The 137,207-nt window shown below is 48.1% G+C and overlaps 17 protein-coding genes, 1 long non-coding RNA gene and 1 other non-coding gene across 23 annotated transcripts in view; 10 read left to right on the forward strand and 9 right to left on the reverse strand.

Moving 5' to 3' along the window:
- LOC101757064 (60S ribosomal protein L36-3) overlaps positions 1–1,373 on the reverse strand; it is a 2,469-nt gene extending 1,096 nt beyond the window's left edge. The window contains exons 1-2 of the mRNA XM_004970472.2: positions 1,273–1,373; positions 1,027–1,155 (exon numbers count right to left, since the gene is read on the reverse strand). Of these exons, the coding sequence (XP_004970529.1) occupies positions 1,027–1,128 (102 nt within the window). The 5' untranslated portion in view covers positions 1,129–1,155; positions 1,273–1,373. The remainder of the gene's footprint in view (positions 1–1,026; positions 1,156–1,272) is intronic.
- A 4,304-nt stretch (positions 1,374–5,677) lies between these two features.
- Positions 5,678–6,647, reverse strand: LOC101757728. Its single transcript, XM_004970473.3, has 3 exons — positions 6,427–6,647; positions 6,164–6,310; positions 5,678–6,073 (listed from the first exon to the last, which is right to left on the reverse strand). The coding sequence occupies exons 1-3, from the start codon at positions 6,436–6,438 to the stop codon at positions 5,819–5,821; spliced, it is 414 nt and encodes a 137-aa protein (XP_004970530.1). The 5' UTR covers positions 6,439–6,647; the 3' UTR covers positions 5,678–5,818.
- A 1,370-nt stretch (positions 6,648–8,017) lies between these two features.
- Positions 8,018–9,809, forward strand: LOC101758141 (epsin-3). The gene is made up of 3 exons (XM_004970474.3): positions 8,018–8,529; positions 8,631–8,915; positions 9,021–9,809. Exons 1-3 carry the CDS (start codon positions 8,423–8,425, stop codon positions 9,496–9,498), a joined length of 870 nt encoding a protein of 289 aa, XP_004970531.1. The 5' UTR covers positions 8,018–8,422; the 3' UTR covers positions 9,499–9,809.
- Positions 9,810–12,983: 3,174 nt separating this feature from the next.
- LOC101758552 (fasciclin-like arabinogalactan protein 4) lies at positions 12,984–15,106 on the reverse strand. 2 transcript variants are annotated; one of them, XM_004970476.4, is made up of 2 exons: positions 13,750–15,106; positions 12,984–13,432 (listed from the first exon to the last, which is right to left on the reverse strand). In XM_004970476.4, the coding sequence occupies exons 1-2, from the start codon at positions 15,028–15,030 to the stop codon at positions 13,427–13,429; spliced, it is 1,287 nt and encodes a 428-aa protein (XP_004970533.1). In that variant the 5' UTR covers positions 15,031–15,106; the 3' UTR covers positions 12,984–13,426. The 2 variants fall into 2 exon arrangements, with proteins under 2 accessions (XP_004970533.1, XP_004970532.1); XM_004970475.3 differs by having other exon boundaries at positions 13,737–15,106.
- A 1,569-nt stretch (positions 15,107–16,675) lies between these two features.
- LOC101759221 (uncharacterized protein At1g04910) lies at positions 16,676–22,367 on the reverse strand. Its single transcript, XM_004970477.4, has 10 exons — positions 21,673–22,367; positions 20,388–20,457; positions 19,430–19,497; positions 19,232–19,320; positions 18,759–18,956; positions 18,440–18,644; positions 18,040–18,207; positions 17,742–17,909; positions 17,473–17,663; positions 16,676–17,359 (listed from the first exon to the last, which is right to left on the reverse strand). Exons 1-10 carry the CDS (start codon positions 22,261–22,263, stop codon positions 17,197–17,199), a joined length of 1,911 nt encoding a protein of 636 aa, XP_004970534.2. The 5' UTR covers positions 22,264–22,367; the 3' UTR covers positions 16,676–17,196.
- A 1,980-nt stretch (positions 22,368–24,347) lies between these two features.
- TRNAK-CUU lies at positions 24,348–24,420 on the forward strand. The gene has a single exon. It is a non-coding gene; the product is annotated as a tRNA-Lys (tRNA).
- Positions 24,421–25,972: 1,552 nt separating this feature from the next.
- On the forward strand, positions 25,973–28,669 carry LOC101759629 (pentatricopeptide repeat-containing protein At4g11690). Of its 2 annotated transcripts, none has more exons than XM_022826520.1 (2): positions 25,973–27,686; positions 28,298–28,669. In XM_022826520.1, the coding sequence occupies exon 1, from the start codon at positions 26,209–26,211 to the stop codon at positions 27,439–27,441; it is 1,233 nt and encodes a 410-aa protein (XP_022682255.1). In that variant the 5' UTR covers positions 25,973–26,208; the 3' UTR covers positions 27,442–27,686; positions 28,298–28,669. The 2 variants fall into 2 exon arrangements, with proteins under 2 accessions (XP_022682255.1, XP_004970535.2); XM_004970478.3 differs by lacking the exon at positions 28,298–28,669 and adding an exon at positions 27,832–28,236.
- A 646-nt stretch (positions 28,670–29,315) lies between these two features.
- LOC101760031 (transcription factor MYB3R-2) lies at positions 29,316–36,258 on the forward strand. The gene is made up of 9 exons (XM_004970479.2): positions 29,316–29,556; positions 29,654–29,843; positions 31,634–31,685; positions 32,011–32,068; positions 32,772–32,866; positions 32,969–33,072; positions 33,658–33,786; positions 34,355–35,505; positions 35,661–36,258. Exons 2-8 carry the CDS (start codon positions 29,677–29,679, stop codon positions 35,460–35,462), a joined length of 1,713 nt encoding a protein of 570 aa, XP_004970536.1. The 5' UTR covers positions 29,316–29,556; positions 29,654–29,676; the 3' UTR covers positions 35,463–35,505; positions 35,661–36,258.
- A 396-nt stretch (positions 36,259–36,654) lies between these two features.
- Positions 36,655–42,880, forward strand: LOC101760718 (triosephosphate isomerase, cytosolic). The gene is made up of 14 exons (XM_004970481.4): positions 36,655–36,872; positions 36,972–37,047; positions 37,186–37,309; positions 38,142–38,226; positions 38,872–39,004; positions 39,438–39,532; positions 39,672–39,750; positions 39,921–40,003; positions 40,195–40,242; positions 41,592–41,781; positions 41,935–42,000; positions 42,109–42,247; positions 42,378–42,516; positions 42,607–42,880. Exons 1-14 carry the CDS (start codon positions 36,831–36,833, stop codon positions 42,661–42,663), a joined length of 1,356 nt encoding a protein of 451 aa, XP_004970538.2. The 5' UTR covers positions 36,655–36,830; the 3' UTR covers positions 42,664–42,880.
- Positions 42,881–43,023: 143 nt separating this feature from the next.
- Positions 43,024–49,920, reverse strand: LOC101761508 (ribonuclease II, chloroplastic/mitochondrial). The gene is made up of 14 exons (XM_004970483.2): positions 49,517–49,920; positions 48,685–48,844; positions 48,423–48,536; positions 48,256–48,333; positions 48,050–48,178; positions 47,151–47,369; positions 46,714–46,896; positions 46,572–46,634; positions 46,377–46,483; positions 46,140–46,289; positions 45,832–45,991; positions 45,032–45,427; positions 44,549–44,773; positions 43,024–43,629 (listed from the first exon to the last, which is right to left on the reverse strand). Exons 1-14 carry the CDS (start codon positions 49,918–49,920, stop codon positions 43,489–43,491), a joined length of 2,529 nt encoding a protein of 842 aa, XP_004970540.2. The 3' UTR covers positions 43,024–43,488.
- A 6,267-nt stretch (positions 49,921–56,187) lies between these two features.
- On the forward strand, positions 56,188–59,317 carry LOC101761908 (scarecrow-like protein 9). Its single transcript, XM_004970484.3, has 2 exons — positions 56,188–56,318; positions 56,471–59,317. Exon 2 carries the CDS (start codon positions 56,549–56,551, stop codon positions 58,994–58,996), a length of 2,448 nt encoding a protein of 815 aa, XP_004970541.1. The 5' UTR covers positions 56,188–56,318; positions 56,471–56,548; the 3' UTR covers positions 58,997–59,317.
- Positions 59,318–63,252: 3,935 nt separating this feature from the next.
- Positions 63,253–66,630, forward strand: LOC101762327. Its single transcript, XR_215297.4, has 3 exons — positions 63,253–63,771; positions 64,233–65,589; positions 66,347–66,630. It is a non-coding gene; the product is annotated as an uncharacterized LOC101762327 (long non-coding RNA).
- A 610-nt stretch (positions 66,631–67,240) lies between these two features.
- On the reverse strand, positions 67,241–70,621 carry LOC101762595 (laccase-4). Its single transcript, XM_004970485.2, has 6 exons — positions 70,374–70,621; positions 70,080–70,231; positions 69,628–69,872; positions 69,360–69,488; positions 67,770–68,747; positions 67,241–67,634 (listed from the first exon to the last, which is right to left on the reverse strand). Exons 1-6 carry the CDS (start codon positions 70,485–70,487, stop codon positions 67,504–67,506), a joined length of 1,749 nt encoding a protein of 582 aa, XP_004970542.1. The 5' UTR covers positions 70,488–70,621; the 3' UTR covers positions 67,241–67,503.
- Positions 70,622–90,208: 19,587 nt separating this feature from the next.
- LOC101763003 (laccase-13) lies at positions 90,209–99,457 on the reverse strand. The gene is made up of 6 exons (XM_004970486.2): positions 99,237–99,457; positions 98,974–99,125; positions 98,483–98,856; positions 97,795–98,393; positions 90,714–91,089; positions 90,209–90,581 (listed from the first exon to the last, which is right to left on the reverse strand). Exons 1-6 carry the CDS (start codon positions 99,342–99,344, stop codon positions 90,451–90,453), a joined length of 1,740 nt encoding a protein of 579 aa, XP_004970543.1. The 5' UTR covers positions 99,345–99,457; the 3' UTR covers positions 90,209–90,450.
- A 3,017-nt stretch (positions 99,458–102,474) lies between these two features.
- LOC101763406 (ATP-dependent zinc metalloprotease FTSH 3, mitochondrial) lies at positions 102,475–107,017 on the reverse strand. The gene is made up of 8 exons (XM_004970487.3): positions 106,952–107,017; positions 106,642–106,864; positions 106,488–106,562; positions 105,880–106,010; positions 104,734–105,213; positions 103,745–104,512; positions 103,294–103,521; positions 102,475–103,213 (listed from the first exon to the last, which is right to left on the reverse strand). The coding sequence occupies exons 1-8, from the start codon at positions 107,015–107,017 to the stop codon at positions 102,752–102,754; spliced, it is 2,433 nt and encodes an 810-aa protein (XP_004970544.1). The 3' UTR covers positions 102,475–102,751.
- Positions 107,018–109,963: 2,946 nt separating this feature from the next.
- Positions 109,964–116,956, reverse strand: LOC101763814 (WRKY transcription factor WRKY24). Of its 2 annotated transcripts, none has more exons than XM_004970489.3 (3): positions 116,551–116,956; positions 116,303–116,440; positions 109,964–110,776 (listed from the first exon to the last, which is right to left on the reverse strand). In XM_004970489.3, exons 1-3 carry the CDS (start codon positions 116,928–116,930, stop codon positions 110,260–110,262), a joined length of 1,035 nt encoding a protein of 344 aa, XP_004970546.1. In that variant the 5' UTR covers positions 116,931–116,956; the 3' UTR covers positions 109,964–110,259. The 2 variants fall into 2 exon arrangements, with proteins under 2 accessions (XP_004970546.1, XP_004970545.1); XM_004970488.3 differs by having other exon boundaries at positions 116,303–116,446.
- Positions 116,957–121,070: 4,114 nt separating this feature from the next.
- Positions 121,071–121,884, forward strand: LOC101764493 (cyclin-dependent protein kinase inhibitor SMR4). Its single transcript, XM_004970490.2, has one exon. It carries the CDS (start codon positions 121,376–121,378, stop codon positions 121,631–121,633), a length of 258 nt encoding a protein of 85 aa, XP_004970547.1. The 5' UTR covers positions 121,071–121,375; the 3' UTR covers positions 121,634–121,884.
- Positions 121,885–125,829: 3,945 nt separating this feature from the next.
- LOC101764906 (putative laccase-5) lies at positions 125,830–130,789 on the forward strand. The gene is made up of 6 exons (XM_004970491.2): positions 125,830–126,018; positions 126,140–126,291; positions 126,373–126,617; positions 126,717–126,845; positions 129,252–130,202; positions 130,290–130,789. Exons 1-6 carry the CDS (start codon positions 125,890–125,892, stop codon positions 130,418–130,420), a joined length of 1,737 nt encoding a protein of 578 aa, XP_004970548.1. The 5' UTR covers positions 125,830–125,889; the 3' UTR covers positions 130,421–130,789.
- Positions 130,790–136,892: 6,103 nt separating this feature from the next.
- Positions 136,893–137,207, forward strand: part of LOC101765705 (peptidyl-prolyl cis-trans isomerase FKBP20-1) — a 2,126-nt gene continuing 1,811 nt past the window's right edge. Inside the window, exon 1 of one of the 2 annotated variants that reach the window (XM_004970493.3) lies at positions 136,893–137,157. The gene's annotated coding sequence lies outside the window, so the exon portion shown is untranslated. The remainder of the gene's footprint in view (positions 137,158–137,207) is intronic. The other variant, XM_012846224.2, reaches the window with a different exon arrangement.

A 137,207-nucleotide genomic window follows, 5' to 3' on the forward strand; every position in this document is an offset into this window, starting at 1 on the left:
GGACAAAGCACATATATGAGCAGATGACAGCAAGCAAAGCCTCAAACTTTTCTCTCAAAATTACATCAACTGATGCAGCAAGGTGCATTTAGCAAGATGTTTTTAGAAACAAAACCAAAATGAGATTTAGCTTCCACGTTATGTCTCACCCATAGATATCTGCCTCCAGGACTAGCAACCTTAAGTAATAAAATCCACAGATTGCCAAAGGTGAGATGAGGCATGACAATCAATATAGATGGTGGGTCTGCTTGTTACTGTACAGTAATGCTGATATCTTTTCCACTATTCTGCAAATGTTTCAAACCTAGCTTTCTTATGCCTAAAGCCACATATCCACTAGACCAACCAATACAGATCATTCAACAGTATACTCTCATTATTCCTAACTCCTAAGCTCTATACCCATAATGTTACAAGGTGAAAGTTCTGACTCTGATTCATGAATCAAGACAATCAATTGAAAAGATGCATTTAGTGAGAAGTTTTAGAAACAAAATCAAAATGTGATTAAGCCTCCACGTTATGTCTCACCAATTAATATCTGCCTCCAGGACTAGCAACTTGGAGTATTGAAATCTCTCCAGATTGCCAAAGGTGAGATGAGGCAAGAGGATCAACATAACACAACAAAACTGTTTTCAAACAGGAGGAATACTTGTAACCATAAGGTAATCATGATATCTTTTCACTAATCCACAAAAGCAACACATCCAATTGACCTAACGGTTGAATCACCCAACCTACACTTGCATCACACCTCAAAATCTAGCCATTGGTTATAGAAGTTAGATCTACAGTAACACTAAGGTTCAAACGAGCAAAATCAAGTCGATTCTAAGAGTGTGAAATTCAGAAGGCATTTAATACACAAATCATAACGAATAACTCAGAACAGATCTACACAAGAGGCTCAGCGCATCATCATTACAGGTAGTGGTAGCTCCTTAGTTAGGATCAAACTAGCACTTGAGATCACAGAGCGGAAGAAGTAATAGATCGGAGGTTTAGGACAGAAATTCTTACCCCCTTGCGGTCGGACGGGCGAAGCGGCAGCTCGCGCTTGGTGACAATGTGCCCCTTGTTGATGCCGACGAAGAGACCTGACTTGGCCTGTGTCGGCGCCATGGCCGGCTTCGCGCTCGCTCCGCTGACCTGCGACGAACGCAATGGAACGAACCAAATCGAGTTAAACGCAACGAGGTAGAGGATTTGTAGCTTTGGGTTGAGAACTTAAGATTTGGGATGGGAGGCGGCGCTCGATGAGGAAACCTGGAAATGGTGCGAGCAAAACCCTACGCCGCCGGCTGAGTCCGTCGAGAAACCCTAGAGCGAGAGGGGTGGGACCTATATACACGCACCCTCGGGGTGAGATTTCATCTTGGGGCACTGATGGGCCAGACCGGGCTTACTGGGCTCGTTTCGCATATGCACATGGGGTTTTGTTTTCCTTTTCCTTTTCTCTGTGGAGATTTTTTGTTTTCAAAAAGATTTTGCCTCTACCCTATTTTTATGTGATACTAGCAAGGTGGCCCGATAGTATGATTTTCAGATAGCAACATGTAAATTTTTTCCTCTAGATATTTTTCTCATAGTGACGAGGCATATGTGTAGGGTTTTTGAGTTTTTCTTCTCCGACTGTGTTCCTCAGCAACTACATCAATGTACACTCTTCTTCCTTGTGCCTTGAGCAAGCCAATTTCCTCGAAGAAAATCAAGATCTCAGTGCACATCTGGTCCATCGACATCAACCTACTATATTTGATACTCTCTGGTCTTTTTTTAGCGTGTTTAGGTTGGTATCAAAAGTATGTGGACATCTTGAACTGCAGCGGCTCGATGTTCTCCTACTATTTTCTTATCACATCCAATCAGACTTTTGTGTAGGTTTCTTTGATTTGTTATGCTACCGGTGTAATTCTAAGCAACTACACCAATGCACCATCTTCCTTTCCCACACCTTGAGCAAGCTAATTTACTCGCTAATGATCATTATCTCGATCGAAGCATGTGGTGTAGTCCATCGATATCTTGAACTAAACCACTCCTTGATATTCAATTGGACTTCTTTTGGTATCTAGACCTCCCCACCTTGTCATAGGTTCTTTCAGCTATGTTAACCTTAGCCCTCAGCCCTCATAGGTTGTAGTAGTGCCTTATTTTGTGCTTTTTACCTTGCCTTAGCCTTCAGTGTATCATTGTTCTTGCCTTTATTGGTATGGTTTCTCTCTACAGCGTGCGTGTTGACACTCAATATCTATATACTTTTAGTGTCATTTAAGTGGTGTTTTCATACATATTCTTGTATTAACCCATCACTTGACACTCGAAATAACCCCGCTTTTGCATATGTACTGTATTTTGAAGGACATTCTATTTTCGCAGGAAATTGGACTATATTGGAGCATAATGGAATAAGGCCCTGGACAAGCAACAATAAAGAGAAAGATGAAGGCCAACGGGCCCAAAAAGAGCATAGGCCGATCAACCTATAGGTCCTCAGGTCCCCGATCATGCTCATTCTTGGTGAGCACTCCTCCAAGAAGACTTAGGGGCTAAGTTTCTTAAGATATGGCAAGTTCACTTTGGTATCAAAGATGGAAGCAAGCAGGATTTTGAAAAGATATCAAGATCCAACCTTACCCTGAGGCTATCGACGAGTTAGGCCCACATGCATAAAAAATAAGGTTCATAAACATTAGGGGAGACTTGGAGACGAAGGAGGACGCGAGATGACAAAAGGAAGGCTCAAGCCGATCAACCTGGACCCCCCTAGGCCGAACGGTTTGGGGTGTTCCTTTGCCCAATTACCTTCCAATTTCTGCCACACGCTCTCCAGACTATAAATACCCTATAAATTCACTGAGCCCTGAAGTCCATCCATCGGAACTCAACGAAACCAAAGGCATACACCAAAGGAAGCTAAGGGCTGCTGCAAGTATTTGGAGTTGTCTAGGAGATGGCTTAGGCTGACCCTAGCCGCCATGGCCTCCTCGCGGGGTTGTGCCATGGTGGAGTTCAGGAGAGCTAGTAGTAGATCATTGATGGTATGTACTCGGAGGTGATGATCTAAATACATCTATTATATGAGTAATGTTCTTCATATCATCCGATCTATTAGTGACTCGTTGTCTCCTTCTATGCTTTCTACCTATCATGAATATGCTTGTCCCTTAGTCTAATGCTAGTTTAGACTACATAACATACTTTATGTAATCATGGTGATTAGATCTAGTATGTCGATCCTTCATGATAGCTATATATATTCACCTGTGTTCGTGCCCTTAAATTGCCTGCGCCAATAGGGGGGATCGTGACGGGGTCTACTTCTATGTAGGGTGGGGGTTTTCGGGAGGTTGACCGGAGGTAGTAGTAGTTTAAAGATTGCTTTGGATGAGATAAATGATGTGCTTTTTCGTTGGCTAGCACTACAACTAGAAGATGATAGGCTCTTGCTACCCTTGGTGGTGTTATATCATATATATATGTGGATGTGATCTACACTTATTCATGCCATTGATCTTTACAACAAGTTTGCCTTCATATACAATCAATGCTTCATATTAGGACTAATCTGTTAGATTAGATGGAAATCTCTAGTCAGTTCGCTGCCGATCCACGAATTGATAAATCTTGGATGGAATACTCTAAGGGAAAAACTACGATGATCCGTGCGCTTGCGGTTCACAACTTGGTGTGTTAACTACCATCAACTGTGCTCCTACTCCATCTTGATCTGCAAAGCTGTCCACATTCCCCATTCATCAGCTCAACGGTGCAGATGTTCGAACCCCCGCCAGCTGCCTCCCACTCTTGGGAGCTTGCTATTGAGGTAACTCGTCCGCAAAAGATCTTTCATTTCACCATTATTTAGCCCTGTTTTGTTTGGCTCCGGGGCTACTTTAACCCATACATTGATCAAAGTCCATTCTAACCCTGGTGGAGCCTGGTACATTGCCTCATTCTTTTGGTGGGAGGGTATTTTTATCTTTTTATCATCTGTGGTATAAAATTAGCTCCCATTAGTTGAGTTTGGAGGGCTAATGACTAAAGATTAGTTGGTGTTAGCTAAGTTTTAGCCCACCATAACCCCTATTTGGATCATCAAGAGCTAATTTTTAGCTAATTAAAGTTTAGCCCCTGCATCAAACATGCCCTAGGTTGCATACCTATTCTAGCTTGCATCATATGTGTGCTAGTCTTTGCAATGCCTTACATTGTTGTCTGCATGGTAAACCCCCCCCCTCCTCCTGCACAGTGGGTGCTAATTCATCTGTCCAACGGCGCTTTTTGGTCAACACGGCTTCACATAGCGAGGCTGCCTTAGGGCAGTCCCAATGGGACATTGATGATAGTTTCTATCCCTCTTAATTATCATGCCAACTAAGCAGTTTGCTGATGTGGCAGTAGATTTATTATGGAGAGAGAGAGAAACCATTTCTTAGAGAGGAAACCAAGTCCTCACGCGCACCAATGAGCCAAGAAACCAGCGAATCTGCATTGGGGAGACCCAAGTAGTTTCTTCTTACCTACTGCCGGATTCTTTGCGCTTGCACCGCTGCTACCCATCACTCGAGCTCCTTTACATGATGCACAGAGGATCTGGTACTAGAAGGGAGAATGATTGGTTGGATTTTTGTTTAGACTCTAGATAAAAAAGTTGCATTGTGAAGGATGATTTCTTGATACAATATCCTAGACTATGGAAATCAGGTTGGTTCCTCCCATTGGGAGTGCCCTTACATGCGCTTTCTTGCAATATTCCACTATTCTGGGTCAAAGCGGCATGCAGGTTCAAAAGCACCTCAGCTGGCCGGACATGGTGGCTCCGCTCCTCGAGTCTCACTCCTGTTGGAGGGTTCTCGACTTACACTCCTGTTCTCTGTGTAAAAACTCTGGGCTAAAGATAATGCATTGGATGTTTTAACTTTGGACTAGGACTAAAGATAGCCTCGAAGTTTTGATTTCAACCTTATTCGTGTTGGTGCGAGTCGTCCTGTTTTAACTGAGTCCCATACTTCCAAGCTATTTTTTTTTCTATCTAGTATAAATATAGTCGGTAGGGGCAACCCTCCTGTTTCATAGAAAAAAAAAAGCTTCCAGTCTTAAATATGCATATGATGCAACGTGTGGTCAATTCCTGTGACCATCCATCGACATGGAAGTTTTCAGGTTTGCCACATGACCGTTGTATCAGCCAATCACAATAAAGTTAAGGTGTGCCCCATGATAAACGCTCATCATGGAAGAACGAGATTATCCTACATTTGCCCATGATAAATAGGACACCAAAATGTAAAACGTTTTAATTTTGTCCTGAATCATTTCCTTTAAAAAAAGTTAACCAAGAAAAAATTGTTGAGGTGTGCGTATTTGGTGGATTCAGTGAAATTATTTTGATGTTTGTAGGTGTTGGCATGTTTTTTTAATAAATTTTGTCAAAAGTGAGAGGCCTTTGATTTAAGACAAACTAAATTGTCTTACATTCTGAAACTTGGGGAGCATGTCTGAGAGACCTGTCTAGACTCTGGATTCTGGAATAACGATCTGATTTTAGACAGCGGAGGCAGGTTGATCATGTGATTTCACTGATTTGTTCGATTCTTTGGCCTCTGCACCAAAAAAAAAAAGTAAGTTCACTGATCACTGACGCAGTACACGGGTTTTCAGCTAAAGACAAAGACCAATTCCACTTTCATTAGAATCATCGGGGAAAAACACTATCATTAGGAAAAGCAAAATGTCAAGAAAATTTATTTCCGCGCCGTTGCTACTGCAATTTGCTAATTGCTTGTGCAAGCGAAGCGATTAGCTTCAGTCATAGCTCGTGGACATGGCTGGATGCTCCACCGGCTCGCCTCTCCATCTCGAGGAACTCGCGGAGCGACGGCGCCCCGCTTCCGTTCTCCAGGTGGCTCCGGAGGCAGAGCGAGAGCAGCAGCGCCCTGAGCCTGCCGCTGCTCCTGCCCGCCCTCGCGCTCGGGCGGCGCCGGCTCTCCATGGCGTCCACGAGGCCGATCAGGCTCGCCAGCGTCATGCCGCCACCGCCGTGGCGCGGCAAGGACCAGGCCGACTGCGCTCGACAGGCAGTTGAATCAATGTTAGATCTCGTTACCAGCTGAGATGTTCCAAAGGTCTGCAATGCGTGCAATGCAAAAATTACCTCTGTGTCGAAATCAGTCGAAGGCAAGGATGAAGTGGGGTGTGAGGAGGTGAAGGTCGTGTCGAAGGAGGCCGAGCCTGACAGATCGACGCCTCTGAGCACTCCAGCTCCGACATTCAGAGCGCCCAATCCGAGAGGCCAGCCGTCCTGCCATGTCTCCCAATTAGCCGTAAACTTGCGTGAACAATTTGAGGCTAAAAGGATACATGTGTTACCATAAAACCGATAGAATTTGGGATCGCAAGAAGCTTAGACAACCGCACCTCATGCGCCATGACTGACTCTGTTCCGACTCGCAGAACCACAGGATAGAGCAGAGCAGGTGCGTAGGAGTAGCTGAACAGGACTGGAGATGTCCGGAGGTTCCATTTTATGGAGAAGAGAAAGGGATGTCACGTGAGAAAGCTATGATCTCACAGCCAATATTATCCCTTTTGCATCTGTTCGAGGCTTAAAAGGTGCAGGGAGATATAGAAATGCCACTGCTACATGGACGCGACCACATGAGACGGTCCTACACTCCTATGCTTTCACCCACTGCAGATCAGTGCTGGCGACTCGGCGCTGTTACTGTGAGCCACTGAGCTTCGTGCAGTTCGCATCGGCAGCATCGTGTGGACGAAGCGAAACTGGAGAGGCCCCGTGGTTAAGATAATCCGGGAAATCCTAGAAAGACGGTAGGAATCATTGACGGCGTAAATCGGACAAATGGGCGCCCGAGATCGAGACGGGAGACCACGGAAAGGGTGAAAAGGCTGGCGAGGCCGTTTGTGCAGCTGCATCGCATCCTGCGCTTGACTGCTTGCGCGCAGTCAGGTCTGCAGGTTTTCCTTCTCGAGCTCTTCGTTCGCTTCGTCGCCGAACCGGAGGAAAAAAGAAAAGAAAAGAACACGTCCTGCTGGAACGATGGCCCATCACTGCTCAACCAGGCCGAGGCATTTCGTGGGCCGCGACCACTATATGCGATTCCGGTCGCCTATCTTCACTTCGGCATCCTCTCTCAAAAAAAAAAACACTTCACTTCGGCAAATCTCTGGCAGTCCAGTCCGCTGGCACTGGCAGTCTGGCACGGACCACGGAGGGGCGGCCTGGGTTTTCTTCTTCCGTGGACGGCATGGCGTTGATCAGCATCTGCAGAAAAAAGTTGGTATTACGACGGGGAGTACTTGACCGGAGCAAACCCATTGAATTCCGCCAGCAGCCATTCCGCCGCGATGCCGAGCCCATTTTATTTCCGGCCTTCCGCACGCGAGAACGAGTCCCTGACCCTGACTGCCAAACCAGAGAGTCAAAAGGATGTCCTGGGATTTCCACGTGCTGATGAGTGCCTGCGTGGCAATTGGCATGGCCTAGATGAGTAGTCACCACGTCGCCACGGCTCTAGCTGCATGTTCTTTCTAGATGCCAATTCATCAGTTGGCTATCGCACAATGTCACTATGAAAAACTGAAAATGGTTCGGTCATCATCCCGGAACGAAGCATCGGTACATTCCATTTGTTCTCATAAAAAACGCATGCACGACGTCGCCGGTGCGATACGATCGAGACACGGCGGGCCAGGCAAAGCCGGACAGCCACAGAAGGACGCAAAAAATAGAGCCCCGCACCCACCACCTGCCCCATATCGATCGAAGCCGCCGGCGCACGGCGGACGCGCCACGCGCAGGCAGGCCGCACCACGTGACCTCAGCCGCGCCCACCACGGCAGGCAGCACCTCCTGCTCCAGTCCTGGCCCGGCACCACGGAATGCGGGTTCAAAATTCAAACGGCCTGCCTCCTCCTCCTCCCGTCCTCCGCCCCTCCCTGTTGACGTTTTGTCGCTGTCGCCGCCGTCCCAGGCCCATCCATCGCCCATCCGTCCCCGCCCCGTCCCGTCCAACCTTTTGAACGTTTCAAAGGAGGATCAGAGTCAGAGCGCAGCGGTGCGCAGCAGCAGCACAGCGCGGTGCTCTCCCCACCAATTAAGCTCGACCAGTGAGCGAGCGTCCACCTCCCCCTCGTAGCTGCCTCTGACCGCCCCCGCCTGTGCGTGCGTCACCCGGTGGTTTGGTTGCGCACCGTACCCAACGGCTCCGCCGGCACGGTACCGCTTGTTCGCTTGCGAGGTTGTGCGGAGTGGTTGCTGGCCGGCCGCCGCGGTGGCGGGCGATAAAGGCGAAGCCGCTGTCTCATCTGCGCTAGCGTCCGTCTCGACTCTCGATCGCTGTCTCTTCTCGGCTCTCGCCTCCTCGCCGCGGCAGGGGAGATACCGATCGCCATGGAAGCGCCCTTCTTCCACGAGCTCAGGCGCCAGGCGTCCTCCTACCTCACCGGCAAGATCCGCTCCGCGCGGCTCGCACTCACCGACGTCACCCCGACGCAGCTGTGAGTTGCTTGTTTTTCTAAGCCCTTTTCCGTGTTCCGTGGCGTTCACCCTGATGATCGGTTCCCCGGCGTCCGTGCCTGTGCGGTGTGTGTATGTGTAGCATGACGGAGGAGGCGACGAACGGGGACGCGTCGCCTCCGAACGTCAAGACGATGGGGCTCATAGCCCGGCAGGCGTTTGAGATCGACGAGTACGTCAGGATCGCCGACATCCTCCACAGTCGCTTCGCGAGCTTCGACCGGAGGCAGTGGCGGGAGGCCTACAAGGCGCTCCTCCTCCTGGAGCACCTCCTCACGCACGGGCCCCGCAGCGTCGCCGCCGAGTTTCAGAAGGACAGGGACGCCATCGACCGGATGGCCTCCTTCCAGCACATCGACGAGAAAGGGTAACCGCCGTGTCCTCACCTGACGTTCAAACGTACACCTTCGAGCGCGTGCTCATCTCACATGTATGTCGCGACGCTGATGCGATCTGTGTGAACTCGCCGCAGCTTCAACTGGGGCGTGACGGTGAAGAGCAAGTCGGAGCGGGTGCTCAAGCTGCTGGAGCGGGGGCCGTTCCTGGAGGAGGAGCGCGAACGGGCGCGCAAGATCGCGCGCGAGATCAAGGGCTTCGGCAGCTTCAACCTCAGCAGCGCGTCGCGGGCCCTGGAGCAGCCACAACCAGGTGAGGAGGACGGCAGCCGTGGCTACGGCCGGAGCAACTCGCAGTACGAGGAGCGGTGGCGGCGCCAGGACGACGACTGCGACGGCGACGGTGGCCGCGGCTACGGCCGGAGCAACCCGTCGCAGGTCGAGGAGCGGTGGAGGCAAGAGGAGGGCGATGACGGTGACAAGGAGAACCTGATAACAAGGCCGGAGCCGCCGCGGGTCGCGCGGGAAGTGGAGGCGGAGGAGCCGCACCATCGCCACCCGTTCCACGGGTTCGGGCAGCAGCGGCCGGAGGCGATGCTGCTCCTGAGCCAGTAACGGGATCAGGAGGTCGCTCTCATGGCGCGATGTGAAAAGAACCGTGTGCTGAACTAGCCTTTCTCCCATTCTGCGAAGCCTGTAAGGTCAGTGGTTAGCTGACACTGCCTAGTGTTTGGGCACTCTGAACTCTGAACTGGGTGTTATCGTGGATCCAGTTCGCTACGGCATGCTTCGCCATGAATCGCTGCCCAGCCTTGTAAATTTCTATGCTTCAGTTTCTGATGCCAGGATGTACTACGAGAGAACATATAGACAAGTCTCAGGCTTCCGGCAAATCTCTATAAAACTCTTCACTAAGTTTTGTGTGATTACAAAGATCTAATTGGTCAGCAATGTTGACCACGTCTATAATTCCAGGAATGAGATAATGAAATCCTCCTGCCCAAGTGCAGTTGGGCCAATCTGAAGTCTGAACCATATGTCCATATGCCTGCTTGAGTCCAATCAAGCAGCTAGCCTGCCTATCAGTTCGCACTGAAGGAAAGCCAGGGAAAAGTATTGCTGGTCCAGTAATCCAGTTCCTAGTGACCAGTCTATTTTCAGGAAAGCAAGGGAAACTATACAGGTCCAGTTCACATTTCACTTTCAAAGCCACTGTTGAGCTACTATTCCAAGATTAACACAATTAAAGCACCAATCACTAAAACTGTAAGCTAAACACTGCCTAGAAGCCTCGCGCTGTATATACGTTCTACTAGTAGTAGTACATACCTAATGGCCGTCATCATTGCACTATTTACCGTCACAGGGTTCCAGTAATTATTTTCTGTGTGCACTATTGACCACCTCAATACTTTCTGGGGGGTGAGTAAAAGCAAGATGGACCGACCCCTTGCTGTAGCACAAAGGCTCTCCAGCTCGCGGTCTAGGACATGCACATGCCGACATGCGTAGTAGCATAGCAGGATGGTATGAATAGATTCCTCAGGCAACATATAACTACTATGTGGTAGTGGACCAGTGGGCAGCCGCACACCTTTTTTTGACTCTGTTATCATGGTTATAATCATCTGTTTCCTACCAGAGCATGGCATAATTGCCTGCAAAACTAATCATGTAACAAGTTCTTTTTCTAGACCAGCCTGCGTACAAAGTACAAACTACCACTGATAGTGTTAGATAAAGATCAACAGCAGAACCAAAGCAGAATTACGGATTGTCCACATCTACATGTATGCAAGATTATCATACCGAGAAGTGTCACAGACATAATTCGACAACTAGTACCAGCAATCCTACAAAGTGCACGGTCTCCACTAGAAAAGAAAAACAATAACAAGGTAACCAAAAGGGATGTGCTCAACTGGTCAACAGTTCAGACCTCATAAACCGGTTAGAGGTAACTCACCTGTCAAAATAACCAGAAAACCAGTGCAAGCTTCTGCTAGTTAAAACATCCTCCTCTGGTTATCAGATCAATGCATATAGCAAGGATTAAAAAAAATCTCTGAAGCCAGCTAGTAGTGCTACATCTTGAATTTTCCTAACAAAAACTGCTGATTTACTGATGTTATTGCAGCGTATGGCTATGAATTTCACTAGTACTCCCTCCATTCCAAAATGTAGGTCGTTTTGGCTTTTCTTGATACATAGATATTGCTATACACCTAAATATAGGATTATATCTAGATACATAGCTAAATTTATGTATCTAGAAAAGCTAAAACGACCTACATTTTGTAACGGAGGGAGTACATTTTTATTTTTACCTTCTTACGTAGCTAATAATATCAGAAAACAGAAAGTACAATAATATACATGAAGAGCTAACATGTGATCACAAAGTCACAGGCTAACTTCCACAGCTGCATCGAACAAAAAGCATCCACTGACATCAAACCTGTCCTCCCAGTTTGGATCACTTGAAGTTGCTCCAGTCTTTTGCTTTACCCAAGATATTTTAGCATGTGACATGTCTCCTTTCACATCTTTCAAGTCCTTTGAAAATACAATTTTACAGAAACGTTAAAGCAAAATTTAGCCTCCTTTAACTTAGTCTGCTGTGTTAGTATCGTAGTCTTATCTCCAGAAAGATTGATGTAGTCTTATCTCCAGAAAGATTGACCTTGTTCACATTCTAGGCTAATGTAGTAATGTCAGATGCAAAAATGTGCAATGTGCATATCGTAAAACAGATGAAGAATCACAGGCTAATCTAGCATTAATAACAGCAAACTGAGTGAGACTAGGCCTTGCAACAGAAACATGGGAAAAATGACCAGATTCTAAAGCTGTAATCTAAAGGACAAGTGGTAAATTCCAGTTCCATATTCAGTATTAACTAAGATCATTTATATCCGAACAGTTAGCTGTACCACAATAGTTGACGAGTGCAGTGCAGTGCACGCAGTAGATCACAATGGTGGTCTTAACAGCATGCTGCAGTAAGACCGCCCTTTCTGATAAGACCTATGAGTGTGCAGTACATCAATGCAAATGCAAGTATGCAACAAACAGTTCTTGCGTAGACCTTTTCGTTCGCAGGCTCTGAATGAGCAGCCCCACAAGACTAACATAAGCCCAATTATCTGTTAGACTGTTACTTGCTTATCATACATTCATACATACCACTGAAATGAATAACGCCCCAGAACACACCTTAGATGCCCAAACTTTCCCCAATGCTGTTTTTTCAGCATGTCTCAAAGTGGTGCCTCATTTTATTTCTTTGGTTAAAACAACCCAAACTCTACTGTTCATTGGGAACAATACATCAGAAAATAGCTTATATTCTGCTCTATTTTTTGAGTGACACAGAGGGCGTGCACATTGAATAGTAGCAACCAAACTGATAGATTAATTTATGAATGATCCAAAAGAGTTTGTAATATTTGCTTGAGTGAAGATCCTATACTTTTGGGATTTTGGCTACAGGTATCAGGTTTTAGTCAGTTTTCAACTATTCCGAAATGCATTTATGCAACAAATCTCATTATGCAACAATGCTTGATTGATCGAACCCATGTTTGCAAAAGAACGAACCAAATGTGGTCAGCTATCATAGGCATCCCCAACATCTGCTTATTTCAGGGTAATAATTCCATGGGTCCCATTGAGGTCATGACTCCTGCAAAGTACGCATGAGCTGCACATGACGGAACAGGCCTGGTAACTAATCAACTAAAACATGGGCCACCTCTCAAGGGAAACTACAAAAGAATTATCATGCATAGCTAGTGGTCCTGCAAAGAAAACAACTGCTCATGCTGAACACTGAAGCACCACAGAATAGCAGGCATATCAGCATAAGAACTACACGTAGCAACAAGTATTTCTCATTCTGATATGCTTTCCCTCTGTGTGTACTACAGCAACTTGGTTGGTACTCCGGCCTAGTTGATATTTTGTGCTCAGCCACTTAATGTCTATAATCTCCAAAAAAGAAAGAAAAATGATTTTTTTTCAACTTCAGCAATGCGCTGCTAAATATACGACATTCTACTAGATAACTCAAATTAGTAATATGCAAGGCACGAACAAAGTGCTTGATCTTGAGATGAGATTCAGTAATTCCACCTAAATTGTTCAACACGTGTATGCAAAATTTACCCCACCAAATTTATTTAAAAAATTACCCCATCAAATTTCTTTCTAGCCAGAGGCTGTCAGCTGCCAGTAAGTTTCCACAGGGAGCTTTTGCACTTTGAACCTCAGCTGGCAGCTAACTTGTCATTCATGTGAGACCTCAGTTCTACCACTAGAGTCAAATAATCTAACATGGTAGAGTAACCTCATTATAGCATGAGTATTCATACCACAATATCTTGCGAGATTGTGAAACTCTCAGCCTGGGCAGAGCGGGAGACAGCACAACCGCTTATCCATTCCATGGTGATATATCCCCTCAGTCCAGTTCTATTGAATTCACTCTCTCAGATCGAATCCTGATGCTAAATTCCCCACAATGACGCCTCCATTTGAACCTTCAAAGCTGAGTTCAAACACAAGCAAAAAGAGAAGGATGCTCAAAATAGAAAACACCTCAAAATAGAAAACGCTATAACGCTATTCATTGTGGAACACAAGGACTGCATAGATTCTAGACATGATATTATTTCCCTTTTGCCACATGACAACAGGAAAAAGAAGATGGAATAATCAAGTGAAGCAACTAATTTTTTTTGCTACTTTGCAGTTACGGAATTCTCTCCCCAACCCATCCATTTTCCGGTGTAGACGTTCTAGACAGTAAGAAGAACAAAAACTGAGCACAAGGAAGCAAGCAACGAGCACACCTGGATCTCATACCAGAGATAGTAACAGATGCAGCTGTAGATACATGAATCCTATACAACACCAAGAAATCCCATTTGCTGTCGCCAAAGCAGCTGACGACTCACTATCTTCGCCGTGCAGGTCAGGCGGGGATGACAGCCTTGTCGGCGGTGTCCGCTCGTTCCCGGCGTCGCCGGGTGCCATTGTGGCTGAAGGTGGTGCCATGGCAGTGCTCTCAGAATCCCCCCGGCTGAACATTTCCTTGGGTAGTAGAACCTTGGAGACGGCGAAGACTGACACAGGGTTTTGGTCGAACACCGTGCGGGTGATGGATGCCTGCACGACGCCGGTGTCAATGGCAATGGAGCCATTGACGCGGGTTATATTTAGGGTGAAGCGGCCAGCCTCGGTGTACTCAGTCGCGAGCGTGGGCTGGACGGGGTTCACGATGGACTCGAGGGAGCCGAGCGGGTAGTAGGAGTGCAGCACGTGGAAGCGGAGCACAACGGCCTTGCGCTCAGCCGGGAGGGACTGGAGGTGGTCGGTGGCGGGGAGGCCGGCGAAGGCATCGTCGGTGGGGACGAAGACGGTGATGCCGGCGCCGTGCTCGTCGCCCTCAAATTCGCTCACCACACCGGAAGCCTGCAGCATGGAGGCCGCCACGTTGAATCCCCGCGCGTCGGTGAGGACCCGGGTGATGTTCACCGGCGGGGGCGGACGGCTCTCGGAGGCCGCGAGGTCGAATCCGGAAGGGACGATAAGGCCACCCACAGCGAGGACGCTGAGGTTGTAGGGCACCGCGGTCACGGCGCCGAGGACGGTGGCGTTGGACCCCGGGGACGGCGCCGGCGAGCGGACCACGACGGTGGAGTTTGCCCCCGCGGTGAGGTTGACGGCGCCGAGGTCGGAGGGCGCGCGGCCCGTGGTCTGGAACAGCGTCGTCACGAGCTTCCCGGACGCGGGGAGGTGGGCGAGGTCGAACGGGGAGAGGTACTCGAGCAGGACGTGGTACCGCAGCACGTCGGCGATGTCGGCGCCGGCGCCGGCCGCGAACGCCGATGGCGACCGCGGCAGGTTGGCATTCGGCACGGCCAGCAGCGTCAGCGAGGACCTCCCGGCCAGCTCCCCGGCCACGGGGGTGGACGCCAGCAGTCGCGCGAAGTCGGCGAAGTTGGGGAACGCCGAGAGCACGGCCGTGACGTTGACCCCGGCCGCGGGGGAAGGCAGCGCGGCCGCCGCCGCGAGCAGCGCCAGCACCGCAACCTCAAGCGCGAGGCGCGGCGAGACGGGAGCGGCGCCCGAGCCTCTCCCCATCTCGCCAGTGGAGTGGAGTGGGGAGTGAGTGGGACTGTGGGAGATAGATGACGACGGGGGGAGAGGGACGGGGGCTGCCCTGAATCCCTGATGAGAGGGGAATATTTTGGTGTTTTCGGGGGTGTTTGGATGCGGGGTACTAAACTTTAGGAGGGGTCACATCGGATGTTCGGACACTAATTAGGAGGACTAAACATGAGCTAATTATAAAACTAACTGCAGAACCCCTATACTAATTCGCGAGACGAATCTATTAAGCCTAATTAATCCATCATTAGCAAATGGTTACTGTAGCACCACATTGTCAAATCATGGACTAATTAGGCTTAATAGATTCGTCTCGCGAATTAGACTCCATCTGTGTAATTAGTTTTATAATTAGACTATATTTAATACTCCTAATTAGTATCCAAACATCCGATGTGACGGGTACTAAAATTTATGGGGGTGTATCCAAACACCCCCGAAGGTGACTTTGGTGTCTGAAAGGGGTGACTTGTGTGGAGTGGAGCGGCGGAATTGATGGCGTGGGTGTGTAGGTGGCTTGGACTATAGCAGCTGCGCCAGCTCGCAGCCCGCCAGGCGCTTTTGCAAAGTGTACCATTGATATGCTGGTAGCGTCACGTGTGCCTTGGTTCTTCTCTTCGACAAATTGGCGCTCACTGAAGCTGGTGGTACCAGTACTCTGCATCACTATTTTTCGATGCTTATATCATCCTTCGATTTGCTGATACAACCCAAAACGCAAAATGTTACTACTCATACCCAGCTTAAAGCTTGGGGACCACATATCTCATTTACCTAGAAAATAAGTTTTGATCCCATCTACTCCATCCGTTCCAAATTGTAGATCGTTGTGCCTTTTTTATTGCATATATTTTTTTATACATTTAGTCATATATTATATCGTCATATATTATATCTAAATGCAAAGTAAAAACTATACAACTAGAAAAACCAAAACGATCTACAATTTGGGACAAATGAAATATCTAGAAATCCCAGCATTTTCGTGATAACTAGATGTTCACTCTGGCGTGCATGAGAGAGGAGACTGCCATAGGGGTTCAAATGTAGCACGTGAACAGTACGGGGCAGGAATTATAGCTGTAGCAGGATTACGTTTTTTTTTCTTTTGAAATATCGGCAGGGATACTTTTGTTAGGGTGAAACTTGGGTCCAAAACAGCAGGAATGCTGAACTTTTTCTATTTAACCAGAGTCCGCAGCGCTGGGACGACAGATGATATATCTGAGTTCGACTCGAGAAATCTTGATCAGTAGCAAAAGCACCTGCTAAAAAATGGATCACCGCAAGAAACAAACCTACCTGCTTCAGATCACTACAGTTAAAAGGCTGCCTTTCCACATAATTAACTCAACCAACAAGCACAAAGAAATGAAGAGGAACACAATACCTTTGCCATGATATGCTGATCCATTCAGGCAATCCCCCAGCCTGCTGAGATGCAAATATGCAATGCAGTCATTGCGCAAATCCTGCTTGCTGCTCTAGATGCAACATCGACACGCTCACCGACCTCTCAACCTTTGAAACGCAATGCAGTCAGCAAGCACATCCTGCTTGCTTCTTGAGTGGCAACATCAAGAACTAGAATCTAGGAATAAAGATTAGCTTTAGGCTGTTTCCATCTTTGAACTGGTAGTAATTGCTTTGTGTCCAAGTAAGTTGCCACAAATAATACAGTAAAAAGGTTACAGCAAAGAGACGAGAACTGAATTCTGAGAAATGGTTGATAAACTTAACCAAATGAAAATGTCATCTTTGCTACAAAATTGTGTGTGAAAATTGCTTCCCAGCTAAGCAATGTACAAGGGAACTACTACTACACTGAGTGGATTAGCACTAAGTTGTTAACGTAGCCCTAGATATTGTTACATACATCTACTGTAGACATGAATCAGTGTATTGTTAGCACCAGGGGTCAGATGAAAAGAATTTGATGTATCTCAGTTGCTCCAGGCTATACAAGCAGCACCCAACCTGGGGAGGATGGAATGGACGAGCAACAGTTCAGTAGGGATGCTTGGAGGATATGGAACATCTCACCACCAGACAGCAGGCAAAGAATAAGGAATCAAGGATGCCATGACACCGAGAACGAATTGGGGTCAGTCGATCATGTCAAGATACAACTATTAGATGTTATCTGGACTGGATGGATTTGGAGTGTTCTGATTTGTTTGAACGACACATGCAATCAGGGCATGGAAAGGTGTATACTGATTCATTTGCTCTTTTTATCTCAATACCCTTGGCGTCGCTATGTGCTCTCATATTGAATAACTGGCGTTTCAGGGACTTCCACCTGCACAAAACCAAAGCATAATTTGAACAAGATGAAATATATATGTTTAAAAGTGAAGAATGTAGAAGAAAAAGGCAATCAAACATGTCTAATAAATGACAGCAATGGCGTACCCAATACGTGGACTGTCAAATAGTATGGCCAATCTTCTTTTATCGGGCTTAATTGTCTTGGCATGGCCACCATACAAGTATCTCCTATGGCCAATAAGAAAATGAGGAAAATTACCACCTTGGGTAGTCACGAAAACCTCACTATGAACACAAACACTGTAGTCAATAGCTGCCATCCTTGAGGAGAAGTTCTGCAGACATGAGTTGTCTTAAAGATTAGATACTTAAAAGGACAGTAAAGAAAAAAAAAATACAACCATCCTACATACCTTGAATGGAGAAAGTTCTTCATCCGATGCCAAAGTTTCTTTAGTCTGTAGGAGAGGGAACATTTCAAGTAGAGGAGCCATGTTCTTTTCTGCTTTATATATCCTTCCAGAAGCCAAATAGATCGCGGTATTATTGCTGAAACCCATTCCACGCAGCATTAATCCAACCTAAGAATCAGCATAAGCGTGTAATGAGTCAGGACATATTTATTCAGCAACGACTGTTGTATTTGCTCAACGATGAAATTCCTGAAGCTTCTTGCCAAGCAGAAAAACCATCTTTTAAATACAGACATACCTCCAAAGGTGTCAGTGGACATTTCCCATTCATCCTGATTGCTCCAGGCCTTATTACACGGCCTGGCCTAGTAAACTTCCCTCTCCAACCTTTTTCCCTGGCTGCATCCAATTCCTTCTTTTCATTGTCACCGCCATCAAATACGCAACAAGAGAAGGCAACCATATCCTGAAAAGGAATGATCAATGGCTCAGAATTCTCCTGTCTAATCACCATAGGCATAGCATCAGAAGAGGAAAGCAAACAGAAAAGTTAACTTGTGTTTTTTTCCTGTACTTCGGATAAACCAGGGGTCTAGGACCTAGCAGTATCTGAAACATCCTGGTGGTTCTTCACCACTCTTGGGATGTTTTGTTGTTTGAGGAATAAACTGAGGATAAATATTGGGTAGAAAACTAACCTCTTCAAAGCGGAGATGCACTGCTACGTACTTCCCATTGTTTTCGGCACTTTTTTCTCTCATTCGAGAAACTAAAGTGTTAGATAGAGCTGTGATTGATTTAGAAAATTTTAAGGCTTCAAAATTTGCTAGACATCTCAGACGTTGAACAGCCGGAGGGGCATCAAACGACAGCCGATTTGCAAAAGGCGATATCCTTATGAGCCTGAAATTCGTAGACAAGTTCAAAGTTCATAAGTAAACAATAACTATTACTTAGAAATATCACAAAACATCAGACGTTCTTAAGAACTGCAACTCAGCATTGAATTGAACCCACCTTTCTTCAATCAACTTAGGGAGAACAGCATCTTCATAGAACTGGATAGGAGACCAAGCCTTTATCTTGAAATTAAATGCATTACTCAAATTGTGACCAAACCGCTCCATTATGAACTCAGGCACCTTGTTAACCACCCGGACATCATTTTTTAAATGTTGGATAAAGTGATCTTCATCATAAATATCACCAAACTTGCTGTGTAAAAAACATAGATGTAAGTAGCTAACTTGTGCTGTAGTAAGCAAAAAAAAAAGTGCCATTAATTAGATATTTTAATCATTTTAACTGTTAACAGGTTTTAATGCACTGAAATTATGACCATTTCGGGGAGAAAAAAGATACAGGACGTGACAATAAAGTACATAGACCTGTCTGATGATAAACTCAAGACTAACCAAAGGTCTTGATGCAATGAAGAATACATAGAGTTAATAAAAGGACACATAAAAATTTGAGCGAGTGTGAGAGACCTAGGATCCATCCAGATGCTGTGATAGTGGAAGTTTGGGATTACAAGAGTTGCATTCAGAAAACCGGCAACAGCAACTGCATTGCAAATCTGCAAAATAAATTTTAAGTTCAAAAACAGTAGAAAGGAATTCAGCAAACATTACATTGTGAACCACACAGAGTGGTAGTAGTGATAAAGAACCACTAATGAAAGATACCGATGTTCGTTGTTGATTCAAACCACCATTTGCCTCAACATAAATGTAGCCATTTGATTCAGGCAAACCTACCATGATTAATAAAAAAATGATTAGATACTTCCCTCAAGATAAAAATGCATTACACAAAAATGACATCCTAAAGTACACAAAGTAGAGTGATAAGTAAAGGCAGAGTAAAAATGTCAAACACACAAACTACAATAAATTGCAAAACAAAGGTTCATATGCATCTATCACCAGCTCATTGGCATTATGAGTACTTAGCCCTAAAATGATTTCTTATAAGCAAAATGCTCAAGACCTGAGCAAGTGCAACATCAGATCTCAGCACCAGCCAGGTCTGGAAATGCAAGGCCTTGCTCTTTAGGTCACCCAAAGCCCATAAGAGCACTATAATATTGATGAAAATATAAAATTTTATATAATATTTGATAGTTCTACTTTTTAATAAGAAATACAATTAAACATGTAAAAGATTATATATCATTCACTATATTGAGGCCAATCCAGCTCAAGGTTAAAGACTAGGAAACTAAAGCCTGAGCATCGGGCCATTCATAAACTGGAATGCCCATGTCTATTTGTAATACAGAAGTCAGGGCTAAGAATGTTCCCATTTTTGTGAAAAGAAATTATACAAGCCAATAAAGCCAGCAACTTGTTCGAGAAAAATAAAGCCAGCAGCTAAGCCAATAAAAGGTGCCATATGCCGCCCTTTGGCACACATAAGATCTGTCAAATTGGGTCATCATGAAATAAAATGACCAAGTACCCCAAACCAGAAAACACTGAAATGGTTCCTATGGGGAATGGAACAAGTTAGATTCTTTCAAAATCGAAGCCATACTAGGACTAAACTACCATTTGAAATTACAAATATCAACAACCAGTTGCAACTTTTGAAATTCATTAATCATGACTTGCAAGACGGAAAAAAAAAATACAAATGGCATACCATCGGTATTATTGCTTATGCAAGGTCTCCAAATACCACCTCTGTAAGCATGCCGCCATACGGTTGCTAGCTACAAAAGTAAGAAATGACACCATTAATGAACCACATATACAAAATATGTATAACTGAACTTAAGACGGAGCCATGCAAATAGGGGCAGGATAAGTTGAAATGGAAAGTTTCAAAAAATAGAACAAAACAACAAATTTTTACCGCATTGAATATGATTATGTAATTCTAATATATTACATTGTCACACCTGATATGCAATGAAAACAAATCCAGCAGACAGTAAATACCAGTACCCAAATCTAAACTATTCCACAAGGGCACGATACATTTTACACACTTTCTGTAAAGATAGCACATATGTCACCTTACCGAGAGAGTTAGGCGCAAAGGTATTGATATAACTGACAGGGCAGATGCATATATTGTTACCTGCTATAGACTTGGGCCATTTACCTTAGCTATGGGAAAGTAGTGTCTATGTCTATCACGGGGTTATCCTAAAATACCATGTTGAGAAGGTTATTCAATTTACAAACAGTTCATGCATTTGAATAGTTTTCTCAAAATATTTGTTCTGTTTTCAAGTATACTGAAGTAGGCAATTCATTTAGAAAAAGGTTATGCATTGAATGCGTTACAGCTGGGGAAAAAAAGGTGCATTAATAAAATACAAATGAGATGTACTGCATAAACTCCACTAAGCAACATGTAAACATGAAAACCTACACATCTTATGACTTGATGAACAGACACACAAGTTGATCTGACAAAATTCCCAAAATCCAACATTCTGATTCTGGCCAAGCCAACCATTGTCTGCCGATTGAATAATATTCCATGACCCCCCACAAGCTGAAGCAGGTATCAACTGGTGAAACACCAACAGTTGCTCCAGTCATTCGGTACACACATGCGCAAACTAGCTTAAGAAATATAAAATCGGTACTCCACACATATTTCTATGAGTTTACTGCCACTCTCCAACAACTAGAAGATAACTTAACCCAAAACTTCGACCAAATCAGCCGTCACTAAAATAATCTGATCATGTAGCAACCACTATCCACAAGCACACAGTTCACTGTCTCTGCTCGATCAACTGACATGCTGAATCTTAGTTGGCATCAGATGATCCGAGTACGGCACACCAGAACTAAGGAAACCAGAGCACCGTTAAACCCACCAATCACCCAAAACGACCAGATACTTCCGTCACAAACACAATTCCCAGTCGAACAGACTGGGCCGCAGATGAGCAGGAGGAGCCACTTACCGCGTCAGTGGCGTTATCGGCGTCCATGTCGGCGCGGAGGCGGGCGTAGAGCTGCGGGCTGCGGTACATCGACCCGGGCGCGGGGCGCGAGATGATGCGGGGCACGCTGTCGAGCGAGATGGAGCCCATGTAGAGCAGCATCGCCGCCACGTACAGCAGCGGCGCGAAGAGGAACACCGCCTGCCGCCGCAGCAGCGCCGCGAGCGCCGCCCGCGCCGCCCTCCGCGCGACGCCCGCGCCGGCCCTCGCGGACCACCCACCCTTCGCCCCAGAGCCCCTCCTTCCCCACGCCCGCCGCGGCGACGAAGGCGGCGACGGCACGGCCGCCCCGCCCCCCGAGCTGCTGCCCAGCCGGCTGTACGCGTGGTTCTGCATCGAAGCCCCCGGGCCCGGGACCTCCTGGTACGAGTAGCCGCGCGCCGCCCGGGCTCGGAGCTGCCGTCCAGAGTTCGAGTCGGGGCTTCTCCCGCGTGATCGCCTTCCGCGGCGGCGTGGAGCGCGAGAAACCAAGGGAACGGGGCAGCTGGCGGCGGCGGCGGCGGCGGCGGGACGGTGGCGCTGCGCTTGTGCGGAGGGAGGGCGGGGGCGCATGTGCGCGGCGCGTGACCGCGTCCGCGTGCGCCGTGCGGGCTCGGGAGTCGGGGCTCGACTCGACCGCTCTCGCCTCTCGGGTGGACGGACCGTGGGGTGGCTCAGTGCTGGCTAGTCTAGTGTGTGCCCCGGTGCGGGTGGTGGTGGTGGTGGTTTCGGTGCGTCGGATTCGAGAAATTTTGTGCTTTTGAGGCGTGGGTTCGGTCGCGCGCCCTGGCGCTGACCGGGGATTTGGCCTTTTGGTCTGTTGGTTTGGGGTGGGGGCGTGGGGCGACGCACCTGCACGGGATGGAATGATGTGGACTCGGATTTGGAAGGGTTTAGCGTTCGGGTGGTGATCACGCGTGGGTCGGTGGTGGACAGTTGGGTTTGAGAGTAGATGCGCCGCGATCACGCTCGCCGCCTGTGAGCGTGCGTGATGGGAACACGGCGGTCTCACGGTCATAGTCTGTCAATGTCACGTTATGTTTAATCCGGACTAAAATTTATATCACATCAAATATTCGGAGGTTAATTAGAAGGATTAAATATGAGCTAATTAAAACTAATTACACAAATGGAGGCTAATTCACGATACGAATCTATTAAGCTTAATTAATCCATCATTAGCACATGTTTACTGTAGCATCACATTGTCAAATCATGGACTAATTGGACTTAATAGATTCATCTCACAAATTAATCTCCATCTGTGCAATTGGTTTTGTAGTTAATCTATATTTAATACTTTTAATTAGTATCTAAATATTTAATGTGATAGGAATTTTAGAAGGGGTCGAAGAAACAGACACCCTGTAATCTCATAGATGCTGAATGAGATGGGTGGCATGTGAGAAGCGGCATAGAAGTTGGAACTCGTCAATGGCTCGGCAATCGCCATGCGCGACTATTCGTCGATGACTTGATGGCGACAGGTTGATCACGTTGCCACATGTGATTACAGGTGCTCCGTACTAATATTTTGTATGTCGCGGATCTGTGTGGCGTACTGACGTCGTGTAGAAATATTCGATGCGGCATATGGACTGTACTTCAACACGGGTATGAGGATCTGACGTGTCATGTTGGTTTCGGAAGTCAAATGGCACGTGTAGTGTGCAAGTTGCAATGCCAGAGGCAGGCAGGCAGCCAAAAGGCACGCCTTTTCCTTAGCCGTGGAGAAAACTTCAGGCAGGCTCTTGGATTGATCCCTTTCCTCGTGTCAAAGTTCTCCTGGCTGCGCTAGTTTGTCCTGACTAGCATCAAAGGGCCTGTTCGCTTCAGCTTATTCAGCCGGCTTATCAGCCACCAAATAGTATTTTTCTCTCATAATAAATCAGCCGTTTCGGCTTTTCAGCCGGCTTATAAGCTGAAGCGAACAGGCCCAAATTCTTTCCGGAATATAATTTTTGTGTACAAGGGTGAAGCAAATAGAAATCTTTTCTGTTCTTCCTCTTTTCCAGTGTCGCCACTATTATTGTACGGTTCTTTGCGACTGGTATTCGGCTCAACGTTTTCAAGCTTTCCTTGTCCGCTAGTAAACTAAGGTCCCGTTTGGTTGGCTGAATCAGTTCCGATTTTTTTTAAATCACTAGAAATGCTGCTAAATGGTCACAGAAGAGATCGGTTCCAGCAAGAAATGTTTCTAGTGTCTCTGCTTTTTTCTACTATAGATAGAATCACCATCTAGATAGCTTCTCGTGATTCCGATTCCTATTGTCCTACCTCCCATCTAATCTATAAACATTTCTACTGATCCTTTTTAAGCGCAACAAGTTAAAATGGGTCGCATTTTAAACGTTCTTCACTCAAAAAGAAATCAATATTTTTTTAAATATATCAATTTCTATAAATTTTCATGTAAATATATTGTTTTTAACTACCTTTCAAAATCCGAATCTAGCCAGTTAGCCAAATGATTCTACGAAAGTAATTTTGATTCATACGAGAAATGTTTTCAAAGAAAATCTGGATCCGAAATGTTTTTACGAGAATTTGTATCCCGAAGCATTACAGAGCCCATTCATTTTCGTTCTTTTCAGATGACCTGGTCAAAGATTTAGTTATATGACGTTAAATTTTAAATTTAGGCCAAAAAATCAAAAGCCCGTCTAGCTCAGTCGGTAGAGCGCAAGGCTCTTAACCTTGTGGTCGTGGGTTCGAACCCCACGGTGGGCGATTCTGTTGTTTTTCCTTTTTTTTTACTAGCTGATTGTATGTACCTGGTAAGCTACTGATTACATGACAGCGACAAATGGTTGTTATCAAAGTTTAGTGGAACACGTAAGCCCAACTTTTGGAAAAGGCAGTCAGCTATCAGCCGAGCGATACACGTGTATCTATCGAAACAGATTAAGCGCACTCTGCCTGTCATGCCAAGTCGCCAACGGGCAGATGTTTCTAGTAGCACGTTTTATCTATTGCAATGCAAACCCGTGTGCCGCCAGTCTATCGCAGACACTCAGACTGTCGACGGACGACAGGTAAAGGTAGGCCACTAGGCCTAGATTCTCCGATGCGTGAGATGACGAGGGTGAAGGAGCTGGAGTGCTGGACGATGAATGGCACAGGAGCGCAAGCGCACTCCTGTTATTGGTACGGACTGGGCCTGCTTTGATAGATTGCCTCACTTTGGTCGGGCGTCCCGGGTCCATGCGATGTGCTACTCTTGTGGTGCGTTTGGTTGCGAGGACGAAGTGGGACGGGACGGGACGATCCCACTTCGTCCCGTGTTTGGTTGGAGGACAGGTGGGACGGGGACATCCCTACGAGGGAATATACCCTCCAGATGCGGGATGCCCCTATCCCATCAAAACGAGCGGACGGGGGCATCCCACTTCGCCCCCGTCACGCGCCGTCCGTCCGCACCGGTGGAGGGGGCGAGTTTGGGCGGCGGGAGTCGCCGGCGGAGGGGCAGGCGCGGGCGAGCTCCACCGCGGCCGGCGCGGGCGAGCGCGGCCGGCGGGTGGGAGCTCCACCGCGGCCGGCGCGGGCGAGCGCGGCCAGCGGGCGCGGAGGGACCGGCGCGAGCTCGCGCGGCTGGGGCCGGCGGAGGCGAGCAGGGCCGGCTGGCGGGGGCGAGCACGGCCGCGGCCAGCGCGGGCTCGCACGGCTGGCGGGCGCGGGCGAGCGGGGCCGGCGGGCGCGGGCGAGCGGGGCCGGCGGGTGCGAGCTCCACCGCGGCCGGCCGGTGGAGGAAGAAGATACCTGTTAGTATGACAGGTGGGCCCCACGAACGGTGTTAACAGAAGAAGAAAACGGTGCCTGGTGTAACTGAAACGAAGCGGGATATTGGCAAGGACAGGCAAGAATGCATGGCATCTGGGCACCTGCAAAGCCGGCGCGGGAAAGAGATGCTCCTGTGGTATGGCTCGTCTCGTACTCTCGTAGGTAAGGTACAAACTACAAAGCTTGGGCCACAATTCCAAATGAAAGCAACTCGTCGCACCATACAAAGTACAATCCAAGCGCGAAACTCTGAACTTCCCGTCAAGTTTTCCTTCTTCGGCCAACGGCGATTGGCATTAGCGCGTCTGCCGGCGACTGTCTCGTCGTGGAATTCGTGACGCCAGTTCGTAGCCGGTGAATGAAACACCGACCCGCTCGGGGCAGGACGCCAAGGCACAGGCCGGAATGTAATCAATTCATTGGCTGGGCTAGTGGGCCTTTGCCTTTCTCCTCTAAGTAATTCAAGGTGCTGAGGTGGCCCAGCATGGCCCGTGTCTCTTCGGGCCCTGTCTCTTCTCCCCCTTCTCCTCTCTTCCTCCCGACGCAGACCGAGCGACAATGCGGCGTGGGGCGCCTGGCTCTCGGAGCTCTTGGACTCGGGGAGATGGGGATGATCTCGCCCTCCGGCGGTAGGTAGGGAGGCCGTCCTACCTTCCCTTATTGGTAGGTCTGCCACTGCGAGAAACAGGCCAGACCCCGGAAACGGCAGGTGAAGCTGAAGGTTTCACGCGGACTCCGATGGCGGTGACCACGGCCGCGGCCGTGCGCCGGCTCTGCGCCACAGGACAGGTGCGGTCCGCCCTAGCGGTGCTCGCCCGCGGGGCGAAGTCCGGCGACGCGGCGCTGGACGTGGCCGCGTGCACCGCGCTAGTCCAGGGCTGCTGCAGGAGCGGCGACGTGGCGGAGGCCCGGAGGGTGTTCGACGTAATGCCGCTACTGGGCGTGGCCCCTAACGAGGTTACGTACACCGCGCTGATCCACGGCTACTTCGTTCACGGGCACAGAGAGATGGGTCTCGCCTTGTTTGAGGAGATGAGGAGGGGCGGGGTCGAGCCGAACCTCTACACCTACAACTGCTTGGTTGGGGAATGGTGCAGAACGGGGGAGTTCGAGCGCGCTCGTCTCCTGTTCGATGAAATGCCCGTGAAGGGCGTCGTGCGCAATGTTGTCAGCTACAACATCCTCATTGCGGGGCTATGCAGGCACGGCAAGCTGAAGGATGCAGTTCAGCTGCTGGAAGTGATGAGAAGGGAGGGCATCCGTCCAAGCATGGTGACATTCAACCTTCTTGTTGATGGTTATGGAAAAGCTGGGAAAATGTCCAATGCCTTGCATTTCTTCAACCAGATGAAGGCGTCAGGGTTCCCACCTACTGCAGTGACATACAACACGCTCATTGCTGGGTTCTGTCGTGTTAGAGATATAGCCCGGGCGATCAGAGCTTTCGCGGACATGAAGGAGCGTAATTTGGCTCCAACAAAAGTGACATACACCATACTCATTGATGCATTTGCTAAGGAAAATGAAATGACCAGGGCATTCGAGATGCTTTCAGAGTTGGAGAAGACTGGTCTGGAGGTGGATGTGCAGAGTTATGGTGTTCTCCTGCATGCACTCTGCATGGAAGGGAGGATGGTGGAAGCCAGGAAGCTGTTTCAGTCAATGGACTCGAAAGGTGTCAAGCCAAATAATGTGATCTATGACATGATGATCTATGGGTATGGGCGCGAAGGTAGCTCATATAAGGCTCTGAGGCTGATCATGGAAATGAGGAGGATTGGGTTGGTCCCAAATGTTGCTAGCTATTGCCTGACGATTCGTCTTCTCTGCAATGAAGGAAAGTGCCAGGAGGCGGAGACCTTGGTTGATGACGTGGTGTGTGCTGGTCTACAAACAAGTGAATCCATCCACAGAGTATTATTGGACGTTAAAGCAAGATTGGATGATTCTACAGATGTCCCTTTTACTTAATGTAGTCAAGCACGTTGTTTCTGTTATCTGCCAGGTCATATGTTACTATAGTTATCATGCCAGTGGGAAGATGGTATGCAAAGGAGCAACCCAACATAGGGAAGCTGAACTGAAATCTGTCTTGTAGCAACATTTTAGTCCTTTATTGAACATCCCTTCAAGACTAGCCAGAGTGGTTGGCTCCTATTTGCACATCAGTGAAAGATAAAGATCCACGTGCTGAAACGTTTTCCTGCCAGAGGAAGGTCAGTATTCTTTCTTTCTTTTAAAAAGTCAGTATTATTCATGTACTACCAATTGATTTGTTCTGGAGGTACCAAGTTTGCCAAGTCGGTTCTGTCAAAAGAAAAGTTTGTCAAGTCTGATTTTTTATTTTCCCTTGTTAATCAGAGGTCAACCTTGGATATGCTGGATGAGTTCCTCAAGGCTCAAGTCTGATTTTTCCATTGTCCATCAGAGGTCAACCATGAATATGCTAGATGAGTTCCTGCTTATACGCAATGATTGGTTGCCAGCCACATTTTGGTTTTTGTTAACTGCATGTCATTTTCTCATGACAAAAACAATAACAACTATTTCCTGTTCATACAGTATTTCACCTGAACGAGATTCCTGTACATGTGCTTGACTAGAATAGCCTTTCAGATTGCTCTGTTGTGATACCTGTTTGGTGTTTGCTCAAACGGATCTTTGTCTATCAAATCAAGTCTTAGAGCAGCGGCATATCTAGCAGAAGATTATTGTACTGTTCTTTAAAAACATTTGTGTTACTTCAAGTTGCCAGTTAAACGCTCTGCAGACTGCAGGACTGCAGTTGCCAGTTGCTGAATGCTCTGCATTCTTCATTTGGATGCAGAAAGGAGAGACGACTCCACCACGTCTGTCATTCTGCCCCCGCCATGACGTAACGATCTCATCAGTGGCGTACCAAATCACAGTGTATTTTTGCATTTCCCTCAAATCTGCGCACTGATCGAAGTTTCTGACTTCTGAGTTCTGAGGTTCACGGAAGTCGTTGATGAACCAGATCGATGGATACAGTATCATGTAAATTGTAAAAGTTCATTCTTGAAAATTTTGGTTGTAGTATGATCCTTCATCACGGTTTACCGTGCCAATGTTGATGGTTAATTGGTTATGTATAAAGATCGTGAGTCGTGACGAGACCCCGCTGTATTCCAGAGAAGCTGCTGCTGTGCGGTTTGAGCCGAAGCCGACGACCGCGGGACGCTGCCGCCCACCCTGGATCGAGATCGGACGGCGCAGGAGAACTGGAAAGGGATCAGGACGGCTGGATGCCGCGGGCCCAGTTCGTTCCGCCGCACCACCGCACACACGAGGGGGAGCCGTTAGGGGTTCAAACTCCGGGCCCGCAACGGTAACCGGGCGGCGTTAGCGAGCGCAACAAACCGCTGGTTTCCGTGATACAGGCTGGCCGGGCAACCGACGCCGCCGTCAGCCCCCCCGTCACACGGCCGTGGCGTCCGTCATACGTTTCGTTCCGTCTCCGAGCCGCTTTGCTCCCGTTTATCTATTCCACCCCCTTGATCCCAAAAAATTACATAAAAGGACACCGCAAACGGATGCTGCAGATGAAATATATCTGGCGTCCCTTTGCATGATTTTAGGCACGGAGTTATATATGATTGCACGTTTTAAACGCTCGAGTTTGTTTCCATAAAAACCCTCGAGTTCTAGTGAAAGAGACTCTGGTGATTTTTTTTTACCGCAGTTATTATGATGTTTTAGTTGGACACACATGCCTCTTTGCCCCTTTCATTGCCGTAATGGATTAGTAAATAGCGTCATACTTCAGGGGTCGATTCAGAAAAGAAGGCGGCTAGTAACGCCTGTTCCTCCTCCTCTTCCCCTGACCTTCAACGGGCGAGGTTTTTTGAAAGCATCCTCTGGCGTTTCCCCTTCAACTCCCCCCGACACCCAACCGAAGCCGTAGAGAGAGGCAGCGAAAAGCTTGCTCTTTTATACCCTCCTAGGGTTTCGGGCCTCGCCTCCCTCGCTTCGCGCCATCTCCCGCCTCCCCTCGCCGCCGATCGATTCGCCGCCCGGAGCCCCAATTCGATCCCCTGGTCGCTCGATCCGGGATCCGCCAGATTAGTAAGTCGGCGTTTCGTTCGATCTGTTTTGGGGCATGGTTGCCCTGTGGGATTTGATCCGAACTTTGGTTATTTTGGCGGTGATTTTCCGGTTTTAGGTTGTCCCGGTGATGAGGAGGTGATGATGGGGGCGATGGCGGAGGTGGTGCAAGAGGGGTGCGTGGAGAATCGGCAGCCCCTGGCGGCGTCGAGCTCCTCTGTTTCGGATGGCAGCAGCTGTGGCGGCGGAGGTCCGGCTGGGACGTCGCCGCTGGTGTCAAGCTCGGGGAATTCCATCTCCGGTCTGAGGTGAGTCCTTGCCCTTGGTTGGTCATATCCGAGGAGGGATCTGGGCGCTTAACCGTTCGATAGTACCGTTTGCCTTACCTTCTATGGATGCTTGCTCTGGTTGTGCCCCATAGTGGTGGGTGTTATGGGGATCTTATGGGTGGGGCGGTGGTTTTGTGGTTCTCCAGGTGGTAATTTGCCTGGTTCGTGGTGTGATGAGTGTTTCACTTGTAATTTAGAGAAATTCTCACTGCTAGGAATGCTGTCTTATTGGAGCATGGGACGTTTGTTGTGGTGGTTGTTGAGATGGGATTAGTGGACCTTTTGTCTTACAGTTTGCTTGCTTTGTTAAATTTGTGATGGGTGGCATGCTAAACTCATATGAGTTTATGGAACATAAATGCACCGCATGCTGAATTCATACCAATTCAAGGAACGGCAGTACTGGTAATCTGGTATGCTGATGATGTTTCAGTGTGCCGTGGTGGTTAGTTCAATGGCGTAGGCTGCTGTGTCACAGTGCTTTGTTGTTTATGATGTTTGAACTGCTGTGATTGCTGCGCTCTGTTGTTTGCTTGCGTGTAGTACCTGTTGTATTGATGTCAAAGGTGGTGTTTTTTGTGCTATTTCACGACTATTGAGGTTTTAGCAGCCTAGTATGGTCATCCTGCAGTGTTGTAGATAGGGACATGGTTTAGTCATTGTTTTCATAACTTCTGCCTTGTATTTATGTGGTCCTTTTTATGGTGCTAGTAGTAGAGCACCTACTGTAGTGGTAGTGGGGTCTTAGCGGCGTACGGAGCAGCATAGTGGTTAAGAATGTATGATGCTATAGTGATGGTAGTGGATGATGTAACATTTATAAAAAAAAAAACTCGACCAGGGGGAGACATGCCCCCCTGATTTTTGTCTAAGAAGATTGTGCCGCGATTCGAACCCGGGCTGGCTCAGCGAACCCTGTGGCGTGTTCGGCTGACCAGTTGCACCGTGAGAGTGTTGGCTGATGTAACATTTGTAATGGCTGAATTTGTGGCAGTAGCAGTATTGCAAACTTTTTTTTTTTCTAAATATATAATTCTATATACATGTTAAATGTTGATATTTGAATGCATGCAGTACTGATTTTTTGGCTCATACTGAACACAGTCCCTGCACTGAAGCTAATCCACTATGGCCCACTGTCTTCTATGTGAAATTCTGTTCCTGTTTTGCTCAGTCAGCTGTTCCTCAATATTACTATTTTTCCTTTATGGCTTGTTTGGATGTCTCAAACCCACCCAAAAAGAAATGGGAATGGCTAGGCTGCCCCACTCAAACATTCCCTTAGTGATGGTCCTGATGAACGGTGCTACGAAGAGTGAATGCCCACTGTCTTCTATGTGATGATGGCTATACTAGTGAGCCGTTTCATTGGTGTAAATTTAATTTGTTGTGTGTTAGTAGCTGTACTTAATAAATTTGCCGGGGGTTACTTGTTTTGTTGTCAGTACCTTGTTGCCGATCTTCCCCAATACTTTTTCAGTAATTGCAACAAACACACATTATGTTAAGATTTGCTTGTTCTCTGGTGTCTAAATAGTGGAGACAGAAATTATGGCATATTAAGGTCGCCCATTTAGGTGTGGATTTTCACGTATTTGAATACATCTTTTGTGAGAATTGAATGCCTTGAAAACTAGTTTGTTTTTTTTTCTAATTATAACTGATACAAGTCCCTTTTTTTTAAAAAAAAGATAAACCTGTTGTGCCAGTAACTTCTGCTTGATAAATATACTCTCTCTTTAGCTAATATAGATTCTTCATTATGTTAGGCGAACAAGTGGGCCGATAAGAAGAGCTAAAGGTGGCTGGACACCAGAAGAGGTCACTATTTTACATTCTTTATTATTATAAAGAATTAAAGATTAAAGAGTCTATGACATATTGAAATGCATATATGCTGAAATTCATGCGAATGTCTAGTTTGGTTTACTGACCTATATAACATGAAATGAACTGATGAACATATGCATCAGTATCTTAATGCACCATGCAAGAAAGTTCCTTTTGTTGTTCTATTTATCATTTGTGATTTCCTTATTGTCCATGTCCTGACCTGTTGATGTTTCTTTTGCTAGAAGTTTCTCTTTTGATTATTTTTGAACATATTTATGAACTGTTTATAATTGACTTCAACATATGCCAACAGGATGAAACACTGCGGAAGGCAGTTGAAACTTTCAAGGGTAGAAACTGGAAAAAAATAGGTTGGCTCCTCTTTCCACTCTGCAGCTCATATATTCATTTATCCTTGAAATAAAGTTTCATGATAATTTGACTTGGCATTGTATGTTTAATAATATAATTCTATGGTGTCTTTAAGCCAAGTGTGCCCATCAATTAGGGAGGCATGTCTCTTTCTGATATATCTTTATGCTATGCACAAATTGACGTTAAACATGGCTTCACCTTATTTTCTCTAATCAACTGTCTATTTGCTATTAAAGAAACATTTGTATCTAACACTGCAGCCTACGCTATTTTATCTTTCTCCTAGTAGAGGTGAAATAGCTGATCTTGAATCTAGAAATGAGCATGATTCAGGAAAATACTGCAGTAGCTTTTGACATGGAGACCTTAGAATATGTATGGTACAGCAAAGGTTCTCTCCTGCCATGTTTGAAGCTCCACAGGCACTCTCACTAAGGAGCTAAATTTGATTGAGCATATTGTTGATTCTATTAAAATGAGCCTAACTGTTGCATATGTATGTGTGACTACGAATACCAACCGAGGAAAAAGGGTTAATAAGAAGTAAGAGCAGTTTTTGGCGCTCTTTAGCAATGCTGAATTATGGCATTATCTCTATTTTCCATGGGTGGTAGCTGGTATGGGTGCGCACGTATTGTTTTCTGTTATATGTTTTGGTGGATGTGAACTCACAAAAGGTATCTGTATCTATTTATGCAGCTGAATTCTTCCATGATAGGACAGAGGTACAATGTTTGCATCGCTGGCAAAAGGTCCTCAATCCCGAGCTTATCAAAGGCCCTTGGACTCAAGAGGTTTGTAGCTGCAGTGTTGATTTCACTTTCACAAAAAAAAAAAGAACTGCACTTTTCATCCATGACAATTGAGGAAGATGTTATATCTATCATTTTCTACAGGAAGATGATAAAATCATTGACCTTGTGCGCAAGTATGGACCCACAAAATGGTCTATCATAGCAAAGTCATTGCCTGGCCGCATAGGCAAGCAATGCCGAGAGAGGTACTCATCCAATCATGTACAGATTATTTGGAAGGTTGCATGCACCATTCTTAATAAACCTTCCAATTGATATTATGGGAGTGCTTACCAAACCAGATGCGCCTTTTCATTATCATATGCCCAATTAAATTGTTCATATGAATACCTATGCTTGAAGTTTTAAAAAATGGACTGCATGCATCCGAGAATGTCACTTATGTTTAATTGGAAAAATTAAATTAAAATAGTTAGTTTTGTAGCCTAGTTACTTCTATGCAAGCTGCTGGATGATTTGAGGAATCTTTGTCATAGTGTTGGGTCAAATTGGTTCAGTGTGAAAATGGTAGGAGACGGGCTGCTGTTAGTCTTTCTTTTTTTTGTTGTGCTCTGTTTTCTTTTAGCTTTAGTTGTTCTATGCTCGTTATCTGGAACAGGGTTAGCACCCTCTCCGTTTATCTGCCATCGTTGGCTTACAAACTTAGGTCAGGCAGGTCTGGTCCCCTTTTGCCCTCTGTTTATGCATTGTATGTTTGTACCCAAGCTTGAGATGGTACAATGCATGATGTGAATTTATGAGCTTATATTTCTAAACTATTGAAATTGTAGGTGGCATAATCATCTGAATCCAGAAATAAGGAAAGATGCTTGGACTCCTGAGGAGGAAAGGGCACTCATTAATGCTCATCGAGTGCATGGGAATAAGTGGGCAGAAATAGCAAAAGCTCTTCCTGGAAGGTACTAATTGACAGCTTACTTCCCTCTGGAAAATTTCCTTTTTTCTTCTGTTAAGTTTATAAAAAAATCAGTTTACTCTTCTCCGTGGACCTTGTGAATTGAAATTGTTGTTTTTGCAATTGTTTGGATACCTGACTTATTAAAACGTGGGAACTGCACGAGTCATCAGTTCTTTTTAATATTTTGAAGAAGACATAATGGTGCCATGGACCATGGTAGCTTATTTCAGGAGTATGCTCTATACTTCATTAGTTGTATTAATTGTAAACAACTGGATCATTTTAGTGGAAATGACTTATGAAATCATTGTACCATAATAACCATGCAATGATAGATTTGAACAATGAATACCGTGCTATGAAGATATCAGGATGCTCTAGAGTCATGTGAATACCATTATATTTGTAATTACAGGCATCACTGCTTTGTGTCATCAATGCATCACTGCCATATACATTGTTTGATTTTCAAAGTTTTACAGAGCCTTAGCTTTGTTTTCCTCTCTGCACTCTGAATGAAATCGGTTCTCTGGATTCTGGAACCATGCTGATACTACCATTTGTTCCAGGACTGATAATTCTATAAAGAATCATTGGAACAGTTCTTTGAGAAAGAGGCTAGATGCCTATGGTGCCAACAGTTTTCTCGCAGCTCAAAACCTTCTTGCCCATGATGATTTCAAGGATCAAATGAGGCCTATTGCTATGGGCAACCGTCTTGATCTGAACAAAGTGCCCATTATTGGTTCAAAAGATGTCCCTGGGAGAGCTCACCGTTCCATTATCGGTTCACTTTCACAGGCATATAATTTGAAAGACTCCTCTGCATTCCTTTCTCTTTCCATACCAACTGCGCAGACTTCATACGAAATGTCATCACTAGTTGATGGTTCTGCTGTTACGTTAGCGGCTCAAGGTCTTGAAAGTGACTCTGTCCGAGGCAAGGGCCTAGAAATCGATTCCCTTCATGAGAAGGGTTTTGAGGTTAGCTCCACACCTGATCCTGTGGGGAAGGGCTGTGCCATTCAATTAAAATCTGCACCAGCCAAAAGTGGTACCAAATCATCTTTGAAGAATGAGTTGTATTCTACCCTAGGTCCTCTTTGTTATCAGATTCCTAACATGGAAGAAGTGGCCCCTATCAGTTCCTCGCTCCATTCTGAAAATCATGGTTCACATCAAACAACACATCATAGCAAGGATGGACTTAAGTCACCCGATGGTTTTACTTCTCCGTCTCCAACGATTGGCAAAGTGTCAAGTCCACTAACTGTTGATTCGATTCTGAAGACTGCTGCTGACAGCTTTCCATGCACACCTTCAATATTAAGGAAAAGAAAACGTGATAAATCAACACCTACTTCAGATAATGAATTGAAGATGGGTGGAGTAAACACTGATAGCTTTTACACTCCTAATGGGAAGGGAGCCAGTACAAATACTCCAGGGTCGTTTAAAACTGCACTTTTGTCACTGGGTCCTCTTGATGGGTTATTGACATCTGTAAGGAGCTCTGATGCTTCACCTCCATATCAGATCAGGTCAAAAAGAATGGCTGCCATGAAATCAGTTGAGAAACAGCTAGATTTTTCAGCAGATGGATTGGATACTTCAGGTTCTGAGATTCTGAACTCTCCTTGCCATAATTCTCAAGGTGCAAATTCTAATAGGACGTAGCACATACAGCGATTTGGATGTAACCTAATTCCTTGATTTGCAGGTATGCTATCTTGAACATCTTTAACAATGTATTGTCTGTTTGGTTTGGTGTGTTTTCTAGTCAGCATGTAGAGTTCATTTTCCTTATCAACTGTCCGGGCACTCAGGTTTGAGTTATCACATCATTCCCATAATTGATTATTCTTTTCCTTTCAGGAACTAATCTCAGTGTTACGAAGTATGATGGGACACATGAAAGTTGCTTCCGAACTAACAAGCTTCACACAAATGTCCCGGTTCAAGCCAAAATGCAAATCAAACGCCACCAGGTGGAGAAAAGAGACTCCCACAATCGAAACGACATACTGAGTACAAAAGGGGCCATCAATTACCCTGTCATCTCTTGTAATCAGGGTGTACAAAATACTGTCTAAATTGGACACTCCATAGAAGATTACATTGTTTGCCGCATTTTGTGAACTTACAGCTAGGAGTTCAGATTGTAGAAGCCCACAGCTGTGTACAAAGAAGAAAACATAGCTTTAGGAAAAAAAAACATATAGCTGAATAAGAGCTTCCCCATTGGAATGTCAAATCGTTTTTCTTTCTTTCTTTCAAACTGTGCGTTCCGCTTGTTGCGGCAACAGCTAGTGTCTGCTCTTTGTAATAATAAAGCCTGATTTGTGGGCTACATTCTGGAATTCTGGCAAGGGTTTGTCAAGAAACTATGACAGGAAACATGCTTCGTTTCAAGGTTGATAGCATCTTATGTGCTTCCATACTTTGTTATAAAGGCATTACATTAGTTCTCTGCTGCGAACTGTTTGCTACACATCGAAATCAATCGTGCCTGGTTTGATATGGTTATAGTTAGTATGTAAAAGCGATCGCAGTTTGTTTACTTGAATGCATATCGAATTTTGATCTGCGTGACTCTTGACACTTTTTTCTTCATGGTGTGAAGTTAATAATTGACAATTTGACACGCCTTGAACTCATAATTCTTGTGTTCCTCACTGGATGGTTTCGTGTGCTACACTGCTAATCTGAAAACGGAGGCGCCTGCCTCCTGGTGTCTTTGGTCTCAGGGCCTGCGGTTCGAGCCGAAAACCGGCTGCGTGCGCTCCAAACCGGTTGGCTCCGCGGCTTCTGCGCTCCCATAGGGCGCCCGCAGCATCAGCCAGCAAGAAAACGCCGCACAAGGCACATTCCAAAGCCCAAAGCTTCTTTCTTCCGCCGCAAGAAGCCCAGCCACCGCCACCTGTTCGCCCCCATCGATATATAACCGCCCCATCTCGATTCGATTTGCCTCACGCACGCACAAACACCAACCGAACTCCACTGTCTCCGTCGCGGCTGATCCACCTCGCACGCGCACGACGAGCCATGGCTCCCAGGAAGTTCTTCGTCGGCGGCAACTGGAAATGCGTAAGTGCCCACCTCTCGATTTGAGTCCGCCCTCTCGTTTTGCCGGAGCTTCGGGTGGCTTGGTTTGATCTCTGACGGCATCCGCTCCCCGGCGCGCAGAACGGCACCGGCGAGGACGTGAAGAAGATCGTCACCGTGCTCAGCGAGGCCGAGGTGCCCTCGGAGGACGTCGTCGGTGAGTTGTCTCAGTTCTCGTGATCTCATCGCCCCCGCGGGCCGCAACCGCGGGGCCGTTTGGGGGTGGGGTTTGTTTTTCACTGGATCGATCTGTGTGCTGATCTCCGGGTTGGTTGGTCTTCGGTGACGTGCGCAGAGGTGGTGGTGAGCCCGCCGTTCGTCTTCCTGCCACAGGTCAAGGGGCTGCTGCGCCTGGACTTCGCCGTCGCCGCGCAGAACTGCTGGGTGCGCAAGGGCGGTGCCTTCACTGGGGAGATCAGGTTGCTTCTCCCTCTTGTGGTTCAGCGTTGTGGTAGATTTGGAAGAACGGAGTGCAGAGTGCTTGTCTGCTCTGTCGGATTGGGGTCAACAGCATTAGATTAGTGTGGGTGTATGGATTACGCAGGGTAGAGGTACGGGTTTCACGTCCTTGTAGCTAGTGTGGTTTCAGTTTCTGCAAATGTGGCTTGATTATGGCAGAAAGGGCTCTAGATTTGGTCACTGGGGATAATATAGGTATGCTTAATCAAACATTTGTATGCTTTTGAGTGACCAGATCTTCAATGGTTTCAAATTTGATACTAGTTGCGTTCATTTTTTTGTATACTAGTAATTGCTAAGAGTCTCTGAACTTTTGGTCGTGTATTGGATCATGTAATATTCAGCAATGCTGGTTACTACAATAGGCTGCTGTTAAGGCAAATAGCACACTTTGTGATTATCGTGTTGAGGTTTGCAGTGCCATAATGATAGTGGGTTGGTCCAGAGTCGCCCATTTTATTAATCCAAGTCATCAAATGACTAGTAAGTGGAGTATTGCTTCCAATCAACTAAAGGGTGTTTGGATACTAGGTGCTAAACTTTAGCAGTGTCACATCGGATGTTCGGATGCTAATTAGGAGGACTAAACATGAGCTAATTATAAAACTAATTGCAGAATTCCTGGACTAATTCGCGAGATGAATCTATTAAGCCTAATTAATCCATCATGGACTAATTAGGCTTAATAGATTCGTCTCGCGAATTAGACTCCATCATCCGATGTGACAGGCGCTAAACTTTAGCGGGTGGTATCCAAACATCCCCTTATATGTGTCAGTTTTCTTGTTGCAGTGCGGAGATGCTGGTGAACCTGCAGGTGCCATGGGTCATTTTGGGGCACTCTGAGCGCAGAGCTCTGTTGGGTGAATCCAGTGATGTGAGTGCATTTTAAATTCTAAGTCTGATGTTGAATTTATTTTAGTTTCCCTGGTCTTATTTATCTCTTGTATTGGCTACTCAATTACTGTGTTATTCTGATGGATGTTTCGAAGAGACTGTGGTCTGATTTATCAGTTGTAACGTTCCTGTGTTATTTTTCTATATGCCTGTGAATAAGCTGTCTTGGAAATTAATGTATTGTTTCATAAAAGAAATACTGGAATTGTGTTGAAAAGATATTAGCATTTCGTGCCAGAACTCAACAGTTGAAATTAATTTACTTACATAAGAGCATTTAGGTCCCAAAACTTGTTACTTCTACCATATTTGTCTTTGGTGAAACAGTGGCTGCTGTTTGGCCAGTAAATATTAGATTCACAATTTTGTATTTTGACCTAACTAGGTGGTATACGATTCAGGCTTTATTTTTACCATTGTGCAATGGTACGAAATCATGTGATTACTTCTGTGTGGATCACCTAAACTAGCATAATAGCTGGGTAGCTAACCAACAAGTTCCAAATATAACAGAATCCATGTTTTCTTGCTATTAGTCTTATTAATTGTGTTCTTTCATCGAGCTGTCTAAATCTTTAAAGTATCCTTTCTAATAATATGGAGTACTTTCTTCAATTCATGACAGTTCGTTGCCGATAAAGTTGCATACGCACTCTCCCAAGGTCTCAAGGTAATTGCTTGCATTGGCGAAACCCTGGAGCAGAGAGAAGCAGGAACGACCATGGATGTTGTTGCTGCGCAAACAAAGGCTATTGCTGGTAATTTTTACTTGCTACTATCATATTATTTAAGCAGATTATATGTAACAAACATTTGCCTCTCTGCTTTCAGAACATTTCAAATTTTCGATCAACTTCTGTTTCTGTTTTCAGTATAGGTTCCTGTATGCAAATTCTCCATTTTTTAATTGCTTATACATTATGTAGCCAAACAAAATCTTCTGAAATTAAAATGAAATAGAGTACATACTGGTTGATGTGAATACACTGAATTATGCATGACACATACTAAATTACTTATATGCTTGTTTATCTACCTAAGTAAACACAAATTATCATGATTAATTGAATCCGTTTTTAGCATCCTCTGTTCTTTTAGGCTGTTGCTACGCATTTCATGCTTGCATACAAAAATAAAGCCATTATGTTTTCTTCAATCTCACTGTTTACTGGGTCTCTTCTGTTTTTTCAGAGAAGATATCAGATTGGACTAACGTTGTATTGGCATATGAGCCAGTTTGGGCTATTGGAACTGGCAAGGTTGCAACCCCTGCTCAGGCTCAGGAGGTATAACTTCTTAAATAAGAGCTCCAACTGCATTATTAACATTCTTTTTCACTTGTTGTTTCTTGACTACAGTGTCTTCCCCTTGTATCTGATACTTATTCTGCCCTGACTAAAATTCAAAATGCACATGATATTGTAGGTTCATGATGGTCTGAGAAAGTGGCTCCACTCTAACGTTAGCCCTGCAGTTGCTGAATCAACCAGGATCATTTATGGAGGTAGCACCGCTGACACCACTAATGGTCTTCCATACCTGTTTGCTAAAGTATTTTGAATTTCTATGAACACTTGATTGTGGGACTGGGAAAATGAAGATAGATTGTCAAAATTAGCTTCTCATTGCTCTGAACTAGGGCTAACCCCTTTTTTGTATCTTGTATGTCTCCAGGGTCTGTGAATGGAGCTAACTGCAAGGAGCTTGCGGGTCAACCAGATGTTGATGGATTCCTTGTTGGTGGAGCATCACTGAAGGTATTATCCCTGTGCCTTCTTAATGAAAATATATTATAACGAAATCCAAGTAGTTATACAAAACAAATGCGTAACTAAAGCTATTCTTGTTACACTGGATTAGAAATATTTTGTTCATAAAGTTCAATGAAAGCATCATGACTCGTATCTTAGCTTAACAAATTCTGACCCCAATTTTTTCACTTTTGCAGCCCGAGTTCGTGGACATCATCAAGTCTGCGACTGTCAAGTCTTCATCTGCTTAGTGTCACTGAACGTTGCCAGATGCCTGTATGAGTGAACGTTGCTCCAATTTGCATCGTTTGTTTAGCGTGCCTATTCTTGCCTTTTCTCGTATCCGATGATAATTGTATGTTACCGAACTTTTAATTCATCACTGAGTTGGGAATGTGCTTCATGCCTGTCTTTTACAAAAGCACCTTTCAGCCTGTTGCATCAAGCTCATCATCATTGCTGCAACTATGCTACTAGACAGAATCAGTACCCGGGCGTGAATATTTAATTCCAGTACCAAAGTCACGAGTAAAGTCAGCAGCTAAGCTACTCGTACTGCGCAGGATCCACAGTTTCATTTCATCAGCGTTGACGAGGTACAGATAGTACTGACGATTACCACTATCTATCTGAAACAAAGCTTTTGAAATTTGGCAACTGGCATATATTATGTGTTAGGCTCTACACACGTCCTCGTCAGTTAGCTGGTAAACCCTAAGGCACGAAATCAGCGGCAAAAAAAAAAAACAAATCAGGCTGAGGTAAGATGCAAACTCGACCTGAAAATTTAAAATGGTGAAATACTACATGACCTGGCACTTGTCAAACGGGTGGTCAGTCTTCTAGGATAAAATGGAGGGCTTTCCGGGAAAAAAGAAAAAGATCTCTGCGCGCTGGGAGTTGACGGGCGCGACTAGCTAGCAGCCAAAGATACACACGTAGGAACGAATTGCCCGCGTAGAAACGATCAAACCCGCTCTAGAATCCCAGCGTTGGCCAGCGGCCACAAGTCCACAACCCAAAGTACAAATTCAAGTACGGGTCTTCGTCAACCCGCTCTACCGGTCGAGGTTGCGCGTGCGTACTGCACACGGGTCGTTGATGGTAAATGGGAAACCGTTGTCTGATAAATCAGCAATGATCGCAGTCACACAGGAAGAATAGTTATGCAAAGTTCCCCCCCCAAAAAAAAAGAGGAAGAATGATGCAAGAGAGGAATCATCGGAGAAGGGTCCACATGGCGCGGGGCTTGGGCCCACGCGCGCGCTGTACTACGTACTCGCAACAGGTCAAAGCACAGCCGTGGGTAGTTGGGGCCGTGGCTTCCTCGAAGACGACACCGCGCACAGCAATTTGCTCGTGCAGAAGCGGCCAAGCTGGCATAACACACGGACGAGTGGACGACGCATCTTTGCGTGGGATGAGAATGAGGTGGACACAGAAAAGGCGTGGGTTCCCTTGTGTGGCGATCCCGGCGGCGACCGCTTCAGACTCCGGAGTTTTGACCTGGGCAGAGCCAGCCGAGCCAACGCAGCGGGGAGCGAGGCGCCGATAAATACGCGCGCGCGCACAGCGCCAGGTCAGGTATCTGTAGGTAGCCTTCGTTAGCACCGGAAGGAAGGAGGACTCAGCGGCCGCCGCCCCCCGACTCCCCAATCTCGAGAGGAAGGAGAGACCCCGGGCTTGGGCTCGTGCCGAGCGGAGGAGGCGAAGGACGATGGGGAAGGGCGTCCTGGAGGTGCACCTCGTCGACGCCAAGGGCCTTTACGGCAACGATTTCTTAGGTGCGTGCGTGCACGGGCCGCGTCTCGCCTCTCGTCGCCGAATCGCGCTCGTCCCCCCGGTCTTGTTCATTCGGGTTGTTTCGTTTCGTTCTTGCGTTTTTCTGTGGGTGGCCCGCGGCCGGTGATTGATCTGATCTGACGGTGCTCCTGCAGGGAAGCTGGACCCCTTCGTGATCGTGCAGTACCGGAGCCAGGAGCGCAAGAGCAGCGTCGCCCGAGGTCAGCCCTCTCTTCTACCTGGGATTCACGATTACCTGTTACGGATCGCTAGTACGCCACCGTTGATGGCATGGACTGACGAATGAACTGCATGCAACTGTATTGCAGACCAGGGGAGGAACCCGCGCTGGAACGAGGTGTTCAAGTTCCAGATCAACTCGGCCGCGTCCAACGCGCAGCACAAGCTCATCCTCCGGATCCTGGACCACGACCATTTTTCCAGCGACGACTCGCTCGGGGAAGCGACGTGAGTGCCCGCCTGCCCGTCAACCATGCCCAACCGCTAGTCCTAACTGGTCCGCCCTCCGGAACAGTTGACCGCGCAACCGCCCGCCCTAACCGTGGGATTCCCCATCAACCTCCGCAAAATTTTGCAGGATCGACGTGACGGGCATCATCAGCCTGGGCGCGGAGCGCGGCACGTACACCCAGAGCGCGGCGAAGCACAGCGTCGTCCTCGCCGACAACACGTTCCACGGCGAGATCAAGGTCGGCTTCACCTTCACCGCCACCCAGGTGCGGTAGAGTTTCGGTCATCATGCGCGGCCGGTGTTTGTGCCCACATGCATTGTTGAGATTTATCTGCATACCGATGTGTGGTTTCAGGTTCAGGAAGATGGAGAGGAAATCGGAGGCTGGAGGTACAGCAGCTTTAATCAGTAGGCGTGGTGACCTCTGAAGTTCTTTAGTTGGTTGGTTTGTAGTGATTCGGGTTGGGTGTAGCTTTTGTTTATACTTAGCCCCTACTCCTGGGTCCCCACTTCCTGAGTAGGGGGCTCTAATTTTGTGTTCAACTTCAGCAGTAGCCCCACTTTCATGTGCACTGTATCGTATCATTGGACGTCTATTCAAGTAAGCTTATAGCCGACAAATTTAGCCATTGTTGTTTGATCGATTCTTTTTGTGTATAAACATATTCTAGTATGCTTAGAGCCGTCAAATCAAATCTGTATGGACCTCGGTGGTTCAGAGATAACAGCAGAAATCTTGTAAGAAACGAAAAAAGGTTGACAACACCAGGGATACCAAATTCAGAAAAATGCTTAACACGTGTACGGCTATACAAAATTCCCCATTTATACGCATTGGGACCCTGATTATCACAAGAAAAACCTAGCTCGAGAGAAACGAACTGTCAACCTCTAGTCCGTCTATGCTTTCCTTTTGTTGTACAATACTGCTAGTGAGACCATACCCTTGCACCTTAACATCTGTACCCATGCTACACTAACTGGACCAACGAGCTCAAGGGCCTGGTCTCGCTAAGGAATCACCTGTACAACCGCACCAAAGTGAACTGCGGTCACGACAGAGGAGCAGACGACGGCCTGGTCTCGCTGAGTAATCACCTGTACAACCGGCACCAAAATGAACTGCAGTCATGGCAGTGGAACAGCGGACTGCAACATTGTTGTCAAGAACGATTCTCATCCCAGTAACTGCAGATTACTATAAATTCAAAGCGCGAGGATTGAGATTTGCATGCATTTACTCCTCAGTATCATCGGTATCCTCAATAACCTCTCTGATTGATAAGATATCGTCACGTGGATGAGCCGTTTCCACAGCAACACTAACTTCATCTCCCACTTTCCCACGGGAAACTATTGTCGTAACTTGCATCCCAACCTGTCAGCGGCAATAGCCATCAGCATTGGAAGAGTGATAACAGCATTGGAAGAGTGATACTCATGAGAAAGATATTTGGAGGGAGATGGAAAGCAAACAGAAACCAGCAAATCGCTATTACCCATTCACAATACAAGTCCAAGGAATACAATTTATAGCTTATTAGGCTAGCAAAGGGATTCAGTTGACCAACTGCCTCTGCAAGTAAAACCTTGTTCTCACAATAGCTACCCAGAACCTCTGGAACTCACAAAAGGAGATGAGCATCCAAGCTGATCCTAGGACCCCCAAACTGGAAGGGGTTAACCAACCACCCCCAACGGCCACATGTTGGATCTCTCTAGTACTATACTCAAACTGGATATGTTCATTTAGTTCTACTGGGATAAGGGTGTCATTTCCTTCCCTTTAGCCAGTTTGGATAAGTATGACTAGCTTGCTTAAGTAGTTGTAAAAAACAGCAAGACAAAAAATTCATAGTCAGAATCAGACTGAACTAAAGAACGGCATTATTGGTTCAATTATGTACTGATGAGCATACCAACTGAATACCACTAACGGATATACCATGATTTTTTTCCTTTTCCACAGCATGTGTTTTTGTCCCAGGTCAATTTGGCTTGTAACCCATACCAATTTGCCCCAAACCAGTTGTCAGGAACCAGGTTCTTGGAATTAAAGAAAAAGTAATGAATCAGTTAGAAGCAGCATCGATCATCTAGGATCGGTCAGACGAGATGATCAGCCAGACCGGTAAATAATTGGAGTAATTTAGGACTTATGGGAGTTAACTGGAACATATGCACACATACCAAAGCCACTACTCCGTATTCTATTGTGGTGAAAGCAAAGGTAGTATTATATGAAAAATCTGAACCACCAAATAAAAATTTATCATAGGGAGAGAATGTTGATCTACCTCCACCAAAAGCAGAGCTGCCATACGATCCTTAACAAACTTAAGAATCAATGCTTTGTACTGCCTCCCCTTTGGCTGTCTCCTCAAGTATTCCAACAACCAGTACCGTAAGCTGTTGCTATGCAGCCTCCTAGCTACTTTAACATGCATGCTCGCAATAAATGTCATTCCTTCTAGGTCACCAGCTGAATATGGTGGAGAATCACCTCTGAGAAAAGCTTTTACCTACAGTTCAACTCCTTGTCAATATTTAAAATCAAGTTGACCATAGATATATGCTACAGATGAAGGTACAATGATTAAATAATGAGAAATTGACAACACACTAAAAAACCTGGCAACATCAAAATATAATTAAATAATGAGAAATTGACAACACACTAAGAAATCTGGCAACATGAAAATAAAAATGCACAATTTCCAAATTTCTTGCCTACTATGCAACTTTTCCTTGACCCATAAGAATAATATAAGCATATTCACCTGGTAATGAGCTAGCAGATCAACATATCTTCGAATAGGAGAGGTGAACTGCACATAGCCAGGAATACCAAGTACACCATGTGGTACAGGTTTTTGAAAATCCATTTCTGCAGCACGGAGCACACTGATATTGGCAAAGCTCCTTGCAGGCCCATCTGGTAGATGAGAAAATGCTGACACTGCCGTGTTAGACTGGGGGTGACCTCTGTATGGCAAAGGGAGATTGTTGTCAGCACCAAAAGCAGCCACTGCCTCGCCACAAAGTATCATCATTTCAGATACAAGCTGCATTGCCGGATTGGCTTGGTCTTCAACATATAAATTAATATTCGGTTCAGGATCATCAGGATTTGACACCTTGATACGTGGCTCTATCATCGCAGTGTCTATTGAACCCTGCAGACTTAAGGGTGTCAAATTTTGGAGTGGGAATGCAGGAGGCGGTCTCCAGAAAAACAAACTTTTGATAAAAGTGGCATGAAGTCTGAAGTGAGAACCAATATAAGAACATAAATACCATCAATGGGCAATGGAAGATGCCGGCCCAACTTTTAGGGATTTACTTTCCAATATAACTTATTGTCAGCTGATGAAATGCTTAAGAGTAAATTTTGTTTGTTTTCCCTCAAAAAAATATGCCGAGGGGGTTGTGTAAACATTATTAATGTCATGTTAAAATTGTTTTTTTCATTCCAATACTTTATAACTACATTGTGTTGTGCTTTCATATGCATATCACAAGTGACTTGTGTAATGATGAATTATGGACCAGCAGATAGGAAAGCAGATTTCGCATGTACCTGGCTACGACGCCACTGTGCACGAATGGAAGCAGCTTCTTGAAGAATCCTTAGTTCTTCCTCTTCTTCCAGGTTCATGTAAAGCAATTCAGTTGCACTCTCATATGTCAACATGTAGGTAGGTTTGATGACTGAATTCTCTAGAGTATATTCTGCAATACTATGCACAAAACAAATGGGAATGTGAATGAATGTGCTACGCCTCTCATGAAATTCCTTTGAAAAAATAAATAAAAGCCAATCTCAAAGAAAACAAAAAAAGAAAGAATTGGCTCAGAAATCAGCAAGGGTAAATAATGGAATATTACCTCCCATCCGGGTGCAAAATCACAGATACGCTTACAGATTTGCATTGTTTACCCTGCTGCAAGCTCATAGCATTCATGGCAAGCCTCTCCGGGAACATCGGAAACGTAGCAGTTGGTAGAAAGATTGAGGTTCCTCTATGCATTGCCTCCCTGTGGACAATAAACATGATTTTCTAATAAATACCAGATGCAATGATAGAAAGGATAGAACAGGAGATGTGACACGGCGACAATGACCTATCGATGATGCTCCGAGGTTTGATCAAGCAGGTTGGGTCAGCAACATGTATCCAGACCTTTATCCTACCATCAGGAAGCCTAGTTGCGCTCAACGCATCATCAAGCTGTATCACCAAGAATTCCCAGTGTATAATGGATTTATTTGTTGGAACAATATTCTCTGTGAAAGATGCAATGGCAAAAGAAACATACTTCATCAGCCTCATCTACATCAATGGCGTACACTTTCAGAGTTGAAAGATCCTTCCTGATATGCTGAAATATAAAACGCCAGAGATGTAGGCATGTATACATGCAGATAAAGAGAAGAAACATCCGGCAAAACTAAATATACCATGTCTGAATCAGGTCTGTCCACCAGAAGCTCCTCCGCAGCAGACAAAACTTCCTCAGTGTACCTGATACGAACATCGTACTTAAAAAGATCAAGGTTGACATGCACAGGGAAGTAACCAACATTTATAAGGAGCTTTAGAGCAGCTGATGACGTCCTTGTGAACCCCATAGCTTTGAGAATCTGCCATTACATTAAAAATCACGCTCACAAACTTCAGCAAGGAGGGAAAACTTAACAATTTCCTTCAATGAAGAACGGTGTTAAATTAAAATATGTTTCGAGTATGAACTTTTATGAAGGAAAAATTACTTGTAAAGCTAATTTTATAATAAATAAGGTTTCTGGACACCCAACAGAACAGTAGTGTAAACGAATTGCAGACTTAATAAGATATCGCGTATGGAAAATTTGGATATTGGAATTTGATATATTACATTTCCTGCTAGTCTTCTTTGTTCATCATCACATGCATCAACTGCGTATGCTTGAAGAGCCTCGATTTTTTGCCTGACTTTCTCATCCACCAACCATGAACTTTTAGGAGGCTTAGACTCCATAGGCAATGCTTTGGCAGACTTGAGTAAGTGGACAAATTCTTCCAGTTCCTTCTCGGCTTCCTCTTTAGCAAGTTTCCGTCGTATAAGTTCCTCTACCTACTACCAGATAAAAGAAAATAAGTCTACCAACCATTCTAACAATGCAGAAATTAATTAATAAGAGTAACTTAAGGAAATCTGCAGTTGCTAAATACACATAAACATAATATGTGTCTGATAAAACATGCCAGATTACAATGTCAAACGTTATGTCAGTTAATTGTGAGGCCAGATGAAAAAGATGAGAAAAACACAGTGGCCCCAAACATATGTTCTTCTCAGGAGTATTACTGGAAACTGGTGGACAAAACCAATATCAAGGACCAAAATGCTAGTCACACAGCCCTATTGTACTCAAACCATGATACTCATCATATGAACATGAAGAAAGATATATGGGAGGTGGATGGGACCTGGCAAGCTTAAAAGGAACAAGGCTACCTTGTCCACTTTAGTCAGCCAGAGTAGAGCATTATGGGGTCAAATGACCCCACGATGATTTTGCAAAAACAAAAGAAAGAGCCATTGCATAAAGTAACTACAGAAAAAGAAGAAGAATTAAACTCTATAGAAATCGACTGCGTTATTGGTGGTCCAACAGACTTGAAATTCCAGAGCTGCAACTGATCACAAGATCAACTGGACAGGGTGGTGCTACTATAAAAGATGCACCATATCTTGCCAAATCATCTAAATATTCACATGATGTAAGTCGCGCATGTATTTAAAAAATATACCTGAGGAGGTGAGCGAGGTTGGTACATGGAATAATCTCTGCTCTCTACCTTGACAAAATACACTATATCCCTTGATAACAAGAAATGTGCACAGTAGCTTTCCAAAGACTCCTTGTTACCATACACTATCTGAGAAAATCACAAGAATCAAATATGAATACGAAACAGGAAAAAATAGGAAGTTGAAAAAAAATAGAAAACCTCACCTCAGCAAACTCCTCAACTGTTATTGATTTATCCTTTTCAGAAAGCTCCATCCAAGCACACTCCAAAACAGTTGGGTCCTGGTAACAAATAATACGATCATCCTGATGAACAGTACACATTGACATAGTACGCAAATATATGTTCCAGCTCATACAGCAGTACGTACCAAAAGATCTTCTGCTTTCTCAAGAAATTCATCAATTCTTGAAGAGTCAAAATTCATGACACCAGGTACAACATATGTAATCTGCTGGGGCTTTATCGAAGACAAGGTACCGTTCTGTAAAAAAGGTAAAACAGTCATGTCACTAGAGAATCCATTAAATCTTTCTGTTTGAAGAAAAACAGTGAAGGATGTATGTCCAGGTATAAATAAACTAGACTGGATAGTTAAGTGGCTAAATTATAGTTCTCCGTTTATAAAGGACCTGATCAGTCACAATCCAGTTTTTCTTTCCATCAGGCCTTTCAACAACTGCAAGCAAAGATCTTTCTGAATCTTTCTGAAATTCAAGCAGCAATCCCTTCTGTAGTGCTCTCTTATCTATCTTATTGTCAGACAGTTCTTTTGTGCCCTGCAATCCTATCCTGAAGAAGAATAAGGAATTCCAACAGTAAGTTTCCATGCACTTTTTATTGTTACAGGAAATGATTGATAGTGGTAACAATTTTTAATAGCCATATGCACCATTCCAGAAATTATCATAAACATCTTGAAGAATGAAGGTAAGAAGACGGGAGAACATCATGTAATGGTCAGAGTATGGTACTACCCACTATAAATGGTAGTGATATTGGATTAGCTAGATGAACGATTGAACCTTAACAACTATACATATTCCAAAAACACAGCATGAATTGGGAAAAATACATCTATCTAAAACAATCTGCTGCAACCACAGTATAATAGAGAAACGGCAGTCCATTGCTATTCTAGTTCGTAACATAAAGCTGGTACAGTATTAATTCCCAATAAGTGTAGAAATGGAGCTCAGTGGCATACATCTTTATATGCTGTTTGGTCATCCATTATCTAAAAAAATGTTTTCTGGTCATGGATAAATTATACAAATGGCAGGCCTGCTGCATAAAATTTTTGAATTAGTCGCTCCTAAGTTTTGTCATAAATAATAATGCAAGGCCCCGCTCCTAAGTTCAGCGCAATTCAGTAGCTAGTGGCACAAGCAACTCAAGCAATGCACTGGCTCAAAATATAACACTAGCTATCTATGTGAGGGTCAAGTGTGAAGGGTGCATTACTTTGCCGAGACCCGGACGCGCCGCCGGGAGCGGAGCTCATCCAGGACGGAATCCACCAGGCTATGCACCAGGCGGCTCCTGCAGCCTCCGTAAAGGGAAGACTGGCCCCAGGCGAAGGCTGCGGCCGGGCGGACGGCGCGGCGGAGGGGGCGGAAGCCGAAGAACGCGAGCGCCGCCGACGAGCAACCGCCCGCCGCCCGCGCCGCCATGGGCGACGGCCCCATCAACCCGCGACGAACGGCCGCCGCGGGGAGGTTTAGTTCGCGGGGGGCGCAATTCGGGGTGGGGTTTTGGCTGGCGATAAGAGACGACGAGCCCCCGCGGCCGCGAGTGGAAAGGCGACTAGGCGAGGATGAAGCGGCGTGTGTGACCGGGAGCGAGGGAGGATGCTGGTGTGGGGGCATGTGGCAACGGCAGCGAGGAAGAGAGGCAGAAAAATCCCGAGGCCACAAGGCGATTTCTACGTGGGCTTTGAACTTGGGTTCTTCACATGGGCCTTACGCTTGCGTGACCGCCAGCTGTCTTGGGCTTAACCGGAGATAGATAAGTGGACCGTATATCAGCCGTAACTCGTAAGGAATACGCTTGCATTCCCCTTAAAAATACACTAAGAAAGGCGTCCCTGCAAAATGACATTTGATCCTTTCTCTATCTTTATAGATTTATTATTACTCCGTAGTATTTATAGATCAGTACGTTCTCCATTTCAAAATGTAGATCGTTTTGACTTTTCTGGATACATAGAGTTTGATGTATGTAGGCATAACCTTGTATTTAGATGTATAGAAAAAATTATTTATTTACAAAAATCAAAACGACTAATATTTTAGAACAGAGAAATTATCTGAAGGACTGGCAAGAGGAAAGAAGAAAAAGTCAGTACAATTTTTGCGTCTTTGTGCCGTGCCACAAGCGTTTCAGCGGATGGTCGGATACTCGAGGTCGAAGACGAGGGAGTGTTAAACTGTTAACATCACATGAATGCACTTATGCACCATTGATTCTCTATCTAAGTTCCATCCATCGATCCTGATACATACTGGCCCAGCGTTTCATGTCGTACTCTGGCTTCGCAGATGCGTCAAATTTCCGTCGTCAGAGTACACAGTGACTGTTGGTTGGCTTTCAGGCAGCGGTTCCTTTCAGCCGCATGCTGCTTCTGGATCGAAGCACGCAGAGGCACATGTCCCTCTCGTCCCGGGGCAGCACATACCGAATCAATCTCCGGATGCACTGCATTGCATGGCCACGCGCAATTGCACGATCTCACTCGCTTTAACTCTGGGCAACACGCAGACGACCTTCTAGAAGCCCAACACGTGCTATCTTTGCGTCCACGAGGGGAAGGCACCGGCCCCCAGCTCCTGTTCTGCTGTACCAGGCAAGGGACCGAGAAAGAGACAGTGAGTGCAGAACCAGTGAAAAGGTCACGTCTTCTAGGTCTACGTGAACTCTTACTATTATAGGTGCTCCCTCCATTTTAAACCCTTGTTTACTTTTCAAGTTGGGAGGTGCCAAATTGACATTTTGCCATAAATGCGACACTGTAGCGTTTCGTTTGTATTTGTGAATTATTGTCCAAATATTGACTAATTAGGCTCAAAAGATTCGTCTCGCAAAGTACAACAAAACTGTGCAATTAGTTTTTGATTTCGTCTACATTTAGTACTCCATGCATGTACCGCAAGTTTGATGTGATGGGGAATCTTCTTTTTGCATAGTGTCAAAGTTGGGAGTTTGGAGGGAAGTAAACAAGGGGTAAATTATAAATTGGCTCATAGCTTCACATGACTCGTATTTTTTAATTATATTTTTTATTTGCTAATAACAATTTTGACAAATTATCAGTAACATCATTGTTAACAAACATGTTACCAATATTTATGGTAGATAACTAACATAAGGCTAAACCGCGTTGGCCATTTCAAATAGAAACTGTTGGAAAAAAAAATATCACTCTTGTAGTAAGAGGAAGGGAAAGGGATCGGCATGTGCTGATCTAGGACCTTTTGGTCTAGATGTGATGATTTTTTTTTGCAAAACAATGAAAAATATTCTTTGTGTACTGCCTATAATGGTGAAGATTTTGACTTGCAATGGTGGTGATGATGACCCCGATGCTATTGCCAACTAGATTCGCCCCTGATCGCCGATCGGCATGGGCCGAAAATGATTTGATAAAGAGGAAGGGACACAATGGAACTACCATAGACGATGAGCGATGAGGAGGTGGCAAAGTTTCGCCACAAGGCAAAGAGAAGGTTGGAGACTTCGCTTTGAGCTAGAGGAAAGTGATGCTGTGGGTGCCATACTGCCATGTTCTCCCTTTTCTCCGTTTTATTAGAATGGAGTACTCCTCAATATGCACGCCATGGTCAAGGTCAATAATTTTGAACCCGAAACAGCAGAGAATATTTTTGGATTATATCCACTAGGATCGGGCAACTCCTCCCCAGAGACTCGAAGCCGCATCCGCATGCAAAGCCAAGTCAAAGGCGACATCTGCACGCCGACGCAGCTCTCGGGTCAAGCGCTACCCTCACTCCTACCGGAAAAGATTGATGCACCGCTCAGCTGCTTGCGGCGTACGAATACAACGAACCTGGACGCTATTTGGCGCGTCCAGTTACATAAACAATTCCACGAACGGGTGCTTTGTCGCCAAGTACAGTCGCTTGGTGCATGGTCAGCGGTTAGCATCATTACAATTAATAAAACGGGTACGCACGTAGTGCTGGTGCGGTGTTTGGTTAGGTGCACAATGGTGCATGCAAATGTTTGTTTACTCGTCCGGGAGGTTTCCTGGGACGTGCATCGTGCATGGAGGTACGTGACTCTATTGTTTTGACCATTATATCGCGAAGCTGCAGTATGCTAGTCGAGGTTTGCTTAGAATACATTGTGTATGTTAATTGGGAAACTAGGAACCATGCATTCGCACTGCACTTACGATGATAGCGACTTTTGTCAACAGCACGATCGAGCTACAGGGGAAAATATATGGAAAAACAGAAGGAGAGGAGCTGATGATGGCGACAGATGAAAGACGTCAAAAACAAGCTGAAGCCTGGAGAAGTGGAGATTATCTTGTATATGAATTAAACAAAAACAAGCTGAACTTAGCCACGTGCAGCGCATATTCCTTTCTCGCTGTGTACACTCTGTCCTAAATTAGATCGTTTTGAATTTTCTAGATGCATAAATATTATTATTATTATCTAGACATAGGGTATATCTAAGTGCATAATAAAAATTATAAATTTAATAAATCTAAAACGACCTATATATATAATTTAGGACTTAGGATGATGGGAGTAGCTTCAGGATACACAACCCACGAAGATGTGTAAATGGAGGGTTAAAGTTAAGTCTTATCAATTCCATTTTCTAAATAGCCGTACTCTATCTAGGCTCTCCAGTGATCAAACCTAGCTATCATGGTTGATGCCGCAATAATTAAAACCATCAAATTAAATAAAAGTGGATGAACAACTAAGAGATCGACAAAGTGGCAGAAGAAAAGGTGAGAGGGGACACGCATGACACGACATGATGCGACGAGGAGTTTTTGGGACGACGACAAACACGGGACGCCGAGCAAGATCATTTGAGGGATCCCGATCACATATATTAGTCTCGCCTAATTCACCTCGATCTGAAGTCACGCACGTTAATCCGGTGTATTTTACGTGGTGGATCGATGCCTGCCGGTTGAGAACGAAGAAGGCATGCGTGGATTGACGTTTTGCTCCCTGCATATGCGACGGCGATGGCTGGCACTGGCAGTGGGCAACATGATTTCTAACTTTCTCGGTTTACACATATCCGACGACTGGACAATTAATACTGGCATTTGCAGTCGCTGTCGAAAGGAAAAGGGCATAATTATTCCATGCATTTGTTTTTGCGGCGAGATGCAATGATCTGATAAAACCTCGACATGTTTGCGCTGGTAAACAATATACGTACTATGTAGTTTTCCTTGTATCCTGTGATTTTTAGCCATCAGCGCGCTGAAGAACATTTTTTTTCTTTCCGACATGAATTGTTTGAGAACTGCTCTGGTACACTCTTTTTAACTTTTAGCACGAATTATAAAGTAGCTCACAAAATAATTAACCATTTCATTAATTAATTTTCACATGGGTCCCGAGTGGGCCAACCCTACCCTTGTTCAACCCAAGCCCGCCCAATCCACGATCCATCCCCATCCGCTTTCCCAGCTCATCCCTTCCGCCGATCCCCCTATTCGGCACCGCTTCATTTCGCGTGTGTGGGAGCGGTCATGCGGTGGCGGTGCCAGCATCGAACAGTGCTTCATGACGGCAAGTTCATTCGTGCCATCCGCTCCCGCCGATACTGTCTCATTTTGCGTGCGTGGTGAAGCGAAGGCGGCGGCGGCGAGGAAAGGATGAGCAGGGAAAGCAGATGGGGATGGATCATGGATAGGATAGGCATGCGCTAGGCAAGAATAAAGGTGGGCCCATTTGGGATCCATGCAAATTTTAATCAACAAAGTAGTTAATTAGTTGGTGGGCTGCTTTAAATTTTGTGCTAAACATTAAAAGAGGAGTACTGGATCGGAGCAGTTCTCAAATTGTTTACGGATCTCACATTTTAATCTGATGATTCAAATGCAATTGCTCATGCACTTTTCAGGACAGTTCCTATATTTTGGGTGTGCAAAAATAACGATCGGATATCGCGGGCTATGCTGGTCTCACCCGAAAAAGATTCCACCTGCCAGATTAGTTATTCATTCAATTTCTAGCAGTGTCCATTGTCCGATGTACCGAAACCTTCTAGAAGGAATCCGTCTGGGGGGCCACTGCACTTGCGCCTCCCATGCATATGCATGTGATGCAGCTCGGATCGTACATAACTAATGTGACCACAATCTCTAGCAAGATTATGCGACGATTTTATTTTAAAAAAAAGATTACGTGACGAAAGAGTCAAAGGGAGTGTTTGGGTACCCTCTGCTAAACTTTAGCACCTGTCACATTGGATGTTTAGATACTAATTAGGAGTATTAAACATAATCTAATTACAAAACTAATTGCACAGATGAAGTCTAATTCGCGAGACGAATCTATTAAGCCTAATTAGTCCATGATTTGATAATGTGGTGCTACAGTAATCATTTGCTAGTGATGGATTAATTAGTCTTAATAGATTCATCTCGTGAATTAGACTCCATCTGTGCAATTAGTTTTGTAATTAGCTCATATTTAATCTTTGTATTAGCATCCGAACATCCGATATGACCTGCTAAAGATTAGCACATCGTATCCAAACACCTCAAAATCTCCTACATATTTATATGCGAGTATCACTATTATCTCACTTGCTATACTCCTAGGTGCTAACTGTGGGTTTTGCACTGTAGTTACATGGACCAGTGGACCGTGAATCCGTGATGTGCTGATGTTGCATGCCATGTTCTTTTTTGCAGCAAAAGCTGTCACGTTATGCCGCGGTCTCCAGGCACCAGTAGAGCAGTGCCAGCAGTGTGCTGCCGGTGCTGCGCGAGCGATGAGCGTAGGACGACGTGGCGAGGGCCCTGCGCGCCGCGCCCACCCGCTGACGTGTCGCTCGGCTGCCACCCGGGCACACACTGACCCCGCGCTCGTCTGTGGAGGCGGCGTGGACAGCTCGGGACCACCACGTGGCTCGCCGGGCTGCCGAGAACTTGGCGGCCAAGGCAGCCGGAACCGTGCGCCCGGTCCCATGCCCCTGCGCCAATCAGGCGATCACACAGGTGATAAAATCGGCCAGATTTTTCTCGGCAAACACGCCAACGATGCCCACCAGTTACGGCTCCGGAAGCCGTGAAATTTCCGCGCGGAGAGCCTGCCAGAGTCGTCGGGATGCTATTTTTTTTCGAGAGAGTCGTGGAGATACTAGGGCCGTAACAGTAATGCACGTGCGATCTGAGCCAATCCCACACGCGGGACCCACCCCCCGTCCCTAATCACCAAACCGATGCCAACAGAAATCGTTTTTAAGGTCGCCGGGCTGTCAAGGTAGTCAAAGTGCCAAACAGAACGGGTCACAAGACTCGCACGAATAAACAACACAACACAACACAACCTTTGTCCACCGGCCCCAGATCATCCCTGCGGACTGCGGCCCAGATAGCCCGCTTCCAGGAAACTTAGGCCGTGTTTAGTTGGGGAATTTGGGAGGTGCCAAATTACTGTTACAGCACTGTAGCACACTGTAGCGTTTCGTTTGTATTTGTGAATTATTGTCCAAATATTGACTAATTAGGCTCAAAAGATTCGTCTCGCAAAGTACAACAAAACTGTGCAATTAGTTTTTAATTTCATCTACATTTAGTACTCCATGCATGTACCGCAAGTTTGATGTGATGGGGAATCTTCTTTTTGCATAGTGTCAAAGTTGGGAGTTGGGAGTAACTAAACATGACCTTACTCCGCGAACGGCCGCACCGGGCGGGGCACACCCGCTCCGTGAACCCACCCCGTGCGCCCGGCCCCATCCCGGCCGCCCACCGCGACCTCCCACGCCAGATCGCACGCCGCAGAGCGTGGACGCGGTGCACGGGCCGGACGCGCGATTGGGGTGAATGGGTGTCGACATTCTCGCACCCGTGCTGATACAAAAGCCCCGGCTCGGGCTAACCTGCGCCTCTCGAAAAACACTGGTCCGCGTCCACCACCTCCTCCCCTGCCTTTCTTATCATTCTCTCTACCCCCCGCTTGCGTCTCGGGTCTCTTCCTCGCTCGCCTTCCCTCTCGTCCCGCGCGTCCCCCGGGTCGCTCGCGGTCTCGCACAGGTACGCCCCCTTGACGAGCTCTCGCGCGTCTGCTCCGTACGCCCGCTGATCCGTCGGATTTAGTCAGCGCGTTCGGGCTCGTGGACTTTATATCGCCTCTGCTCTGAGCTCGAATTCTGATTCGTGTCGTTGTGTTTCCGTGCATTTGCCAGGTCGCCGGCTCTCTGCTGTGTTTGTGTTCTGTATATGCTCTGCGGTGGTGGTGGTTTGGGGGCGCGGAGTCCATATCGATGGTCATGGATACTGGCCTGCACGAGCTGTGCGCGCTGCTGCCGGGATCCAAGCGCGACGGCCACCTGCCAATCTACCCCCAAATCGCCGCGGCCGCCGCCAATGGGTTCACGGCGGAGGACCTCGAGTCGCTGCTCTTCCTGCCGCACGACGGGATCGCTGCCGCTGCGGGCGTCGGCGGCGGGTACCTGAATGTCGCGCCGACTACCGTGGTCCCGCCTGCGTCCACCAACCGCGCGTCGCCGCCGCGGGATGCCGCGGCCGCGCCCGCTCCGGCGGCGGCCGGGCAGCCGGACGACTCGGAGGCATTCTCGGACATCGTGCTGGGGTACATCAACCGCATGCTCATGGCCGAAGACATCGACGACAAGTTCGAGCACTACCCGGAGCACTCCGCGCTGCTCGCCGCCGAGAAGCCGTTCCTCGAGATCCTCGCCGACCAGCCTACGAGCTCCGGCGGGAGCGCGGTCGAGAGCCCCGACGGTAGCAGCGTCACCAACTCCTGCAATAGCTTCGGCTCCTGCAGCTGCGGCGCGGCGGCGTCCGATGGCTTCGGCGCGGTGCCGACGCCGGCGCTCGACTTCCCCTCGGCGGCGTTCCTGCAGCCGCCGCAGCTGTATCAGGATCTGAGCCCTGAGAGCAGCGTGGTGGATGCTGGCGGCCCGTGGCCGTACGACCCGACGGAATTCTATCAGCTGCAGACAAACCCGGTGCCGGAGGCCCTGCTTTCGCAGTCGCCGTCGTTCGCATCATCGAACGGCAGCGGTGTTGCACTATCTGACGGCTTCGGGTCGTTGTTAAGCTCGTCTGGTGTTATGCCGGATGTTGGCTTGACTGATTTTGTTGTGCAGAGCCAGCAGGCTATGCAGTTCTGCCGCGGATTGGAAGAGGCAAGCAGGTTTCTGCCTGACGAGAGTAAGCTTGTGATTGATCTTGAGAAGCCAGCATCTGTTACAGGCTTGGTGGCTAATGTCAAAGAGGAGAAGAGGTTTGCAGAGGTGAAGACAGAGAAGGCTGATGTTGAGGCAGCAATTCACCGGGGGAAGAAGCATTTCTACGGTGATGACTTGGATGCAGAGGAAGGGAGGTGCAGCAAACATTCAGCATCTGCTATCGACACTGATCACCTTGTGCGAGAGATGATGGACAAGGTCTTGCTGTGCAATGGAGAGACGTGCTCCAAAGGTGTCAAGGAGCTGCGTGAAGCCCTGCAGCATGACGTTGCGAGGCATTCGCACGGGGGTCATGGGAAAGGGTCCGGACATGGCAAGGGCCGTGGCAAGAAGCAGCCGAAGAAAGAGGTTGTTGACTTGGAAACTCTCCTCATCCATTGTGCTCAGTCTGTGGCCACTGATGATCGGCGTGGCGCAACTGAGCTCCTGAAGCAGATCAGGCAGCATGCATCTCCCAAAGGTGATGGTGACCAGCGCTTGGCGTACTGCTTCGCCAATGGCCTTGAGGCGAGGCTTGCTGGTAATGGTAGTCAGATTTACAAGTCTGTTATAATGACGCGGTTTCCCTGCACTGATGTGCTGAAAGCCTACCAGCTTTATTTGGCAGCTTGCCCATTCAAGAAGATCTCTCATTTCTTTGCCAATCAGACAATCATGAATGCCGTGGAGAAGGCAAAGAAAGTTCACATTGTCGACTATGGCATATACTATGGATTTCAGTGGCCATGCCTCATTCAGCGGCTATCTACTAGGCCTGGTGGCCCTCCAAGACTCCGGATCACAGGAATTGACACACCTCAGCCTGGTTTTCGCCCAGCAGAGCGTATAGAGGAGACAGGAAGGTATCTAAAAGATTATGCTCAGACCTTCAATGTCCCTTTTGAGTTCAAAGCTATAGCATCTCGGTTTGAGGCCGTTCAGATAGAGGATCTCCAAATTGAGAAGGATGAGCTGCTGATTGTCAACTGCATGTTCAAATTCAAGACACTGATGGACGAGAGCGTGGTGGCTGAGAGCCCGAGGAACATGGTCTTGAACACTATCAGAAAGATGAACCCACATCTGTTCATCCACGGCATCATCAATGGTTCTTACAATGCTCCATTCTTCGTGTCACGTTTCCGGGAGGCCTTGTTCCACTACTCTGCTGTTTTTGACATGCTGGAGACAAACATTCCAAGGGACAACGAGCAGAGGCTGCTCATCGAGTCTGCCCTGTTCGGGCGGGAGGCAATCAATGTGATCTCCTGCGAGGGAATGGAGAGGATGGAGAGGCCGGAGACATACAAGCAATGGCAGGTCCGGAATCAGAGGGCCGGGTTCAAGCAGCTGCCAATGAACCAGGACATCATGAAGCGCGCACGGGAGAAGGTCAGGTGCTACCACAAGGACTTCATCATCGACGAGGACAACAAGTGGTTACTGCAAGGGTGGAAAGGGCGCATCCTGATGGCGCTCTCGACATGGAAGCCAGATCACAAATCATCTCACTAGCTTATTGGGCTTCTATGATTCCAGAGTACTGTAAGTGCAGACCTGTTCATATGTTGGATGCTTGGGCTGATTGTTCCTGGACTGCAACATATAAGCTAGATCGAGCTGCTAAACATCTCTTCACCATCTTATATGGTGACATGATCTGGGTTCCCCCTGCATGTTAGGTAGTTTTGGGCAGTGCATTCTTTGATGGAGCAGGCTAGGTATGTTAATTATGCGGTAGACCTAGGATTGTTTCATGCATGGATCAATCTCATGAAATCTTGTATTATATTTGTTCCCGGTTAATCAGTGCTGTCAGAAATTTTTGGCCTTTTTGGTTTTGGGCTTGTTTGGTTCTGCAATCTTTCGTGCACCTTGTGAGAGCTACTAGGTGTGTGGCCAGTTAGGCAAGTGATGCTATCATGGACTGAACGACTGTCCGGTCCTCTAAGCAGGTGAGCTAACCGCATCTGTAACTTTCCCGTATCTCTGAAACAGGACCGATCAGAGATAAACACTTGACATTTCGGTGAACAGAGCTACGTGAGGAAATTGGCATCGCTCAAGTTCAGTCTGCAGCCATCTGCTTCGCTTGATGCAGAAATGCAGTCGTAAGGCTTCCTGCATGATTGTGTCTAGAACCCCAAACAGCAAAGTGCAAAAGACGAAAACACATCAGCTAGAAGGATCCAAATTGCTGCTCACACATCAGCTGAAACGTCTAGTACCCATGTTGGAGTACAAGTGAATCGTCCAACTTTCCTCATCAGCTTAAGCTTTTAGGTTGAATGTTTACTCATCAGTTTAATCTTTTGGGTTGAACTGATCGGTGCATGCCACTCAATAACCTGATCCAAAAGCATCTACTCGCGTCGGCAGTACACGGCCGCCGTTGGAGCGTCTAGAACGTCGCCCGACAGACGGCGAGTCGGCGACCTGATCTGGTCGACGCGCGCGAGAGATAGCCGCAGGGGAGAGGATTGGGTTTTGGCGCCGCGGATGTCGATCGCCGGCAAATGGACATCGCTTTCTTGCGAAAAGCCCAGCGCATCCGCCGAACTGCAGCAGGCAGCAGCCACCTCCGCCGTATGCATCATTGCATCGCCGTGTCCTCTCTCTCGTCACGAACGGCGGACCGAACGGTGATGAACAGATCGGTCCAACGAACCTACGCCCTGCGCCCCTGCCTGCGTTACGACGAGGAAAACACCAAAAGCTCCTGACAGCGGCGGTAGCTTTATCGCATCTTAAATCTTCGTAAAATACAGTGCGCAGAACAATCTTTTTTTTTTCCTTCGAAAGAGAACAGGAAACGTATTGGTGGCACCAGACGTGGCTTGCAGCAAGTACACACCAAGAAGAATCCAGCACAAAAGGCTTATCAGTTATCAGCGGCGGAAAGTTACGGCAGCTCGGCGATAACTGTTACGGACAAGGTGGGGGTCGCCGTCGCGCGTCGATCGCTGGCGCGTCACGACACTGGCTAGATCAGGCGCACTCAGGGCCTGCTCCAGATATAGCCGTAGCCCCGTAGCGCTCGCTCCGGCGCCGTCGCCGTGGCCGGGCGCCAAATAATATGCCGTTCACACCAGGTCAGCGGACAGAGGGCGCTCAGGTTCAGGTTCACTGAACTGAAGATCGCTGAGGGATCACATCCGGTGCCCGGGCACGAGCGGGCGAATCAAACAGGAGATTCTTGTGCGACAGGCAGAGTTTTCTACGATTTCCGCTAGATTTCGCGGGATCGTAGGGAGTATCCACGAGCGATGTGGGGGCGTGTCATGTGGCGCTGCCCCAATCCGGCGACGTGACAGTGTGCAAAATATACTAGTAGTAGTGCAAACTGTGGAGGGCAAGTTGAACACTGGATACAGAATACCAGAACGGTGTCGCATCGAGTCGTCTCCGTGCGGCGGTCATGCCGTGTGAAGCAGGGACCTGAACATGGCGTGCCCTCATCAACTGTCGAGTTTCGCCTAAGATTGGAAGCTTTGTAAGCAAACATGGAGTATAAACTAACACTGACAGGAACTTATATTCTACGTGTTAGTGTCGACACCCCGGGAGACCTAGAAGCCTCGCTTGGGGTCAATGGGGGCGAAGAATCTGCCGTCTCTCTCGTCGCATCCGTCCTCGAGAGTGAAAGGTGTGTGGAGGGGCTGATTATTTCCGTGTATCGCTAAAGCGAAAAAGAAGTGTCACTTGGTAACTTGGTTGCCAACTTGGCCATGACAAGTAAGCGTACGGCGCAGGCGCGAGACCGACAGGGTTGGCAAGTTGCAAGATGCTCGCGGACTCGCAGTCGGTTCACATTTCGCACGACGAGCCGACGACGACACGGGACGGGAAAGCAAAATGAGTAGTAGGACTTTTGGATGACCTGGGCCGTGCCCTCAACAGGATGAGTAGGCCCGTGATAACTGGGCCGTGTTTCCGGCCTCTTGAGACTTGTGACTCTAGGCCTCCACGCGCGTTCGTTAGAAGGCCCAGATTGAGGCGCTTAGGGGGAGCAGAGCACATGACATGAGAGTTTAGTCCCAAACAGGAACTTTGACACGATTAGCCTAATTACCTGACTATATAATCACGGGTGCGGCTACCGAAAAACTTACTTACCTGGACGGGGTCTATGGGTGATCAAGGATACCCATGGCCTAGATCAATGGTCCACATTGCACACGGTGGAAGTGTTGGTCTACCATCTCCTCAAGTAGGAGAGTGGACGTCATAATTTATGGTAGAGGGGGTACGCGTTCGCGCGGCCCCTATCAAATCATAGTTCAAATTTGTTTGGCTCTTATAAAAATTGATGGTGATAATAATTCACCACTGCTACCTTCAAACAAAGATACAAGTTCAAATTTGGGGCTTTGTGGATGCGGTGCCAAATTTTGGGCTGAATAAAGTGCTGACTTAGTGACTTAGATGGGATCGGACTGAGATCTATAGACTATATGTAATCGTACTGACCTAATCACATAGTTTTGTGTTAGCTGTTCATGTGGCCAGTTAGTTTTGTTACATAATGATGCCTTTTTAGGTCTTCTACAATGAAGATCAAATGGAACGAGTATGTCATTCAGACTACAATCACTCTTGTGCATTATATAGTTATGAAGGAAAAATAAAATTGTTATATTGATGCTCCAGGTGCAAATATAGAGAACATACTGGCATACTGAAACCAGGGAGAGGACAGTAATCTAAGCATAGCACCGTAGCAAATTTCAGTAATATTACGAGAAATTGGTAGTAGGCAATTCAGAAAGCTATACTTATGATTTATTTATCTCATTCACATGGATGCAGCTATTTAAGTTTCAGGATACAGACAGACAGACAGCCAGACATACACACATCCCCACTTTGCATTCAAAATTGAGTCTGAAAATTGATCTTGAGGTCATAGGTTGTGGAGCTGACAGTTGGAAAAGAAAATGCATGTGACATGTGTAAGGTGATGAAGGTGACAAGAATAACCCATGGTAACTATTTGCTCAGCTTAATCCTCCTTCCTGTACATCCAAAACATCTACTTTCAGTACTTCTGTAGTAGTTGAACTTTGAGACGGCCATGTATTTGCCTATTTGGCAAATGTGACAGGAAATGTTAGCCCATAGGAAGTTGTCAAAGCGTCGCAGAAGATTGAGGAAACAGCAACTTGCTGCGGCGAGATAGAGAGCTGATCTGTTCTCTTGATTTGATTTATTGATTTCTTGGCTGCCTGATTTTCTTTGGCCTTTTACCTGGCAGCTACATTATATTGGGATTGCAATTGTAAATTCAGAGATCAGAATATGTACCAGATGTCTAAAATTAAAGTTCTCCAAAATTAAAAGAAATTCAGTTCTGCTTCTAGCTTCAAATAACATTTCATCCAATATTAGTTCACAATCAATTACTTCAGCATGATGGTGCTACTTGCACACATTTTAGGTGAGAAAGGTATTATTAATTTGTAAAAAACTACAATTATCTCCGGGGCCGGTTCAGGGCCAATGAATGGAATTTTAGGTGGGGGATTCTCTCCCCCTCTCTGTTGTTGACCCGTCAAAAAAATACTGTGACTTTCTGGTAGGTGTTGATTTGTTTGCCCGTCAGTCCGAAAGGATGAAGATGGAAACACATTTATTGCCCCTTTGGGAACGCGAAACCCCGGCGGGATCCCAGCATTTTCCTCGGGTTGGAGGCCCGTGCGACCCTCCGGCCTCGGGCCAAATTGCCTCGCCCTTTGGAAGCCGACACCGCGGGGTATGGCGACCCGATCCACACGTTTTTCACGGGCTAGCGCTCCCCCACCTCGAGGGTCCAGACGCCGCTTCCCCGTCCCTCCGCCTCTCCACGGCGCTCCGCTCCACCACCAGGCACGCCCTCTCCTCTCCCCGTCCAAGCGTCGCCCCCGCGCCTCCCCATCGGCAATGCCTCTCTAGCTCCCCATCCCCGGTGCTCCTCAAGCAGGCGCTCCGCTCCTGTCCCCGTCGGCAGCTGCCTCTGCATCAACCGCGGTGTCTCCACCTCGTCTTCCTCCTCTACTACTCCGGCAATCTCCGTTGCAGTACCCCCAAGTACCTGTGCCTGTGGCCTCCCTCCCCAAGCTCGTTGCTCCAACAAGATCAACAAGTACAACGAGTACAGTCCTTGAATTTTTGTGGAGAGTGTAAGAATGCAGCGATCTGGATTTGTGATGCAGTCTTGCACTCTCCACAATTTTGATCTGGACTTCTTACATTATTCTTGTATTGGGCTGGGACGGAGATCTATATTCCAATTTTGATCTGGACTTGGATTGGTAAGTGAGCCTTACCTTGTATTGCAGACTTGCACTACATCGCTTGTTCTTGATGGGGATGGCTAGTGCATCTCATTGTAATTAATTTTTCTTTATAGGCAAGGACTAGTTGCTACTCACTTTAGGTTGGTGATACATTGCTAAGTATAGATAACAACAAGTAGTGGAGAGCATAGGGATGTATTAGTGTTTCCTTGATCTAAAAAAATCTTATATGCAGGTGAGATATGTCATTGCTCCTGAACCTTGGTTTCAGGGGAGTTTGTGATTTTGGTTGTTCAGCATGCTCAAATTAGAAAAAAATATATTCAGAAATCAAATGTGATTTTCTGTTGAGAAATACTGTGTTTCGATGTCAACAATTGAGTTAGAACTTGACAGGTTATTCTGATTGAAATAATGTACTGTATGCTTTGAGTCTTTTGACTAATTAAATTGCATTCTTATCTCTTTGAATAAAGGTCTATCATGGTAAGAATTTGACCATGGTTGATGTTGGCGTGAAGGAACACTCATGTGTTTCATAAGATGATCACGGCATAGTGTAGTAGCCATTTGTTCTCATGAATCGTCCATGACCAGAACTCCAGTAGGCAAGGTAGGATATGCAGGCCCAAAATAATGTTAGCTTTCTTTCTTTTTTTTGTAAAGTTTCACTTAGTAGTTTCTCATGTATATGCTTACAATCGTATATATGAGTTCCAGGTTTTCAACTTAATTAGTTCAGATTATTTTTGAATGGCATAGGATAATAGCTTTTGGGTTCGTATGCTAGGTAAGGTTTGGGCCAAATTTTGAGAAAGTGAGCATTAATGTAGCTCAATATATCATAATTTGAGCCTAGTAACTTATGATTTGTGCTAGCAGCATGTGAAACATAATATAGTACCTGGGTATCATTTTTATATCTTTCCCTCAATTTGTCATGTGCTGTGACTTTCTATAGGTGGTTTTGCAATACTGCGATGCAATGTTTTTCATTTTTATTGTCCTTGGAGGCTAGCTAGCAGAGCCCTGTAACTTTGTAAGTGCTTATTTTTTTTAAAGCCTTGCTGCTTTGCTTCTTCGTTATGCTAAATTAAGCTTGAGAGAAAAGGGTTGAAAAAAATAAGTGAGGGTCTGGTATAGATAAACAACGGAGCAAAGCAAAGGACAACCATGGCTGAACAAAGATGAGGTCACTGACTTTCTTTCGGTTCAGATTATTCTTCTCACATCATATCGTGCGAAGAGATTTCAACTAGGCTCTTTTGTTACTTTCCCTTTTCACCTGTGTCGTTTATTATTGTTCATTTAATAGGAAATGGACTAATCTTGCTGCAACGAGGGCAATAAAATAATCTTGAATAAATAGAGCTTACTAGTGAGCGTTGTTGCTATTGTGTGATCAACATTGATCTTAATTTTGTTTTATTGTTTACTTGTTGCATGCGGCTATTCATTTTTTAAAGCTATTGTCAAAAATTGTATAGTCTTGCAATATGTATGAACCATGTCCTTGTCTGCAACCATGTCCTTGTCTGCTTCTTAAACTTCTTACTGGATTTATTTTAGAATTATGTGGCTACTCTACCTATTATTTTTTAGTATGATGTCTGCAAGTGTCCACCTTTTAATTTGGATGTTCATGTCAGTCACGGCATGCCCAATTGCTTAACTAACAAGATTGTTGTTTGTCCTGCTGTTGCCTGCACGAGAACGACACCAAGGAGAAGAGGAAGGTGCTAAAAGCAGTTTATGCTATCCCTGGTAGCTGAGGAGAAGAGGAAGGTGCCGGATCAAGAGCAAGTTGTAGAGCGTTGGTTTCAGCCAAGAGAGGTAGCAAGTGGAAAAACTGTGAAATTTGCATATATGTGAATACACAATTTTTGTTGTCCTTGAATAAGCATATTATAGGAGTGTGGCCATTATATATTACTGTAAGTTGCCACTTCTCCTATTGCCTAGTTGTGCCAGATCTTTGATTTGAGTTCTAGCATGGTTGTGTCTGCTACCTGCTTTCTGTAAACCAGTAGTATGCATGCATAGTAATTTTTAAGTTGTGTTACTTGGCTTACAAATAACTGGTCAACTATATATTAATAATACTATATTGGATGATTGCTTCCTGTTTTACGAGCATCAGTTCTTTCCATGTCTAGTCCTGCTAGTTTCACATTCCAACCGACTGGCCTTGCTAGTTTCTAGTCACAGTTTCACATTCCAGCCAGCCGATCTGCACGACGTAGCATTTTTTCATGACAAGTTGGGGTTGGTACTTGAGTCCACGAAATCTAGGGGTGAAGTCAAGTGTCAACTTTGTTGCTGCACAAGTTTGTTGGCTTCATGCTAGTGCCTGGAGAAAATAGGCATGGTTAGTAGGATGTTGTCTAGTCCATTTACCATTTCTGTTACCGTCTTATGTGTGATTTGGGCACAAGCCAAACTAGATTAAGCAGACAACTTAGGAAGCTTGCGAAATATAAAATGCTTACCAAATCATGATAAATTCATACTGTACAATTTTAGGAGATCAGACTAAAATTGTTTACTGTTTACAACTTTTCAATGCTGACTGTTGTTTATTTTTTTTCAGAATCAGTGAACAGTGAATGGTGGAAGAATATGAATAGGAGAAAGCATGTTGGAGGGAAAGTCCTTGGCTTATTTTACTAGCTAAATCTCTTATACAATAATTAGATTATGCGGCCACAGTTGAGTTGAAAGCATTGTAGTTAATTAAGTAGATGCTTAAAACATGCAAAGAGCATCTGTTCATTTAGTCCAGCTGGATGCGAATGTAATTTGGTGATTGATGTTGCTTGTTGACCTTGTAGACATGTTACGGATTTTATTTATCAAGTTGCTATTTTTTATTTTCTGATTTTCCCCCTAATTTTTAGGTATTTTTGGAGGTATTTGTGAATTGTGGGCTATTTTCTGCACATTTACAATCAGGGTATGGGCGGGTATCCTCTGGAGTCTGCCTCCCAAACAGCGACATCGGATAAGGGGCGGTTCTCCCCTTGCTAGGGTGGGATGCGTATGTCCCAGGGATTTCCCCTGTGGGGATGTGCTGTCCCGGGACTGGTCGGCCGATGCTTCCAAAGGAGGCCTTAGGCTGTTGAAAGGAAGGTGTGGTTTACTGCTTGTGTTCTGGTGGAAGGGTTTGATTTGGTTGCGTCTCTTTCTCGAATAAATGCAACATGCTAAGCTACACGCTGCCCAGCTTTACTTGATATATGCTACAAATCAGCCATTCCATACCATCATATATAGCACCTCTAAAACACTTCAACATGGGTCATTTTCTGTTTTAAGTTCTCAACATGTGCTAATTTTGGTCATTAGCACCTTTCAAGGGTTCAATACTGAAAGTGGCCTATCCCCATAGAGTGTTTTTTCCCCTTTAAGCTGACAATTTTCTATTCTACCCAAGAGAAGCTACCTAGAAATAAATAGTACATAGCTTGAACAAAAAAGACACATATGGAATTTATTGGACTTGGTGCAAGTCACTCATCGTTTATTGATTCAAAAGTTCCAAAACATTGCCGTTACAAAGTGGTAAACAAATGGAAGAAAAGAATTACAAAAAAGTCCAGGTCAGCTAGGAACGGACTAATTAAAATGGAAGTCTTGAAGAATTGCAATTCGCAATGAACAAAGTAAACAGAAAAAATCCAACATTTCTGATCAAGTCTAATTCACAATTCCTTTTGAAGCAGTCGGCAGGAGGGAGCGAGTCTGTGATCAGCATTTGGGCAGATCGGACGGTGGCGGGAGCAGCTTCTGGTGCGGGAGGCTGCCGTCGAGCACCAGCCATGCCATCCTCAGGCCCCACGTCGTGTGCACCTCCAAATGGCAGTGCATGAACCAGACACCTGAGCATTCATAGAGCACATTTGTAAGACAAGTGCACAGAGATTTTTTTTCCCCCTGCACTGCACTATCTTTTTTTTTTTGCGAACTCTGCACTGCACTATCTTATATATACTGGCGTCAAGTCAAAATCTTACCGGGGTTGTCAGCGAGGAAGCGGATGGCCACCCAGCCGCCGGCCGGCACGCCGACGGTGTTCCGCTCGACGGGGTCGACGAGGTTGAACTTGGCCGGGTCGTTGACGGGGTCGTAGTTGCCGTACCCTTGACCGACGACGAAGAAGTTGAAGCCGTGGAGGTGCAGCGGGTGGCTCTCGATGCCGAGGATGCTGGTGCCCTGCATCACCAGCTCCACGTTGGTGCCGTACGGGATCACCATCAGCTTGGTCCCGTTGGCCACGTTGGTGTTGTTGGGCGGCGTCCCCGTGTAGTTGAACGGCGTCAGGGGCGCGACGGGGAAGTCCGACGAGTAGACGCCGCTGGACAGGCCGGTGAAGTGCGAGTGCAGCAGCGCCCTGGTCGGGAGCGCGAAGGAGACGTTGTTCACGGACGCCGCGAACTGCGTCGTGTTCGTGGGGCCCTGGCACGTCGTGTTGGCGGGGCACGGGTGCGTGCCGAGCCCGACGGTGAAGAAGAACTTCTTGTCCACCGTCTTCGGCACGGCCGCCGGGTACTGCGCGGTCGCGAGGCTCCGGAGCTTTGCCGTGAAGTTGCCGACGAAGTCGGTGTCGTTGAACCCCGGCAGCGTCGGCTTGTAGAGCGGCAGAGCCTTGTTGAAGCTCGGCGCGGAGGAAGGGGCGTCGGGGTACTCGTACTCGAGGATGCCGGCGACGGTGGTGTTGTCGAAGGTGCCCGGCCTGGTGGTGGAGTAGGGCGCGGCGGACATGTAGTAGTTGGCGCCGGGGTAGAAGGGCTTGGCGGTGAGGAGCACGTTGGTGGTCTGCCCCGGGGCGATGAGCAGGGTGTCGACAGTGAAGGGCTTGACGTAGACGGCGTCGACCTCGACGACGGTGAGCGAGTGGTTGGCGATGGAGAAGAAGAGCTCGTCGTTGAGCGCGGCGTTGATGAGGCGGAGCATGTACGTCTTCCCGGGCTTCACCTTCAGCTTGTACGTGTCTGCGTGTCACACGTGCAGGCAGGACAGTGCGGATTACAACAAAGTTTTTCGATGCCGACGTGTATCGGAATAGAAAGCGCACCTATCTGGAGGCGTAACTAAGATTTCGTTTACGTCACACACCGGCCGGGACCCACCGCCGGCGAGGTTGCTTTTTAGTGCACCAAAATGTGTTAGGTCAAGTACAAGTTTATTGGATCCCATGACGGCGACGTTTTGCGTAAATTCCCACAGCCAACAGCCAATGCAAAGATCCCGTTTCCAGAAAGGAACTCGGAATCTTCTTTGCCTTTGGTGATTTGAACCCCCCACCTTCGTGAAAACGAGGCCTCTTTTATGATCGAGTTTCAAAACGTAACTTGGACATGCATGGAGAAAATGAAAACCAGGGGGGCGCCCGTAGACGTCACCTTTTCCTTTCTGTTAGCACTGCTGCTTAGACTCTTTGCTTGCTCATCAGCGTCGTCTTTTCTTTTTGTTTCGTTTTGTATTTTTAGATGCCATGCCTAGCTCGTCCTTGCTTTGAAACTCCGTAACACTGACGCGTAGCTTCACTAGTGTAATCCAGACCAAAAGGAAAAAAAAAAAGAAAAAGAGAACATAACCCGTACCTTTGGCAGAGCAGTTGTAGAGCGGTCCTGGGAGGCCGTTGATGGTGTGGGCGTCAGAGACATTCGGTCCACCGCCGGTCTGAAGCGCCTGCTTGATCACCACCTCCGTGTCCGCCTGCCACCACTCACCTACCACCCAAAACGAATCGCATTTCGCGATCGCACACAAAATGGATCAGTACCATCATCAACAACAGCAACACGATCGTTTTCTCGTGGCGTTCGGCCGTTCACGTCGGCCGGCGGCGGAGACAGCAGACACACTCACCGAAGATGACGGGGACCTCCTTGTAGGGCGCCGGGAACGGGTAGGGCACGCCGAGCTTGGGGAGGATGACGATGGGCCCGTAGACGGTGGCGCGGAGCCAGGAGATGTGCGCGTGCCACCACAGGGTGCCGCGCTGCCCGACGACGGTGAAGTTGTACACGTAGCTCTGCCCCGTCTGGATCGGGCACTGCGTGATGTACGCCGGCCCGTCCGCCCACCCCGTCCGCAGCTGCCGGATGCCGTGCCTGATCAGAGTGTTCAGAGAAAAATTTTCAGAGCTAGTAGCGTTCCCGGCAGGTGGCAGGGATGAGATATTCTTGGAACGAACTTTTTGCGGGTGTTGTTGTGCCGCTACGACGACGAAGTAATGCTAAAAGTGGGTGCACCAGCGCGCGCACTTTTGACTTCAAATCACGCTCGTACGGGAGAGAGAGTAGGATCGGATCACTTACCAGTGCAGCGAGACGTTGTGCTGTGCGTGGTTGGTGACGCGGACGACGACGCGGTCGCCTTCCCTGGCGACGAGCTCGGGGCCGGGGAACTGCCCGTTCACCGTGACGATGCTCTTGCTGGAGCACAGCCGCGTCACGTTCGCCATTGTCACCTGCGTGCATTTAGGGTTCATCGATGGTCAAGATCACGTACTAGAGATAGCACAATCAAGACGGCCGTACGCGAGTAGCATGGTAAGGAAAACGTGTGTACTAGCAGGCGATCAAGATAACACAATCAATGCAACGACGTACATTGAAGTCGTAGTATCTCGTGATGCCTTGCACTTCGACGATGGAGGCGAGGAGCATCAGGGCCGCCACGAGGAGGGAGCACGGACGAAGAGCGGAGGAGATCGCCATCGCCATGGCCCTGGCCAAACTTCTAGGCTCTGATGACCGATGGAGCAGCTAGCTATCTGAAGTTGCTTTCGATCGAGCTCTAGAGGCGACCGAAGAGATGGAAGAGGAGCAACAAATGTGTGGGTGTGTTGGGACAAGCGCTAGAGTCCTCTCCATATATAGGGCATGGCGAGCAAGCGCAAGTGTATGGCAACTACCACCGCCACATTTTCTTAGGTTTTTTACACGGTCGACAGGCACGCAGCTTGGGCGGCACTATTAGTTTGGTGATTCGGTAGATGAGCGATCAAGGGCGCAGGCAGGCCAGCTGCTCGAGCTAGCTGGAGTGCTCTAGCTTTAGAGTGTGGCCAAAGAATGCGGCAACGATCCCTTCTCTTTTGACCATGCACGCACTGGGGTGATCGCCGGCCGCTAGTTTAGTTTTGGTGATTTGCATGCCGTCACGTACCCTTTCCGGCGCAAGAGTTCGCCGACGGAAACTGAAAGGCAAACAAACTGCGTGCGTGCACAAGAGTAAAAACCGTTGTCTTGGTGGTGGTAAAGGAAAAGGTACGGTAGATGGATATTTGCGAAGAAGAATTCCCAACCATCAGAGACAAAATCTTGTCGCGCTATTGTTCTGCAAAAGGGCTTGTTATGTACTCCCTCCGTCCCAAATTATACGCCGTTTTAGTTTTTCTAGATTCATAACTTTTACCATATATCCTATATCTAAATATATACTATGTCTAGATACACAATGAAAGCTATGAACCTAGAAAAACCAAAACGACCTATAATTTGGGACGGGGGAGTAATATACATGTTCCATGAAAGATCTTGTCCTATACAATGGGTAATTTGACATTTTGACAATTGAATGGTGATGGCTTATTATTGGTCCCTAATTCGTACTTGCTGGTTTAGACGACCCTGAACAAAATCAGGGAGGTCAAGTGTCAAAATCTACAGATAATAGGTGCTCTACAAGCAATTGGGAATCGATTTCTTGAAGCAAATATTCCATATCCTTCACACTTATTAATAAAGCAAATTGTTGATTACACTGGCATCTAGTGTTGAAAAATATGTTTACCTGTATTTTGACAAGGCCATCTAGATAATGACACCCAAATAAAAAGAGGAAAAAGATCTTCTAGGAACTGTGTGCAAAGGTTACTTCCTAATTAGGTTGTGCAGCTTAATCAAAACTACATGATGCAAATAATCCATGATTCACGTGGGCCACCAAAAATTCTCGAAAGGGAGAAAAGAATTTTTTTTCATGGGGCATCAACTAAAAAAGAAAGAAAACAGTTCGTCGCTGTCACCAACATACTACGTAGCTTCCTACTACGTTCCCATTTCTCCAAGTTCAGAAACCGGTTGACGCAGGTTTTTTCACCTACAGTTCAGTGAATCTACGAGTTGTAGGAGTGTATGTTTAAGAATGGATGCATGATCCCTTGCCATGGATCCCAAGACACCATCCATCCAGTAGGTGCTACCTGCATGGTTGGTGTCTTAGCGTGTGTTCTTTCCTTGTACAATGCACAACGGGGAGAAGGATGCTTGACCCAACACGATTGAGCGATGCAACGTTTCCTTCCTCTTACTTTATTGACTGAAAAAGAAGGAAGGCGGACCAACAGTAACATGTAAAAAAAAAGGAATGCATTGAATTTGCTCTCGCAACTCTCCCGGCCCTACTTCTAATGAGGCATTTCGGCGCAGAAAAAATGCTTGTTTTGAAATGCTATATGCATAATTAGTTAACTTGATCGTTGGTATGTGCATTCAAAAGTAACTAGGTTAATTGTTCAAGGTAGACATTGATATGTGCTGCCATATTTAATCAGACTTTTTATCTCTATTTCATTTCTATGTAAATAAACAGAAATATGCACATCTATCAACTCTCTTATAAAGATCATAACATTTAAAATACCAAAATAATAATGAAAGAATCACGAAGGTTTTTGACCAATAATAAAAAAATCATGAATTTGCCCAGTGCTGATTTAACTTCCTGACGAGATTTTAAGCCTTATTAGTGGACTTTATATTATGTACTACAAATAATCATATTTGTTTATATTAACTTTTGAAACAATGATAAGTACAAGGTTTTCCTAAATCATAGAGAAACTATTAGTAATACATGTAAATCAATCATAATATTTTCTGTACCAAGTAATGCAATGATTCACTGATATGATGGAGTAACAAGCAGTCTAGGATATGATACTTTTAAAAAAAATTTAGCTCGCCTCAATGTTTCATGTCTCTATCTGTGATCCATACTGAACAAAAAGGTTAATAAATGACAGTGACCAATTTTAATTAAGCATTCCCTAATAATGATCGGTGACCGGATGCCACAGAATTGGTTTGATTTTGGGCTCGGTTCATATTTCTGAAGTACCCCCATCATTATTAATTCTTATGTATTATGACTGAAGTAGAAAGAGTGGCTAGGTCTTGCAATAATTTCTTAAAAACAATTACAACACAAGTCACCACATATTTACAGAACCACAGGATCGACTATTTCCCTTGTTTCTCATAAAAGTAAAAGATCGACACATGAGGAAAATAGTTTTATTCCTCAAAGATCAATTGCAATCATGGAAGCAAGGAATAAAATTAACCACAAGATCGACTATTTTCCTTGTTTCTCATAAAAGCAGTTGCAGTTCAGGTATCCATGGCGTGGAATAAAACTAACCACAATAGTTTATGAAGCACAAATAGGTGAACAAGTGTCCTTCCTTGATTGCAATTGCTTTCCTCTCATTTTCTTGAAAGAACAGAAGGCGCAAGCCCCTGCTGGTTAATATACTGAAATAAAATTAAGGTTATTTACAGAGAGTCCAAAAGAAGAAAAAAAGAGACCAAAAAAAGATTGACAACAAATTACTGGAATGAATCTTTGCAGATACTGAAATCCGGGAAGTAACTCTTCTTTGCCCTATGAATAAGCATGGCAAATTCATGTCAAAACTTGGTCTTTCTTACTGCATCTATTGTTAGGGCAACGTGATTCAAGATCGGTCAGTACATGGAAGCAAGGAAATTCACCCAGAGCGGTCAGTACACCACAGCTTCAGCATACAAGGCTCAACTACTAGGTAGCGTCAAGACGCTAAACCTGGCAACAGTGTGGCAAGCCTGGGCACCGGCAAAATGCAAAGTTTTTGCCTGGCTGATTCTCCAAAATAGGGTCTGGACTTCGGACAGATTAGCAAAACGGGGCTGGGACCACACCCCTACTTGCACCCTATGCCGCTGCACGATGGAGACTGCGCATCACCTCCTTGCCGAATGCAGATATACAAAACAAATCTGGAAGCTCGTAGCCCAATGGCTATCACAGGGAAGCCTACAACCGGATCAATGGAAACACAGTACAAGGGCCATCGATTGGTGGATCAATATCACATCAACACCAGAGATCCCACATAAAGCGTGCAGAAGCCTAACCCTCCTGATTATGTGGGAGATATGGAATGAACGAAACTCCCGAATCTTCCGCCACAAGGGTTCCCCGACGACATCACTAATGGCAAAAATCAAATCCTCAGCTCATATGTGGCTAGCAGCGGGAGCGAGAGACCTAGCGGCCCTTCTACCGTAAACACGCCTCTCTGATGCCCCAACGCCGCTTTTTCCTTTTCCTTTTCCTTTCTTTTCCGTTTTTTTGGCCGGCCCGCCGGTTGTAACTCCCCTATATCAATGAAATAGGCACACTCTCGTGCCCTTTCCGTTCAAAAAAAAAACGTGATTCAAGATCTGAGCATTTCTAATTTCTGACCATTTTAGTCCATGTATCCCTAATATAGCTTAAGTCAATGCAGTTTTCAAAATGTGCATCTCTCTAAATTTTTATCTTTGTATAGCAATTCAGGGGGCTTCCACCTTGTATTAATGGAAAAGAGCCATTATGAACGAGCTAGAAAACGGGCACAAGACTTGCAAACCCAACAAGATACCATGCATCCCAGGTACACAAAGAGTAGAAAAGAAAAGGGCAAAAAAACAACCCCGATGAAGAACAAAGAGAGAATCAAACAACACATGACTCTGAAATTATTTTTTCATTGGGTACCTTGAATAATTTATCAGGTTTAAGTTTTTAGTTAAACTCAAAGAGAAGTAGCAAATTTCTTTTTTTTTCCGTGGATGTTGATGTCCCAAGCCCTAGCATGCAACTCCGGTGACACCCCCTCCCCCCACACCGCCACCTCCACCGCCGCCGCCGCTTCACCTGTCGCATCCACCTCCTCCGCTCCTGCCGCCGCAACACCCTCCTCCCCTCTAGTGGGAGATGAGACAGCCCCTTCGCGCCGCCGCCTCCGGGGGACTCGACAGTCTGCTAGCCCCTCCTTCCGCGTCCTTGGCCGGTCGGACCGCGCCTCGGTGGGGCTTATCTCCGCCCGGCCTGGGGGCTGATGGCGTCAGACTCCCGGCCCGCAGCCTCTCACCGGGGGAAGCATTTCGTGACTTCGCACTTCACAATTTCCATGCCACTGTCTTCGCCCAGGTCTCGTCAGCCTCTCCCCTCCTGTCACCCTCCGACCTCTGGGTCTCCCCCTACCCTCACCTTCCCGTTTGCAATCTTGCTTGGTTTCGGAACACCCTGAACTACTGGCTGGATAGCGTGGTCCTTGCCATCCCGCTTGTCCAAGTTGCCACTACCATCTTCCGCGTCTCCCTTGCTCACCACACCATCGCCCAGTTCATTCTCACTCTCGGCGACTTGTGCCACGGCCGCATCCGCCTGAGGTTCTTCCCTGACCTCTGCTCCGCCGCCGCATCCATCCCCATTTCAAACTCTTCGGTCATCCTTTCGGCAGGATCCTAGGCAGCCTCCTCTGGGCCAGCTTCTCCGACCCATCGCAGCTGCCTCCGGATGGCCCACCACCCCAGCGCTCGCCTGGCGCCTCCCCCAAGGGTGGCGACCCCGAGGGTGGCGCACCGCTGCAGGCGCATGCACGTCTCGTCAGCTCTGTCCTGGCTGCTTCGTAGGGCGTGCATGGCTACGTTGCCCCTGCGCCCGGTGCACCTTACCTACCAGGGACGGGCCTTCCCCACCATCCGCGGTGCCAGGTGGCGCCGATCCACCCGCCCCGTCGTGCGCCGGGTGCCCTGGGCTCCTCCCCCTACCGGTGGACAGGGGTTTCTTTCCACCGCTACACGCCCCCCTGACTCCTCCACCCTCCCATCCCCGAAAAACCCCAACTCCACCCTCCTACGTTGTCGTCGCTTCATCTTCCCCCTTCACTGATCGCCATCGCCGCACCCTCTACCCCCGCACCCGCCACGCCACACACTCACCACCAACCACCGCCACTGCTTCCGATGCCTCACGCTTGACCACCGCCATGCAGCCTGCCGCGACCCCATCCATTGTCGTCGCTGCTGGGTCTTCGGCCACATCGAGTGTTTCTGTCGTGCGCCTCGGCACCCCGTTGCTCGCAGCATGTTGGGTATCCATTTGATGGTCCACCAGTCACCGACTCCGAGTCCTCCTCGCCAGCGATGGCCTCCTCGCACTCGGCGGCAACCTCTAGCTCCAACCTGTCGGCTTCCCCGCCGGTCCCTGTCCACGCCGACATCAATGACTTGGCGGTGGATGCCCTGGAGGAGGGTGAGATCCCGCCGTCCGGGTCTGACCTGGAGGCCATCGTCGACGCCAACGTCGATGATGACGACGCCCTCTCCAACGGCCAACAAGAACTGGAGGAGTAGCTGCAGCCGGACTCCATCGAAGTCTTCATGCCTCCGGTTCACATGTTGCGCTTCTCCCACCTGGCCTTCATCCTCATTGACCTGCCGCCTCCCAACCTTAGCTCCCTTGTCCGCCAAGCTCTCATCGCCCAGGGTGGCCATCCTCGGGTAACCCTCACCATCTCTTCCTACAATGCCGCTTTGGTTATGTTTGAAAGTAATGCTGCTCGTGAGGACGCCGTCCAGCTTGCCTCCTACCTGGGGTATGAACACGTCGTCAACCTGGAGTGCCACAAGGAGACCCCCAACCGTTTCCACTTCTAGCGTGATGCCTTCGTTGTCGTCGCTATTTGAGGGTACCCGATGGAGCATTGGAAGCGCATCATCTTCTCCGTGGGTCCCTATGCCAATCCACACTTCATCGACCCAATCTGCCTGTCTGGTACGGATTTCTCCGTTGTGCTCCTCATGCTCAAGGTCGAGGGTGCCAATGACATCCCGCTCAAGGAGTTCATCAAGAACCATAATGAGTTAGGCTCCTTCGCCACCATCAAGATCCTGCACGTTAGGACCTGGACGAATCAGACTCGGACGATGATGGCCCTCAGCCCCCTGAATCCAGCCTTGGGTCGCCGCTCAACAACAACAATGGTGGTGGCCCAGCACCTCCTGGGAGGGGGGAGGGCTGGCCATGGCCCAGCTACAGCATCGATGTTCAGTGCTCCCCTTCACGGGCCAGGTGGTGGCGGTGGCGCTCAACAACTCCAAGTGGTGCGCGCTCCCTGCAGATCAGGCCTCAGCATTCCTGTCTGCTGCGGATGTTCTGCTGGTCCAAGTGGGCAGGCTCCGCAACCAGGTCGTGCTGCCTGAGGCCAATGCGCAGCCCCTCCTCACCAAACCTGCAACCGTGAACATCATCCTGCGCCAGGGATCATTATTTGAGATCTCCACCATCGCAAAGGATGGATCCAAAGGCTTCTTCAAAGTCCCGCTCCAGCTGTACCGCACTGATGTTCGTGGTGACCAGGGGATGTTCGTCATCAACTTCTGCTTCGTCTCCGGCTTCCTACACAAGGTGGCAGCAGTGGGTGCCCGTGGCTGCGCCTCCTTCTCCTCTGACATCCTCTGTGTGGGGCTGCAGCCACCAGCGAACTTGTCCCTCCTCGATGCCACCAAGCTCTGCGATGGGGCTGCTGTCCCCCGCATCCTGCCGCCTATCGCTACTGATGCGAGGGCTCTGGCACCGGAACCTCCAGTGCTGGAGGCTGTGGAGGGTGCAGCTGCACCATCCTCACTAAGCTTCAACTCCCTGGAGGAAGGAGTCCACCACTGCAGCAGGCTGGAAGCATTCTACGACATCTGGAAGTGCAACCACATCATCGAGGATGTCCCGGTGCCGCTTGTTGAGCTGTGGTTCAGCGTCTCAGCCTCCTCCATCACCCTCCAGAGGGAGCTCTCCTTGCTGGAGCCTTTACCACACACTGGCGCCACTCCGACTCCCCCACCAGTGGTCATGATCCCCACTCCGCCGCTGGCTGATGATGACCGCCGCCGCCGCGACTAGCTTAAAGCCAAGGAGCTGGCCGCTTGCGAGATGGTCTCCGAGGATGCCATCCGCATCAAGAAGTGGATGCTGGGCACCGTGACTCCACCCTCAGCTCCTAACCCTGCTACCAACGGGAAAGCCAACGGGAACGTGAACACTGATGCTGTTGAAAATGATCCTACGCACATCGCGGCCACCACTACTCCTACTGCAATGGCTGCACCTGCTTTCCCGACCCTAGCCTGGTGTGTGGTGGACCTCAAGCTCCTGGGTCGTGCCTGCTGCTTGCCTCAACACCCTCGACAATGCCCTGTCACTGATCGTCGACAATGTGGACTAATGCCGTGGTGTAGTCCTCACTTGCTCATGCTCCAGTCTCTCTTTTGCTCATGCGATTGTGGGTCATGTAATGTAATCACCCTCGACAATGCCCTGTCACTGATCGTCGACAATGTGGACTAATACCGTGGTGTAGTCCTCACTTGCTCATGCTCCAGTCTCTCTTTTGCTCATGCTTTTGTGGGTCATGTAATGTAATCACCTACCAGCTGCCTAGAATGCTTGTTGTCAGTGAAACTTTGTGCGCTTGTCGTCTGAACCTAAAGAGGTGCCCTTGTGGCCTCCTCTCGCCATCGGAGCATGATATTTGTGACTTGTTTGCCTATATCGTGTCTCTGTGTGTGCTGATTCTCCTTGCCTGGGTCTACTCATGTTCTAGTTCATGTGGTTCTTGGGTTTTTTATGGCTAACAACTCTCTAAACATGTCATGGAATGTGCGTGGCCTGGGGGATAAGAAGAAGTGCATGGATGTCCGATTGGCCTTCCCAGCCTCCTTGCCTACCATTGCTAGCCTCTAAGAAACTAAACTACATGTCAATATTTTATACCCGGCAACCTACCGAGGGGTATCCCGAGGTAGTAGATTGATCGGTAGGGGATCATTGGACCTGGAACTCGAAGGTGAAAGCGAAGCAAGACACAGATTTATACAGGTTTGAGCCACCAGAGTAGCGTAATACCCTACGTCCTGTTTGGGGTGTTGTATATTGCGTCCTACGCTTGGGCGTTGTTTGGTGTTGAGGATTTGGTCCTCTATTATGGTTCTATGAGGTCTTAGCCTACTGATCTAGTGACCCCTGCGCTCCTTTATATGCTCCAGGGGGCGGGATTACTTGTCGGTTACAAGGAGTCCTAGCAGGATTACATGGTATGAGTTCTAATAGGATTACAGAGGAATCCTAGTAGGATTCCATCTTCTTCCTTCCTTGCGAGTACGGGGGATCTATCCCCAACAAGCCCCCGAGCGCTTCATAGTCAAATGTAACAACTCAAGTACTTTTTAGATCCTCGCCGAGTAATTTAGTGCTTCTCGAGTACTTTGTCTGGCTAAATCTTCAAACATACTTGAGCATTGCCGTGCGGCTAGAATGTGCTTAAGCCTGATTTAACTTGGTCTGGATGGGGTGCCTATGGCTACTGCCATGTTGACTACGTTGGGATGGGGTGTGTGGAACTGAGTGTATCGGGTTTTGCTGATCGAGTTGTTCGTACACGTGCTTTGCCAGTTCAGCCAATTGCCTGGTGTATTTATCCTGTGGCATTGCGCGGGTAATAAGATCAATGAACGCGATGATGGCAAGAGGGGTACGATGTTGACGTGATTGAACCGCTTCAAACTCGTGATCCAGGTTCATGATTGGTAGGTCTGCTGCAAGGTGGTGCTCTGCTCTTGCAGCGTTCCTTACTCGTCGTCGAGTTCTTTGAGCTTCAGTCTCTTCTCCAGCAACATTAGCGGTGAGCTCATCCTGCAAGACGTCATCTAGGTGACATTCATGCCGCGGATTTCTCTTTGGTTGCTCTTCATCTTCACACTCTTGTCCAGCAATAAGAGCGAAGAGTTTTCGTTTCGTAGAGTAGCTTCCCGAACTTGACGTGATGACCTCCTTGGTGCCCTCTTCCTCATAGATGGGTGACAGACGAGCTCCCTCCTAGTACAGGAGGGTGTATGGTAGGCAATAAGGTGTGAATCGTCGTTCTTGGTAAGAGAGGTGGCTTCATGTCGAGCTAGACGAATCTGCCTTGTGAGGTTGATGTGATTACCAGGCCCTACTGCAAACCTGATAAAGGGGTCTCCTCATCCAAATCCGAGTAGTAGTCGGGGTCCTCGATCATATTTGTGCCGAATTGTGATCTGGACAGGGTAGCTTGGTAAATAGCACCTGTGTTTCGGAGTCCTAACGGAAATTGACTTGGGTCGTAGTCCGATTTGCACGATGGCTTGAGCGCCGGCTCGTGAAAACCAGTCCGACTAGTGGGAAAAGTCAAGTTGTACTCGGATTCGTCCCCCTGGCCTCTGACTAAGTCAAAAATTGAAAATTTGCTGAATTTGTCGACGAGATCCTCCAGGGCCTTACGCTGGAGCTTCATGGCATGCTGCTTCTTCTCCAAGGCCGGCACGATTTAGCGGTGGAAGTTTCCAGCATTGTCTGCGACGCAAACTCAGGAGCCTAAGATGAACGTCACGCCTATTTTGAATGTGATGATTGGCTTGATGACGACTTGGGCCATCAAGTTCGCCAGTGGATTCTCAGCGAGCTCCCTTACTTGGCGCGTCAGCCGTCCTGTGTGTTGGTTGTTGTATATTGCACCCTGTGTGTTGAGGATTTGGTCCTCTGTTGTGATTCTCTATATGCCGATGTAGGTACCCCTGCCCTCCTTTATATACTCCAGGAGGCGGGATTACTAGCCGGTTATAAGGTAGAAGTCCTAGTAGGATTACATGGTATGAGACCTAATAAGATTACAGAAGAATTCTAGTCGGAGTCCATCTTCTTCCTTCCTTGCGGGTAGTGGGGATCTATAGGATGTCGACCGTTTCAAGGCGGCTTCCATTCTTTCCCACCCAATTGCCATGACCTACAACTTCAACCCCTCCATTAGCGCCTTCGGCGGCATCCTCACCGCCTGGAACCCCAACCACCTCTCGCTCACCTCATCATCCACCTCTGCTCACACCCTCACCTCCACCTTTCAGTCTACAGCCAACTGCTCCACCTTCATTGTGATGAATTGCTACGGTCCTTGTGCCCACCAGGACAAGCAGGCCTTCTTGGACGAGTTAACTTCGCTTTCCTCTTCTATTTCAGGTGCATGGATTGTGCTAGGGGATTTCAATCTTGTTCGTTCTCCTGGAGAACGTTCCAATGACAACTTCGACATCCACGAAGCTGATTGGTTCAACTCAATGATTGATGATCTCGCACTCCTGGAAGTCCCTCTTTTGGACCGTCGGTTCACTTGGTCCAACCACCAGTAGTCACCTATCTTGGTCGTGTTGGATCGTTTCCTGGTTAACGTTGATTGGAGTAAGCAGTTCCCGAATGCTGCAGCTACTTCAGCTTCTGTGCTGATCTCAGATCATCGCCAGGTCCTACTCACGGCCTCCATGTCCATTCCACGACCGATGATCTTTCGATTCAACAACCACTGGACTTGGGTGCCAGGCTGCCACGAAGTCATAAGGGGGCATGGTCTAGTGTTCATAGCTGCACGGATTCTACTAAGCTAATGCTTTGACTCAAGAGGTGTCGTGCTGATCTTAAGTCCTAGAAGCACTCTCACCGCTCACCGTGCAACGTCTTGCTCAACTGCAGCTTGGTCATTGCAATGATGGGAGGTCCGCCCGCTCTATCCTACAGAATTTGTTCTCCGTTCTCTGGTGCGTGATGCTACTCGCGAGCATACTGCACAGCTTTCCATCTTTTGGTGACAGTGAAGCAAGGTTCATTCCTGCCTTCTGAGTGATGCCAATTCTAAATTTCATCACTTATCTACAACGGTCCGTTGGCGCCGCAATCAGATTAGGACACTTCAACTGGATGATGGCATAGAGGTTCATGGTCACTCTGCGAAGGCTATGCTTCTACGTGACTTCTACAGTCGCTCCTTGGTGTTGCTGATCCGGCAACCTCTTTGCTCTTCACTATATCACTGCAACAGCTTTTTGCCTCAACCACTTTGTCACTCACTCAAGCTGCTAGTCTGATTCAGCCATTCACCATTGATGAGCTCAAGGATATTATCAACCATATGCGTATGGACACTGCTCCTGGACCAGATGGATTTCCCCCCAATGTTCTTCTAGGCTAACTTTGCCATGGTCAAGGATGACCACATGCAGCTCTTACACAACTTCCACAACTGCACGACTGAGCTCCACTGGTTTAACAAGGCTTATCTTGCACTGCTAATAAAGAAAGATGTCTCCCTGCTGCCGAAGGACTACCGGCCAATTTCATTGCAAAACTGCATCATTAAGATTTGCACCAAAGACATGACATCGCAGTTCCAACCTCTTATTCCCCTCTTGGTGCATTGTGATCAAACAGGGTTCCTCAAGGGTAGGTGTATCGCTGAGAACTTCATCTATGCCACTGAGATTGTCCAATGTTGTCACGAAAGAAAGGCACCTACTGTGGTTCATAAGTTGGACTTCCGAAAGGCCCTTGACTCTATCAGTTGGAACGCTCTTGATCTCATCCTGCAAGTGAAAGGGTTCCCTCCCTATGGTGTAAGTGGATTCAGCTCCTCAATGACTCTAGCCAAACGGCCGTTGTCCTCAACAGCGTGCTAGGATCTTGGATACAATGCAGAAAAGGTCTCTGCCAAGTCGATCCACTCTTCGCATACCTCTTCATCCTTGTTGTGGTTTTGCCGCAACAAATGATCCTCCATGCCTCCAACCAGGGCCTCCTGCAACACTCGCTAGTGATGGATTTGCCTTGCTCAATCCTTTAGTACGCTTATGACACCTCAATTGTGCTCAAGGCAGATCAGGACCAGCTTCTTCACCTCAAGTCACTCCTTGATAGCTTCTTCTTCACTGGCCTCCATATCAACTACGACAAGAGTACCTTTGTGCCAATTGGATTGGATGGTCAACAAGAACAAATGCTTGCTGCGTCATTGGGTTGCCCAATCGTCCAATTCCCACAGATCTACCTGGGACTTCCTCTATCTGTTCACAAGCTCCGGTGCGAGGATATGCAGCCTCTAGTCAACGTTGTTGGCAACTACATCCCGGGTTGGTGCGGCAAGATCCTCACGCCTAGTGAGTGTATGATCCTTGCCAACGCTGTCCTGGGTGCACGATCAATCTATGCCATATGTTCATCTGCTTACCCAAGGGCACAATTGAAGCCATCGACGCTCACCGGCGAGCGTTCTTATGGACCGGGGATGCCTCCTGCTCTGGAGGACAGTGCAAAGCTGCCTGGATAATGGTCTTTTTTGACAAGGATAAGGGTGTCCTCGGTTTTAAGGATCTTGCAACACAAAACCATGGCCTCCTACTCAAATTCGTAGCCAAGCTCCATCAACCACCTTCGACCAACTGGCAAAGATGGTTCCATCGCATGTATGTCTCTGGTGTTGGAAGGGAACTTGGAGAGCTGCATCATCTTGACACACATATCTGGTAATCTCTTCTGTGGCTACTGCCTGAGTTCCACTAGTGCACACGAGTGCACCTGGGTAATGGCGGCAGCACATCATTTTGGTTTGATCACTAGATTGGAGAGCGATCGTTTTCTGAAGTGTTCCCAGTTCTATTCTCTTTCACCAAGAATCCACAGCTATCTGTTGGGAAGGCCTTTGTTAATGGCTCATGGGATCTCTCTCTACACCAACGACCGTCTTCTGCTGGAATCTTTGGCTGTGATCAACAACACCTCCTCCCCTGACAGGCACGGAATCGGGATTGGCCTACAATCATTCTCCTCCTCAGCCTTCTATGGGTGGACGATGGAACAGCGCCCACTAGATGAGTTCGCTGACTACATCTGGTCCAGCGTCACGACGCCACGCGCCAAGCATTTTCTATGGCTGCTGCACCGTGATCGCCTGCCTTCCACGATGTTGCTTCATCACAACAGCATCATTGACTCAACACTCTATGCTTACTGTGCTGCACACGAGGATCAGGATCACATCATCATAAGGTGTGCACAAGCTAAACGTATCTGGCGTGCCCTATGCTGGGATTGTGCTTCGCACCTTGTGTCCTTCTGAGACCTCTGGCACATCCTGCAACTCCATGATGATGCATCACCCAAGGTGCGCTCAACCATCGTCACGGCCATTACCTGGAACATCTAGAAAACATGGAATGACTTGGTTTTCAATGGGATCGTTGCCTCGGCGAACGCATGCATCCATGCAATCGCGTCGGATATTGATCTCTGGGTTCACCGCACTAGGAACGCAGATTCTCTCTTTCTCAAGGCGTGGAGTTCATCTCTTTGTAATATACCATAGCTAAATTACTCCTTCTCTCATCCCCTCCTCTCATAAATCCTGTATGCAACAACTTTGTCATATTAATATAATGTTCAGGCTAGCTTCTTGCCTGCCGTAGCACCCTTCAAAAAAAAGTAGCAAATTTTATGAGTATGACAACAGATAGGACATGTTACAAGCAATAACTAAAGTGAAATGCTGCAGTCTTGCAAACGGCAAACACTAGCGTGATGACATCTTAACAACGATACTAATGCTATCAAGTAGTTGTCTTTGGAGAAAAATGCTACCAAGTAGCACTAGTAGAGAAACAACTTTCCATCTAGCAACATAAATCTCGAACGGTTTTGGACCCGGGACTAAAGGTCTAAATTTTAGAGTCTCTCAGATCCCTTTTAATCCTGGTTGGTGGTTCCAGCCAAGATAAAAGAGGAGCTTTTAGTCCCGGTTGGAGCCACCAACCCAGATAAATGAGCACAGAACCCATTAGTCCTAGCTAGTGGCTCTAACCAGGACTAAAAGACCCCTTTTAATTTCGGTTGGAGCCACCAAACAGGACTAAGTATTTTTACCGCTGGCGGCCCCTCTCTCCACCTTATCTTCTCTCCTCCTCTCCCCTTCTCCCTTATCTCCTCTCATTTTCTCCCTTATCTCCAGGCACAGGCGTTATCTGAATGCGCGTTGGGGGGGCACGAGCGGTTGGGGCCGTGTGGCTAGCGTGGGAGCGCACAGGCCGGCGGGGCACGCAGCGGTCGGGACCGCCTCCCGCGGCCGATCTGCTAGGGGCGGCGGAGCGCCAGCGGCCATAACCAAGGCCATAGAGCGGCGTGCGTCCTGGGGGCACGGCGGCCGCCATGGCCCGACCTCTAGCGGGAACGCAACTCCACGCGGCATGCCATCTCCGCGACGCACGACCGGTGGCAGGAGCGCAGCGGTGGGGGCACGAGCGCCGGGGCCGTGCAGCTGGCGCGGGAGCGCACGGGCTAGCGGGGCATGCGGCGGCCAGGACTGCCTCCCGCGGCCGGCCTGCTAGGGGCGGCGGGGTGCTGGCGGCCGTGGCCAAGGCCATGGAGTGGCGTACGGCCTGGGGGCATGGTGGCCGGCACAGCTCAGCCTCCAACGGGGGCGCGGCTCCCCGCGGTGCGCGATCGGCGGCGGCAGCGCGACGGTGGGGGGCACGAGCAGCTGGGGCCGCGCAGCTGGCGCGGGAGCGCACGGTCCGGCGGGGCACGCGGTGGCCGGGACCACCTCCCGCGGCCGGCCTACTAGAGGCGGTGGGGTGCCGGCGGCCGTGGCCAAGGCCATGGAACGGCGCGCGGCCTGGGGGCACGACGACCGGCGCCGCCCGACCTCCAACGGGGGCGCGGCTCCTCGCGGCATGCGACTGGCGGCAGGAGCGTGGCGGTGGGGGGCACAAGCAGCGCAGCGCAGGTGGCCCTGCATGGTTTGTTTGTGAGTGAATAGTGATTCAGTAGTGCATGATTTGTGCGAATTGTTTATTGTGTATCACGTCTTGTGCGAATTGATTGGTTGTGTGTTCTTGCTCATCACTGGAGACGGCATGATTTCTCTATCTAGGTTTTGGTTAGTCTTTATGCTGAAAAAAGATTGCTACCATCTATGCTATCAAGCTCGATCTTCACAGAGGAATGCATCATATTGAAGTATAGAGCTGCATGCATCGACCAGTTCAAATAAAAACTTATATTGATAGGGAAATCTCAGTTACACTTCAACACATCCATTACTTTTCCTTATAGCACTAGTAGGGAACTGATCTTCCATCCAGATGCTTTTATCCTGGTTGACTTTGGACCCGGGACTAAAGTGCCTTTAGTCCTAGGTCAGAAACACCAACCGGGACTAAAGACCCCCCCTTTAATCCCGGTTGGTGTTTCTAATCGGGACAGAAGACCCCCGTCCCACGCACCCCCCTCTCCACCTTATTTTCTCCTCACCCTTTCTCCCTCCCTTATCCTCGCGCACCGCCTCCTCTCTCCCTCCACCGCACCTTCCTCTCCTCCTCTCTCCATCCACCGTGCCTCCCTCTCCTCCCTCCCTTATCCTCGTGCTGCGCCTCCCCTTCCCCCTCTGCTCGCCCCTCACTGGCAGTGAGGAGCGGCAGCGGGGCGAGGCAAGGCAAGTGGCGGGCGCGAGCGGGCCGGCGGCTGGCAGGCACGGTGCGGGCGAGCGGGCGGGTGAGCGGAGGCGGAGCAAAGGCGGACAAGGGCGGGCGGAGGCGAAGCCGAGGCGGGCCCATTTTTTATTTTGTTTAACTTTTTAGTCCCGCTTGGTAATACCAACCGGGACTAAAGGAGGTCTTAGTCATGAGTGAATGAACCGGGACCAAAGGACCCCCCCCCCCCCGTCTCAAAAATTTAGTCCCGCTTGAATTTTCGGGATCTATGGCACTATCCAACCGGGACTAAAGCCGCGTTTTCCACCAGCGTAGGAAGGAAGAATATTGAGATGTCGCTTGTCCTCTGTATCCACAGTCACCTGCTTGATACGTGTTAAATTATGTAAAGGAACCTTTGGAGAACATTTGCAAAAAAAAGCTATGCACTTTTGAATTCTCCAACTGGCTGTGGACTAAATTGTAGTAAATCACAAGTAAATGGAGCCAGTCATCTGCTCCCATGTGTTTTGAAAGGTCTCATTTGTATTGAATCTGTGATCCTCTTCCCCACCAACCACCTTAAGTCTATTGTCATCCTAGCATAAACATTGGCTGGCTATTAATTTGCTTTCTAGCCATTATTGTTATTGCCTCTCATGCTCAGATGTTTTACAAGTATGCATGCCTCTCCCCTCTTCTGTAAAAAAAAAAACCATCGCATTTTCCTAGCTTGATCTCTTCCTGTGCCATCTTCACCTTCGCCGCTGCTTCATTCACGCACACCCAGCTTGGAATGAGAGGTACCAACAAATTAACTGTGTGGCTCATATTTTCCACCTGTCACCAAAAATTTTAAATCCACTTGAATAAATTCCACGGTTTTGGCATTCACGGGTGTTCATAACACATACCAACAAAACGATGAGATAGTAAGATATTGAGGTAGCAATGGATGGCAAGCTTGAACCTAATCCCTTAGTTTTACCATGCCTAACGGGAAGATTTAATTTGCATCAATACGGTACTAATAGATTGAACTTCATGGTAAATATATGAATTTGTGGATAAAATAAACAAGTCAAATAATCGAACATTGAAGAAAACATATATAGTTCCAAATAACCATAGTAGTACATAATATTTTGAATCAATAAGGTTGAGATTTATTGATTTTTGCAATGGTGAATAATTTATAATTTAAATCTTGGGTGGAGTCTACAAACTGCATGGAGTCTACCATTTTGTTCTGACATATATACACTCCAATAAGGTAGTAAACAACTAATCATTAGGGATATTGGCGCTGCCCAATGCTTATTAGAAAGGTAGTAATAAATAATCTACCTATTATCTTAGTTTTTCACCAATAAAAGAAGGGCAACAGAAGTCATAGAAATTGCCACATTAGCGAGGGCAAATTATCCATATACTTGTTTATAAAGTACCCACCCACTAGTCCACTACTCTTCCACAAATAATTATGCCAAAATACCCCATATACCTACTTCTGCATGACCCACCACTACCATAATGCAAAACTAAGCCAAGTTATGCGCTATTGAATTCTCAAACCGGCACGTATGTGAATTTGGGATGGTGGGGTATTCTTTATTTAGCATGTGCCCATGCGGCCTCGACCAACCATCCTGGCCTTGTTTAGTTCCCAATTTGGGAGTGTCAAAATTGGCATTTTGCCATAAATGCGCAACTGTAGCATTTCGTTTGTATTTGTGAATTATTGTCCAAACATTGACTAATTAGGCTCAAAAGATTCGTCTCGCAAAGTACAACAAAACTGTGCAATTAGTTTTTGATTTCATCTACATTTAGTACTCCATGCATGTACCGCAAGTTTGATGTGATGGGGAATCTTCTTTTTGCATAGTGCTAAAGTTGGAATTTTGGAGGGAAGTAAACAAGGGTCTAATCCTGCGGGCCGCAAGCTTGCAGCGCCCACAAATAAAAATAAATTGGGACCATGTAGCCTGTTGCTTCAGTACCTTGTGCCACTCTGATCGATATCGCATCTGATTATGACCATATAGTAGTCAATAAGCTGCAGGTAGGCTAGCTTTCATTGTCGTTCCGCACTGCAGGACTGCAATCCTGCCTAGTACATGCATAGAAATCAACTAGCTAGAAATGGGAGGTATCGGAAGTTCCTAATCACTACATGCAAGCTTTTTCTCTGAGGATTCTAGATGCATCGTCTAATGAACGTAGATGAGGAAAGGTTGCTATCATCCATCTATCTCCCATCACATCAGGCTCTCAGGACGCTTCACGGAGGACTCATGGCTATGGATTTTGTTGTGCCGAACATGGGGTTGAGGCTTCCAAGAGGAAGCGGAACCTTTTGGCATGCTCACCGCCTCTTGCTTGGCACTCGGCACCTGCTGGCTGTAATGTGCACGCTGCCCACTGGTACCTGGTACCGTTGGTGCTGCCGGTTTGGCGTGCACTAGGAGACAAAAAGTCCCGGGTCTAAATTTTATAGTCTCTCGAAACCCTTTTAATCTCGTTTGGTAGTTTCAATCAAGATAAAAGTGGAGCTTTTAGTCTTAGTTGGAGCCACCAACCCTAATAAATGAGCATAGAAACCATTAGTCCCGGTTGGAGCCACCAACCGGGACTACATATTTTTACCGCAGGCGGCCCCTCTCTCTCCACCCTGTCTTCTCTCCTCCTCTCCCCTTCTTCCTTATCTTCTCTCATTTTCTCCCTTATCTCCACATAGGCGTTATCTGAGCGCGCAATGGGGGGCACGAGCGACCCGGGCCACACGGCTGGTGTGGGAGTGCACGGGCCAGCGGGGCACGCGGCGGTCGGCCTGCTAGGGGCGGCGTGGCGCTAGCGGCCGTGGCCAAGGCCATGGAGCGGCGCCGGCCTAGGGGCATGGCGGCAGGCGCGGCCCGTCCGGCCAGCGGGGGTGCGGCTCCCCGCGGCATGCCGGCCGGCTCCCCGCGCGCACGACATCCGCAGGAGCACAGCGGTGAGGGGCATGAGCAGCCAGGGCCGCGCGGCTGGCGCGGGAGCACACGGGCTGGCGGGGCACGCGGCGGTCGGGACCGCCTCCCACGGCCGGCCTGCTAGGGGTGGCTGGGTGCCGACGGCCGTGGCCAAGGCCATGGAGTGGTGTGCGGCCTGGGGGCACAAAGGCTAGCTCGGCCTCCAACGGGGGCATGGCTCCCCACGGCACGCGATCGGTGGCAGGAGCGCGGTGGGGGGGGGCACAAGCGGCCGGGGCTGCGCGGCTGGCGTGGGAGCGCATGGGCCAGCGGGGCACACGGTGGCCGGGACCGTTTTCCGTGGCCGGCCTGCTAGGGGCGGCGGGGTGCCGGCGGCCGTGCCCAAGGCCATGGAGCGGCGCGCGGCCTGGGGGCACGGCAGTTGACGCCGTCCGGCCAGCGGGGGCGCAGCTCCCCGTGGCGTGCGACCGGCGGCAGGAGCACGGCGGTGGGAGGCACGAGCGGCGCAGTGCAGGCGGCCCGACATGATTTGTTTGTGAGTGAATAGTGATCTAGTAGTGCATGATTTGTGCGAATTGTGTATTGTGTATCAGATTTTGTGCGAATTGATTGGTTGTGTGTTCTTACTTGTGTGATGATCATGTGAGATGAGCATATTTTTTTTGCTTCAATTTGTGAAGCATCAATTGTTTCTTGCTCTTGATTTGGTTGTCTCGGTGGTGAAGTTGGAGCTGAGGTGGTACGGTGGTCGAGGCAGAGCTGTAGGGGTGGCGGCGCGAGCAGGCAAGACGGAGGGCGGCCCACTTTTTTTTATTTTTTCAGAATACTTTTAGTTCCGGTTGGTGCTACCAACCGGATCTTTAGTCCCGAATGATTAGTCCTGGTTGGATTTTCAAGACCTATATGTCTCTCCAACTGGGATTAAAGCTCAGTTTTTCATCAGTGTAGTTGTCAATAAAAAGTTGTATGGTGCAACAGATAACTCAATAAATTCCAATCCCAGTACATATTATTTAGGAGGCACACCTGGATACACAATCCAGTTCTCAGATAAGATTTACAAAAGATGATGGTAACTGATTGCAATCAAAAAATTAATGGCGTTGCCTTTGATCAAGGAACCTTCCTGCCCGTGAGACTCACACGCAGCTAACCAGACGACGTCTGAACTGGAAAAAGCAGAAACCGCTAATGGAAGCGTTTCATAGCACCAACCACAGCACAAGCAAAAGATGCTAAAATATCCTATGCAAATTGGGGAGCACGCAGCAATCTCTGTAGATTGCGTCAATCAGTCGATGGCGATTATCGGCAATTCCGCGTGTCGCCTAGCATTTGGGGAGATCAGACGGCGGAGGCAGCAGCTTCTCTTTAGGCTTGTCTCCGTCCAGCACCAGCCATGCCATTTTCAGGCCCCAGCTGACGTGAACCTCCAAGTGGCAATGCATGAACCACACCCCTGCACACACGACTACTGTTAACATTCTCCAAGAAGCTTGGGTTATCCCAAACCAAAGTCACCTTTGCTTGCTCATCAGATCGTTGCTGATCTGGCACAGTTAGTATGTCACGGTAATTTTTGAATTCTTACCTGGATTGTCTGCACGGAACCGGATGGCCACCCAGCCGCCGGCCGGCACGCCGACGGTGTTCCGCTCGACGGGGTCGACGAGGTTGTACTGGGCCGGGTCCTTGACGGGGTCGAAGTTGCCGAAGCCTTGGCCAACGACGAAGAAGTTGAAGCCGTGGAGGTGCAGCGGGTGGCTCTCGTTGCCGAGGATGCTGGTGCCCTGCATCACCAGCTCCACGCTGGTGCCGTACGGGAGCACCACCAGCTTGGTCCCGTTGGACACGTTGGTGTTGTTGGGCGGCGTCCCCGTGTAGTTGAACGGGATCAGCGGCGCCGCCGGGAAGTTGGGCGAGTACACCCCGTTGGACCTGCCGGTGAAGTGCGCCTGCAGCAGCGCCTGTTATGCCCTAGCCTAGGATCACTAGAGCACATCTAGTCGGGTTCGAGAGAGAGACATGAGAGACTAGGAGTTCCTGGTGAGTGCCTAGTGTGAGAGAGGGGGAATTGGGGTACCTTCACCCCTAGGGGTGGGAGCAGCGGAGCTGCTGGCCATCGCGGGTTCGGTTGGTGTAGTTCTGCGCAAGGCAGCGATGCGCAGTGTAGTCCGGTCACCGGTGAAGTGGCAGTGGCGCTTCCCGCCGCTGCTGCGCAACCTAGATCGGTAGGTGTGTTGGTGGGGGCGGCTGGCTGCGGCGAACCTCGTGAGCCGAGCCGGGTCCCCCCACCCTGTTTATATAGCGCAGCGCGACAGGGGCCCACTACCCATTGATAGGGTAAGCGCCCCCGATCAGGGCGCAGATCAAGGTCCTGATTGGCCTTTGGGCCAATCGGGAAAGAGATCAATCTAACATTCTCCCCCTTGATCTCATCATTTACTTTTAGCTTTATACTTTTCACTTTTATTCGTTTCATCGTAGATTAATATGCAGAGCATGTTTCATCGTCACAGCTTGATTGCCGATAGAATCAACAGCTACAACACACCTCTCTATTTTGAAACAATTCTGTTTCTTTTGGGCCTTATCTAATCCAGGAATCATAGGCTTTCCCTTAAACCCATGCCGGCTAAGTGTTCCCTGAACACATTGGGAGGTAAGCCTTTTGTGAGCGGATCCGCAAGCATATCTTTTGTTCTTATATGCTCGAGACTTATAGTGTGATCCTGGATTCTGTCTTTCACAACGTAAAACTTTATCTCAATGGCTTTGGAAGCATTGCTTGATTTGTTGTTGTGAGCGTAGAATACTGCTGGTTCATTATCGCAGTACATCTTTAGTGGTCTGTTAATACAGTCAACCACTCTCAATCCGGGTATGAATTTCTTTAGCCACATTGCCTGCCCCGTGGCCTCATGACATGCTATGAATTCTGCGTGCATCGTCGATGACGCAGTTACTTTCTGTTTTGAGCTTCTCCATGAGATAGCTCCTCCTGCGAGAGTGAATACGTATCCAGACGTGGATTTTCTATCATCCTTGTCTCCCGCAAAGTCTGCATCTGAATACCCTTTTATCTCTAGGGAATCAGATCTCTTATATGTAAGCATGAGTTCTTTTGTGCCTTGCGCGTAGCGCAACGCCTTCTTTACCATTTTCCAGTGTTCTATTCCTGGATTACTTTGATATCTACCGAGAACCCCGGTGACAAAAGCTAAGTCAGGGCGAGTGCACACTTGTGCATACTGTAAGCTTCCGACAGCTGAAGCATATGGAACCGCTTTCATTTGATCGATCTCGTACTGGTTCCTGGGACATTGAAAATTCCCAAAACTGTCGCCCTTGACTATAGGAGCAGGTGTGGCTTTACTCGCATGCATATTGTACTTCTTTAGAACCTTTTCTAAATATGCCTTTTGCGATAACCCTAGAACCCCATTCAATCTATCTCGGTGAATTTCTATGCCCAAAACATATGTTGCTTCACCAAGATCCTTCATATCGAAGTTTGAGGACAAGAACTTCTTTGTCTCTTGCAGTAGATTGATATCACTGCTTGCAAGCAAAATATCATCTACATACAGGATTAGGAAAATGTATTTCCCATTTTTGAACTTTGCATAGACACAATTGTCCTCTATATTCTCTTGAAACCCAAATTTCTTTATTATATCATTAAACTTTAGATACCACTGTCTTGAGGCTTGCTTTAATCCGTAAATGGATTTCTTTAGACGACATCCCATGTGCTCTTTGTCTTCCATGACAAAACCCTTTGGTTGTTTCATGTAGACGTTTTCTTCTAAATCCCCATTTAGAAATGCCGTCTTTACATCCATCTGATGTAACTCTAAATCAAAATGCGCAACTAGTGCCATTATGATTCTGAAGGAGTCTTTACATGAGACAGGAGAGAAAGTCTCATTATAATCTATTCCTTCTCTTTGTGTAAAGCCTTTTGCCACAAGTCTCGCCTTATATCTTTCTATATTCCCTTTGGAGTCACGTTTAGTCTTGTAGACCCATTTACAGCCTACTGTTTTGGCTCCTTTAGGAATCTCCTCAAGTTCCCAAACATTGTTGGAACTCATCGATTTCATCTCATCTTCCATGGCCTCTAGCCACTTCGATGAGTGAACACTTTTCATGGCTTCTTCATATGAAGTGGGATCACCTTCTATATGAACTTCTTCTGTGTTATAAACTTTATAACAATCAGGGATGGCTGATTTTCTGACCCTTTGAGACCTTCTAGGCCCCTCACTTTCAGGCATATTTTGTGCCTCTGCTTGTGGCACACTATTCTGAGGTGGCTGCTGCAACTCTTCCTCGTGTGCAATGATGGGTTCAGTTGGCTCCTGAAGGACAGGTTCCAAAACTTCACTCATCGTTTCCACGGGTGGAATCACAGCAGGAGCCTGCACCACACTATCAGGAACTGTAGCAGGTGCCTGCACCACGACCTCAGGAATTATCGGTGCGGGAATAATAGGTAGTGAGAAGTATGGTTCCTGAATCATCGGATTGGGTGCACACACCCGCTTCTCCTCAAGATCAATTTCTCGAGCTACCATGCTCCCCCTCACCATCTCATCCTCTAAGAAAATCGCCTGTCTCGTTTCTACAAACTTTGTGAATCTGTCTGGACAGTAGAAACGAAAACCCTTTGATTTTTCCGGGTAGCCGATGAAGTGGCAACTAACTGTTTTGGGATCTAGTTTCCCGATGTTTGGGTTAAACACTTTGGCCTCAGCTGGGCTCCCCCACACACGTAAGTGGTTTAGTGAGGGTACTCTTCCTGTCCATAGTTCGTACGGTGTTTTGGGCACCGACTTACTTGGTACTCTATTAAGGATGTGAATGGCGGTCTTCAGCGCCTCCATCCACAGTCCCAATGGTAAGGTGGAATAGCTCATCATGCTGCGCACCATATCCATCAGTGTACGGTTACGCCTTTCAGCTACTCCATTTTGCTGAGGTTCGCCCGGCATTGAATACTGGGCTACTATGCCATTTTCCTGCAAGAACCTTGCAAAGGGTCCAGGAACTTGGCCGAATGGGGTATGCCGACCATAGTACTCCCCCCACGGTCGGATCTTACTATTTTGATTCTTTTGTTATGCTGATTTTCAACTTCAGCTTTAAATATCTTAAATTTATCCAAGGCTTCTGATCTTTCTTTGATAGGATAAATATAACCGTAACGGGAGTAATCATCCGTGAATGTTATGAACAAGTCATAGCCATCCACACTTTTCACAGGAAAAGGTCCACAAATGTCAGTGTGGATTATCTCTAAAATTCCTGTGCTACGTTTAGCGCCTTTTTTAATTTTCTTTACAAATTTTCCTTTAATGCAATCAACGCATTGTTCTAAGTCTGAGAACTCTAATTGAGGAAGAATTTCATTCTTAACTAGTCTTTCTATTCTCCCCCTCGAAATATGGCCTAAACGACAGTGCCATAATTTCGACGATACTTCTTGAGTTCTCTTTCTTTTCTTTGTTTCTTTCTCTGACGAGGATACATTCATATTCACATCACACACAGAATTAACTTTTTCACGTAATGATAATAAATACAACTCATTGTGAAGGATGGCAACACCAACACATGCATTATCGAACCAAATGGCACACTTTCCATTACCAAAATGACATTCATAACCATCATGGTCCAAACGTGAAATACTTATTAAGTTTCTGTGTAATGAGGGAACATAAAGCACATCTTTAAGTACAAGCATGAAACCATCAACTAGCTCTAAAGAGACATCGCCAACAGCTTCAACTTCTGCTTGGACTCCATTTGCGACTTCAACGCATCTTTCGCTTCTTTGCGTAGTCCTCGTCGAATGGAATCCCTGTAAAGAATTTGCAACATGAACAGTTGCACCTGAGTCAATCCACCAAGTAGATTTCGAATACTGTGTATACAAGGATTCATTTACAAAAGAAATAGTATTCTCACCTCTTTTTGCCATTATTGACTTTAACCAGTCGGGGCAGTCTTTCTTGAAGTGCCCCTTTTTCTTGCAATGTAGACATTGGTCTTTGTCTACTGGGAGAAGCTTTTGGTGATTCTGCTGCATAGGAGCTTTTCCACGTGCCTTGAAAGAGGGATTAGCAATCTTTTTTCTGTTATCCTTCACATAGTGCAATGAGCCACCATGTGAGGATCTAAGTCTGTCCTCTTCCTGCACGCACATGGCAATCATTTTCTCCATGTCCCACTGTTCTGGCTGCATGTTGTAATTGACAACAAAAGTGTCAAACTCTTTAGGCAGAGAAGCAAAAACCAAATGCATAATGTGCCCAGGCTTGAGCTCAAGATCCATAGGCTTCAGCTGCGCTGCCAAGTTATACATCCTCATGATGTGATCTCTTATGCCAGTCCCTCCGCCATTGTACCTCTCTGTGGCCAGCTGCTTGAACAGCTGGGTAGCATATATCTTTGAGGAACCAGTGAACTGATTCCTTATCTTGTCGAGGTACTCTGAAACGGAGTCACACTCTGCGATCGAGCCCAAAATGGCAGGCTCAATCGTATTCTTTACCAAAGCCATACATTTCTTGTTGGCAGTGGTCCACTGTTTATTCTCAAGGGTGTATGCCAACTCCAGTGGAGCATAGTCCCTCTCCTTTTGCTGCCATGCAGCATCATCATCACCATCAGCCCTCACTGGCTTCTGTGGAGCTTGTGGCTGCGGTGTGGTCAGTACCCAGTCAACTTCTCCACAAACGAAGGAGAACTCAATCTTCTTCCTCCATTCTGTGTAGTTGTTGCCTTTGAGAATGGGTATCTCTTTGAGACACGCCATTAAGTTGAATGATCCTGAAATTCACAATCCATAAATGCGATCATAACGACAATTGCATGAGTCATTTCCAACGTTGGTCAAAAAATAAAACATACAACTGTTGATGCAATTTAAAACTATATCACCGTTGGGCAGAAATAGAAATAAAAGCATCAAAATAACTTTTTAAATCATGATACAGTTATTAACAACGTTGGTCAGAAAATAACAGCACCATGATCTAATTAACTTTATCATGCTCTCACAAAATTTAATTATCTCGTTGGTTCAAATTAAATTTAAATAGAGCAATGAATATTACTTTTGCAGCGGAAACTGTGAAATAAATCTATTTTCAGAAGCAAAACTCTGTACAAAAATTTATTAATCTCTAATACAAATTATCCCGTTGGTTCAAATTGAATTAGAGACTAAAACTGTGCAAAAACTATTAATTAAAAGCTTCTGGAAATAGAAAAAAAACAAAAAAAAACAGAGGTTACTGTGCAAAACGCGAAAGTCGGCCCGCGCGCGAAAACGGCCCACGGCCCGTTCCCGCACGCGGCCCGCTCGCGCGTAACAGGCGGCCTGCTCGCGCGGCGCCTGCGGCCTGCTCGCGCGGCCCACGAAAACGGCTTGCCGCCGGCCTCGCTCGCGACGCGCGCGCGCAGGCCACAACCTGGGCCTGGGCCGCGAAAGCGGCCTGCGGCCGCATCCCGCCTGGGCCGAATCTGGCCCGGACAATCCCGACCGTCCGTCCAGATCCGACGGCCAGGCGCCATTTTCGGCGGAACAAAACCGGCCGACGGCCGGCCCCTGGAAACCCTAGCCCCATTCTTCTTTCGCCCGTTCGCTCTCGCCGCGGCTGCGGCGGCGGCGGGGTCGTCTCTCCCGCGCCCGGCGATGGCCGGCGGCGGCGGTGGAGGGATGGCCCCGCCGGCGCACAGCCGCGGCAGCCCCCTCCTTCCTTTCTTTTCTAGCCTTCCTCCCTTCCTCCCTCCAAAAACCGAAGGTTCGAGATCCAGATGGAGAAAAGGGGCGGCGCCACCGCGGGTCCCCTCGCCGGCGAGCGCGTCCACCCGAGGGTTGGGCGCGCCGCCGTCGAGCGGTCCTGTGGTGGTGCTTTTGCGCCCTCCCCCGAGCCCCGAGCGGTTGCGCCGGTGGTTCGGGTGGACGTGGTCTCCGGCGAGCCCGAGGCTCGGCCGGCCTTTGCCGCTCGCCGTCGGTGGACGTGCGGCGGTGAAGGCGACGACAGGTAAGTTTCCCGGCGTCGCTCGTTTCTTTAGATCTAGGGTTAGGGTTAGGGTTTCTGTTTCGGTTTCTTTTTCGGTTTCTTTTCCGATCGTCATTCTTTTCTCGATCTACTGCTTTTCCCGATCTAGAATAGCTTCTAGGAGGTGTCTGATACCAATGTTATGCCCTAGCCTAGGATCACTAGAGCACATCTAGTCGGGTTCGAGAGAGAGACATGAGAGACTAGGAGTTCCTGGTGAGTGCCTAGTGTGAGAGAGGGGGAATTGGGGTACCTTCACCCCTAGGGGTGGGAGCAGCGGAGCTGCTGGCCATCGCGGGTTCGGTTGGTGTAGTTCTGCGCAAGGCAGCGATGCGCAGTGTAGTCCGGTCACCGGTGAAGTGGCAGTGGCGCTTCCCGCCGCTGCTGCGCAACCTAGATCGGTAGGTGTGTTGGTGGGGGCGGCTGGCTGCGGCGAACCTCGTGAGCCGAGCCGGGTCCCCCCACCCTGTTTATATAGCGCAGCGCGACAGGGGCCCACTACCCATTGATAGGGTAAGCGCCCCCGATCAGGGCGCAGATCAAGATCCTGATTGGCCTTTGGGCCAATCGGGAAAGAGATCAATCTAACATCGCCGTCGTTGGGAGCACGAAGGAGACGTTGTTCACGGACGCCGCGAACCGGGTGTCGTTGGTGGGGCCCTGGCACGTCCCGTTCACGGCGCACGGGTGCGTGCCCAGCCCGACGGTGAAGAAGAACCGCCGGTCCACCTCCCGCGGCACGTCGGCGGGGTACTCCGCGGTGGCGAGGCTGCGGAGCTTGCCCGTGAAGTTGGCGACGAAGCTGGTGTCGTTGATCTGCGGCAGGGTCGGCTTGAGGATCGGGAGGTTCTTGTTGAAGGCCGCGGGGGAAGGGGAATTGGGGTCCTCGTACTCGAGGATGCCGGCGACGGTGGTGTTGTCGAAGGTGCCCGGCCTGGCGGTGGAGTAGGGCGCGGCCAGCATGTAGTAGTTGGCGGCGGGGTACGACGGCTTGGTGGTGAGGAGCACGTTGGTGGTCTGCCCCGGGGTGATGATGAGGGTCTCGACGGTGATGGGCTTGATGTAGACCGCGTCGACGTCGACGATGGTGAGTGGGTGGCCGGCGATGGAGAAGAAGAGCTCGTCATTGAGCGCAGCGTTGATGATGCGGAGCATGTACGTCTTCCCTGGCTGCACCTTCAGCTTGAACGTGTCTGCATATAAACGACAAAACAATAATAATGCAAGCCGTCAGCTCAGTGAACCATGCATGCTGCTCGCGTTGGGGCCATGCATCTCCAACCTTTAGCAGAGCAGTTGTAGAGCGGCCCAGGGAGGCCGTTGATGGTGAAAGCGTCGGAGACGTTGGGGCCTCCGCCGGTCTGGAGCGCCTGGCTGATCACCGCCTCCGTGTCCGCCTTCCACCACTCGCCGAAGATGACGGGGACCTCCTTGTAGGGCGCCGGGAACGGGTAGGGGACGCCGGGCTTGGGTAGGATGACGATGGGCCCGTAGACGGTGGCGCGGAGCCAGGAGATGTGCGCGTGCCACCACAGCGTGCCGCGCTGCCCCGTGATGGTGAACTTGTACACGTAGCTCTGCCCGCTCTGGATCGGGCACTGCGTGATGTACGCCGGCCCGTCCGCCCACCCGCTCCGCAGCTGCCGGACGCCGTGCCTGCGTCGTCCATGAAGCTCGCCGGTGATCAGCCAGCCGGTCGCCGCAGCCAATGCGTGCTCGTGCTACTACGAGCTAGACGTGAAAGGTGGCAGGCAACCAGGCATGAGCACGTACCAGTGGATGCTCATGTTGTAGGGGACGTGGTTGACGACGCGGACGACGACGAGGTCGCCCTCCCTGGCGAACACCGTCGGCCCCGGGAACAGGCCGTTCACCGTCACGATGCTCTTGCTGCTGCACAGCCGCGTCACGCTCGTCATTTGCACCTGCATTTGTCGCAACATTAATTAACCGCATCTAATTGCAACTACCAAATAGTACGTTGATGTGGGAGGACGCATCGATCATGCTTGCTCTGTTTCTTGCTGCACACTTACATCGAACTGATACTCCCTAATGGCGCCCTCCGCCACGTCAACGGAGAAGAGCAGGACGAGCACAGCGACGAGGACGCAGTAAGGGAGAAGCATGTAGGAGGTAGCCATTGCTGCCTTTCCTCAAGCTCTCGATCAGCCGGAGAGACACTTGACGACGGCTGATGACTAGCACTCCTTGGCAACAATGGCTAAGGACGACTGATCGCTGTGTCTGAGATGGCAGTAGATGTTCCTATATATAGTAGATGTTGGAAGAGCGGGCACGAGAGAGAAGATGATTAGCATGTACGCTTGCTTCCAGAACTTTTTGGCTATGCATGCGCGTAGTTCAGATGTTTATTGTGCAGAGTTCAGTAAGCTTTGTTTGGTGCAGGGTTGGTTATTGAGCACGATGTCGCCGCAAGGCAACACTGCCGGCGGGGCCCGTGCGGAATGGCTTAGCGACTATAGATAGTAGCTTCGGAGTGTGGCTAAAGTCAACCACCCTTCTGTTTACATGTCAATCTTGTGTTCTTGACCACCCTCATATTTTAGCCTTTTTCATGACTTAGTTAACACGCAGAATGTACACCGTACCATTACTATACCTGAAAATAATGGAATTACCAATGGATATTTGGTACGGCAGAAAGGTTAGTTCACTGCATTGATTTCTTATTGACTTGAAACACACAATATTGTAAAAAAAATTGATTCAGACAGCTTTTGCTTTCAGGACAAAAAAAAAGGAAGAAATAGCCACAGAACCTGCTATTTTACGCTAAATTAACCGATATGAAGTGCCATTTACTCAATTAAAAAGAAAAAAAGAAAAGCACATGTTTAGCAAGAAATTCTACACTTCACTTTCCTACCGATGTTGAGCTAACCACACATTGACACACACAGCACAAGAAGCATGCTACTTTCACCAGGTCTTGGGTTTGCTGGGCTTACTTCACCTACCACCCGGCCCCTCAAACCCCCCAGATAATGTGTTCAAATCAGGAGTAGTTGCAAATTCCAGCTGCCCCGGAACAAAAGGTCAGAGGCGACCCCAAGTGGCCCAGTTGAGGATCACAGCTTTGCAGGGCTCCTAACATATCCTTGCATGCCAAGGGATCTCGCCGGAGCCAGTGAGGACAGCGACCAGAGAGAGCTGGGGGAGGATCGGAGGCCGGTCTTGTTCCGGGACCGGCCGCCCATTCGCATCGCCGGCCAGGCGTGGCGCATGATTAGGGAAAGGGTATAGTGTGTGATTGTGTGAACCAGCCAGCCAACCAGGAGATGAGATCCGTGGCGCTGAAGCTGCGCCGGTTAGCGGGTCACCGAGAGCCGTGCTCGAACTGTTGCTCTTTTCGGCAAGTCTCCAAAGGGGGAGAAGGATGCCTCACCCAACTGGCCCTATTGCTTTTCCTTGCTGTGTGGTAGACGTGAAAAATCAGCCATGTTGTCTAGTTTGTTATTCTATACGTATATTATATGTTCTATATTTGATGATACATTCTTCTTTCAAAAAAAAAAATTTGATGATACATTGAAATGCATACTCTGCACGCGTCTACTTACTCTAAAAGTTGGGTAGGTATACGTTCTTCTGATGCCAATTTCGAAGTTCCCTTTGGTACTCACAGCATCGTCAGGTGCTTTCCAATTTCCATCGGGCACACGTTCTTTTTTACAGTTTTTTTTTCCAGCAGTCCATGATAGATGCCTTGACACAGATGAAATGATTTGCGGGGGGAAAAAAGGATGCTGTGTTGTTATGCAATCATAGACCCGGGAAGATGCTGAATGGAAATTTTGGATTCCTTTCCATGGAAAGGTTTCAGTAATGTTCAAGTCTCGTCTCACGGCCATATCTTGGTGAAGGTTGACTAAGACAAAACGTGAATCTGCTGTCAGATTAATCACTAATAAGAGGGTCAAGTATGAAAAGTCAATGGCAATGTTTTACGTTGGAATAAGACTGCCCGGGATTATGATCTGACAGTTCAGCACTCTTATCACTCTCTTTCATCTTGGAAACCTTGGTTGAAACGATCCAATGGCTCGGCCACCTGAATGTAGAACCCCGAACAAGATCATCTTGGTGAACAACCTCGACCTCCTCAAGCAGCAGCCAGCAGCTATGCAATCTGTGCAACCTGCTCCATGTTGTGTCTTGATCGATCAGGTCCACAGTGTTTTTTTCCCCCCCAATAGGCCTTGATCAGGATGTTGGTTAAGACAAGAGCATAAAAGGATATCGAGCTTAGTATGTGCAGATGTGAGGTTGTCCGATTTGCTGAAGTGCGTGCACACATATAAAACTTCTGTTACTACCAAGTAAGAAATAGAAGATGAAGGACAGCTGAATAGGCCACAAACTGTGCTGTTTGAAATTGTTTGGTGAGCTTGTTGTTCTTGGTGATTTGAGCAACGTTATACATTTGGATCAATGCGAGCATTTGATGGACTTGGATGCGATACAGGGTGGTTGTAGTATTAATATTCTAGCATGTTGGCTTTGTAAATTGTATACCGCAGTGTGGAAGCCTTAAAACAAAGTGAGCTACGAGTCAACTATGTGTATCTGAAATATAGAGGGTGGTAGACATGAACGAGGATTTGAACATTGAATCGATTATTTGAGCACTAAGATGGTTCCAAATAAAAAGTTTGAACTATAAAGTTGTACATCTCATTAAGATCTACAATTTCCATATAAAGTTTATCTCCATCCGAGTTTATATGAAAAGGTTATGATTTTTTTAAGATGTGCTGCGGAAATTCCGCCATTTGAATTGGCGGTAAGGTGGATACAAGATAAATTCCAACGTTTCAACCGGCTATAGCCGTTTCAAACAGCTGTATGCATATAAATTTGTAATTCTTTTTATCAAGACATGTATTTTTGCAAAACACTAAAATAAAAAAATCACTCTCTAGCGTGCCCCTGGGCCGGCTGGTGGACGCTGTGGTGGGACTGCTAGACCAAGAAAGACCAAGTGTCACTGGTGGGTGGCTGGGCCTTCGGTCCTTGGGCTTTCCCGGGACACATACGCGGAAGATGAAGAAGAGGCAATTCGGGCACTTTGTAATCGTTGATGTTAAAAACCATCTGACAGGCATGGATGGCGTAACAGAAGAAAATTGCAACCCAATATCATAAAAGGACAGGTGATTTTTGTGATGACTGCTATATGGGTCTAAAGAAAATTGCAATGGCAAATAAAAAAATAGCCCAAAAGGCATAGTGCAAAGTGCAGACTCATGCTGTCTCGACAAAAGAGCACGAAGTGCAAACTCATGCCGTCTCGGCAAATGGAATTAAATATCGCGACCTTATCAGGGAACATCGTAGTGCAGATCGCCGAGAGAAACACTTCTGTCAGTATAGTTAAAAAAACAGAAGCCTCAACTATGTGAGTCGACAGAAGTTCAGAGTCTGCATGGGAACCAAATCATCACGAAGGAACTCTTTTATACAGCCTTCTGATGCCATATGTGGGGTGGAGGGGTTGATGCAATGTACAGATTGAAGTTGTCAAGATTTATGTTGGCACAACATTTCCCAGGGATGATGGATTGGCATCTGAAACCTCAGCACTCTTGTCGCTCTCTTCAACCTGGAAACCTTGTTTGAAACGATCGTAATTAGTAGGCTCAGCTGTCTTAAATGGGCGTTCCCCTAGTACCCGGACTAGATCATCTTGGTGGAGAACCTCCTTCTCAAGCAGCAGCTCTGCAATCTGTGCAACCTGCTCCTTGTGCGTCTTGATCAGGTCAAGAGTTTTTTCATAGGCCTTTGCCACCCATTCCCTCACCTCAGTGTCAATGATGGATGCAGTCTCGCCACCATATGGCTTGCTCATTCCAAAACCATCCTCCCTTTGAGGGAAAGAAAGAAGCCCAACCTTTTCACTGAAACCGTATACTGCAACCTGGGCATAAGTCATCTTGGTGACTTTCTCCAGGTCATTTTGAGCCCCAGTAGAGATTTTCCCAATCAAAACCTGAAACATAGAACAGTTGCATCAGTTGCTAGATCACTTGAAAATTTGGTCATACAAAGATCTACCAAAATGTTGAGTACCTCCTCTGCAGCTCTACCACCTAGCGTCATGCATGTCATGTCAAAAAGCTGCTCTTTTGTCATCAAAAGATTCTCACTAGGGACATATTGAGCAAATCCTAAAGCAGCTGTTCCACGAGGAACAATTGTAACTTTAAGAAGCGGTTCTGCATGCTCCAAAAACCATCCAGCGACAGCATGACCAGATTCATGGTACGCAACAGTTTGGCGCTCCAGCTTGCTAATAACCTGCAAATAGCTCAACAAGATATAACTGCCACCAATAAATGTGAATATCTTAGCATATTTCCATGCACACCTTATTCGCCTTTCAGTTTGAATATTTTAACAAATGAATAGCATTTTTTTCAGTATGTTGTGCATTTAAGGGGACAAGGATGTGGATTATAACTTTTGTGCGTATCGGTTTAGCATAAGAAAAGTAGCAAAACAATATAATTCCAAAAGGTACCTTGTTTTTCTTCTCCAAGCCTCCAATAACCCTGTCAATAGCAGCTTCAAAATGCTGAATCGTTATCTGTGCATCCTCGCTCCTTGCGGCAATTAAAGCAGCCTCATTACAAACATTAGCAATATCAGCCCCAGCAAACCCAGGTGTCAAAGCTGCTAATCTTTGAGAATAAAATGATGGCTCCTTGTCCAGCTTAAGTTTTTTAAGGTAAATGCGAAATATTTGATCACGACCATTTATGTCTGGTTTATCGATGGCTATCTGACGATCAAATCTCCCTGGTCTGAGCAAAGCCTTATCTAGGATGTCAGGTCTGTTTGTACCAGCAAGAACAACAACTCCAGATGTTGTTCCAAATCCATCCATCTCTACAAGCAACTGGTTCAATGTGCTTTCACGCTCATCATTTCCCCCAGAGAATCCCCCACGACCCCTTGCACGACCAATTGCATCGATTTCATCAATGAATACAATACTAGGTGCACATTGTCGAGCTTCTTGAAATAAGTTCCGAACCCTGGATGGTCCAACACCAACAAACATCTCCATGAAGTCTGAACCAGAAACAGACAAGAAGGGCACATCAGACTCTCCTGCAGTAGCTTTAGCAAGGAGTGTTTTCCCTGTACCAGGGGGACCCACAAGAAGAGCACCCTTTGGTATTTTAGCTCCCAGTTCTTCATATTTCTTGGGATTTTTCAGGAAATGCACAAATTCCATTATTTCTTGTTTCGCTTCATCACAACCAGCTACATCCTTAAAGAACACCTGCAACATAATACAAATACAAGTATTACTAGAGACTAAGAGAAGCACCATATGTACATGATATTCTTCAACTTTGATGATGATGTGCCAAGCCATGACCCCTGAACAACTACAAACCTTATAGCACTATGAAAGCGCAAACTTTTCATTAAAAATGAGAAAATATCAAGCGTCAGATTCTTTTTTAATAGCCATGGAATGAACAGCAAACAAAAACTAACCTTGTTTTTTGAATTTTTGTCCATCTTTGTCACTTGAACTTTTCCAATACTAAAAATACCACGAGCTCCACCCCCAGGACCCCCAATACTAATACCACCTTTCATCCTTTTCCCCACCACATAAATTAATCCAACAAGCAAAGCTGTTGGGACAAACCTCATCAATTCCTGGAACCAATTAACTTCAGAAGTATAGGTTACTGGAACATAAACATGTGGATCTCTCCCCAATGCTTCCTGGGCCTCTTCTAACTTCTCTTCAAAGGAGTCTACGCTTCCAATGTTAAAGTAGTACTTGTACTTGCTAGGAGTCTCTCTACCAGGGAGATGACTGGTTGTGATATGGATATCACCGTCCTGGCCTTGGTTGCTTGAGGGTGAACTCCTAACATAAACTTTTGCAACTGATTTGTTTGAAACAACAATGTGATCAACTAACCCTGGTTCCAATAACTTGTTCTTGAATTCTTGGAAGCTTATCTGCAAAAGTTGAAGGAAATGATCCTGATAATGGTCTAATAAACTAGAGAAAGTGTGAGCTACACTAATGCAAAGAGGCAGGAAACCGCAGCTTATAGTAGTTTGATGAGATAAACTGATTAACAAGGAATATAAAAAAAGTAAATTAACATCATACTGTATCCGCAATGATACAGGACTAAATAAAGAACCAGCATATGCTCCCTGGGTCATAATAATCTTAAACATGGGAATGTCATCGGTTGGAAATCTCCACAAGCTTAACTATGCAGTTACCCCTTTTCAGTTGTCTATGACATTAGGAACTGTGAATTAATCAGCATTGAGGTCATGTGTCTAGCTGAGGTGATATAGTTTCAACATTTGAACTTGGGATGGGAGTGGGACTGCCATCTGCCTGTCACCACTCAAACTGAATTCAAACGGAATGTCTATTATCACAAAATTTATACACCAGAATAAGAGATAACAACTTTTGCCTAACATTTTCAGGAATAATGGTTTGGACCTACAAGAGAGCACCTGCAACCTGCAGTATAGTTAGTCTTCTATTAACCATGACCATGTAATTTATACACAAGACTGTAGAGTTATAGGAAACAAACAACTTATAAACAATTGCAACTTATAAGCATATTTAATAGTAGATATGAGTAAGCAGCATACCTGCTGTGCGGAATTACCCCTGGGTAAGGTTGCCAACACTAGTCCAAGAAAAAGCAGAGGGGCAAGGAGTTCCTGGAATTTTTTCATGACATCCTCTTTGAAATTCCACTGAAACTTTGAATTGGAATCCTCTGAACATTAAAAAAAATTGCAACCGCGTTATGTGCATGGCTTGCACCAAATGGATCGATTACACAAAATCTCCAAGTTGCAAACATGGCCTATACCAAAGGAAAGCAAAGCAGCATAACTTCACAAGAAAACCAAAATACATATTTGTTCTACTTCCACTGAATTGCAGTGCATCTATCCTATTTCAATCAGATACTTATGGTATAACAACATTGTAGAATTCCATCATTATCTAGTCCCCTGTGTCATTGCTGCGTTTTCATGATAAATATTATGCCAAAACACAGGTCACATATATAGAAATCCTCCTTGTGAGTTTGGAATCCAGTAAGGTCAATAGCTAGCTACCAACATATAGAAAGGTGGAAGCTTTCGATAATCCATATTATTTTATAAAGCACGGAACAAAATTAACGTTTTTTTTCTTCCTGTACAACAGTAATGTGCATTGAACGAACTAAATTACCACTACTTACTTTTGGGGTTAGACTTGTCACTCCCATCCCCCTTTGGCTCCTCCTGTTTCTCCTTTGGATGGTACTTCTCGTAATCTAAAGCCGAAAGAGGCACGTTATATACACTGAAGATAAACCGACCAAATGATTATCCAAACCAGCAAAGAAAACTCACTCTTGTTGGACCCATCGGAGAACAGCCGCCGGAACTGCGAGCTGGCGAGCAGGAACCTCCAATCCCCGAGCTTCCCTTGCCCGGTGGGCGCCGCCGCCCGGCTCCCCAGCGCTGACGTCAAGTAGCTGCGCACAAACCCCAATCCGCCGACATCACCGCCAGGCATCGACGGCCGCGGGGTCGGCGCCGCGCGGAGCCCGGCATACCCCTCAAGCAGAGAACCCTATGGAAAAAAATTAGGGATGACACGTCCGAAGAAAACCGAGCTGGGCACGGAAACGTGCGGGGGCGGGCTCGAACAGCGACCTACCTGCCGCGGCGGCCGGGTGGAGCGCGCGGACCGGGCGAGGGCGCGGGAGAGGGAGGAGAGGCTCATGGCGGCGATGGTGCGGAGGGCATGGGAAGGGAGGGAGGGAGAGGGCGTGCCCTAGGGTTGGGTCTCCCGATCCTCCGGCGATCGCGTGGGAGGGTGACGAAACGACGAGACGGCGGGTGGCGAAATGGCGGCGGCGGAGGCGGACGCGGCTCCGCTTGTTTCGTTCGCGTTTAACGAACGGGCGGGTCGACACGTTGAAGGGTTCGCCGCCATCTAGCAGATATGCGTCGATGATTTGGATTACGTGGGTTAAAACCAGCTTTGAGCTCGAGTTAAGCTGTGATTTTTACCTGCCGCCTGCAGCAGAGCAGAGACAGAAAAAGGTGGGCTTGCGGCAAATTAGAAGGACGAAGTTAACGCGCGACCGTTCGCGCAGGCTAACGCGCGACCCCTAATTCATGTTGCACTACGGTAGTACGCGGGAGCTAATTGTTTTCCTTTTTTGTTCTAATTTAATCAGTCAGTGTATCATCTACTTGCATGTGCGCTTACCAACAGGAGCGGCAGCATGGTGCAGGATTGTGTCAATGTGTTATTTTCGTTGGTGACATCAGCCATGAAAATATTTATATTTTCTTTAAATGACCATTACTCTTTCAACAAGTGTCTTTAAAATGAGATCTACAAAACAAGATCCATATATGATATGTTTTAAAATTATTTTATGCGGCTGGTATATATACATCCTGATATCTTATGTAGAGGTAACATATAAAACTTATACAATGATTATGTACCAACTTCTATTGTATGTCTACTAATTTAGTAATAAATTTATATAGAAATAAATGTATCAATTTATACAAAGATTGTGCAACAACTCATGTGCAAAGAATAATAGTATGTTGTATATGTTTGGTAGTAACTTATACAGAGACAATGTGTTTACTTATGTAGATAGTTCATAGAGACAATATAATGGAGGATAAAAATTATTCTAATCAATTTATCTACATATAATGTTGAGAGGTTTATACATAAGTTGTCACGTATGTAATACATAAAGTAGCTACTGTACTTTTAATATAAGTTGCTAGATTATAAAAATTATTTCAAAACATTGCATCATCGATTTTGTTTTATAAATCTTATCGTAAAAAATACGATGGTGCGATCAGAATTGAAAATAGACAATTTATGAGAAAGTTATCGCATTTTAGAGAAGTAAAAATTGAAAAGATTCTCGTGGGCCATGATGGTTCATCTCCTTGCCGCCTGGCTACAGCAGGCCCTGCAGGTGGCGCGCTCGCGCATTGGCGCTCCTTAGCTTTTTTTTTTTTTCCAAATTAGAAAGAAGGTTCGGCTTTAGCCCGTAAGCCTAAGTGAAAGCCCATAAGCCCACGACTCAACGCACGACCAAGAAAATTGGGCCACGTACTCGTCAACCATGGAAAGCCCAAAATATTGCTTCTCCAAAACAACGGGTTCTTGGGTGGGGGTTCCGGAAGCTGTAGGAATTTCGTACAATAACCCAACAACCCAGCTTACAGTAAAAACATCAGAAATTCAGAGGCTCACTGATGAAGTGATGAGCCGGAGAATGAAGTTGGAAAACCAAAGGTTGAAGAAGAAAAATACGCTTTTAAAACTCTTTTATTTATCCTTGAGGGACCGGTCGGTTTTGTTCGCGTTATTCAGTTAACGGCCTGTCGAATTTCTATTCCAGTTGAATATGTACCCAACCAAGTCACAACTGAGCAATTGACTGGATATTGGGATTTCCTTGGTTCGGTGTGAATTACTGCAGCAGAGACAAAAATAGGTGGGCTTGCGGCAAAATAGAAAGAAGGCTCGTTTGGCCCGTAAGCCTAAGGGAAAGCCCATAAGCCCACAACTCAACGTACGACCAAGAGAATTGATTGGGCCACCTACTCGCCAACTATGAAAAGCCCAAAATAATGCTTGTCCAACCAAAACAAGTTGGGTTCTCCCAGCTTACACAAAAGCATCAGAAATTCAGAGGCTCACTGATGAAGTGATGAACCGGAGAATGAAGTTGGAAAACCAAAGGTTGAAGAAGAAAAATACGCTTTTTTTTAACTCTTTTATCGTTGATGAGGGACCGATTGCGCCGTTATTCAGTTGAAGGCCTGTCGAATTCCTATTCCAGTTGCATGACGCGTGCATTGGGATTTGCTGGATTCTGTGTTGCCCTGCTCTTAGCTACGCTACACCCGACTCTTGCACCCTGTTGATACGTACTTGTGCCGTACACAACTTATGTTCTTGGTGGTGAGCATGATGTGTAAGACACGCCGCCGAAGTTGGGACTTTCTTCTTCTTGCTCTGAGCCAATCTTCCTTCGTGCCTCTACATCGTGATTTGCCAATTACCCTAAAAAACATCCTGATTTGCCAACTACTCTCTCAGTCCTAAATTGTAGGTTGTTTTAATTTTTCTAGATGTACATATGTTTGTATGCAACTAAGTGTATATCTATGAATCTAGGACCTATAATCTGTAATTTGAATCGGAGGAAGTATTTTTAAGCGCCGCCAACACACTTGGACACGCAACGGAGATGCCTTCGTATATCCATCATCCAGTCGGCAGGTCACCAGCATCGCAAAGCTGAAGGCCAGCACACGGACACGTCGCCTCTGGTTCCGTCACAAACGTCCCAGGATCCCAGCGCACGAGCAATTGACATGGTAATGGATCATATTGGTCCATCGATCTATCCGGTCAATTCAGCAAAGCTATCGGATTCATCCATGGAACCCTTGTTGGTTGGCAGCGATCGGTCGATTCGTGGCGCGGCTAGCGACCGTGGACTTGGATTACGAGGTGCTGTTGGGGAAAACAGACGAGTCCTAGAACGGGGACAGCACGTAATGGCGAGAGCGACGCGGATGCGCTGGATGGGGACGGGTAAACCACTGCGCACGCCGCACGGGCAACCAATTTTTACCTGAAAATAAACGGCGAGGTCTTGTAACATCGGGGTAGAAAGGGAAGAACTTCTTGTGGGGGCACGCATTGGCACCTGTGATGCCTACTGTACAATATGGAGTAGTTGTCTGGTTAACTTGAAAAGTGCTAGCCTTTTTCACCACTGGCGCTGCACCAACTTAGGTAGCTTGGCTCCAGTGTTGTAGCTTAGTCACTTGGGTTATTCTCACCTGCAACATAATCACTGGGGTCCCGGGTCTTTGATCCCCGTTGCTATCTATGCATGTATAGGTATAGTTATAAGTATATACTCCGCATACCCTATTCCTAGACGAGCTTGTTACCGGCTTCTACAGAAGCAGGGGATCAGCTTCAGGGGACCACACGAAGGGGAAGTCAGGGCACGACCAGGTCGTGGGCGGCGAGTCGCAAGTCAGCGCGGTAGCAGCCCGCGGCGGCGGCGCCGGCACGGAGGCGGTCGAGCCGTCGTCGCACGAGTCCGCCAGGTGCTGCTGCCCGTGCGGCACGGCGTCCTCCGCGCGTCCGCTTCCCGGCAGCGTGGCGGCGCGCCCTCCTCGCGCCCCGGCGTCGTCGTCGTCGCACGCCATCTGCTGGTCGTTCGGCGGCCAGGCGCCGCCGTCGTCGCTTGCGCGCGCGGCCGGGGAGGGGGTTCTGGCCTGCTTCTTCGCGGCCGCCGCCGCCGCGCCGGACAGGTCCACGGACGCCAACTGGCGGCGCGGGAAGAGCGGCTGCGGGCCGTGCAGGTGCGGGCCCTCGTACGTGACGATCAGCATCTCCGGGTCGTCCGTTGACTTCTCCACGTGCTTCTTCGCGCCGCACCGGGAGCTCGTGCACTTGTAGTAGCTCCTGCATGGCGGCACGGCAAAGGCGTGACGGCAGATTATAACATTATCAGCAACCAGTGGTTTCATTTCATCAAAATTGGCGGTCATCAACGGCATATACGGAAACAAATTTCACTCTCGCCAAGTACAGGTGGTACGCACAGATTAGAGAGTGCTAGATGATCTGAAATGTTGTTATGCTACTCAAAAATTTATTTTAAGGAGCAACGGCGGCGGAGCGTTCGTTCAAAGGTCAGGTCGGAGCCAGCAAAGTTTGTTTACATGCTACAGATTATAGAGCTTTCTACATGAGGTATTTTTGAGGTTAGGGGGGGGGGGGGAGGGGGGGTGGCGGGCGGTGAGCATGAAGGGCTATTACATTACACACAAAGGCCCGAGCACCAGGTTTCTAGGGGGATAGTGTCGAGGTGACGTGGAGCATGATGCACCCAGAGGGCTAGATATTCCCCAGCGACTTGGGCAATGGAAGAGGGGGCTGGTTGATGGAGTCGAAGACCATCCTGTTGCGGCTCTTTCAGATCACCTAGAGGAGCAGGAGTGAGGCGGTGTTGAGGAGCTCCAGGCGGGAGCAGATCACATCGAGCGCCCCGACAAAGCTGGCGAAGAGGGCGCCCGGGCACACCTCCTGCCAAACGCAAGCGATGTGGGGGCACACCTCCTGCCAAAAGCTAGCGATGCGGGGGCATGCGAAGAATAGGTGGGTGGCATCCTCAACGACAGTGCAGAAGGGGCAGATGGGGCTGCCTAGGGTGCCATGACGGTGGAGGAAGTCGCGCATGCGCGTGTTCACTTGCCTAAAGATCCAGAAAAACATCCAGACCTTGATCAGGGTGAGGTTGACGTCGGAGTGTGGCACCGTGCACCCTGTACTCTTGAGCATGGAGTAAAGGGTGCCGGAGCGTACGTAGGAGCGCGGTGCTACTCATGAGTAGTGAAACTATAGCCTAGTATGACTTGGTACATGTACTGTATCTTGAGGTTGCTGGAACTAAAAGGACAGCCCATCTGAAACCAACTTTTTTTAGTTAATCTAGCGCCACTTAATGAGACGTGGATGGTTGTTAGTGGTTGCCGTGCTGTGCACATCCTGTTTATGTGGGGGTCAAACCGTGAAATATCTTTCTGGAGATAGTCGAACGAATGATCGCGTGACAGGAAGGGGCAATTATTAATTGCTGGAACTATTGCTGCTCCTATTCTGGGCGTAATAACAGACAAAAATGTCGCCTTCAGGCTTCAGCTAGCCGATTTCTCTGAACATGGGAGAAGGTCTTGGCAGGTTCCATGGAAGCGTAGCACCTTTCTCAGTTGCACTGTTGCACAATTACAATTGTGCACTTTACGAGAAGCGGATACGAGAAGCTTTGCGGGAGATCAATCGGTTGTTGGCTCGTCTGAATGCAAAAAGCTGCAGCACTGGTCGCACTACATCCTCCGTGGCTCTGTGTGTCGCTCAAAGCTGATGATCTGCTACTACTCCTCACCCGTGAGAAGGAAAAATACCGGCGGAATTATTTTTCCATCTCTGAGTCGAAGTCACCGACGATGCACTTTAAGCTAATTGCCTCCAGTTGCCAAATCCTATACTGAAGCAATGAAGGTCAATCAATATTCCGTCTACTGCTCGTGCGGGGATCGAGGAAACTATCAGCTCGAGTACTCTCTGTGCAAGGCTACTTTTTGGAGTTTCAGTACAAGTACTAGGAAGGCCACCAGGAGATCTGTTGCTCTTCACTACCACATGCTAAAGAAATGCACGTGGGACTTCGGCATGCACGATTGCGCTAGTTTCACCAGAACGCTTGGCGACACAATAGCGATTGCCTAAACTTCTCGTCTCGACTACAAACTAGTTGAGGACGGGTTCCACGTGATCAACAACTAGTTGGAATCGACTCCAACTAGTCGGCTTCATCAACAACCGTTGCGGCTTCACGACGACCGCCACGGTTTCGTCGACAATCGTCCACGAATCAAGCTAAGTTACTTTTTTAATTATTTTATATAATTTTTTTGGCTTGTTTTCCGCATGCAGGGCAACGCGCCGAGTATTTTTTTTTACGCCTCTCGATGGAAATTACCCTCCAGAGCTACACTTTGCTAATTATTCCTGGGGCATGTAACCGACATCCATGAGCTTGGTACACCAAATTACGGAGGCTATAGCCACGGTTTTGTGCACTAAGTTCCGGAAGCTCCGCCAACAGGCTGGGTACATCGAATTTCATAGGCTACGGCCACGAGTTTGGTGCACTGAGTGCTGGAGGCTCGCAGCGGCTGCACCTTAAGGAGGCACAAATCCTATGCACGGCAACACGTGCTCTCCTCGCTAAAAAGGCAAAAAAAAGTCTTAATAACTACTTTACGTGCAATTGCGCAGTTTTTTGTCGCAATCCCTACTACTTATTTTAAATATCTTCTCTTAGCAGTTGTTAATCTATTCGAGCAGAACACGCCTCAATTCGTGAAAGCCTCTGGTCTTCTATCATGCCTAAACACTAGGACGTGAGACAAAGATCTCCATAGCAGCAGTGTCAGTATGCGTACACAATACAAAGATCTTACACGCAGTAACAAATGGCTAAACAGAGACTGGGAATCTAAATGTAAGGCTAACTACTCAGAAAAAATATGACCGAAACAAGAGCATGACACACAACATTTACATTACATTCATCACTGAATAAATTTTAGTAGTTCCAAATTCTACAAATATGCTACATAATGTATGCATCTCTTTTTGCAGGTCTAGCTTTGGCGACAACTCTCCAGAACGCTCAACGTACCTCCAATGGCTCTGTTAGCTCCCAGCTCGAGGGCTAAGTGCCAATTACTACTCGGAATACCTCCGGTAGCTCCACTAGCTCTCAAGCTCGGGGGCTAAGTGCCAAATAACTACTCAACGTGGCTCCTACGGCTCACTTGGCGCATAAGCTCGAAGGCTAGACGCCGAAAAACTACTCAAAAGATGATTGGTGTGAAGACTAAAGCTCGCTGGACCCTTGGATTGATTAATTAATCATTCCAAGGCTTAGGGGCTGATTAACTACACCCAACAATTATTTTTTTCAAAACAAAGTTAGAAAATTCAAGATTTTATCGACCTTCGGGCTGATTCTTCGATTCAACCTAAGGCTCGGGGGCTACTCCATATGGAGTGCGACTTTCGCCGGCCTCCATGTCACATTTCAACAATGAAGATTGCAAAATCAAGACGATCAAGGGCTTGAGCGCACCATAGCCTCATGACAGCTTTGAGGAACTTTGAAGATTCAACCAGATAAAATACTCGAGTAGCACTAAACTACTCGGCAAGGATCTGAAAAGTAGTCGAAGACTACTACATTCGGCTATGAAGCGCTCGGGGGCTTGTCGGGGATAGATCCCTAATAACCGCAAGGAAAGAAGAAGACGGACTCCTATTAGGATTGCTATGTAATCCTACTAAGACTCATACCATGTAATCCTACTAGGACTTCTCCTTGTAACCGACTAGTAATCCCGCCCTTTTGGAGTATATATAGAGGGCAGGGGTCCCTAGATCGGTAGGTCAAAACCTCATAGAACTACAACAGAGGACCAAATCCTCAACACCAAATAACACCCAAGTGCAGAGCGCAATATACAACACCCCAAACAGGACGTAGGGTATTACGCTACTCTGGCGGCTCGAACCTGTATAAATCCATGTCTTGTGTCCTCGCTTTTACTTTCGAGGTCCAGGTCCAATGATTCCCTACCAACCAATCTACTACCTTGGGATACCCCTCGGTAGGTTGCCGAGTATAAAATACCGACACGTCGCTCATGGCCCCAAAGCCCTGCAGGGCCCTTAATCATATGCTTAATCCTGTAATTATCATGTGCTTTGGAGAGAACTTAACATTGCACATAGTGAGAAATTAACATTGCACATAGTGAGAAAGATGCATGCATGCCTCTGCTTATTAAGAGTTGAGATGATATATACCTTAACATACTATCATAATGATAAAATAGTGAAGCTTAACTAGCCAACCTTAACAAAGTAGCCTAATGTATTTTTAAATGAGCTTAATGTAAAACCTGGAGTAGTGTGCTGGTGAACAAACTTTGTAAAACTGAAAACAAATTCTCAAAATGAAATGTTTCAATATTACCACCTTTTAGTCTAAACTAAGTTTAGCTCATCTTTATGTTCTTCTACAAATATATATACTCACTGGCGATGCAACGATCTTGAAATTAATAAAACTTCCTTTATTGCACTGACAACTTCAAGAACGCAATTTTCACTTCCTATATATTTTTCCTATCTTGAATCTACTTAGCCTGGTAATAGATGAAACGATCATACCACTCATGTGGATTTGATATGGCTTTACTTATGCATGTGATTCTGCTACCATTCAACAAAACATATGTAGTCAGGATTTTTCTTAAAAGGATAAGAATAAACAAGCATTATTTCCATGGGACCTAACTCCATCCATGGCAATCGGCACAGGACCTCTCAAACGCTAGGGTTGGCCCTAAAAAATTGATTATAAGAATGCTACAAACCGTTGAAAAATTTTGTTGATCGAGTCTTTGTAGCTGAGCTGCAGCGCCTAATAACTGGTGAACGAGCAAGGGAGTTATGAGACGACTCTGATGAGACAGCAAATGTAAAGTCGATCGATCGGCATGGAACAGTGCATTCGAAATCTCGAAATCTGCCGCGCATATGTGTCCCTCTCTCTGATTATTTCCTCTGCCGGCCTCTCCTTTCAGTCCAATCCAAGGATTATCTCTTCTTGCTGGCGTCAGTACTTCGGCCTTCCCTCGGCTCCCCGCCGACGGCCTTCATGGCCTCACCTGCCATCTCCCCATCTGCTCGTCTCATGCACGCGCTGCTGCACGGCCGCCGTGACCGTGAGGCTCTGCACCGGGCACCAACTAAGCCCAGAAACGTGTCGATGTCTAGTCTACTCTGATATCATCGGAGACCGGCGGCACACGTGCTGGTGTGCTACGCATGCGCAGACCGCGACACCGCGTGGCCGGGCGACGACGCGCACGCGCGCTAGCTGCTGCTGCCGCAGCGATTCTGCTCTCCAGCTGCTAGTCCATGTCCATGTACGCATGCATGCGGCCACACGGCTCGCTTCCACATGTGTGCGCTCTCGATCGGCCGCCGCTCGTCCCCCGGCCCCCGGGGCCCGGGCCGCCTAGTTACCTCCGGTGAGGCGGTGACATTGCCCAAACTCGCATGCGTAATTGCGTATCATTGCATGATGGCGTCGACGACGACCATGCCCAAACTCGACAGGATTTAGATCTATACAAGCGACCTTCTACCTATCGCGGATAAGCCCCCTGATCATGCGTACATGACCACTTGGCGCATGTGCAAATCTGCGATGCGATCGGTATGCCAAAGAACAACGCGTCCAAATTTGAAACTTTTCAGTACCGGGGGGGGGGGGGGGGGGGGGGGGGGGGGAGACAAGTGTAGTAAACGGCCAAATTTAACAAGAACGACGCTCTAGAAGGTAGAGGTAGGCACCTGGGATGGGGGTTGTTCTTGATGGACTTCTGCCCGTACTTCCTCCACTTGTACCCGTCGCTCGGCGTCTTGCCGCCGCAGCTCCTCACCTTGGTCGTGTACTTGCTCTCCGGCGCCGCCCGGCTCGCCGCTCCGAACCTGCCACTTCAATTGCATCCAAAAAACCATGCGCGGATCATTCATCTTCAGCCTCCTTGTTGCGTCAGGAATTATACTGGTCCATGGATACACGGATCGGATGCACCTACAGATGCATCGTGCTGTAGCGGCGGCTGCTCCAGGGGTAGGGCCGCGACGTCGACAGCGCCTTCTCGATGTCCCGGATCGTCGGCCCGGTGTACACGGAGCACAGGGCCCTGCTCACCGCCTCCGGCTGCGGCAGCACCTCCTCCCGCTCGGCCCCGCCGCCGCCGCTGTTGCACGGCGCGGGAGCAGCCGGCGACGACGACGCCCCCGTGTTGTCACGCGAGCAGGGCTCCGCGTCGCCGCCCGCGGGGGCCTGCTGCAGGGCGCCCAGGAGGAGGCTTTCGTCGCTGAGGAGCTCGGTTATGAGCTGCTCGTCGATCTCGCCGGGCCAGAGCGGCGCCACGTCGCCGGGGCCGGCCTGAGGGTGCAGCACATCCCCCATCAAGTGCCGGTCGGGAACTAGCAACAACCCGTGTACGGGGACGGAGTAATGGGACGGGAGGCTTTTATAGAGACGTATGCTGTGGATCCATCCACAGTGCTTTTGGTTGACACAGTGGGCAGCTCCGTTTCAAATTGTAGATTATTTTAGTTTTTCTAAGTTTATAGATATTGTTATATCTAGATATATCTATATCTAAATATATAGCAACATCTATAAACCAAAGAAGCTAAAACGATCTACATTTTAAAACGAAGGGAGTAGCCTGCACGGTTAGGTATGACTAATTAGAACAGCCTACCTGTTAATTGCAACTCTTCTTCACCGAAAAAGAGCTTCGATTTGATATCCTGATGGTAACTGAACTGGCCTGAATCCCAAAGACAGCTTAGATTTTGTAAAACATTACAAACGGCGATATTACCTTCCGGACCTTCTGAAAAATTGGATCGATTCAGTCGACAGTTCGTAGTCATCCGAACTCAATCGGATGGGCGTTGTTGTTGATTTGTCTCTAATGATCCCTCCAAATACAACATTTGTCCACTCATCCGTCTCTAGCAGTGTCCCCGCTGCCCCCCCTGCTAGCATTTCCTTTCCGTTTTGCGGCTCCCTCGCCACCGACGCCACTCATCGGCTGTTCTCCATCCCATCCACCCCTATTCGTCGTCTTCGATGGGTACTAGAATAGTAGAATCCAGCAAGATATTTGCTGAAGAAGCCCGAGCCCCAACTATCTCCACTTACTTCTTGGTCGCTTTGTCGGCATTCGTTTGACCAGGACCTAAACTTAAAAAAGGAAATCAGTAGGAGGTTGGACAGAACACAGAAGAAATAGAAGCAGATTTGGTGCAAAATGGTGATAAAACTTTATCATGTCTGAAAAGTCTGAACCGGCGCGCCTGCCTTTTTCGTTTTCATCCCACAACCCCCCTGCGTGAGGTCTGCATCGTCCAGTTATTGTACAGATTAAGATGCTAAATGCTCAAATCAATCGCTAACGGACGATAACCAACGCCGTACTGCTAGCCTCGTGTATTCATATTTGGCTACATATAATATATATGCAAGTGCTTAATTTACAGGTAGGCGAAATGGGTGCAAAACAACCGTGGCTGCAGAGAGCAGAAATTGGGAGGACAAAATCAAGCAGCAAGAATGTCACAGTTGAAAAAACAAAAGGTCCAGGGCCTGACTGCAGGACCGCGGAAACCTGAGAGGTCTCTGTCCCCGCCTCGCGCGCGGCTGCCGTAGCGACGTCCGCCCTCGCCAGCCATCCCATCGCCCACCCCTCACCAGACAACCAACCCTGCAGAAAAAGGCCGGCGAAGCGCGGACCATCAGGCAAAGTAGTAGCCGCCCCCGTTTCTCAGCCGCAGCTTCCTCCGGATTTCTCAATTTAAATCACCAAATAACTCCGGCGACGCTGACGGCTGTCACCACCACGCGTTGCAATTTGGAGATGCGCGGTCCCTGTCACACTTCATTTCAAAGCCGGGGAAGGCGGGACTACTCGTTCATCCGCTGCGTCAGATTACACACGCTTGCCGCTGCTTTTGCTCCGGCGAGGTTTCCGGCAGCGATTACTCACTCGAGGCTCGATGTGGCATTAACGGGCGTGATGGCCGCAGCTCAACTTGTTCATACATGCGTCAATCACATAGCCAAAGCCAGCTACAAGCTACCCTTCCGATTTTAAATGGAAAAGTGGCATGCCCTTGCTGAAAGGGAGATGGCAGCAGGACCGCAGGGCTGCTCTCTTTCGAGGATCGCTTTGCCGACCGAGGGGAGAACTGTCAGGGAGCTCGATTTGGTTTTATTTCTCACATGAACACAAGATGTCTACTATTCCCCTGCATATCCATCACTTCCCGTGTGCAGCAACAGCTTGGCGCAGAGATTGGTCGAGTGTGTCCATGGATTTGATTTCTTCAGCAAGGTGGGGCAAATGAGGTGACTGCAGTTGAACAATGTATCCGTCGAGCACCTTTCCTGTCAGAGGCGTTGAGATTTCAGACATCTTCGTCAGTGTAGAGGTCAATTCATTTCGAGGGTCATAATATGGTCGATTAGGTAGGTGCCTAGGCGGCCAATTCTACTTCAGTCTCCCCCAAGTCCACCCGGGATAAGGAGAAACGGACGAGAGACCAATGGGAGAGTGAACAAAGGACGAGCACCAAGTCCTTGTGGCCTAATAACTCTGCCCATCGGCTCAACCGCCGCAAGGATGTGCTGACATGAACAACAGAGCGTGATGGTGCGCGCGTTTAGTCCCGGTCGTTTTTACACAGTGCCGAGAAGAGGGCTCCCAGAAGCCCTGAACACCGGGTATTTCCTAGGAACCCTGCATGAGGAGACAGCGATCCCTGCAAAGTGCAGACCCAACGTGTTCCAAACGGGCACCACGAATCGCAAACCCTAACATCTGCTCGAAACAAAAGCTTAACGTGGTTGTCCCGCGCGCGGTACGCGAGTCTGCATAAATGCGATTGCTCTGAAGATGCACGGCTCACTGTGGGCTGATGGAGCTGTACTAGGTACGAACACTGACTGAGAGATGAGAGAACTTGTTAGCCCTTTCACTTTCGAATTTTTGCCAGGCACTTGACCTTGTCCGGCAACGTTGCCCAGTCAGTCCTCGTTGCCGAGTGTCTCACGGTCACGGATCGATTTTTATTGCCGCCCGCCGGCCATTGCAGACAGGTTCTTGACCGTGCTGCACGCCTGCACTGCATGCCCGTACCGATTCGGCGGAGCCGTGCATATCTTCAGGACTCAGGAGCCACCATGGCCAGGGGTTTCGCTTTCGTCAGAGGACGGAAGCCAGCTTCGCAAAGCTGACGCCTGACAGCTCTTTCTTCTCAGGTACGCGCGGAAGTCGCTGCCGCTCGCTCAGCCCGGCCGGCAGGCTCCTCTGGAGTTGACACCGACGGCGGGGGCGCGATCAGCGCGAGCGGGTCAACCGCCGATCGAGAGCGAGACGGTCCCGGTCATGTCAATCGGCGTCTCACCGGTGCGCGCCGTTATGGCGCGACAGGTGCGTCCGCGGCCGTGTAAAATACTCCGACCTGTATGGCCCTTTTAAGGCTGCTAGCTTGTAGTTAGGAGTTTTTTTTATTTCTGACAGAAAAAGATGTCGTTAGGAGTTGATCGGGGAAAGTCAAGGCATTGGACGGATCGATGGAGGCCATTGGATGCCGGCAGGACCCTGGGCTGACCTTTTGCCTTGGCACGTGGGTGCTGAGTCCACACACACTTCGATTCAAGATATGCATCTCGCCTCGTCTCATGATCTAGAAAAGAAAGATCTCACCTTGTATCTGTATGATATATCTTTTTGATACAGGAAAGGCCAATGCACTAGACAAGACAGTCACATCTGCTAGGAGCCTAGTTGAGCGTAGATGAGTATGACTGTTTGGTCATACGAAAAGGACTAAACAATTACTAGGTTCCAACTTTGCTTGTCGTTCCTGAAGTTTAAACTATGCATAATGCAGATATTGCATTCATGTCTTCTTCTTTTTCTCCCCATTTTGAGAGAGGGAGATATTTCTTTCACGTTCTTTTGGGGTCAATTTGCTTCAAAGATGCAAGATTGGGCTAGGCCATCTAGCAGAAAATCATGGGCCAAGAGACCGAACAAAACGGAAAAGGTCCATCTGCGGATAAGGCCCACGTAGGCCCACGCAGCCGTCTGCGTACGACGAGAGTCAACGCAATACGCCGCGCCGCAGTTTCTCACACGCGACCACCCGATCTCCTCCCGATACGGGACCCACGTGCCCCAGGAATCCGAGGCGGAGGGGATCATTCCAGCAGCTCCAAACCAAGGCCCGCACCCGGTTCACGTGGACCATCCCGTCCCCACACACGGCAGCTATCCGGCGGGCGGCGGCGCACCAAGACCGCGACCACGCCGTGTGGTGGGGTCGTGGATAGGGACGGCGCTGAAGCCGGGGACCCCACCGTATTCGGTCTCCCATCACTACCCGTACACCTGGCACGCCTAACACCCCAGTAACGCAGTGGAATCCAATGCGGCATGTGCACCGCTCTTACACAAAGACCCCCGCAAACAAAGTCTACTCGCAGAAACCACCTCCTCTTGTGGTCCAAGAAGGACGGTTCCGTGATATCTTAAAGTACAGGTGCTTGATCGAAATAGTTTTAAATCGAAACAGTGCGTCGCGGCTTCCCGCCCATCGGCGCGGGTTTTCCCGCTTAATTCCGCCCCCTGGATCCGACGGCGCCGGACCCGCCACATCAGCGATCCCTGCCCGCCTTGCGCAGCACGGAGCCGTCCAGTTCCGTCCTTCGGAAGCCTGATCCTCCCGCCGCAGCCGCCTCTCCTTTATTTGCTCCGCCGGCCGCGTCTCTTCCCTCCCAATCCCGCGTTTCAAAACTAGGAAAGGAAATTTCTTCTCCCCCCGAAAAATCCCCCAATGGAGAGCAGCGTGGAGACTGCGGCGCCGGCGGCTCTGGTGGTGGGCGGCGGAGGGTACGGCTGCGGCGGGTGGGAGACGCCGAAGCGGGAGGAGTGCCGCATCCCGGCGACGCTCCCCTGCCCCGCGGCGCCGAGGAAGGCCGTGCCGGACTTCGGGAAGCGGCGGAGCCCGCCCAAGAACGGCTACTTCCAGCCGCCGGACCTGGAGGCGCTCTTCGCGCTCGCGCCGCGCCGCCAGGCCTCCTCCTGCGCGTGACTTCGCCGCGGCGGCGGGGAAGTCCTCTGTTCTAGATTGATTTTGGGAGCTGTAGATACTTTGCCACTTTTCTCCTCTGTTGTACTCTAGGGTTCAGTAGCGGGCGGATTAGAGGATCGGTAGGAGGGCTTTAGGGAGTAGTAGGTAGGTAGGTGGTGGATGCTTGAGATGAGAGCTCATAAGCATACTGTTTTGTATTGGTTCAGATGATGAAATCCTCAAATGTTTCTTGCCACCTCTGCCTCTCTGAATGTTGGAGTCACTGGCCCTTTATATGATTGAGATGTTGTAGTGGATGTTCACTAATACCTGCAACTTCTGTGGCGGTGATTGCGGCGGCTCGAGGAATGCGGTGGCGCTGTTGCTCCCGCTCAGTTCCACGGCCCTGAATGAATATGCAGGGGAGGGTCACTGTCTGCATGCAGTTCTTTGCTTCACTTGTATGCGCGGCATCTGATCTGAGCACCTAGGATACTAGTGGTGATGTTGATCGGTGGGCAGGTTGTAGCTTGAAGCTTCGAAAATCCTCTCCTGTATGCTTCATCGCTACTGCTGCAGTCTTCTCCTGCTAAATCGATGCCAGGAACAGTAATCTTAATGGAAAGTTAGAAACAGTAATCCGTGCAGGTGAAATGATGTTAAGAACTGTTCCTCGCAGCTGTAGTAGTAGTAGTGTAGTACATGAACTGGAACTCTGGAAGGCATTAACACAACCGAGAGGGAAGCTGTGGTCTCGAATCCGGCCGCAGTTATTGTGGCTGCGGGAGCCGGGAGGGAGCCCCTGCGGCGCGATGTGGGCTTCGCATTCGCCTGCCTCCTCGGCTCATTGCAATGTATGTGGCCGGCCCGTGTGTGTGAGTGTGACTAGTGTCAGGGGGGCTTCAGAGCTCGCTTCTGTGGTCCTGAGCGATCATCGCGAGAGGGGGTGACTCGACGGCTTCCAGATGCTGTGAACCACGAGCCGACAGGATAACGCGAGCTCGCCGGGTGGGGGGTGTCTGCTTGTTTGGTGATCGATGCGGGCATGTGTTCGTGTTGTGCTTCGAGGGCGCCGGGCAGTTGCCGGCTCCCGTGTCCCGTGCCGCCCCGTGCCCGTGGTGATGCGCGCGGGACCAGCTGGTAGTGACTAGTGAGAGGAAGGAGAGCAGTGTACAGAACACACTGTGATGTGGTGTGATGATGCTCCTGCTGCAAGTATTCTGCAAGTGAGATTTTAGGTTCACTGCAGTCTCCACCAGAAGTCTAAAAGTTCAATTCTTTTTCTAGAAAAAACATACTGCTGTGCTCGTAGATTGACATCCATCCATACACATGTTTGCGATAGGTTGCCAAGTAACTTTCCCGGTTCTCCTTTCCCCAACGACCAACACTCGCGACGTGTAAAATGTCAGTCGGCTTCTACGACGGATCGGAGCAGGGCAGGGCACCCTGACGGCAACACGGCACCGACCAATTAGCCACTAGCCATGCAATTTGATTTCGATTAATGCCGATTATTTACTACTATATTCTGCAACTGAAGCAACATTCTTCCGTTGCGGCTACCCTGGTTGCATGATGACACGACAGGAGTGCAGCTCAAGGGGAGCTTCCAACGCCCAACCACTGCACGACGCCAAACTGCGAGACCAGGGAGAGACCTCAGTAGGTTCAGTCAGATCCTTTGCCCTGAAGCCAGACATCAGACACAGTTCGGTGGCAGCATCACATCTAAAACCGGCGACACAAAACCACTAAAGTATTTGTCCCATCGCAACCAACACTGATTCGCGCTAATCTAGTCGTAATCGCAACCCCCAAAAAGCACAGCGGGTAGCATTCCTTTTCGGTTCCTCGTTTCTGTTGAGCAGGTAGTAGCAATTTGCATAGTTGTACAACAGGCATATACAAAGGTTTAGGCCTCGCGGTGCAGAGTGACGCACGTTTGGTAGGAGTTCAGGCAATGGACTGAACTGATTTGGCAAAAGAAATGTTACAATTGGAGGCAATAAGTCGTTGCATTCTCTCTGGTTTTTTTTTCTTCTCAATAATCTGATCATGCTTTTCGCTTTGCTTTATATTCAAGGCGCAACAAACCCTGTTCTCCTGGATGACTCTTGCCTCCTCACACTGTCATGACGTTTTGTGTACTAAGTCGGCTGCGTTTTTCCTCGCAAAAAGAAAAGAAGTCAAGATTTCAAGCTCTATCACTCAATACATTCCTTTTTTTTTTATAAAAAAACATGACTGTGTTGTTATAAACATCACTCAATGCATATAACAACAAACCAAAAATGAATACTCAAACTCAACACATGGTTTGCAAGACACTATTAGTCACACAAATATCAGGAAAATGCTACTTATCAGATGCCTAATGCTTGAACCAAAAGCAAGTTAGTCTTCTGCAATTATATGTGGCTGGAAATGCATGTGCTTCTGTGAATTACATGTTGATTTGATGGCCAAAATTTGACTTGCCTCCCAACAAAATATAAAGCACCTAACTATTGTTGTCTTTTGGCAAACTTCGATTCCAAAGAACATTGTTCAGGCCTTCAGAGACCCTAAGAAAAAAATAGATTAGGTCGAGAATGGCCTCATTGGCTTGCGTAAATAAAGTAGGTTGGACGGAAGCCTAGGTAATCTAGCATTTTGGGTTTCCGTGCAGCCTTGTATGTTGCCACGTTGGTCTTTGTTCCAGGTTGGCTGCCAATTCATGGGCGAGCTTTTTGGCCGCCCAAAACTCGCCCGCACAGTACGTTGGTTTTCCTTTGGCGCAGATTGGCAGGCCAATCATGGTAGCAAAGCAAACGAACGCCAAATGATGCGGTCGAGCCAAAAAAATTGGTTTGGCCAGCGTAGGCATCAAAACAAACCGGCTGGGGCTCTGTTGCACATTGCCCACTCTGTTGCCGGACTATGTACAGGAAGCGCGTAATGCCTACAGCTTTTCAACTAACAGGAGCCTATAACTGCTGGACTTGGCTAACCAACGTGATCTCCTAGGATTGAATTAGTCAAACTACTATGGTTGGAGTCTGGAGATATCTCACAGTGTACGGTATGGGAGATCCTCAGGTTGGCAGTGGCACACCTCAAAACATTGGATGCGGTGCTTCACTCAACTATATGCCATGGCACGCCCGCCATTGATCCCTGACTTTAAGGGCTTCCCTAGATTACGAAGCCAAACACGAGCTGTTAATTCAGGTGGTTGTCGTAACCACAAGATACGAGCATGTCACTGTAAATCCACCTGAGGAAAAAAGGCCGCCAGATTGCTTGGCCAATCAGTTTGTGCTAGATGATCGGATAAAATCAAATGAGAAATCGGTCCGTTAGCTCCACTTCAACAAACACACAGCTCTAAGCAACGTAACGGCGCTATTTTGGCTACCTTACCTTGTTTATGTTCAGACACTGGTCTTATTAAACAAGCCCCATATCGCCACGAAGAAAAGGCAGAAAGGCATGCATGTTTATAAGATTGACGCAGCGGGGCCATGGTTAGCTTCAAAGTCCCACAAAAACACAAAGTAATGGACAAAGTAAAAGGGGCATGCAAAAGGAGGGGTAAACAGTGCTGGGAGTTGATCTGTGGTGACATTAGGAGTTCCTTGCAAGCTGACAGAAAAGGTCAACTTAAAGCGAGTGTTCCATGTTCCAATTAGGAATTGATATTTCACCTTCTTGGAGTAATGTCCTCTCCAAAATATTTAACCTTCCACCATGCAACGCTAGTACATAAGAATTGCTTAATCAGTGAAAAATGAACTGGGAATTACTGTCCGGAACTGAAACATGCATATCTGTCCTGAGTTCATTAAATTTGTCTGTGTCTTAGTGTAATCACCAAAGTTATTTCAAAAAATAGTGTAATCATAAAAAACAGGTCACTTACTTATGCATAGGCTTATTGTTTTAATTTTCAGGACAACTGCACAGTGTTTTATTAGAAACTGAAAAGGGAATGAACAGGCTTCACCTCAACCAAACCCACAGGTGACATGCCCATACCATACGGGGCCTGGCCCTGCCGGAGCTAAAGGAGGAGCAACGAGTGGCCCATCTTCAAGTTTTTCTATTTGCTTCCACCAACTAGCAGGGCCAACCACCACCGCGCTGTGACCTCCCACCATGCAGGCCACGAACCCCGCCGGCGGCCATCATGGCGCCTATATAGACCGGGCACTCATTCGCTACCGAAGTGTGCACCACTTCACTTGCTTCGAAGCGCAAACACACAAAAGGGCGCAGCGGAGGTTGTCACCAGGATGGGCGCTCGTCATGGTCTCCGGCGAGGGCATGCCGCCGCCGCCTCCACATGCCCCTTCCTCGCCTTCGCCGTCCTCCTCGCCTTGCCGGCCCTCGCAGCCGGCGACACCCACTACTACACGTTCAACGTGCGTGCAAGTGTACAACTAGTAGCGCACGAGCATTGGATCGTGCAATCTTGTGCTCGCAAGTTCTCGATCATTAATTGGTGTCCCGTGTACACTCATGCATGGTTTCGGTTTTCTGCAGGTGCAAATGACGAACGTGACACGGCTGTGCGTGACCAAGAGCATCCCGACGGTGAACGGGAAGTTCCCGGGGCCGAAGCTGGTCGTGCGGGAAGGCGACCGCCTCGTGGTCAAGGTCCACAACCACATCAACTACAACGTCTCGTTCCACTGGTAAGATCACACCAAAGATCGGTGCGCTCCTTGCCGTTTGCCGGCGGCTCACCTGCGTGGATGGAATGCGCGCGCATGCAGGCACGGCGTCCGGCAGCTGCGCAACGGGTGGGCGGACGGGCCGTCGTACATCACGCAGTGCCCGATCCAGGGCGGGCAGAGCTACACGTACGACTTCACCATCACGGGACAGCGGGGCACGCTGTGGTGGCACGCGCACTTCTCCTGGCTGCGCGTCCACCTCTATGGCCCGCTCGTCATCCTGCCCAAGCGCGCCGAGGGATACCCGTTCCCGCGACCATACAAGGAGGTGCCCATCCTCTTCGGTAATGCATCTTCCCTCCCCCGGTGGCCTCATCTGTCATCTCCAATTCTCCATGGATTAACTTGAGCCCTTGGCAATGCCATGATGATGAATTTGGCAGGTGAATGGTTCAACGGCGACACGGAGGCGATCATCAACCAGGCCCTGCAGACTGGCGGCGGGCCAAATGTCTCCGACGCCTACACCTTCAATGGGCTTCCAGGCCCAACATATAACTGCTCAGCCCAAGGTACATTTAAATCCTCTCTCTCAATCAAGAAAAAGAATTCTAAATCCTGGATTCATGTAATCGTGTTGTTGGTTCAAAGTGATTGTAAGGAATCTATCTATTATCTTAATATAATAATGTTAAAAAATCACCACGTTCATCGAGAAGGTTTTAAAATTCCCACATTAATTTAAAAAATAAGAATACACACCGTTAGATTTTATGAAGACGGCCTAGACTATCAAAGAGTCCAAAATATGACTAATAAATATATATAAACTTGGAATATTTAAAAATCTACTTTGCTTTCCTTTCCTAACTTAATACGTGTCTTGCTTGACATGTGCCCACGTTAAAAAAACGTATAATCATCCGTTATTTGATTCAATAACGTCATCTTGCCGTAGCAGAAAAAAGAAAGAAAGAAAACAGGTAGAGTCCGAAGCTTATAACGGAAAGGTACGGCCCTTTAGAGTTAAAAAAAGAAGAAGAAAGACTTGGTTTCTTTATTTCCCATATATGTACGTCATCTTGCCGTAGCAGAAAAAAGAAAAAAAGAAAACAGGTTGAGTGCGAAGCTTATAACGGAAGGGTACGACCCTTTAGAGTTAAAAAAGAAGAAGAAGAAAGACTCGGTTTCTTTATTTCCCATATATGTAGCATGTTAAAGTGTCCATTGTATCAAAAGAAGCAACAAGTGAAAGTCATGTAAAACCATATATGTTCGTGCGCACCAGACAAAGGTCAACCATGGAACGAACTTATAGCTGCGACACGTATATCCACCTAAGAAGATTTGTGGATAGTTATGATGTAAACTTTTTTTTTATTTCCGACCTGTTTAATCCACTCCCACGGGGAGTTGAATTCAGACCTACTGGGTGCTACTTAGGTGCTCTAACCATTAGACTAGAGGCCCTTTCGCTATTTATGATGTAAATTGATAAATTGTTCATAAAGAGAGTGAAAAGAAAAAAAAATAGACACGATTGGATTTTATAACAAAGATCCCATGTAAATTGCCATGTTAATAATAAAGAAAACGAAATATATGTACCACTGACTCGACTAATTATTTTGATACAAGAATAAAGTGCAACAATGCAGAGGAAAAAACGTGAGATGAGGGCTTGCACCATTAACTATAATGCATTGAGAAACTAGTATAGCAAAAGGAAGATGGAAGGAGATGACACGATGGGACTGTGGGGACTGCAAGATGGCCAGACGAAGAGCAACACAAGACCTCGCACTATGAGGACCAACAACATGAGATCCGTCAAAGTGGTAGCCATGTAGCATAGTCCCACGTGGTATACATGCTGGCCATGAATAGTAAGACAAACAATTCCATAATATAACATGATCACGACATCTTGCATACATACGCTGACCACGCCATACATACGCTGCACGCGTCTAAAGAATGTGAAATCAAGGTGACTGGAATGCTCATAGGTGAAGTGGTCAACGATGAAAAAAATCGCTAGAGTGCTGCCACGCTGGAGCTAGATATAAAGCATCTTGAGGAACAAGATGATGCTCCTACATATGGTGTATAAGAGACTAGAGCAAATTAGTGTTCACAACATGAAGAGGAGTCAAAGAGATCTACCATGACCAAGATTTCTACTTTAGCTTCTGTCCTACAAATGATAAGTAGAACATATGTGATAAACCGGAAAGAGCAGGTGAAGCACCAGACAGAACGTGACACGAGACAATTTTTGAATTATAGAATTTTTTGTACAAGCATAGAAACAATAAATGACTCTAAAAGCTAGGAGGCTAATCGAAATTAAAGATCCATATGAGTCCAAACAAACAAACAATAGCATTAAGTAAAATGAGTATTCTTATTTTTACAAGGACATATTGCTTTAAACTAAAATAACTAAATAAGAGTGTCGTAAAATAGATATAAATAAATACTTTAGGTTTTTGTAAAAAAAACTAAATGGATCAGATCGGTATGCAGTTAGATTTCACAACATATTGGGAAGAAAAAAACTAAACAAAGAACTAATATAAAATCTAATTCATCCTAACTAAATTTGATATTATAAATAGAAAAAGAATCTATATTAAATACAATATATAGTACGAGAAAGTGTATAAGATATTGGCGATAGAAGGAGAAATTTGCAGGAGTCATAATCTAATGTTTAAGGTTCGTTCTTAACTGTCAAAACTGAGGACACCCAATTTGAATCTATGCTATAAATTTGCATTACAAGATTAAAAAAAACTATTACTTTTGATAAACATGAAAACATACCAGTTGTCTAGACCATTTGGTTAAAATGATGATGATAAAATAAAAAAATCATTTGAATAAATTTATTTCTAAATTAAATACGAGCTTAAATGTACCGCGCTATTTGCGTGGGCCATCTTGCCAGTTGCTTCACGACTTGTGTGCCACAGACACGTACAAGCTGAAGGTGCAGCCCGGGAGGACGTACATGCTCCGGCTCATCAACTCGGCGCTCAACGACGAGCTCTTCTTCGCAATCGCCAACCACACCCTCACCGTCGTGGAGGCGGACGCCAACTACGTGAAGCCGTTCACCGTCCAGACGCTCGTCATCTCGCCGGGTCAGACCATGAACGTTCTCCTAACGACGGCCCCGAACCCAGCCTCCCCGGCGTACGCCATGGCCATCTCGCCCTACACCAACACCCAGGGCACGTTCGACAACACCACCGCCGCGGCCGTCCTCGAGTACGCACCGACGCCGGCCGCCGCCGCCAGGAGCCTCCCCCTTCCGGCCCTCCCTCTCTACAACGACACCGGCGCGGTGACCAACTTCTCCCGCAACTTCCGCAGCCTGGCCAGCGCGCAGTACCCGGCGCGCGTGCCGCTGGCGGTGGACAGGCACCTGCTCTTCACCGTCGGCCTGGGCACGGACCCGTGCCCGTCCAACCAGACGTGCCAGGGCCCCAACGGCACCAAGTTCGCGGCGTCCATCAACAACAACTCCTTCTTCCGGCCCCGGAGCGCGCTCCTAGAGGCGCACTACCAGCGGCGCTACGCCGGCGTACTGCTGGCCAACTTCCCCACGACGCCGCCGCACCCCTTCAACTACACGGGCACGCCGCCCAACAACACGTTCGTGCAGCACGGCACCCGGGTGGTGCCGCTCAGGTTCAACACCTCCGTGGAGCTTGTGCTGCAGGGGACCAGCATCCAGGGCGCCGAGAGCCACCCGCTGCACCTGCACGGCTACGACTTCTTCGTCGTCGGCCAGGGGTTCGGCAACTTCGACCCCGTGAACGACCCGCCCACGTACAACCTCGCCGATCCCGTCGAGCGGAACACCATCAGCGTGCCCACCGCTGGTTGGGTTGCCATCCGGTTCTTCGCCGACAACCCGGGTAATCGACCGATTGACTTTTCAGCTTGGATTTGACTTTTGTTGACCGTGCTGTGACTAACGTTGACTCCGGTTGCATGTGTGGCAGGGGTGTGGCTCATGCATTGCCACTTCGACGTTCACTTGAGCTGGGGCCTGTCCATGGCGTGGCTCGTCAACGACGGCCCGCTGCCGAATCAGAAGATGCTACCCCCGCCGTCCGATCTCCCGAAATGCTGATGACTGATCGAATCGACTGCCGTCGTCTGATCCTTTATCGTCGGAGGGGCGTAGGTGGGCATTTCCGGAAGGTTTTGGTGCATGTCTGCGTATTTTTCTTACCACGTTTGAAACAATTCGGTTTGGACTATTTAATTGCTGTGTGCCGATTTTGTGGCAAGTGTTTGGGGTTTCGCTCTCCGCCTAAACCCTCTTTTGAAACAGAATAAGATGTAACAATGTTGCTTCTGCTGTTAATCTTTTGTTTTTAACCAATTTCTGAACATTCAGCGTTGCTCTGTGCACACGCTCGAAAGCAATGATGTCAGTATGTAAACCTGTAATGACTTATTTTTATACTACCTTAATCTGGTGCCAATTTTTCCCCTATATATCTCTGTACATCATTCAGTACTGAATTCATCTGGCACAGGAAAGTTTCATGCATGCGCTGATGCACCTGGCCGTAGTATTTTATTGGTCACCTACCACAATGGCACTAACTGAACAATTGGAATACATGAACATCATGCAACTGGAATAGCATGTGTGGCAAATTGCCAATGCGAGTCTACCGTTTCAGTATAACAGCTAGCTCAAGAAGCTACAGTGTATGGGACCATTAGCTAACACACACCTTGTCTCGTAGTGCATAGCGGTACAAAAACTACTGAACTTGTTTATACAGGCCCCATCAGTCTACTGCCATTGTCGTTAGTCGCTACTGTAGCCTCTATGCCGCATTTATGTTCCGGAAGACGGCTCAACATGTTACTCGCCGTAAACCCCCTCACTAAATTACAAATTTGGGCCTAGTTCGTAGGATACTCAGCGGACAAAACCTAATAACACCGTGACAGTGAAAAGCCTACACTGCATAGTACAAGCACAAATAGTTTGCAGAGGGATCACATGCTCCCCAAGTGACCAACTAGCCGGGAATCTAGAGCAAATCATCAAGCGGCGGTCTGCCTGCGGGCTCTTGACGCTGCCTCCTCGCCTTCCATGCTCTATGCAAGAAGATTCAGGCCACGTCGGAAGCGTAGGAATTCGAAGGAACGTGTTCTCCTAGAAATGATGATACACACACTTGAGCGCCAAGGCAAGACGACGAAGAGCCTGATACGTGCAGGCGTGATCGAATAAAGCGGCGATTCGATTGGATGGTTTCACCTATACTGGCTGCAATACGCTAATACCACAGGTCAAAGGAACCTGATTACCTGAACCAGCCCAACCAACATTGGCAATTTCTTCACTTGTTTTCTACGGCATCATTACTCGGTGCGTGTGACGCCGGTGTGCACGAGCCCCGTGTCTTTCAGAGCTCACTGACCCGCGGAAGCAACACGATATGGCAGACAGGGCTTCGTTGCCCGTCGCTTTTCGGCCAATATTCTAAGGCACCGTGGCGCCGCGTGATCACACACGTGTACCTGCTCGTCGATCGCACGCAGGGCGGTCGCTTCTCCCCCGGCCCGGCCCGAGAAAAGAGTCAAAAGAGGAGACGCGAAGCACTGCCGAGAAACACCGCCCGATCACCAGACCTTGTCGTGTCGTCGATCACGCAGCCAGCATAGCAGCTGGGGCTCAGAAGCATTTCTCTCTGCTACGCTAGCTGATGCACAGTGACACTGTAGAGTGTGCAATGCTCGCATCAGGTGGTACAGCACGCGGCTGCTGCGTGCGTGCCCGGGCAAGGCATGGCATGTGTATCCTTCGCGCCCTCTCACGCACGCACTATACATTCTGACCCGGGAACGTGTTTGTACACCTGTCACTGGTTACAGATGCGTACTCGGACAGGAAGCAGCACTGTGCCCCCCTGCCCGGTCTTTTCGCGTGCACGTACGCGCGCGTAGCTTCCTGGTATTTTTGCCATATCGGAGGCCTGCGAAAAACCGACCAGGAGGCTTGCCCTGGTCTCTGAATTTCTGAATTCTGATCGATGTGAAGAGCGAAAAGACAGGGTTAGCTAGGATGAAGACTGAAGAGGACTACTGTAGAGGAGTGGCGCACCGACGCGCCGCACAGTGCGTCTGTACGGAAGCAGTTGGTCAGAGAAGGCAGCCAGCTCCACAAATGGCGCTGATCGGGAAGGGACAAGCACGTCAGGGAGGCCACCATCTCCAGCGAAAGAACTCAAAAGTGCATGCTCGCGGTTTCCATCTCCTCCGATGGCTACACACGAGTGGAAGCAATTAGTCAATTACCCATTTTTTGTGCTGGCAAATCAAATGTATAACAGACGATATTTGGCCTCTCGTGGGCCATGCGTGTTCCATGTTTGACCGGTCCACGCAGAAGCAAACCATCATATCCGTTTGCCCCAATCTGGCTTTAATCATTGATCATTCATCTCTCTCGGCAAGCTCCTCTCATCCTCTGGCTGGAATGCTTGCTGGATCTCCCCATCCATCACATGGCAGACAATGGCTGTGCCCCATGCAGCACTCTTCCTCCTCCTCCTCCTTGGACCGGGGGGAAATATTGGCTGATGGGACTAGTTGCGCTGCCATTTCGGACGAACAGAGCGCCGTTCGAGCCGGGCCGGCCGACCGCGGCGCGCGCATACTATACGAGCCAAGTGCGGTAGTACGCTGTTGTCTTTGTTGACCCGGCCCTGCGCTGTGGCCAGGGTGGCCGACCGCCCGTCCATCGCCACCTTCCCGAGGCCGAGGACGAGGGGAGGACTGAGCCTCCTCTGCCGCCCCGCCTGTAGCCGAGCCGAGCGAGCGCGGCCGGGAGCGGGGAGCCCCCCTCCCTCCACCACCGGTCCACCGCGCCAGTCTGCCGCCTCGCTGCCGTGCCAGCTCGGTTCGCGCGCTACAGTGTAAAGCTGACGCCGCTCGGCTCGGCCGGGCTGCTGACCCCGCGTCCCCGCCCCACCGCAGCACACGATATACCACACGGCTCGTCCGCGCCCCCACCGCCCCACGTACGGGTACGAGCTGAGCCGCGAGCTCCGTCGAACCGGTCGCTCGTGATGATGCATGCTGACATGCTGGGGACTCGCGAGACGGGTGCACTGCCGCTGCCGTGCCGCGCTCAAGAGGAGAAGCGAGCGCTGGCGGCGAGCACGGGCGCGGGTCCGTGCGCGAGAGCGGGGCGAGCCGCGGTGCTAAAAGTTTTGGGGCGCCGCGAGCTTTTGACCTCACGCACGGGCCGCCGCGGGGCCGGCCGGGCGGGGCGCAGGGGCACCAGCTGATCTGCAGCCCTTCACTGTGCACTGCCCGTGCGTCTCCGTGTGCAACTGTGCATGTGGGGGTAGCTGCTCCGTGTCTGAAGGTTTGAAGATGTGCACGCTGCATGCGCGAGCTCTTGGAGCGTTTGTGGCCTCGCTAGTCAAATTCACTGCTCACCTTCTACATAGTGTTGGAAGTGACAGTCACCAAAACCGGCAGGCTTGTCATTTCTCCAACAGTTTGCTTTGCCCTTGCTGTTTGCTCGCACAAGTTGTCCAAGTACTCGAGAAAAAGAAAAAAAAAAGAAAAGATGGAAGGCAGCAAGCGAAGTGAGAAAATTTGTCCCCATGGGGGACGAGGGACATACTGAGTATAATAATAGAAATGCAGGGCAAGATAGTAGGGTTCATTTCGGTGCACCGCCGATGTCAGAAAGGCTGCAGGATAGAAAAACTATAAACGAGTGTGAACTTCGAACAGCAAAACCCCTGCATACCACGCATAGAAAAACATCAAGTGGGTCCTTGTTTGGGGGGTCCCTGCAAGCACACACCAGAGACCACCAGCAGTAGCAGTAGGCAGTAGCACCAAGGCTCCCACTATATAACAAGAGCTTCTCAAATCTCTCAGTTCACTCCCTCACTCACTCCTCTCTAGCAGTCTAGTGATCATCTGTTCTCCGTTCCATCCATCGTCTTCTTCGGCTGGCCGGCAAGAAGGAAGCGCCTTCCATTCCATGGAGCTCTTTGCGGCCGAGGAGAAGTCGAGCAGGCTGTTCAGGAAGAGGGGCGGCGGCGGCGGCAAGGGCGCCATGGGCGTGCGCGCCGACGGCAGCGGCAAGGGCCGGTCCTTCTCCGGGCGGTGCGCGCGGCTCGTCAAGGAGCAGCGCGCGCGGTTCTACATCATGCGCCGCTGCGTCACGATGCTGGTGTGCTGGCGCGAGTACGCCTGAGCTGAGCTGAGGAGAGCAGGGCCGCCGCAGTGCCGCATCCAGCTTGGTCGGCTGTCGGAGGATCAGATCAACAAGACCGATCGATCGCCTCCGTTAGGAATTAAGAATCATGTGTAAAAAGGAGAATTTTTTTTCCCGGTTTCCTCTCTTGTTTTCATTTTGCCCTCCAGTTTCAAGAGCAGAGCTATGAGACTACTGCTTGAATCCGATGGTCACCGCACTGCGCATTCTGTTGTGTCCTCGATGAGATGTGATGTGATCATGAGAGCGCGTCTAATGTAGAGGGAAGACTTGTGAAATTCCGCAGGAGCTGATAGTGATAGCTTGTTGCGTCTGCTGATTTGCTCCCAAGTCCCAAGTCCCAACCCATGTGTTGGCTCCTCCATGCGGCGATTCCTCATCGGAGTGCGGCACTGCGGCGAGACGTTTAGTACTACCGGACTGTTGCTCTGCTCGTTCTTTACGCCTTTTTATTTGTAATCCGTGTAATCCTGAAAAGCAGCCGGAACGTTAGTACATTACCACCACTACTGCCTGGCAATTGTGTCCGATCACTGATCACCATTTCTCACAGCTGAATCAGCTACAATAGTTACAGTTACTGCACTCGAGTGCTGGGCCAGTTGTGGATGCTGCATCTGTATGCATGCATGCTCGATAGCGTTCCCTTGGTGCTGCCTTGGAGGGTTTTACGGGTATTTTCAGGAGTTACTGTAACGTAACAGTAATATGTAGTAGAAGAGAGGGCGGCCGTTACTGCTCCACGACCATTCTGCGCCGGGAAGACGTTGCTGGCGGACTCCCGAGGCCGGGGTGTGCTGACGCGCTGCATAATTTACTCCCAAAACGACGCCTCCGTATCTGAGCGCCCCTGTGCCCCGCTGTGGACTGCACGCCATCGCTCGCCTCCCACTTGGACCAATTGGTCGCGCAGTGTATTTCCAATCCCTCTCACACACTCTCTCTCTCAGGCCTCGGTCTCGTCCATGTACGATACGAGCAAACAGGCTACTACGACCTCTACTCCACAGTCGTCTACGACTACCCCAAGCATCGCAACCCACTGTTCATCCAGGCTTCCAACATTAACTGAAGCAGTAAGCACCAACGTTCTTGTGGTGACTGCTATGACCTCTGTCGTCGGCAGGTGAAATGCATTTCTTGGGAGGTCTAGCTGTGACCTACGCGTATAGATTACTGCGCCATTTTTCGCATCCCTGCCATGCACATTCCCCTGCCCATGCTTCTCCCCCTCTTTGCTCTGCTCCTCACCCTTAAACTAAGGCCATGTTTAGTTACTCCCAACTCCCAACTTTGACACTATGCAAAAAGAAGATTCCCCATCACATCAAACTTGCGATACATGCATGGAGTACTACATGTAGATGAAATTAAAAACTAATTGCACAGTTTTGTTGTACTTTGCGAGACGAATCTTTTGAGCCTAATTAGTCAATATTTGGACAATAATTCACAAATACAAACGAAACGCTACAGTGTGCTACAGTGCTGTAACAGTAATTTGGCACCTCCCAAATTCCCCAACTAAACACGGCCTAACAACGCTTCGCTGCTCCTCTTACGTCGGATCGGAGCTGATTCATTTCAGCGCCCCCCCAGCAAGGCCAGCATCGATCGATCGGCGCTGAAGATGCCAGCCAGGGGACCCATACGCTCGCTGCCACGCTACGAACGCTTGCATACAGTGCAGCGCAGGGATCATCAGCACCCGCGCGCAGCGCAGTGGCAGTGGTCCTGCGGCCGATCGATCGATCCCTGCCTATGGGGTGAGTCCTCGCTCCCTAGGCTTTGGGCCTTGGCAGGTAACCGGGTGTAAGCCAGCACAGGGCGCGCGGCGGCAGGACCCCCCACCCACCCGCCGCGCACTGCCTCGATGCAAAGTGCGCAGAGCTCAGCACGGCCGCCTGCATACGGCTTCTGGATGGATGCCTCTGTGGCGTGTACCACAAAGCCGGTCCTTCCGGAGAGTTCATCCATATCCGACATCTGTACTACTGTTCGGGTGCAAGCGTGTCGATGATTTTTTTTTCTTTTTTCCTTTTTCTGAATGATTAGTGTTTTAAAGAGTTTTCGGGAACAGCCACCAATTGCAGATCGTATGCATGTATGTGCAAATATTTTTTTATGAGCTTAATAAGTCCTGCTCATGTTCCGGCCGTCGGCCGCCTCTCTCCTTTATTACTCGTTTCAAAAAAAAAAAGGTCCTGCTCATTTGAAATGAATACAGCTCTTCTGCCTCTGTTGAGAAAAAAAAGAATTGTGCAGAGAATCAGCTAAGCGCCTAAGCAGCATCACGCTCCACTATACTACTACTCTACTAGTTTAGCTTTACACCTACACGCACACCTCATCTGATCAAAACGAGTGCCGAATTGACACGAGCATTGCCCACAATGTTCCCCCTATTTTTAGGGGGAAAAAAACTTCACTGCACAAAGGAAGGCCTGCAAGTGAAGCCTATGCGTCTCTAGCAACGAAGGATTTAGGGACACATGCTTCCCACACAATCGGGTCTCCTGAACCCCTTTCTCTGCCCGTGCCCGAGGAGCTCGCCGAGGAAGAAGCAGAACAGGAATAGAGGATCGATCTCCTCTTTCAAGGTAATTTCATTGCTTGTTCGGGTGCCGCTTTCACATCTGCGTGTGTTTTG

The sequence above is a fragment of the Setaria italica genome, chromosome V, assembly GCF_000263155.2.
Source record: "Setaria italica strain Yugu1 chromosome V, Setaria_italica_v2.0, whole genome shotgun sequence".
In the NCBI taxonomy this organism is placed as follows: domain Eukaryota; kingdom Viridiplantae; phylum Streptophyta; class Magnoliopsida; order Poales; family Poaceae; genus Setaria; species Setaria italica.

Coding starts and splice junctions, on each gene's coding strand:
- LOC101763003 (XM_004970486.2), bottom strand. CDS start 99,344: ATGGCTACCTCCTACATGCTTCTCCCTTACTGCGTCCTCGTCGCTGTG. Junction 98,394..98,482: donor CTACAACTGCTCTGCTAAAG/GTTGGAGATGCA, acceptor GTTTATATGCAG/ACACGTTCAAGCTGAAGGTG. Junction 91,090..97,794: donor CCTTCGTGCTCCCAACGACG/GCGATGTTAGAT, acceptor AGGGCATAACAG/GCGCTGCTGCAGGCGCACTT.
- LOC101761508 (XM_004970483.2), bottom strand. CDS start 49,920: ATGCCCCCACACCAGCATCCTCCCTCGCTCCCGGTCACACACGCCGCT. Junction 48,845..49,516: donor CGCGTCCGGGTCTCGGCAAA/GTAATGCACCCT, acceptor ATTCTTCTTCAG/GATAGGATTGCAGGGCACAA. Junction 48,334..48,422: donor AGAAAGCAGAAGATCTTTTG/GTACGTACTGCT, acceptor ATTTGTTACCAG/GACCCAACTGTTTTGGAGTG.
- LOC101758141 (XM_004970474.3), top strand. CDS start 8,423: ATGGAAGCGCCCTTCTTCCACGAGCTCAGGCGCCAGGCGTCCTCCTAC. Junction 8,530..8,630: donor GACGTCACCCCGACGCAGCT/GTGAGTTGCTTG, acceptor GTGTATGTGTAG/CATGACGGAGGAGGCGACGA. Junction 8,916..9,020: donor CAGCACATCGACGAGAAAGG/GTAACCGCCGTG, acceptor AACTCGCCGCAG/CTTCAACTGGGGCGTGACGG.
- LOC101764493 (XM_004970490.2), top strand. CDS start 121,376: ATGGAGAGCAGCGTGGAGACTGCGGCGCCGGCGGCTCTGGTGGTGGGC.
- LOC101761908 (XM_004970484.3), top strand. CDS start 56,549: ATGGTCATGGATACTGGCCTGCACGAGCTGTGCGCGCTGCTGCCGGGA.
- LOC101759221 (XM_004970477.4), bottom strand. CDS start 22,263: ATGCGCCCCCGCCCTCCCTCCGCACAAGCGCAGCGCCACCGTCCCGCC. Junction 18,208..18,439: donor TGCATCTCCGCTTTGAAGAG/GTTAGTTTTCTA, acceptor ATTCCTTTTCAG/GATATGGTTGCCTTCTCTTG. Junction 17,664..17,741: donor AAGAACTTTCTCCATTCAAG/GTATGTAGGATG, acceptor TCATGTCTGCAG/AACTTCTCCTCAAGGATGGC.
- LOC101763406 (XM_004970487.3), bottom strand. CDS start 107,017: ATGAGCCTCTCCTCCCTCTCCCGCGCCCTCGCCCGGTCCGCGCGCTCC. Junction 103,522..103,744: donor GCTTGGAGAAGAAAAACAAG/GTACCTTTTGGA, acceptor AGCTATTTGCAG/GTTATTAGCAAGCTGGAGCG. Junction 103,214..103,293: donor GTGGTAGAGCTGCAGAGGAG/GTACTCAACATT, acceptor TCTATGTTTCAG/GTTTTGATTGGGAAAATCTC.
- LOC101763814 (XM_004970488.3), bottom strand. CDS start 116,930: ATGGGGGATGTGCTGCACCCTCAGGCCGGCCCCGGCGACGTGGCGCCG. Junction 116,447..116,550: donor CGCTACAGCACGATGCATCT/GTAGGTGCATCC, acceptor ATGCAATTGAAG/TGGCAGGTTCGGAGCGGCGA. Junction 110,777..116,302: donor AAGAACAACCCCCATCCCAG/GTGCCTACCTCT, acceptor GCCGCCATGCAG/GAGCTACTACAAGTGCACGA.
- LOC101757728 (XM_004970473.3), bottom strand. Junction 6,074..6,163: donor CGACTGATTTCGACACAGAG/GTAATTTTTGCA, acceptor TGTCGAGCGCAG/TCGGCCTGGTCCTTGCCGCG.
- LOC101764906 (XM_004970491.2), top strand. CDS start 125,890: ATGGGCGCTCGTCATGGTCTCCGGCGAGGGCATGCCGCCGCCGCCTCC. Junction 126,618..126,716: donor GGAGGTGCCCATCCTCTTCG/GTAATGCATCTT, acceptor TGAATTTGGCAG/GTGAATGGTTCAACGGCGAC. Junction 126,846..129,251: donor ATATAACTGCTCAGCCCAAG/GTACATTTAAAT, acceptor TGTGTGCCACAG/ACACGTACAAGCTGAAGGTG.
- LOC101760031 (XM_004970479.2), top strand. CDS start 29,677: ATGATGGGGGCGATGGCGGAGGTGGTGCAAGAGGGGTGCGTGGAGAAT. Junction 32,069..32,771: donor TAGAAACTGGAAAAAAATAG/GTTGGCTCCTCT, acceptor CTATTTATGCAG/CTGAATTCTTCCATGATAGG. Junction 33,787..34,354: donor GCAAAAGCTCTTCCTGGAAG/GTACTAATTGAC, acceptor CATTTGTTCCAG/GACTGATAATTCTATAAAGA.
- LOC101762595 (XM_004970485.2), bottom strand. CDS start 70,487: ATGGCGATGGCGATCTCCTCCGCTCTTCGTCCGTGCTCCCTCCTCGTG. Junction 68,748..69,359: donor CTACAACTGCTCTGCCAAAG/GTACGGGTTATG, acceptor TGTGACACGCAG/ACACGTACAAGCTGAAGGTG. Junction 67,635..67,769: donor CTTCCTCGCTGACAACCCCG/GTAAGATTTTGA, acceptor ATGAATGCTCAG/GTGTCTGGTTCATGCACTGC.
- LOC101760718 (XM_004970481.4), top strand. CDS start 36,831: ATGGCTCCCAGGAAGTTCTTCGTCGGCGGCAACTGGAAATGC. Junction 37,048..37,185: donor GCCCTCGGAGGACGTCGTCG/GTGAGTTGTCTC, acceptor TGACGTGCGCAG/AGGTGGTGGTGAGCCCGCCG. Junction 42,517..42,606: donor TCACCTTCACCGCCACCCAG/GTGCGGTAGAGT, acceptor GTGTGGTTTCAG/GTTCAGGAAGATGGAGAGGA.
- LOC101759629 (XM_022826520.1), top strand. CDS start 26,209: ATGGCGGTGACCACGGCCGCGGCCGTGCGCCGGCTCTGCGCCACAGGA.
- LOC101758552 (XM_004970476.4), bottom strand. CDS start 15,030: ATGGGGAGAGGCTCGGGCGCCGCTCCCGTCTCGCCGCGCCTCGCGCTT.